We start from the raw sequence: 141,768 nt of genomic DNA, 5'->3' as shown, positions 1-141,768 counted from the left end.
CCAGATATCAACCTTCAGCCCATACCTGTCGGGACAACACACACATCTCTTAGATGACAATACACACACCTGTCAGAGGACAACACACACCTGTAACACATAGACGTACCCTGTCTCAGCGATGATCTCAGGTGCTACATAGGTGGGGGTGCCACAGACCAGGTAGAGGAGTCCATCCACCAGGCTAGCCAAGCCAAAGTCTCCCAACTTCAGAGACTTACTACCATCCTGATGCTCATACACCTGGGACATACAGTGAAGCATAGGCCGGGATTCAATGGAGGGCGCGTTACAGACTTTTAAAGGTCATTTATGGTTGAGTCAACATGCGCAGCATTTTCCATGAATGCGATCTCCCTGAACGTCAGGCGTTTAAAAGGTGCATTGTATGGTGTGCCGCACTTTAACACACCTTGCATTGAATCCCGGCTAGATATAAACAGAAATAAACAAACACACAAAAACATAATACACACACACACGCACGCACACACGCACACTCACCAGCAGGTTCTCAGGTTTGATGTCTCTGTGCACGATGTTGAGGCTGTGCAGGTACTTGATGGCACTGGTCAGGTTATAAAGCATCCCACTAGCATCTCTCTCTGTGTATTTACTAGAGGAAGTGATGGCATCAAACAGGTCACCCCCCTGTGGACCGATACACACATTATACCTCACAACACGCAGAGTTGTAATGAACAGTGTTGACCTACATGACTCTATCCCATAACAGGGTGTAATCTATGAAACGCATGACCAGGTACAGCGCATCTTGAGCAGCTTGCCAGGGTCTAAGCTCCGGACCACTCAGCCCACTGTCTGTGCCCTTTCCTCTCTGTATCCCTCAATAAACCTGTCTCCAAAATCTACTGTTCTTCTCGCTGTCCTGCCAACTCACCTTGACCAGCTCCATGACTAGGTAAAGCTCGCTGTAGGTGTCCATTTCCTCAATCAGTAGAACGATGTTGGGGTGTTTGACACGACGGAGGATGGACACCTCGTTCTGGATCATGTGCTCCTGGGGAATAACAACAAGTATTAATTGTATTCTTAATAGTACTGTAGTACAGGTAATAATAATATAATAATACTACTACTATCAAACTACTGGAGACCATGCATTCATTTTCAATGGGGGGAGGATACACAAGGAAATATTCAGCGACTTAACGGTCAGCTACTATGAGCTGAGCAAGTCCCATGTTTATGCAAATTGACAGTGGCGCGACCCCTCGATAACCAATCGGAAGAGGTAGGGTCTCACTAGCTCACTTTGACATCCTGCTTGATAGGCATTAGCGAATGTGATGTGTTCTGAAGATACACCCACAAAAAGAGAGCTCTGCGATTCCTTACTACTCTGTAGCTTTCGGTATAACTGGGCCGATACAGGAGTAGTTCTCACCTTTCCCCTACATTTGCCTTTGTTGATGATCTTCAGGGCGTATTCTCTGCCGGTACATCTCTCCACACACTCTCTGACCACAGCAAAGGTACCGTCACCTAAAGTCCTCCCCACCTTGTACCTCTCAGCGATGGACGGAGGGACGGAGGGACACTCATCACTCAGCAGGTTCAGCTCCGCTATCAAACCAGGCAAACAGGAGAGTTCGGTCAGTCTGCTACTGCACTCTCCACTCCACAGTCCCCAGATTAATAATGGCTAAATTAAATCTGTATCGAGGAAGATCAGTGCTATAGCGCAATTTACATTTAAAGGTCATTTCCAATTGAGCCGACAAATGCAGCGTTTACCATAAATGCAGTTTCCGTGAACGTGGGAACATTGCCTTTAAATGTCAGTCGCGATATAGTGCTGATCTTCTGCGTTATGGATTGAATCTAGGACTAAATCTCTGTCCCATAGGCACCCTATCGCCTATACAGTGCACTACTTTTACTTACCTTGTTTACTGACTTTTTTTCTGCACTGGTCAAAAGCAGTGCATTATAAAGGGAATAGGGTGCAGTTTGGGACGCTACCAATGCCTTCTAGAGCATGGTCAATGGGAAGGCTGCCAACGCCTTCTAGAGCATGCTCAATGGGAAGGCTGCCCTTAAACATGTATACAGTATGTCCTCTCTCCTACCTTCACTACCTGCTCCGTCTCCCTCATCCATGGAGCTACACACCTTGGTGGAGGCTAGAGACAGGGACGAGCCACTGTGTTGGGACCCCTGAGAGAGGGAGAGATCATATATGCTTTTTGAACACATGGATGTTGACAGTTTGGGCATCTATAGACTATCTCTGGGGGACTATCTATAAGGGACTATCAATAGGGGACTATCAATGGAGGATTATATATAGGGGACTATATATAGGGGACTCTCTATAGGGGACTCTCTATAGGGGACTATGTATAGGGGACTATGTATAGGGGACTATGTATAGGGGACTATGTATAGGGGACTATATATAGGGGACTATCTATAGGGGACTATCTATAGGGGACTATCTGTAGGATACTATGAAATCAGGTAAGACCTCAGAAAAACAATTGTAGAACTCCACAAGTCTGGTTCATCCTTGGGAGCAATTTCCAAATGCCTGAAGGTACCACGTTCATCTGTACAAACAATAGTACACAAGTATAAACACCATGGGACCACACAGCCGTCATACCGCTCAGGAAGGAGATGCATTCTGTCTCCTAGAGATGAGCGTACTTTGGTGGGAAAAGTGCAAATCAATCCCAGAACAACAGCAAAGGACCTTGTGAAGATGCTGGAGGAAACGGGTACAAAAGTATCTATAGCCACAGTAAAACGAGTCCTATATCAACATAACCTGAAAGGCCGCTCAGCAAGGAAGAAGCCACTGCGCCTAAACCGCCATAAAAAATCCAGACTATGGTTTGCAACTGCACATGGGGGCAAAGATCGTACTTTTTTGGAGAAATGTCCTTTGGTCTGATGAAAAAAAATGGAACTGTTTGGCCATAATGACCAGGAAAAAGGGGGAGGCTTGCAAGCCGAAGAACACCATCCCAACCATGAAGCACGGGGGGTGGCAGCATCATGTTGCGGGGGTGCTTTGCTGCAGGAGGGCCTGGTGCACTTCACAAAATAGATGGCATCATGAGGAAGAAAAATGTTGTGGATATATTGAAGCAACATCTCAAGACATCAGTCAAGAAGTTAAAGCTTGGTCGCAAATGGGTCTTCCAAATGGACAATCACCCCAAGCATACTTCCAAACTTGTGGCAAAATGGCTTAAGGACAACAAAGTCAAGGTATTGAAGTGGCCATCACAATGCCCTGACCTCAATCCTATAGAAAATGTGTGGGCAGAACAGAAAAAGTGTGTGCGAGCAAGGAGGCCTACAAACCTGACTCAGTTACACCAGCTCTGTCAGGAGGAATGGGCCAGAATTCACCCAACTTATGTGGGAAGCTTGTGAAAGGCTACCCAAAATGTTTGATCCAAGTTAAACAATTTAAAGGCAATGCTACCAAATACTAATTGAGTGTATGTGAACTTCTGACCCACTGGGAATGCGATGAAAGAAATAAAAGCTGAAATAAATAATTCTCTCTACTATTATTCTGACATTTCACATTCTTAAAATAAAGTGGTGATCCTAACTGACCTAAGACAGGGAACTTTTACTAGGATTAAATGTCAGGAATTGTGAAAAACTGAGTTTAAATGTATTTGGCTAAGGTGTATGTAAACTTCCGACTTCAACTGTATATGGGACAATATATATATGGACTATCTATAGGGGACTATCTATATGGGACTATATATAGGGGACTATCTACAGGGGGCTATCTATAGGGGACTATCTATAGGGGATTATATATCGGGGGCTCTCTATAGGGGACTATATGGGACTATATATAGGGGACTATATGGGACTATATATAGGGGACTCTATAGGGGACTATATATAGGGGACTATCTGTAGGATACTATGTTCAATCAGATCCGTTTTAGCCGACATCCGCATGGCGGTGTTGTTGGCGGTGTCGGAGGTGGAACTGCGTTAGAGCTGTCAAATCTACAAGCAACTCCTAGAATTATACCGAAAGGGGACATTGCTCTTGGCTGCATGGAGTCGCATTAAGAGAAATCCCATGCAGCCTTGTTTACAAGTTCAAACACTGGAATGTGAGATGTTTCCAACAATTGTTTACAGACACATTATTTCACTTATAATTCACTGTATCACAATTCCAGTGGGTCAAAAGTTTACATACACTAAGTTGACTGTGCCTTTAAACAGCTTGGAAAATTCCAGAAAATGATGTCATGGCTTTAGAAGCTTCTGATAGGCTAATTGACATCATTTGAGTCAATTGGAGGTGTACCTGTGGATGTATTTCAAGGCCTACCTTCAAATTCAGTTCCTCTTTGTGTAACAGTGTAGGTTCCGTCCCTCTCTTCGCCCCAACCCGGGCTCGAACCAGGGACCCTTGCACACATCAACAACTGACACCCACGAAGCATCGTTACCCATCGCGCCACAAAAGCCGTGGCTCTTGCAACGCAAGGGGAACAACCACTTCAGGTCTCAGAGCAAGTGACGTCACCGTTTGAAACGCTATTAGCGCGCACCACCGCTAACTAACTAGCCATTTCACATCAGTTACATTTGCTTGGCATCATGGGAAAATCAAAAGAAATCAGGTAAGACCTCAGAAAAACAATTGTAGAACTCCACAAGTCTGGTTCATCCTTGGGAGCAATTTCCAAATGCCTGAAGGTACCACGTTCATCTGTACAAACAATAGTACACAAGTATAAACACCATGGGACCACACAGCCGTCATACCGCTCAGGAAGGAGATGCATTCTGTCTCCTAGAGATGAGCGTACTTTGGTGGGAAAAGTGCAAATCAATCCCAGAACAACAGCAAAGGACCTTGTGAAGATGCTGGAGGAAACGGGTACAAAAGTATCTATAGCCACAGTAAAACGAGTCCTATATCAACATAACCTGAAAGGCCGCTCAGCAAGGAAGAAGCCACTGCGCCTAAACCGCCATAAAAAATCCAGACTATGGTTTGCAACTGCACATGGGGGCAAAGATCGTACTTTTTTGGAGAAATGTCCTTTGGTCTGATGAAAAAAAATGGAACTGTTTGGCCATAATGACCAGGAAAAAGGGGGAGGCTTGCAAGCCGAAGAACACCATCCCAACCATGAAGCACGGGGGGTGGCAGCATCATGTTGCGGGGGTGCTTTGCTGCAGGAGGGCCTGGTGCACTTCACAAAATAGATGGCATCATGAGGAAGAAAAATGTTGTGGATATATTGAAGCAACATCTCAAGACATCAGTCAAGAAGTTAAAGCTTGGTCGCAAATGGGTCTTCCAAATGGACAATCACCCCAAGCATACTTCCAAACTTGTGGCAAAATGGCTTAAGGACAACAAAGTCAAGGTATTGGAGTGGCCATCACAATGCCCTGACCTCAATCCTATAGAAAATGTGTGGGCAGAACAGAAAAAGTGTGTGCGAGCAAGGAGGCCTACAAACCTGACTCAGTTACACCAGCTCTGTCAGGAGGAATGGGCCAGAATTCACCCAACTTATGTGGGAAGCTTGTGAAAGGCTACCCAAAATGTTTGATCCAAGTTAAACAATTTAAAGGCAATGCTACCAAATACTAATTGAGTGTATGTAAACTTCTGACCCACTGGGAATGCGATGAAAGAAATAAAAGCTGAAATAAATAATTCTCTCTACTATTATTCTGACATTTCACATTCTTAAAATAAAGTGGTGATCCTAACTGACCTAAGACAGGGAACTTTTACTAGGATTAAATGTCAGGAATTGTGAAAAACTGAGTTTAAATGTATTTGGCTAAGGTGTATGTAAACTTCCGACTTCAACTGTATATGGGACAATATATATATGGACTATCTATAGGGGACTATCTATATGGGACTATATATAGGGGACTATCTACAGGGGGCTATCTATAGGGGGCTATCTACAGGGGACTATCTATAGGGGATTATATATCGGGGGCTCTCTATAGGGGACTATATGGGACTATATATAGGGGACTATATGGGACTATATATAGGGGACTCTATAGGGGACTATATATAGGGGACTATCTGTAGGATACTATGTTCAATCAGATCCGTTTTAGCCGACATCTGCATAGCGGTGTTGTTGGCGGTGTCGGAGGTGGAACTGCATTAGAGCTGTCAAATCTACAAGCAACTCCTAGAATTATACCGAAAGGGGACATTGCTCTTGGCTGCACGGAGTCGCATTAAGAGAAATCCCATGCAGCCTTGTTTACAAGTTCAAACACTGGAATGTGAGATGTAATCTACACCTTGATTAGGCTGATAGAAATCCCCATTATTATGTTTAATGATTTTCAATTTCAGCGTCATTATTTCTGTAGGCTATAGCCTACACTTTCTCGTTCTGAGCTTCTAATGGGAGTGGGACGTGTGTGACTTTGTGACAATAATCAAGAGCAGCTGCTCACCGATTTGACAGCTCCAATGCAGTTATACCTCCAATACCGCCCAAAACATCAGCTATGTGGGTGCCAGCTATAACCGGTTAACACTTGATCCGATTGAATATAGGCTTATGTTAATAAAGCGTTGTGATTATATTAGTAAAGCATTGTGTGGTCCTACCCTGCGTCGTTGGAGGCTGGCAGGACTGGTAGGAGACGGGCTGGGGGACTTCCCTGAGCGAGGAGTCGACAGCTGACTGCCTGCTGTCCCATTGGCTACAGTACAGACACAAGAGGTTAGAGGTCAGAGAAAGACACTGCTCATTCAGTTGGTTGCTGATAAGAAGGGCAAACACACATTGCAAAAAAATGACAGATGTTGATTCTGCAGGTGACTTATGCACCCACGCACGCATGCACAAAAACAGACACACACTCACAGGGCCATACCTGAACCTGAGCTTCGGCGTGAGCCTCCTCCTCTGGGTGAGTAGCGTCCCAGCAGAGAGGAGATCCGACCGTATGACGTCGACTTCACCACCCTACACTCTGGAGGGAGAGGACACACGGTCAGATATCACACACACACCTACAGTACACACACACCTATACACACACACACACACACACACTAATTACTCCCGTGACATTCTAATTTAAATGTTATTGTACTGTTATCATAACTATCTCACCACTCTCATCTAAGAGGAAGTCATCTTGGTAGCGAAACTTCTCTGGACCACAGGCCATAAAGATGTCATCATCACCAAAGAAGTCCTGAAGGCATGTCACCTGGAAAAGACCGATAGTTAGACAGTGTCAGTCACCTGGAACATGGATACCACAAATAACTAGTCTTCACATGACTTATTCATTATTGATATGACACAGACAGGTAGCCTGGGTACCAGACCTGTTTGTGCTATCATTCCAATCATTGCCACTCCTTGTCATATGCCACACTTCTGATGGTGTTTGACCTATGACAAGGAGTGGCAAGGATTAGAATGATAGCACAAACAGGTCTGGTACAGAGACTAACAGACTGGGTCTATCTCTCTCTGAACAGTACTTCCTCCCGTTCCCCGTTTAATCTGAGCCTAGAAGAAAGTTTTTGTCCTCCCTCTCCGTGTCCCTCCCACTCCTCTCTCCCCCCTTCCCTGTATCCCACTCCTCTCTCCCTTCCCTGTATCCCTCCCCCTTCCCTGTATCCCTCCCCCTCCTCTCTCCCCCTTCCCGCATTCCTCCCTATCCTCTCTTCTTTCCCTTCCCTTTATCTCTCCCCCTACTCACTCCCCGCTTCTCCCACCTCCTCACCCCCTCCTCCGTATCCCTCCACTCTCCCTGCTCGCCCTGCCCCCTAACTGTTAGAACTGTTAAGACTCCATGGATTGAGGAGGAATTGAAAAACTGTATGGTTGAAAGAGATGGGGAAAAAGGAGTGGCTAATAATTCTGGCTGCACATCTGACTAGCTGACTTACCGCAAATTGAGAAATGCTGTGACTAAACTCAACAAAAAGAAGATGAAACTTTAATATGAAGCCAAGATCTGTCACGACTTCTACTGAAGTTGATGCCCCTCCTTGTTCGGGTGGTGTTCGGCGGTCGACGTCACCGGCCTTCTAGCCACCATTGATCAGTTTTTCATTTTCCATTGGTTTTGTCTGGTCTCTTTACACACCTGTTTCATATCCCAGTAATTATATGTTGTGTATTTAACCCTCTGCTTCCCCTCATTTCTCTGTCGGTGATTGTTTGTTATGTACGTGTTATTTCTATATCGGTGTGCGACGGGTTATTGTTTCACCCGGATTCTTTTCTATGTTGGTTTTTGGAAATAAATATTCCATTTTTTGAACCACTCTGTTTTTTCCTGCACCTGACTTCCCTGCCACCTACATACACGGACTATGACAAGATCAATGATATAAAGAATGATGGAAAAACCCTTTGGAGCACTTTAAATGAAATTATGGGCAGAAAGACAAATTCAACTCTATGTTTTATCTAATCAGATGGCTTATTCATCACAAAACCATTTGATGTTGCCAAATATTTTTATTATTATTTCATTAGCAAAGTGGACAGACTTAGAATGAAAATGCCAACAATGAACAGTGAGCCATCATACTCATGCATAAAAAAATGAAAAATTTAAAAAGCATTGTAAGTTTGAATTTTGTAAAGTTAGTGTGGGAGAGGTGGGGAAATTATTATTATCGATCAATAATGACAAACCTCCTGGCATTGACAACTTAGATGGAGAGATGATGAGGATGGTAGCTGACTCTATAGCCACTCCTATCTGTCATATCTTTAATCTGAGCCTATTGTAAAGTCTTTGTCCTCAGGCCTGGAGGGAAGCCAAAGTCATTCCGCTACCCAAGAGTAGTAAAGTGGCCTTTACTATTTCTAACAGCAGACCTATCCGCTTGCTGCCAGCTCTTAGCAAACTGTTGGAAAAAATTGTGTTTGACCAAATACAATGCCATTTCTCTGTAAACAAATTAACAACAGACTTCAGCATGCTTATATAGAAGGGCATTCAACATGTACTGCACTGACACAGATGACTGATGATTGGTTGAAAGAAATTGATAATAAGGTTGTGGGAGCTGTACTGTTAGATTTCAGTGCAGCCTTTGACAGTATTGACCATAACTTGTTGTTGAGAAAACGTATGTGTTAGCGCTTTTCAACCTCTGCCATATTGTGGATTCAGAGCTATCTATCTAATAGAACTCAAAGTGTTTTCTTTAATGTAATCTTCTCTAATGTCAAATGTGTAAAGTGTGGTGTACCGCAGGGCAGCTTCTAGGCCCTCTACTATTTCATATTTTTACCAATGACCTGCCACTGGCATTAAACAAAGCATATGTGCCCATGCATGCTGATGATTCAACCATATATGCATCAACAACCACAGCTAATGAAGTCACTGAAACCCTTGACAAAGAGTTTCAGTCTGTTTTGGAATGGGTGGCCAGTAATAAACTGGTTTTGACCATCTCTAAAACGAAGAGCATTGTATTTGGTACAAATCATTCCATATGTTCTAGACCTCAGCTGAATTTGGTAATGAATGGTGTGGCTGTTGAACAAGTTGAGGAGACTGAATTACTTGGTGTTAACTTAGATTGTAAACTGTCATGGTCAAAACGTATAGATTGTAAAGATGGGGAGAGGTCTGTCCGTAATAAAGATATGCTCTGCTTTTTTGACACCACACTACAAAAAGCAAATCCTGCAGGCTCTAGTTTTGTCTTATCTTGATTATTATTCAGTTGTGTGGTCGAGTGCTGCAAGAAAAGACCTAGTTAGGCTGCAGCTGGCCCCGAACAGAGCGGTATGTCTTGCTCGTCATTGTAATCAGAGGTCTAATATTAATACTATGCATGCCCGTCTCTCTTCGCTAAGAGTTGAGAAGAGACTGACTGCATCACTTCTTCTTTTTATAAGAAACAATGTGCTGAAAATTCAAAAATGTTTGTATAGTCAACAGCTCTGACACACACACTTACCCCACCAGACATGCCACCAGGGGTCTTTTCACAGTCCCCAAATCCAGAACAAATTCAAGAAAGCGTACAGTATTATATAGAGCCATTATTGCATGGAACTCCGTTCCATCTCAAATTGCTCAAAATGAACATGGTTTCAAAAAACAGATAAAGCAACACAATGCCCCTATTTAACTAGGCAAGTCAGTTAACAACACATTCTTATTTTCAATGACAGCCTAGAGACAGTGGGTTAACTGCCTTGTTCAGGGGTAGAGCAACAGATTTGTACCTTGTCAGCTCAGGGATTCGATCTTGCAACCTTTCGGTTACTAGTCCAACGCTCTGACCAGGCTACTAGGCTACACTGCCGCCCTGTGCCTAGGTAGTTTGTGTGTATGTATTGATATGTAGGCTACGTGTGCCTTTTTAAAAATGTATGTAGTTCTATCCTTGAGCTGTTCTTGTCTATTAATGTTCTGTAATATGTCATGTTTCATGTTTTGTGTGGAACCCAGGAAGAGTAGCTGCTGCTTTCGTAACAGCTAATGGGGATCTTAATAAAAAACATATATATAAAAAATACCCCCTCCTCCCCACCTCCTCTCCGTCCTCAACTTCCCCACCTCGCCCTCTCCTCTCACCCCCCTCCCTACTTCTCCCACCTCCTCACCCCTCCCCCATATCCCTCCTCCTCGCTCCCTGACCCCCACCTCCTCTCCCCCTCCCCGTCTTCACCCTACCCACCCCATCTTCACCCTCTCTGCCTTCTCCTCCCTCCCTCCCCCAGACAGTCATATAGGCCTAAAGTAAAGCATGCTGTCCTAATGGATGTACACGAAAAATACTGACTCATACTTACAACATTCCCACTGGAATTAAATGCCTCCCACTCAGAGACAGGCTTTTCCAGAGACAGGCTGTTTCAGAGACAGACTTTTTCAAAGACAAGCAACTGACAGGCTGTACGGCAGGAGGTAGCCTAGCAGTTAAGGGTGTTGGGCTAGTAACCGAAAGGTTGCTGGTTTGAGTCCCGGAGCCGCCTAGGTAAAAAATCTGTTGTGCCCTTAAGCAAGGCACTTAACCCTAATTAAGAGTGTCTGCTAAATTATTTAAATGTAATGTTTCAAAGAAAGCCTATTGGCAGGCTGTTTCAGAGACGGGCTAGTATCTGTCTTAGATCTGTTCATTCATTATTGAGAGACATTAGACAGACTGCTACAGTATGTCAAGATGGGGAATGTATTCATATCAATAACAGATACAAGTAGTCAGGTTGAATATGATTACATGAGCAATCAGTAACAGAATATTAACTTACTGTAACACTAATCAAACAGACTAAGTAATCATACCACTATGCGTCTGGATATCTGAAATGAGCCAATAACCAGTATGTAAATCTCACTGGGTGTTTATGAAGAGCTGAGCAGAGTTCCAGCAGGCTGCTATATTACTACAGCTGCATCCCAAATGGCACCCTATTCCCAAATTAAAAGTAGTGCACTTTATAGGGAATAGGGTGTCATTTAGGACATAAGCCTGCAGCTGCAGTGGAGGAGATAAATTATGACTGGCTTCCGAGCTGCAAGTCAGCACAACTGTATATAGCTCCATTACTGTCCTGTAGAAGCTCCCTAACCCACAGTTACTGTGGAGTCAGACACTTAGCAACACTACATGAAGCAACGCTCAATTCATCACTCAGCTTACAGTACTCACATTAGTCCAGTATTCTCAGCCATAAGTGGCTGTATTTTCACCCCAGACAGATCACGTCAACAGTTCAACTTCACAGCTGATGTTCAGAAAACTTTTTAGTGCTAGGCCGGGATTCAATCTGTAAAACGCTGTCAACAATTAGGTTTTTAAAGGCAATGTCACCACGTTTGCAGATGTTGCATTTGTAGTAAACGCTGTAGACCGGCTCATTTAGAAATTGCTTTTAAATTGCACATTGTTGACAGTCGCGATCGGATTGAATCACGATCCTTGTCTGGCACTGTCTGAACAACGGCAGAGTCCCTTTCCCAGTAAAAGGAATTGCTTTACTGTGCAGTAATAGCACAGTAATAAGACAGCAATAACACAGCTATAACAGTAATAACACAACAGCATCATCTGATCTGCCCATCCATATTAGGAGACGAGAGGTGCTGAAGCCAAATATCGACAGGCAATAAACCTCAGGCAGCAGTGACATCTCTACCACATCTGTGAGGCGTGCCGCGCGAGCGTGTGTGTGTATGTGGATTGATTGCACAATCACCAATGAGAGGCCCAATCAAGGTCAACAGGCACACACACACACGCCTAACAGTGAAACACCAGTCAGACAGAGTTGCCAAGCACTGTATAGTATAGTAGACCAACCCTGATACCCACTGTATCAGAACTGTACTCTATAGCCCAACCCTGATACCCACTGTATAGAACTGTACTCTATAGCCCAACCCTGATACCCACTGTATAGAACTGTACTCTATAGCCCAACCCTGATACCCACTGTATAGAACTGTACTCTATAGCCCAACCCTGATACCCACTGTATAGAACTGTACTCTATAGCCCAACCCTGATACCCACTGTACAGAACTGTACTCTATAGCCCAACCCTGATACCCACTGTATAGAACTGTACTATATAGCCCAACCCTGATACCCACTGTATAGAACTGTACTCTATAGCCCAACCCTGATACCCACTGTATAGAACTGTACTCTATAGCCCAACCCTGATACCCACTGTACAGAACTGTACTCTATAGCCCAACCCTGATACCCACTGTATAGAACTGTACTATATAGCCCAACCCTGATACCCACTGTATAGAACTGTACTCTATAGCCCAACCCTGATACCCACTGTATAGAACTGTACTCTATAGCCCAACCCTGATACCCACTGTATAGAACTGTACTCTATAGCCCAACCCTGATACCCACTGTATAGAACTGTACTATATAGCCCAACCCTGATACCCACTGTATAGAACTGTACTCTATAGCCCAACCCTGATACCCACTGTATAGAACTGTACTCTATAGCCCAACCCTGATACCCACTGTATAGAACTGTACTATATAGCCCAACCCTGATACCCACTGTATAGAACTGTACTCTATAGCCCAACCCTGATACCCACTGTATAGAACTGTACTCTATAGCCCAACCCTGATACCCACTGTATAGAACTGTACTATATAGCCCAACCCTGATACCCACTGTATAGAACTGTACTCTATAGCCCAACCCTGATACCCACTGTATAGAACTGTACTCTATAGCCCAACCCTGATAACCACTGTATAGAACTGTACTCTATAGCCCAACCCTGTACTCTATAGCCCAACCCTGATACCCACTGTATAAAACTGTACTCTATAGCCCAACCTTGATACCCACTGTATAGAACTGTACTCTATAGTCCAACCCTAAAATCCATTAGTTTCACTTAGCAGCACAGAGAGCATATTGGCCTCATAAACCAACAACTGGAGAAACAATGATATTGACCCACAAGTGTGTGACTGGAAAACTCTTGTCAATACATTCTAATTCTACCATAATTATTTAATGAGACAGTGAAGTTAAACTGAACCGGATGAACAGGATGAACCGCAGACATTACAGATGAATCCCTGAATGCATTTCATCTGCATGATATTGATGATAGAATATACAGCTACTATCTCCGATCATGTCTGGGTCATACGAGTACCCTGCACCATTCTCTAGCCTTCTTCAATAGCACTGACATACTGTTCTGCAACACTGAGCCACACACACAACATTCCCACTGCACCACTCTGCCGCATAGGCTGTTCCATAGCAACCAGCCCAGGCAACCAGATCACCATAGAAACCGTCCAGGAGAGAAAAAAGGAAAACTACATCGGAGTTTCTTTGATAGAACCTATATAAGAGAGGAGAGACTGACTACTAATAGGCATATCACAACTACACAACATGTTTCCCAACTCTGCTTGCATCTTTCTCATTCACTTCTCCTATTTACTCTCTCTAGGGGCTGAGTCACTGGCCTACTGGTGCTCTTCCATGCCGTCCCTAGGAGGGGTGCGTCACTTGAGTGGGTTGAGTTACTGACGTGGTCTTCCTGTCTGGGTTGGCGCCCCCCCGGGGATGTGCCATGGCGGAGATCTTTGTGGGCTATACTCGGCCTTGTCTCAGGATGGTAAGTTGGTGGTTGAAGATATCCCTCTAGTGGTGTGGGGGCTGTGCTTTGGCAAAGTGGGTGGGGTTATACCTTATATCCTGCCTGTTTGGCCCTGTCCGGGGGTATCATCGGATGGGGCCACAGTGTCTCCTGACCCCTCCTGTCTCAGCATCCAGTATTTATGCTGCAGTAGTTTATGTGTCGGGGCTAGGGTTAGTCTTTTATATCTGGAGTATTTCTCCTGTCTTATCCGGTGTCATGTGTGAATTTAAGTATGCTCTCTTTAATTCTCTCTTTCTCTCTTTCTTTCTTTCTCTCTTTCGGAGGACCTGAGCCCCAGGACCATGCCTCAGGACTACCTGGCATGATGACTCCTTGCTGTCCCCAGTCCACCTGGCCGTGCTGACCTGTTGCACCCTCGACAACCACTGTGATTACTATTATTTGACCATGCTGGTCATTTATGAACATTTGAACATCTTGGCCATGTTCTGTTATAATCTCCACCTGGCACAGCCAGAAGAGGACTGGCCACCCCTCATAGCCTGGTTCCTCTCTAGGTTTCTTCCTAGGTTTGGCCTTTCTAGGGAGTTTTTCCTAGCCACCGTGCTTCTACACCTGCATTGCTTGCTGTTTGGGGTTATAGGCTGGGTTTCTGTACAGCACTTTGAGATATCGGCTGATGTAAGAAGGGCTATATAAATAAATTTGACTTGAAATTTGATTAGTAATCCTGAGTTCAGGACTCTGTGTGTTAAAGGGCTGTGTTCATGGGATTTATACCATATAGTCATCTGGTCATAAAGGCTATATTTCAAAAAGATGTAAAGATCATCCATTGGTCAATGTGTGAAAATGTCTCAGTGAAACTGTGCACCTGAAACTCCTACTGACTTGGTTAATAAAGGATGTCAAACACAACAGACTGAGCCCAGAAACCTACTTCCAACTCTGCTAATTACCTTATAGCCCATACCTCTGAGTCTGTGGGGAAAGCTAAGCCTAAGAACCAGGCATTAACTTCGCTAATAAAACAGTCATTCATAACCTACCAGCTTCCCGTCCACGGTGTACAGTCTCTTGACGACCCCAGAGTCCATCTTGATGGCATCTGTGATGTCAGAGAGGACCTGTTCGAAGGAGTGGGCCGTCTTTTTGTTGAGGAGGATGCGGACGGCCTTTCGAGGCTTCACCCCGCTCCGGATGATGGTGACCAGTTTGGGCCGGATGAAGTCCTTACTCTCCCTGGTCTCCGGGGCCCCAGCCTTGGCACTGCCCAGGGAGGGGGGGCCACGTGCAGAGGCAGCTGTCTTCACCCCAACTGACCAGTTGGGGTTGACATTCTTAGTGTAGTCCAGCTTCCTGTATGGCTCTATGGAGCCACACACATAGCTCTCTCCTGCAGGTAGGCAACATTCAGAGATAGGCCTACGTGGTCACAGCAACCATAGACTCACCTCACTGCATGCACCACGGAATGAAACAGCTATGAGATTTCAATTATAGAGTTTACAGACCTACTGGAAATATACTTGCCTATCAGCCTACTGGAGCAGGTTACTCACTGTACAGTGGGAAACCCAGACAAATTCACAATTTATTTTGATCTTAGACTTCTACTGTCCTATCCGTTAGGGTTAGCTTCTCAATACTGTCCCATCCAATCCCTTAGGGTTAGCTTCTCAATACTGTCCCATCCAATCCCTTAGGGTTAGCTCCTCAATACTGTCCCATCCAATCCCTTAGGGTTAGCTTCTCAATACTGTCCCATCCAATCCCTTAGGGTTAGCTCCTCAATACTGTCCCATCCAATCCCTTAGGGTTAGCTTCTCAATACTGTCCCATCCCATCCCTTAGGGTTAGCTTCTCAATACTGTCCCATCCCATCCCTTAGGGTTAGCTCCTCAATACTGTCCCATCCAATCCCTTAGGGTTAGCTCCTCAATACTGTCCCATCCAATCCCTTAGGGTTAGCTTCTCAATACTGTCTCATCCCATCCCTTAGGGTTAGCTTCTCAATACTGTCCCATCCCATCCCTTAGGGTTAGCGCCTCAATACTGTCTCATCCCATGCCTTAGGGTTAGCTTCTCAATACTGTCTAATCCCATCCATTAGGGTTAGCTCCTCAATACTGTCTCATCTCATCCCTTAGGGTTAGCTTCTCAATACTGTCCCATCCCATCCCTTAGGGTTAGCTTCTCAATACTGTCTCATCCCATCCCTTAGGGTTAGCTTCTCAATACTGTCTCATCCCATCCCTTAGGGTTAGCTTCTCAATACTGTCCCATCCAATCCCTTAGGGTTAGCTCCTCAATACTGTCCCATCCAATCCCTTAGGGTTAGCTTCTCAATACTGTCCCATCCAATCCCTTAGGGTTAGCTCCTCAATACTGTCCCATCCAATCCCTTAGGGTTAACTTCTCAATACTGTCCCATCCAATCCCTTAGGGTTAGCTTCTCAATACTGTCTCATCCCATCCCTTAGGGTTAACTTCTCAATACTGTCTCATCCCATCCCTTAGGGTTAGCTTCTCAATACTGTCTCATCCCATCCCTTAGGGTTAACTTCTCAATACTGTCTCATCCCATCCCTTAGGGTTAGCTCCTCAATACTGTCTCATCCCATCCCTTAGGGTTAGCTTCTCAATACTGTCCCATCCCATCCCTTAGGGTTAGCTCCTCAATACTGTCCCATCCCATCCCTTAGGGTTAGCTTCTCAATACTGTCCCATCCCATCCCTTAGGGTTAGCGCCTCAATACTGTCCCATCCCATCCTTTAGGGTTAGCTCCTCAATACTGTCTCATCCCATCCCTTAGGGTTAGCTCCTCAATACTGTCTCATCCCATCCCTTAGGGTTAGCTTCTCAATACTGTCCCATCTCATCCCTTAGGGTTAGCTCCTCAATACTGTCTCATCCCATCCCTTAGGGTTAGCTCCTCAATACTGTCCCATCCAATCCCTTAGGGTTAGCTTCTCAATACTGTCTCATCCCATCCCTTAGGGTTAGCTTCTCAATACTGTCCCATCCAATCCCTTAGGGTTAGCTTCTCAATACTGTCTCATCCAATCCCTTAGGGTTAGCTCCTCAATACTGTCTCATCCCATCCCTTAGGGTTAGCTTCTCAATACTGTCCCATCCCATCCTTTAGGGTTAGCTCCTCAATACTGTCTCATCCCATCCCTTAGGGTTAGCTCCTCAATACTGTCCCATCCAATCCCTTAGGGTTAGCTTCTCAATACTGTCTCATCCAATCCCTTAGGGTTAGCTCCTCAATACTGTCTCATCCCATCCCTTAGGGTTAGCTCCTCAATACTGTCTCATCCCATCCCTTAGGGTTAGCTTCTCAATACTGTCCCATCCAATCCCTCAGGGTAGGGTTATTAAGGGTTAGCTTACCTTCCTCCAGCTGCTCCATGCCCAATATCTTCTTGGTCCCGTCAATAGAGTAGATGGTCCTGACCCCCTGGGGCAAGTTCACATTATCTGACAGGGAGCGGGTCAGATCGGCTAACAGGGCGTCTATAGACCGAAACCTGTCCTGGGAAATAGCGTAGACAATCCCTTTGAAGTAGCGGTCTCCGTTGCGGTAAAAGCGGACCTTCTTGGCCTTCTTCTCCGAGGCCAGGGACTGCAGTGTCCGGGTCCTGTACAGGCTACAGTGGGCACTGTGAGTGGGGCTCGGCAGCCCGTTGTTCCTGGAGCCTCTGCGGGTGTTTCTCTGGGCTTTCTCCCGCTCGTCAAAGTGCTCCAGCTCCATTACTGTAGTGGTGTTACACAGAAAGAGCCAAATCAGGGAGGGGAACATTATGGACGAGAAAATTTTAACCTCAAGCATATTTTCCTTTGCAGAATAAACAAGCCATCCTTTAGTTTTAGTTGAATGCCATATAGGCCTACTGGAGAGAGTAGAATCAATTGGATTTTAGCATGAACTCTGAGGACGGGGCCGACATTCAGTGGTGCTGAATGGACAGCGCCGCAGGTGCGGTTCTACTAGCTAGCAGCTAGCTAGTCTGACAGTTAGGCTATAGCGGTGGCAGTAGTCAGAATGAACTCCCCGGTGACAGCGTGACAGCGCCGCTGGCTAGCCAGATAGAATTCTGCTGTTTGTGGGCAGTTTGTCACATACTAGCTCTTTCTGAGGGACATAAAATCTGATTGTAGGCTATAGCACGCTCGCACATGTCATGCTCTCCAGTTTCGTCCACCACCCAATTGGCACTGTGATTCTAATCAAATGTAATGTTTGTTTTGATCATATTCATTTCTGACAATATAACCCAAGCTATTGTTAAATGACACGGAAGAACACATTATGGCATCTTAAAATATGTTTTGGGCAAATAATTGCTTACCTTTAATTGAAGTCTGATGCAGTCAACCGCGTCAATTTTTAGCAATTGCATATAGCAGCTCTCCAATAGACTGTGTCAGTGCTGATATGTGTAGTATAATGGCCCGAGCGATAGAAAAAGCATCCGTCCCTTTGTTGCCCTGTGATTGAGCAAGTGTACGCTGCAAGAGCTGCAGCTGGTTTCTGTGTCCTAAGCAGTGATTTCCAGATGGCCGTCCCTCATTGACATGCAGGCCTTCCGAGGGAAGCACCAAGCATCTCACCTCGCGAATGCTCCCCCCTCTCTCATCTTCTCTCCTCCCCGCTGAAACAAGGGGCGTGGTGCAGGCGGTCATTACACTGCTAGCCCCTCAGTGCACTAACTGCACTGACAGACACGAGGATTTTCAGCAACATTCTTGTTGATAACGCAGATAGATACAGGTTTATGTGGCAAAATCCCTTTTCTCTTGACAATGCAGGGTAGCTTAGAGTTATAGACCCCCTCCACCCATAATCAGTGGAATATTCCAGATGAGTGTCCCAAATGTAATGGCAGCCTATTCCCTATATAGTGCACTACTTTTGACCAGTGCATAAGGGTCTGGACAAAAGTAGTGCAGTAGGGAATAAGGTGCCATTTGGTAAGCAGACATGAGCATCTATATGCTGGTGCTGAGGAGGATGTCTAGCAGTGTCTGCATTAGTGTACCATACTGCATGCACAAACACAGGGCAACCAAACCCAAACCTAAACCTGTCTGTAACAACCTAATAATGATAAAGCTGTACACACACAGAGAGGGTGAGAGAGAGAGAGAGAGAGAGAGAGAGAGAGAGAGAGAGAGAGAGAGAGAGAGAGAGAGAAGTGGAGAGAGAGAGAGAGAGAGAATGAACAGAGCTGATTGTCAGGTCATTAACAACACCCTCAGGTTATGTACAGTACCAGTATTGATGATTGGGCAGACAGATGGAAAATACAGTTGTGGCATGATTGGTTGTCTAACTCAGGAGGTAGTGGTATGGGGAGACAGAGAAATGTAATGTTGTCTAACTCAGGAGGTAGTGGTATGGGGAGACAGAGAGCTGTAATGTTGTCTAACTCAGGAGGTAGTGGTATGGGGAGACAGAGCTGTAATGTTGTCTAACTCAGAAGGTAGTGGTATGGGGAGACAGAGCTGTAATGTTGTCTAACTCAGAAGGTAGTGGTATGGGGAGACAGAGAGCTGTAATGTTGTCTAACTCAGGAGGTAGTGGTATGGGGAGACAGAGAGCTGTAATGTTGTCTAACTCAGGAGGTAGTGGTATGGGGAGACAGAGAGCTGTAATGTTGTCTAACTCAGGAGGTACGGTAGAGAGATTAATGTTAAATTCTCTGGCAACAGCTCTGGTGGACATTCCTGCAGTCAGCATGCCAATTGCACGCTCCCTCAAATATCTACCCCCCCGAATATCGTGATATCCAACTGGTAGTTACAGTCTTGTCCCATCACTGCAACTCATGTACGGACTCGGGAGAGGTGAAGGTCGAGAGCCGTGTGACTTCCGAAACACAACACTGCCAAGCCGCACTGCTCGCTTAACCTGGAAGCCAGCTGCACCAATGTCTCAGAGGAAACACCAAACACACCTGAGGAAAGAACAAATACAACTGGTGACATGAGTCAGTGACACTAGAGCACAAGGGACAAGGACATCCCGGCCGGCCAAACCCTTCCTTAACCCAGACGACGCTGGGCCAACTGTGCACCGTCTCATGGGTCTCCCGGTAACGGCCAGCTGTGACACAGCCTGGGATCGAACCTGGGTCTGTAGTGACACCTCTAGTGATGCAGTGCCTTAAACCACTCAGGAGGCCCGTTCCCTCAAAACTTGAGACATCTGTGGCATTGTGTTGTGTGACAAAACTGCACATTTTAGAGTGGCCTTTTATTGTCCCCAGCACAACGTGCACCTGTGTAATGATCATGCTGTTTAATCAGCTTCTTGATATGCCACACCTGTTAGGTGGATGGATTATCTTGGCAAAAGAGAAATGTTCACTAACAGGGATGTAAACAAATGTGTGTACAAAATGTGAGAGAAATCTGCTTTTTGTGAGTATAGAAAAATGCTGGGATCTTTTATTTCAGCTCATGAAACATGGGACCAACACTTTACATGTTGCATTTATATTTTTGACTGCACTGGGCCTTTAAATTCTGTGAATCAAAAAATATCAAACTCCGTCTCATTTGAAGAATGAATTCTGACATGTGTTTCGGTGAGAAGCTCAACAATGAGACTACAGCATCTATGGACCTTCTCAACCTTCTCAGTGATAAGTGATGAATCGATGGTGTGTGACATATGTATCCAATCATTTCATTTTGAGCAGAAGGAAATTCGCTCTGCTCTTTATCAAGAACCCATCAGAAGATACAGGGTAGCTTTCAGCGCTCCGACTCACAGTAGCTAGCCATGTCTGTCTTGATCACAAATTGACAAAAACACACAACTCAAATGTCAATCATGAACAAAATATACTAGGTCTTAAACTTCAAATAATAGTACAGTGATACGGTATTGTGATTGAGGAGTAATACAGCCTAATAATAATAGTGGCCTCCTGACCTCAGCTTTCTACTCATTATTCCTTGTTAATAAAACAAACATGTATGCTTTCATTTGAAATTGCATAAACAATTAAAAGAAAACATACTTGGATTGAATGTGATTCAGCTAAACTGAATGTGAACGAGCTACTTTGCATTCAGGATAAATCACTTGGATAACGTGCTGCAAAACACTTGAAAATGATCCTATTTCACTACCTTGATTTGATTGCCAGGTTCATTTGAGGGGCATCTGCATGAAAATGCTCCATTTTGTAGTAGACAGACATATGACATGCTCTACCCAAACCAAGGAAACCAATGATATATAACTCATTCTTCAATAGCTTTTTATTACATATCAGATATTTGGTTTATCATCAGACCATGTGACTATTTGTTCACATAGGGCCACAGGAGCACAGATACATTATTTAGAAAGAAAATGACAACCACTTTGTGAGAATACTGATGTGTATTCAATGCCTGCATGATATTTCAAATTCACACCAGAAAGACAGTCTGCCTTCACTTAACCCTGAAGGGGAAATATTACTGAAGACAATTCATATTGAATCAACATCAGCCCAAGGTAAATTATGAATGGTAGACAGCATTACAAGTTAAATACAGAATGTTGAGAACATTACATGTACAGCGACACTAATCTTAAACACACACTCCAAAACTTCCCACATACGTACAGATTGTGCCAAAACAGTTGATGTATGTAGAACTAATTTTTCCATAATCATTTCTTCCAGATGTCATAGTTTAAAAAAATATCACTTTCTTTACATCACATGAAAAAATGTGTCCTTTCATAGAAAATTAATATCACAGCTTTAACAAGCACAACCAAGATGAAAGTAGTGTGGGCTTGCTTGGTTACAGCAGCATAGAGCATCTAGTAATTGGTTATTAAGGCATACTAAGCAAACCATGGACCATTCTCAAACCAGTTCAAAACTCCACTGCTTCTATGTTTGGATTGATTCTTTCCTCTGCATTACAAAGTCATATGACAAGAGTACACCTTAAAGTATACCTTGTTCAATCTTATCCAGTACCCTCAACAGCTATACAAACTACATGTATTCATGTGCATGCTTGGATTCGTCTTGTTCACAAATGAACATTATTTCATTGATTAAATGAACCCAAACATGTATTCCTATAGCACATAGTTAGCATGCTGCTGGGTCCCCCCCTGACTTTCAGATAAGGGATGCATATTTCCAGTAACTTCTGCAAAATTCCCAGAAATCCTGTTGGGACAGTTACCGGAATTGTACAACCTCACCTCAGATACACCTTCACCTCCAGATATACTGAAATGTGGACAGTGTTACTGCAGTAATACTACTACTGTTACTACAATAGGTCAACAGCAGTAGTCTTGAAATGTTTAAAAATAATCCTATTTTCAGTTTATATTTGTATCACATACGTGACTTATTCTATTCCAGTGTCTTGCACACAAATAATTTAGCAATAATACATCAGCTTCCCTATATACAATGTTCATCTTAGTTATTATTATATTAATGACATTATAATGTCATACCATTCATTATGAAAATTGAAGTGCTTAACAGTTATCAAACCCTGGTAACATATCTATAGGCTATTAGTCAACTAGTATGTAAATATAAAATATTTATTGTAAATAATTTACATTGTATTCTTCTATAAAGAAATCTAAGTGTGTGTTAAGGCTCTAAAGGAAAGAGGACATGGGTGCATCCCGAATAGCACCTCATTCCCTTTGTGCACTATACATTGGGAATAGGGTGCCATTTGGGACGCAGACCTAGCCTCTACCCTCTAGGCACTAGGGTAGATCTGAAAGAAAATGGACACATTTAATCAATATGGTTGTACCTCAGCCTTTCCCTATGACAGACTATGCAAGTAGAAGTTTTGCCGTTATGCTCACACCTATCCAGTCCTCTCATATCTACACCAGTGCTCTGTGGGTAGGACTAGGGTAAGTGTCATGGGGCTAGGGGTTGATGTGTCCCAAAACACACCCTATTCTCTATATTTTGATCTGGTCCAAAGTAGTGACTATTTAGGGAATAGGGTGCCATTTGGGACGTAAAACGTATTCCTGGATGGGGCCTATTTGTCCCGTTTCTCCACTTGTTTCTGGTTAGTGTTAGGGTCCTGTAGCTGGTAGTCCTGCAGAATGGCCACAGCCGTCTGTTTGCCAGTCTTCTTCACCGCAGCTTTGATGCCCAGGTTGTCAATGTTGAAGGCGGTGACGCCCACGTTAATGGCTGAGTTCACAGCATGGTCTGTGGCCTGGCCGGCTGCCACCCCATACCTTATAACCAATCACACACAACCAACTGGTGAGAGGGGGAAGGCTGAGGGGGTGACAGGGAGGGTTGGGGTGACAGCAACAACATGCAACTAGGATTAAAGCCACCACCCATGCAGAGCATGAATTCAACAGAATTATTCAAGTTGTCTGACTATTCAGTCATCTGTAAACATATAGCTGATTATATCGTGGGGCTGGTGATTGCACATATAATACACATAAAAGTGCATCAATTCATACGATGATTATGCATTAGGAATAGTTATATTATTTTCAATGAAGTCAGGAAAAAGAATTGGTTAGTTAGACACCAGAGAAATCAGAGTAAGCTTCATGTTGAATTACAGGTGCATAGCCCAGTGTTTAGAGAGTAGAGGTGAATCTAACAGCTGTACATTCAGACCATCCAGACACAGAGGCTAAGTCTTGGCCATTCTGCTCGTTACTATTAAGGAGGGTTCATTCAAGAGAAAATACATGTCTTGTCATTAGGTGGGTCTAAGATGTTTTGTAGACCCCTGAATCTGAAAAATAAGTGGAAGAGGGAAATGTACAGTAAGTGCTTGCTTGTTTTTGCTTATAAAACGAGTGTTTAGCAAAACCTGGTCTAGAAAGCAAAATAACAGACATACACATCAGAGCTGGGTGGACAGGAGCAAATGTAAACAGTCAAGCAAGTAGTACTGCCAATCACACATGGTGAATGAGCCAAGCACAGAACACATTCAGCAGGTAGCCTAATGGTTAGAGCGTTGGGCCAGTAACCGAAAGGTTGCTGGTTCAAATGCCCAACCTGACGAGGTAAAAAAAAAATCTGTCGATATGTCCTTGAGCAAGGCACTTAACCCTAATTTACTCCAGCAGTGCCGTACTACTATGGCTGACCCTGTAAAAATAACACATTTCACTGCACCTATCTGGTGTGTGACAATACAACATATTTATTTATTTTGACATGACTGCATCTCAAATAGCACCCTAATCCCTACATAGTGCACTACTTTTGACCAGGGCCCATAGGCTCATCGGGTGCCATTTGAGATGCACCCATGTTGATTGAGAAGACCACAGACAACACATGTTGGTTGAGAAGACCACAGACAACACATGTTGGTTGAAGTGTACAGAGAAAGACCTACTTATGCTTGACAGTGTTGACGGTTTCTGAGGCAACGGAGACGGTGATGTTCTTTGCTGCTACTTCCAAGCCGGTCCACATGGTAGCAAAGCCTTCAGGTAGAAACACAGGAACCACAACAACGACTAGACACTTGGTAGAATAGGGGGCACATCATCCATGTGAACTGTCCTTAAGGACAAGACAGACCAATACGAACGTCGGCCATGCGTAGCGGGTGGCCGTCCCATCACCTATGACCACCAAACATCGGCAGTCATTATCTATTCATTTCTCATCGATTCTACATTCTATGTTGATTCTCCACCGTTTGTTGACAGCCAGCAGGTGATCTACTGCACACGGCCAACGTTTGTGTTGTTCTCTCTTGTCCTATACAATCACTAGCCTAGTGACTATAACAACCACAACAGTGACTATGTGTACCTTGAACTCCGCTGGCAGCCACCACCATGGCTCCATCGATGTTGGATCGTCCATCTTTATCTTTCTTCATGGACTCCGGGACCAACTTGCTTCCATGTTTCTTCACGTGGGGAGCCAGCTCCTTACCCACACACCCTGCCACCATACACACACTGTCCACTACAAACAACACACCCCGTCATAATACAATGTCCACTACTAACACAACAGCACACATAATACACCCATCCACATCCAATCAGACAGTCAACTCTTTCCAACACCTGAAGCAATCAGTCAGACACTCAGCTGCTTCTCACCCAGGAACTGGCTGACGCGGACAGCGCCCCCGGTGGCCTGTTTGGCTACATGCAATCCCTTGGAGACGGAGGGGCTGACATGGGCTGGCTTGTCCTCGGGGGTGATGTGCTCCCGCAGTTTCGACGCCCCCTTGTGGATGGCTACGCCAGTAAACTCAGCCCCCTTCACCAGGCCCCAGCTCAGCCATGATGCCCCTGGATGGAAGAAACACAGTATGTGTGAGTGAGTGATACACAGCATACAACTTTAAGCCTAACCCCTACAGCCTCAGGTTAGGGTTGTAGGGGTTAGGGCCCTGGGTCTGACCTGTGAGGATGCCGCTGGCCACCTTCTCACTCCACTCTGGCAGGTTCTTCTCCTCCTCCTCTCCTGCTGCTGGGACCTCCTCTTCCTCGAGGGGAGCAATGGACACCTTCTGGCTCAGGTTGATGCTGTCTGCTGCCTCATTTGGAGCCTGCAGCATCAGGACTTGTATTAATATGGTGTTTTGCAACAGTGGTTTTATGACACCTGCTGGTGCATATGTAGAGCATTAGCAGAAGAACATTAAAGTTTGATTAACTCTGCTTCGTTGTCACGGTTCTCTCGGTTTTCTGTAACTTATCACTGTTACCGGACTGGTTAGCCTAGTTGGAGCCTAGCAGACCCTGCCTCATAGTAACCTCAAGTGCCTTACCCTAACTCTCCTAGTAACCCCCTAGTAACCCCCTGCTACCATAGAGGGAGAAGAGGCACCCTATCTCCATCCTGATCACAACGTCTCATTCTCCTCTTATACAAAGACATGGTCACCAGACACGTTTCAGATCTCCTTGCTTGAGGAAAACAGACAGAGGGGTAATGTTCTAACACCATCATTGCTATTCTCAACAAGACAACCTCCTAAATGTACATATATCCCATATGTGATCATGAAAAGCCTACTTGCTTATTGGATTCCATCCCAGAAGCAGCTGTACATGTGACAGGTAGTTTATCAGCAACATGTCCTCAGTTAGAGCCTGGCTGAATACTGTTGCTCGGGGACAAAAACCACAGTCCGACTCCATTACTGTAGTGACTACTGAAGCTGTGTTGTGTTCTAGCCAGATAAGAGCATTAGCACACATTAATGCTCTTCATCTGCCTGTTGTTCTAAATTTCCTAACTGCTGAGGTGTATTCAGGGAGCAAGCAGTGCAGTAGAGCCTTTAGTGTTGTATGCCAAATGGCACCCTATGTCCTACATAGAGCACTACTTGGGACCAGGTTCCATAGAGCTCTGGCCCAAGACCCGCAGGTGAAGTGGAGCGCCTTACAGCAGCAAGCAGACATTTTCACACCAGAATAGAGCAGCATTTACATCATCAGTAGTTCTGGAATAACACCAGAAATATGGACCAATCAGAGTCATTATTGAGGCTAGAGAGAGCAGAATAGCTCATGTTAATCTACCACTGTACTAAATGGCACACTATTCCGTATGTTGTGCACTATTTTGACTAGGCTCTGGTCAACGGTAGGACACTATGAAGGAAATAGCGTTCCATTTTGGGCCAAATCCCTAATTTTAACCTTCCAGTCAATGATCCCAGTGGAATGTGATATAAGAAAACAAAGAACGCTTGGAAACTGTCACTCTTCCTGAATCTGAACTGCTGACTAAGAATGGATGTTGGCAACCCTGTCATTCTTTCATCCAGGGTCCATAACCTTCTGCAAAAGGACACTTGTCATGGTGTGGCATTGCTTTGGTACCTTTAACATCTTTCAATGACTCAAATACACCTGAAATTGACAAAAACATCTGCCAGAGAGATGCGTTTATTATTCTATTACCATTCCTCGGGCCATTCAGCCGACCCCTAGACACTTTCATATGGGCCAGTCAGAGAGCAGGACCCTATGGGCCCTGGTCAAATGTAGTGCACTATATAGGAAAGAGTGACATTTGAGACACAGCCTCAGCAGCTCACCTGCACCCTGAGGTCTGTCATCTGGGACAACAGGTCCTGGAACAGTTGTCTGTCTTCTACAGGCAGTTCAGAGGACAGCACAACGCCCACGTAGGACCCCGGGGCAGACGCCATCATGTCCGGGAACATGAACACCCCTGTGTTACACAGCAGAACGGGGGAGTCAGTGGCCATCAGCGGGTACAGCCAATCACACACCTGGAATACATGAACAGTATAACCCATCACATATTAACAGTACAGCCAATCACACAGGACAGTATAGGGAGTTTTTATAGAACGACTGTCTGTCCCTCTGAACCTGACCTGATGGCCACTGGGGTTTCCCCACCATGACATCATAGAGACCTCCTGCCTGGGATTAGGGCCACTGAGTCACTAATCACATGATGCAGGACACAGATCATTATCTGGCTGCAGTGCTTCTGATAGCCTATCCCACACACAGGAGCCCAACCCTATTCTAAACACCACACACACTTCTCTGTAAGACAAGAGGGAGTTTATGAGCAGAGGTAGAGCAAACCATTGATGATGAAATTGTGTTAGAGTGCACAACAGATAGAGAGGTCAAGGAAACAGATTCCAAGAACCCTGTGATTTCATCATACAATGCTGAATACAATAAGTGTTGACACTATATTAAGGGCACTGTAAATGGCAACACCTAGACAGTGACTAGAATTCATCACCCCCCATCCTTCTTACCTGCAGGAAGGCTGGGGGGCGGTTGGGCACTCTCTCTGACTGCTGGCTGGTGAACTTGACCATCCGCAGGTACCCTGGGTAGGAGGGAGCGCTGACCTGGCCGTCAGGTGTGACAAAGAATATCTGCACCCCGTGAGACAGGAAGAAGAGTTCCTCTCCATCCTCCCCAAGGCTCTGAGGAGAGGGGGACATGTGGCTGTAAAACTCCTCTCCTACCAGCGACATCTCTCCAGATTCTGTCCCGTAGGAGATAGTCAGGTGGCCATCAGCCGCCTGGGAGGAGTAGGCTGGGGGCAGCTCACCAGGCACCACAGGCTGTCTAGTGGGAGAAAGAGGCAGGGAGGGAGACACAATGTCTCCCACAGCTCCAGCCTGGCAATTAGTCATTAGTAGCTTGGGTGGAGATGGCCGCTCTGGTTTCTCCTTCTCCAGTTTGGGGTAAAGGTTAGAAGCTGTCCCAGGGACTCCATTAGAGGCATCTAGAGGTGGTGGGAGCTCAGGGTCTGGGCTGGTCTCTAGGACCGCCAATCGAGTGGTGATGTTGTTCAGAGTCTCCTGCATCTTGTGCTGCATCTGGCGGGCTGACTCCCAGGAGCAGCCCACACACTCGTGCCCCTTTGAGGGCACACTGATGGCCCTGAGGAGGTGCTGGCGTCCCTGTCTGTACTGGGCCAGGGCCTGGGTCTTGTGGCCAGCTTCATCCTCTGTCAGGCCCCTGTTAATGCACTCAAAGGCCTTTTCATAGCCGTCTTTGATCACCTGCAGCCTGGCTCTGTCAAAGGCATCTTGATTGGCTTCCTCCATGTCTGCCAAGAAGACAAGAAAATACATACATTTTGACCTAGCTGGCAAAGGTTCAATGATACTAATGAATTATCAATAGCTAAATTCAAGGAAGCAATAGTTGAGAATCTCAACAACAGTTAACTATTTAGCTAGCTAGCATAGCTCGTTACGATACTTTTGCATAAGGAGGCTGGCAGGCAAAGGCAAACATTACCATTACTGTAACTACCTAGCTAGGTTTGTAACGACAAAAGAGTACTGTATCTCATGAGATATCAGGCAATAACATCTAGCTCCTCTGCTTGGATAGCAAGCAAGCAAATTAGTTAGTAAGTTGTGTACTTTACTCTTGGTGTGTCGCTAGCTATCATGAAAACAAACATAAACTTGAGACATTTTGTCAATCAAAAGCCATCTAATCTGATACATTACCCACTAACGTTACACAACAAACTCCTGTCTAGCGAATGAGGCGATCAACGTCTGACGTCTGTCTTTCCAGCAGTTTGAGCTGGATTTCAAGAGAAGGCTGTCAGTGTCATGCGCCTTCTTCTTCTTCTGTGGGTTTTATGGCGGACAACAACCCAACAAGGTGTATTGTCGCCACCAATTGGACAATTTGAAACCAACATTTGATATATACTGCTAAAAAAATAAAGGGAACACTTAAACAACACATCCTAGATCTGAATGAAAGAAATAATCTTATTAAATACTTTTTTCTTTACATAGTTGAATGTGCTGACAACAAAATCACACAAAAATAATCATTGGAAATCCAATTTATCAACCCATGGAGGTTTGGATTTGGAGTCACACTCAAAATTAAAGTGGAAAACCATACTACAGGCTGATCCAACTTTGATGTAATGTCCTTAAAACAAGTCAAAATGAGGCTCAGTAGTGTGTGTGGCCTCCACGTGCCTGTATGACCTCCCATCAGGGCATGCTCCTGATGAGGTGGCGGATGGACTCCTGAGGGATCTCCTCCCAGACCTGGACTAAAGCATCCGCCAACTCCTGGACAGTCTGTGGTGCAACGTGGCGTTGGTGGATGGAGCGAGACATGATGTCCCAGATGTGCTCAATTGGATTCAGGTCTGGGGAACGGGCGGGCCAGTCCATAGCATCAATGCCTTCCTCTTGCAGGAACTGCTGCCACACTCCAGCCACATGAGGTCTAGCATTGTCTTGCATTAGGAGGAACCCAGGGCCAACCGCACCAGCATATGGTCTCACAAGGGGTCTGAGGATCTCATCTCGGTACCTAATGGCAGTCAGGCTACCTCTGGCGAGCACATGGAGGGCTGTGCGGCCCCCCAAAGAAATGCCACCCCACACCATGACTGACCCACCGCCAAACCGGTCATGCTGGAGGATGTTGCAGGCAGCAGAACGTTCTCCACGGCGTCTCCAGACTGTGTCACGTCTGTCACGTGCTCAGTGTGAACCTGCTTTCATCTGTGAAGAGCACAGGGCGCCAGTGGCGAATTTGCCAATCTTGGCGTTCTCTGGCAAATGCCAAACGTCCTGCACGGTGTTGGGCTGTAAGCACAACCCCCACCTGTGGACGTCGGGCCCTCATACCACCCTCATGGAATCTGTTACTGACCGTTTGAGCAGACACATGCACATTTGTGGCCTGCTAGAGGTCATTTTGCAGGGCTCTGGCAGTGCTTCTCCTGCTCCTCCTTGCACAAAGGCGGAGGTAGCGGTCCTTCTGCTGGGTTGTTGCCCTCCTACGGCCTCCTCCACGTCTCCTGATGTACTGGCCTGTCTCCTGGTAGCGCCTCCATGCTCTGGACACTACGCTGACAGACACAGCAAACCTTCTTGCCACAGCTCGCATTGATGTGCCATCCTGGATGAGCTGCACTACCTGAGCCACTTGTGTGGGTTGTAGACTCCGTCTCATGCTACCACTAGAGTGAAAGCACCGCCAGCATTCAAAAGTGACCAAAACATCAGCCTGGAAGCATAGGAACTGAGAAGTGGTCTGTGGTCCCCACCTGCAGAACCACTCCTTTATTGGGGGTGTCTTGCTAATTGCCTATAATTTCCACCTGTTGTCTATTCCACTTGCACAACAGCATGTGAAATGTATTGTCAATCAGTGTTGCTTCCTAAGTGGACAGTTTGATTTCACAGAAGTGTGATTGACTTGGAGTTACATTGTGTTGTTTAAGTGTTCCCTTTATTTTTTTGAGCAGTGTATATATATATATATATATATATGTAATAGTGAAACATAATTTAATCCATCCTATTAAAAAGAGTACATTGCCAAAACAAACAAAACTCCCAATTCTTCCTTCTTTTGGTTCTCCATATCTCCCTTATCAGGCTCTGGGACCTGAGAGGGTGGTACGGCTTGTGCCAATATTGCATAACTCCTTCGCTGAAAAATCTTTCAGCCCCAGGAACCGCTCCGCCACAATCACTATGATTTCTATCTTCATGGACCTTCTCTCCACCTTGGTAGTGCCATTAATTACCATAACTATAAAAGTCACAAAGTCCACCTTCTTAACCTTTAAAAAATGTTGGGCTCCCGTGTAATATGATCCTTTCCACAACTTGGACATCTCGGCTTCTCCCTTCGGCAAACACTTGCTACATGACCAAAAGCTTTACAATGATCCCACTGCATTGGTCTTGGGATAAATGCTCTGACTGTAGTTAATATACCCCAACTGCACTTGAGTAGGGAGAGACTCCATATCAACAAACAAAATAACAGATAAAATCACTTTTCTTCATTCACCTACGATTCATCAGACGTGCATCAATTACTCCAGGAATATGTTTTGTCTCTTCAACATATACTTCCCACGATACGCCAGATATAACCCCCTTGAGATGTGCCCTGTTCCTAAGAGACACACACAACACTTCAAACTTATCAAATCGGGTAAGACGCAACAGACGTTTCTTCTGTTCCTCATAAGCACAAAAAATCGAAACAAACCCGCCTCTAGTGATCATCACAGCCTTCACTCTTCCCAGCACTCTCTCCACCAGTTTGGATATCTCAAATGGATTCCTCAATATTGGTAATTTGTTCAGCTGCTCCTCATTTACAAACCGTACTCCTACAAGATACGAAGTGACATTCTCTTCTCTGTACTCTACTTTGCTCCTTTTTCCTTTCTTTTGGACAATATTCCAATTCTCCTTGATTCTACCACTATTAGATTCAGAATCCACTTCATCATCCGCTTCCGCCATTTTTTTCCACATCCAATTTCTCCAGCCACTTCCCCATGCTCACCGTTCTGTTCGTTATGCGCCTCCAACAACCATGTTTGGCTAATCAACAAAAGAAAATATAGCGACAACGAGATCCCCAACCCCAAAGAGTTGAACTGGTGGAACTCTGGCACAGTTTTGTAATCTTCTCTGTTAACATATTTTCTACGAGAGACAAACAGTTCAAAGTCATCAAGTAAGCCACGATAAGACTGATGAGAGCCAGATGTTTGCTTGCCTGACAAGGGCTACAGAGTTTTTCCCCTTTGCCCCAGCCTGAAAAAGTGAAAGCAAAACATAATCTGATTGGGGCATAGCTGCGGGAGGTAGGTGTGCCCCACCCACCCCCAAAAATATATATATATTTTTTTTGTTGGGGGGGGGGGGGTATTTTGCTCCCCTCTCTGCTAAGGAGTATTTTTCTCTGCTCATACAGGAGTAATAAAGGCATAGTGCACTAATTTAGTATTCTACATTTTACATTAAAACATTTATTATTATTTTAATTTGATTTATCAATCCTTCCAGCGGCTATGCATTAATTATTGAGTTGTTGTTAGTTTTATACTTAAGACATGACTGTTGTTAGCTTTACACATAAGACATGACGATGTAGTTGTGCTGTAACATGTTTGAATTTTGTCTCTTGTATAATCAATTCTATACATTAGTTTATACTGGATTATGCATACATTTTCGTTAACTCATTTCATTAGTTATGTTCCAACACTCCCTCCATCTTGTGCCAATATCAGTTATTTTTAAGTCTTGGTTCCAATAGTTGATATACTTTTTTAAGAGACTGTCAATTGGGTAGGCTCTCTGCAAGGGTTTGTATAGCTTACCTATCATATGGGTATCCTTTTCTGATTCAAATAGGATTCCCTTAACATTGCTCTAATTTCCAATAGATTTCAGGTCGAAGTTGCATGAATTTGAAAATGTCTACATTGGTCAGTCCAAAATTGCTTTTTAATTCTGTAATGGAAGTAATTTTATTTCTTATTACCAAGTCATTTACAGTTTCTATGCCTTTAGTTTTCCATGTGGGCCAATTTATCATAGATTTTTGACAGTTACTTTACTGAGCAGCCTTTCATAGCAGTAATCAACATAATGCATAAGCTATTACTTTTGACCAAATAATGGTTTTAGAACAATCTACAGGAACATTAGTCAAATCGCTTCGGTATAAGAGCAAAGCAATGTCGTTGTCGGTCATTTATGGTTTATCATTCCAGGTCTATTTGGGATACAACAAATGTAACCGTAAAGGTGAAATAAAATGTAAAAATAAAAAATAAAAATGCATTATTGAAAAATTATTAATTATGAGAGGGACCTGAGAGATGAGGGGGAGGGGCTCCTATTGCTCAGTTTGTAGGTTGAGCAGGTTGTCTGGCTACCCAGACTCCTTGCTCCGTCAAACGCTATACCACTCCCTTTGGATGTTAGTTTCTTCTTCGCAATAAGACTGGATCTGAGCATCTCCCCTACTCTTCACCAAATGCGAACACATTTGGCGCCGTCTGATTGGTCCAGAAACCTATTGGTTGGGCTAGAGCCAGAACACATGTGGGTAAAACCAGAGAGGAAAAGGCGAAGCGAGTGGGTTTATACTCTGCCCAAAATCTCTCCAGGTTAAGCAGATCAATAATTATTAAGCAAGTGAAGAGTTTTTGTATGGGGGGTAATGAGAGAGTGTCAAATTTAGTTTAAAGTTTCATTTTGTTTTGTACGGGTACGCATGGTATACATCGTCCAACCAAATGCTTCCTTGGAGGTTCTTTTCTCGACAATGCAACAACAATAAGAAATACTAAAAGATAACAATATGAACATAAAGCAAATGGATCAGTAGAATAGAATACATATCTTAGCATAAGTATAATACAGGAAGGAACAATTTATAGTCCAATATGTACATGTGTATTGGGGAAGGGGGGATGGGGCAATGTATAAACTGAGGCTAAGGGTCTGGTAGAAGCAGTTGTGATATGTGTGTAGCCTGAATGTATATGTGTGGATGTCTATGTGTATGAGTGAGTGCATGTGTGCTAAGGTGTGGAGAATCAGAGCAACTGGTCAGTCCAGTTTTTTTAAATTTAGTAGATAGAAACTGTCTCTGAGCCTGTTGGTATCAGACCTCATGCTCCGATACTGTCTGCCCGCCCGATGGTTAGGGAGCGAACAGGTACCATAGATGTACAAGTAGATGTCCTGGATGGGTGGGAGCATGGTCCCAGTGATGTACTGGGCCGTCGTCACCGCCTGCTGGAGGGCCTTGCGGTCATGAACGGAGCAATTCCCATACCAGGCCGTGATGCAACTGGTCAGGAGACTCTCGATGGTGCAGCCGTAGTATTTGGAGTGGACCCGGGATGGCATTCCGAATTTCCTCAGCCACCTTAGGAAGTAGAGACGCTGTTGTGCCCTCTTGACAAGAGTGGTGATGATGTTGGTCCTTGACAAGTCCTCTGTGATGTGGACGCTGAGGAACTCAAAACTCTTGACTCTCTCTACTGCAGTCCCATTGATGTGGATCGGGCATGTACCCTCCTCTGCTTCCTGAAGTCAACAATTAACTCCTTTGTTTTGCAGACTTTTAGTCAAGATAAAAATGAATAGCTATTTTGATACACAAGGCTTATTTGATCTCATATAAGTTTTGTAATGCTTAGGTTGTTACGAGTGTACTGATATAAGTGTGATGCAGGTGACATCCCGGCAACTTTGAGAAAAAATATTTTATATCAGAGTTGTCTCTGTTGATATTCGAGATGTCTATGCATATTCATGAGGCTAGCATAGCATCTCACTTTCCATTGAATACAGGCGGTTGACGTCAATACCCCTAATCGAATATTTAAAAAAGTATTCAAATAGCGAGATGTATCCACCAATCCAAAGAGAGGAATAGGCGGGAGCTTAACAGCCCGCCGGTCCGCTCTGTGGACAATGAATCCTATTGTTAGGGCGGAGACACAAGCGTCTTGTCACTATATCCAGTATCTCTGGTAACACGCAGGTTTGAAAATGTGTCCTTGGCTTTGATACTCTGATTGGTTAGAGACGATCCAATCGCTGATGACTTTGTTTTGTACAACACCCCTAGTCACCACGAACAACTTCAATGATGGCAGTCTCAGATTAAAGTATGTAGCGAACGACAGAGCAGCAGAAGAATTTAGTGTGAATCGTCAGGCTAAGAGCATGGTGCTTGCAACGCCAGGATAGTGGGTTCGATTCGTAGGACCACCCTTATGTAAAATGTATGCACACATGACCGTAAGTTGCTTTGGATAAAAGCGTATGCCAAGTGGCATATATAATATACACTAAGTATACAAAACATTTGGAGCACAAAATGGCTACCCAGACTATTTGCATTGCCCCCCCACCCCTTTTACACCGCTGCTACTCTCTGTTGTTATCATCTATGCATAGTCACTTTAATAACTCTACCTACATGTACATATTACCTCAACTAACCGGTGCCCCCGCACATTGACACTGTACTGGTACCCCCCTGTGTATAGTCTCGCTATTGTTATTTTACTGCTGCTCTTTAATTACTTGTTACTTTTATTTCTTATTCTTACTCTTTTTTTAACTGCATTGTTGGTTAGGAGCTTGTAAGTAAGCATTTCACTATAAGGTCTTATCACGAGAATTTTCAATCCCAATGATGATAACTAAACAATTATTTAAGCTTTGACCAATCCCCGAGATTTGTAAGACCCTGGGTTTAATAATAATTAGGCTGTCACGTCCTGGCCAGTATATAAGGTTAATTGTTTGTAGTTTGGTCAGGGCGTGACAGAGGGTATTTGTTTTATGTGGTTCGGGGTGGTGTGTTTGTGTAAAGGGTGTTTGATTTAGTATGTCCGGGTTATGGTTTATTCTAGGTAGTTCTATGTGGAGTCTAGTATGTCTGTTTCTATGTCTGGTGAATTGGTGTTGGGACTCTCAGTTGAAGGCAGGTGTTTTCTATCTGCCTTTGATTGAGAGTCTCATAAATGAGGGTGGGTGATTGTTCTGTGTTCAGCCCTAGGCTTTGCCAGACTGTTTAGTTGTTCGTTTGTTAGTTCTAGTAGTTTTGTTATTTTGTATTCAGTTGTTTTTTGTAAGTTAATAAATCTAAATATGAGCATACACGTACCTGCTGCATTTTGGTCCTCATTCACCAACGACAGCCGTGACAGAATCACCCACCACCAAAGGACCAAGCAGCAGGAGAACAGCATGGATGGATGGACATGGGTGGATTTAAGGAGGTTCGTGTCCAGGGCTATGGAAGAGTTAAGGGAACCCGAGAGGCAGCCCCAAGAAATTTTTGGGGGGGGGCACAAGGGCTGTGAAGAGGGGCAAGGATGGAGCCCCAGGCCAGCTCCCCGCACTAGCCCTGAGGTACGTGTCTCCAATCTGGTACGCCCAGTACCAGCACCCCGCACCAAGCCCAAGGTGCGTGTCCCCAGCCCCGCCAGTCAACAGTCGTCGGAGCTGCCCGCCAGTCAACAGTCGTCGGAGCTGCCCGCCAGTCAACAGTATTCGGAGCTGCCCGCCAGTCAACAGTCGTCGGAGCTGCCCGTCAGTCAACAGTCGTCGGAGCTGCCCGTCAGTCAACAGTCGTCGGAGCTGCCCGTCAGTCAACAGTCGTCGGAGCTGCCCGTCAGTCAACAGTCGTCGGAGCTGCCCGTCAGTCAACAGTCGTCGGAGCTGCCCGTCAGTCAACAGTCGTCGGAGCTGCCCGTCAGTCAACAGTCGTCGGAGCTGCCCGTCAGTCAACAGTCGTCGGAGCTGCCCGTCAGTCAACAGTCGTCGGAGCTGCCCGTCAGTCAACAGTCGTCGGAGCTGCCCGTCAGTCAACAGTCGTCGGAGCTGCCCGTCAGTCAACAGTCGTCGGAGCTGCCCGTCAGTCAACAGTCGTCGGAGCTGCCCGCCAGTCAACAGTCGTCGGAGCTGCCGCAGTCAACAGTGCCGGAGTGGCCAGACTGCGCTGAACCGCCGGAGTGGCCAGACTGCGCTGAACTGCCGGAGTGGCCAGACTGCGCTGAACTGCCGGAGTGGCCAGACTGCGCTGAACTGCCGGAGTGGCCAGACTGCGCTGAACTGCCGGAGTGGCCAGACTGCGCTGAACTGCCGGAGTGGCCAGACTGCGCTGAACTGCCGGAGTGGCCAGACTGCGCTGAACTGCCGGAGTGGCCAGACTGCGCTGAACTGCCGGAGTGGCCAGACTGCGCTGAACTGCCGGAGTGGCCAGACTGCGCTGAACTGCCGGAGTGGCCAGACTGCGCTGAACTGCCGGAGTGGCCAGACTGCGCTGAACTGCCGGAGTGGCCAGACTGCGCTGAACTGCCGGAGTGGCCAGACTGCGCTGAACTGCCGGAGTGGCCAGACTGCGCTGAACTGCCGGAGTGGCCAGACTGCGCTGAACTGCCGGAGTGGCCAGACTGCGCTGAACTGCCGGAGTGGCCAGACTGCGCTGAACTGCCGGAGTGGCCAGACTGCGCTGAACTGCCGGAGTGGCCAGACTGCGCTGAACTGCCGGAGTGGCCAGACTGCGCTGAACTGCCGGAGTGGCCAGACTGCGCTGAACTGCCGGAGTGGCCAGACTGCGCTGAACTGCCGGAGTGGCCAGACTGCGCTGAACTGCCGGAGTGGCCAGACTGCGCTGAACTGCCGGAGTGGCCAGACTGCGCTGAACTGCCGGAGTGGCCAGACTGCGCTGAACTGCCGGAGTGGCCAGACTGCGCTGAACTGCCGGAGTGGCCAGACTGCGCTGAACTGCCGGAGTGGCCAGACTGCGCTGAACTGCCGGAGTGGCCAGACTGCGCTGAACTGCCGGAGTGGCCAGACTGCGCGCTGAACTGCCGGAGTGGCCAGACCGCGCTGAACTGCCGGAGTGGCCAGACCGCGCTGAACTGCCGGAGTGGCCAGACCGCGCTGAACTGCCGGAGTGGCCAGACCGCGCTGAACTGCCGGAGTGGCCAGACCGCGCTGAACTGCCGGAGTGGCCAGACCGCGCTGAACTGCCGGAGTGGCCAGACCGCGCTGAACTGCCGGAGTGGCCAGACCGCGCTGACCTGCCGGAGTGGCCAGACCGCCCTGACCTGCCGGAGTGGCCAGACCGCCCTGACCTGCCGGAGTGGCCAGACCGCCCTGACCTGCCGGAGTGGCCAGACCGCCCTGACCTGCCGGCGTGGCCAGACCGCCCTGACCTGCCGGAGTGGCCAGACCGCCCTGACCTGCCGGAGTGGCCAGACCGCCCTGACCTGCCGGAGTGGCCAGACCGCCCTGACCTGCCGGAGTGGCCAGACCGCCCTGACCTGCCGGAGTGGCCAGACCGCCCTGACCTGCCGGAGTGGCCAGACCGCCCTGACCTGCCGGAGTGGCCAGACTGCCCTGACCTGCCGGAGTGGCCAGACTGCCCTGACCTGCCGGAGTGGCCAGACTGCCCTGACCTGCCGGAGTGGCCAGACTGCCCTGACCTGCCGGAGTGGCCAGACTGCCCTGACCTGACCGCCCCGAGCTGACAGACTGCCCTGACCTGACCGCCCCGAGCTGACAGACTGCCCAGACCGCCCCGAGCTGACAGACTGCCCAGACCGCCCCGAGCTGACAGACTGCCCAGACCGCCCCGAGCTGACAGACTGCCCAGACCGCCCCGAGCTGACAGACTGCCCAGACTGCCCCGAGCCGCCAGACTGCCCCGAGCCGCCAGACTGCCCCGAGCCGCCAGACTGCCCCGAACCGCCAGACTGCCCCGAACTGCCAGACTGCCTGGAACGGCCAGAACCTGAGCCGCCTCCAATATAGGTGGGTTGGGGAGGGGGGGTGTAGCACAGTGCCGTCGTTGACGGCAGCCACCCTCCCTTCCCTCCCTTTAGAAAGGGGGAAATCTTTCTTTTGGGTATTGTTTGGGGGTATTTATATTTTTTTTGTGTTAAGGTGCTTCTGGGGTAGCACCTTTAAGGGGGGGGTACTGTCACGTCCTGGCCAGTATATAAGGTTAATTGTTTGTAGTTTGGTCAGGGCGTGACAGAGGGTATTTGTTTTATGTGGTTCGGGGTGGTGTGTTTGTGTAAAGGGTGTTTGATTTAGTATGTCCGGGTTATGGTTTATTCTAGGTAGTTCTATGTGGAGTCTAGTATGTCTGTTTCTATGTCTGGTGAATTGGTGTTGGGACTCTCAGTTGAAGGCAGGTGTTTTCTATCTGCCTTTGATTGAGAGTCTCATAAATGAGGGTGGGTGATTGTTCTGTGTTCAGCCCTAGGCTTTGCCAGACTGTTTAGTTGTTCGTTTGTTAGTTCTAGTAGTTTTGTTATTTTGTATTCAGTTGTTTTTTGTAAGTTAATAAATCTAAATATGAGCATACACGTACCTGCTGCATTTTGGTCCTCATTCACCAACGACAGCCGTGACATAGGCAAAGACTCAGCTTCTGCAAAAGGTCCGTAAGGTTTATTCAGAGAACGTTCTTAAGTCAAAAATACAAAGACATGTCATTTTATAACTCCTACCCCCACCTACTTACACGCACACACAGACACACAAACAGTAGGTGGGCTGTAATTTTCCCCACAGTCCACATTCCTCGTTTATCAATACCAAGCTGGCAGTTCCTTGCCGTTCCCTCCCTCCCGAGATTAGAGGGACCTTGACATGGTCTTTTTCCTGTCGTAAGCTTTTCAGAGTTCCAACCAGGTCAGGTCATGTATCTAATAATTACGTTTCAGGGTGGAATTCTTTAGTCATTACTTTAAACATATAAATTCCCTTATCAGGTCTACATAGGCCTGTTGTATTCGGTGCATGTGACTAATACAATTTGATTTGACCTTCCTAATATTGAGTTGCACCACCCCCTTTTTCCCACAGAACAGCCTCAATTATTTCTGTCAAATGTTGTGCACAAAGTTGTTTATATCCCTGTCTACATCTCCTTTGCCAAGATAATCCATCCACCTGACAGGTGCGGCATATCAAGAAGCTGATTAAACAGCATGATCATTACACAGGTGCACCTTGTGCTGGGGTACAATAATAGGCCACATTAAAATGTTCCGCTTTGTCACACAACACAATGCCACAGATGTCTCAAGTTTTGAGTGAGCATGCAATTGGCATGCTGACTGCAGGAATGTCCCCAGAGCTGTTACCAGATAATTGAATGTTCATTTCTCTACCATAAGCCACCTCCAATGTCATTTTAGAGAATTTGGCCGGATTATCTGAGACCAGTCACCCAGACTGTAGTAGGATGCCCCTTGGGGGTATTCGTACCTATGTATGACATGCGAGGGTTGGGTTAGTAAAACATGCTGGAGCTAGAACCTCGTTGTCGCGCGTCCTTATTTTAAATAATACTACATGGTGTCAGAAGTGGTCTTAAAATTCACATAAACGTGAAGGACGTACCAAGTAAATCATACATTCAGGCTGTTTCAAAGCAGGGAGGGCACAGTGTTGGAGATAAAACAGCGCATATCATTATTTTGCTAGCTAAGAGCAAGGACTAAGTTACTGCTAAGCAATATGTTGCAAGAGGAAGAAGCTGGCGGGATTTCAGGGTTTGCGACTTCAAGTTCAACAGGCTCTGGCGCAAACACGGACAGGCCAGTGGCTAGTGCTGATGGATTTCGCATTAGTCCCCCGGAGAATTTTGATTGTATGGACATTCAAAACTGGCCGAAATGGATCAGGCGCTTTGAAAGGTACAGGGTAGCATCAGGCTTAAACGTGAGAAATTAGGCATTTCAAGTTAATACACTGATCTACTCTATGGGTGATGAAGCTGAGGATATATTAAATGCTTCAACGTTGACTGAGGAAGATAAACTTAACTACAGTGCCGTTAAAGACTGTTTTGAAACGCATTTTGTAGGGAGACACAACATTATATTTGAGAGAGCTAGGTTTAATATGTGCAAACAGGAGCAGGGTGAAACCACCGACAGTTTTATCACAGCTGTTCACAAACTAGCAGAACATTGTCAGTTTGGCGCTCAGGTAAGAGCTGATCCGAGATCGGATTGTAGTGGGAATAAGAAATATATCACTTTCTGAAAAGTTACAGTTGGATTCCCAGCTTACCTTGTCCAAAGCTGTAAACCAGGTTAGGCAGAATGAAACAGTAAAAAGACAGCAGATGATGCTGCGCGACAGCAGCTCCATGCAGAGCGAAGAGAGTGAGGAAATAAATGCATTTTCATACCGAGCTAAAAAAACAGAGGGGAACATAGAACAGAGACAGACGTGGAGAAAACAATCAGACAGCACCAGTAGCTAGTTATGTATTTGTCGCAAATGTGGGAAATCCCCTTTCCACAGATGGAAAGATTGCCCAGCAAAGGATGCGGAATGCAGGAAATGTCACAGGAGAGGACACTTTTCAGCTATCAGTCGATTAAAGCAAACTCATTAGGTCTCAGAGGAGGTACAGCAGGACAGCATCTCTCTGGGAGAAGTAAGGGAAAACAATGCTGGCTGGCATTCAGACATTAAACTCAATGGGGAGGTTGTGTCATTTAAACTAGACACTGGGACAGCAGTGACAGCTATCCCAACTAGGCTGTATAGCTATAGCAGAGATGGCCCTTTGCTCTCTACAAACAAAAAACTGTACGGGCCCAGTAATAAGATATTACCAGTGGTAGGGCAGTTGGTGATTAAACTGGAGAGTAAAGACAAAAGTGCCATCTAGCCTGTCTTCGTCATTGACTCTCTAGCCAGACCGTTGCTGGGGCTGCCAGCAATTGAAGCATTGCAACTCATTGAGAGAGTGAACGAACTGGAGGACCCAGGTGAGGTTTTCAAAAATAAATTCCCAAAAGTGTTTTCTGGTCTAGGAAGGATAGAAGGTGACTACAAAATCCGCCTGAAAGAGGATGCTGTCCCCTATGCCCTTACCACCCCCCCGCGTGTGCCTATTGGCCAGAGTAAAGGAAGAGTTGGGGAGGATGGAAGAAATTGGAGCTGTGTCTAAAATAGAGAGTCCCACAGACCGGTGTGCAGGGATGGTAGTGGTCCCAAAAGCCAATGGGGACATAAGGATCTGTGTGGACATGACTAACTTCAATGAGGCACTCTGCAGAGAGAGACACGTCTTACCATCAGTGGAGCAGTCACTGGCTCAGTTGGATGGCTCACAAGTTTTCACAAAGCTGGATGCCCGCTCAGGTTTCTGGCAGATACCGCTGTCATCAGAGAGTAGGGCACTCACAACGTTTATAACACCGTTTGGCCGTTACTGTTTTAATGTTTTGCCATTTGGAATCGCTTCCGGTCCTGAGCATTTCCAAAGACGCATGTCCCAGCTGTTGGATGGGCTGAGTGGCGTCAAAGTCCATGTGGACGATGTGCTCGTGTGCGGAAGGGACAGAGCAGAACATGATGTAAGGCTCAAAGCAGTTCTGACCCGACTCCAGGAGACTGGCCTGACACTCAATGAAAAATGCACTTTTGCACAGTCAGAGTTCTTGGGACACAAAATCAGTGCAGATGGAATAGAGCCGGACCCAGAGAAGATCAGCGCCATCACAGATATGCCCAGACCCCAGAACGTGGCTGAAGTCAGTACCTTCTTAGGCATGGCCACATACGTGGGTAAGTTCCGCCCACAGTTTTCAGATACAACCAAACTTACTAGCCAAAGAGAATGACTGATCATGGGGTCACATGCAACAGGGGGCGTTTGACAAAATCAAAGGAGACCTGGCCTCAGAGAGTGCTGGCCCAGTACCATCCCCACGCTAAGACAAAGGTATCAGCAGATGCATCATCCTTTGGGCTCGGGGCGGTCCTCACGCAGATGTAGGACGACATGGAGTGGCGTCCAATAGCATACATCTCCCAAAGCTTATCCAACACAGAGCAAAGGTATGCTCAAGTGGAGAAGGAGGCGTTGGCTATCACATGGGCATGTGAAAGGCTCAGCCAATACCTTATTGGCCTGCAGTTTACAGCAGAGACTGACCGCAAACCACTGTTGGCTCTGTTAGGGACAAAAGCACTGGACGACTTGCCTCCCAGAGTTCTGCGCTTCTGCCTAAGATTACAGAGGTTCACCTACAAGATGGTGTATGTGCCAGGGAGGGCACTGATCACAGCAGATGCACTCTCCAGGGCCCCAATTAAACGTCCATTATCAGAGGAGGAACAATGTCTAGAGGGTGAGGTACAGGTGTCCATAAATGCAATAAGGTACAGCCTACCTGCATCTCAGACAAAACTGCAGTAGATTGCAGAGGAGCAACAACGAGACCCCATCTGCCGACAGATAGTACAGCTGTGCAAAAAGGGATGGCCCAGGCAGGAGGAACTGCCTCAGCTGCTGAAGCCCTATTGGGTGCACCAAAGTGACTTCCACTGTAATGGAGACCTTCTCATGAAAGGACAACGGATAGTTATCCCAGAGACTCTACAACCAGAAATGCTAGACAGAGTGCATGAGGGACACATGGGGATAACCAAATGCAGACTGAGGGCTCAACAGTTGGTGTGGGGGCTTGGTCTGAGTACTCAGACTGCCAAGCTGGTGGCCCAGTGTGAGGTCTGTACAAAATGTCAACCTTGTTATCCGGAGCCAATGATGGCAACAGAGCAGCCAAAACGGCCATGGCAAAAGGTATGGGCAGATATGTTCTATTGGAAAAATGACACTTATCTGCTAGTGATAGATTACTATTCAAGATACATTGAAATAGCAAAGACATCCATAACCACATCAGCGGGTGTTATCAATGGATTAAAGTCAATTTTTTCCAGGCAAGGGGTCGCTGAGGTCCTGGTTACAGATAACGCTCCCCAGTTCTCTGCAAGCTCCTTGTCTGCTTTTGCCGCAGAATATGACTTCACATATGTGACCAGTAGCCCCTACCATGCACAGAGTAATGGTGAGGCAGAGAGAGCTGTGAAAACAGTCAAGCGACTGCTGAAAAAGAACAAGGATCCATACAGGGCTCTGTTAGCTTACAGAGTTACACCACAGCATCATGGGCTGTTGCCTGCCGAGCTCCTGATGGGCAGGAGGCTGCGTTCCCCATTGCCTGTCTCGCCGGCTCAGCTTAAACCCCGATGGCCTAACAGGAAGGCCTTCGCTGAGAGGGACAAACGGCTGAAACAAACGCAAACTGGAGACTTTAATCGGAGACACCGTGCTACGGAGAGGCCAGAGCTGACTGAAGATCAACGTGTGTGGATTACAAACTCGAAGACGCCAGCAATAGTGCTGAGGAAAGCGGATGCCTCACGCTCCTATGTGGTGGACACACGCTCAGAAGAGGTACGAAGGAACAAAACACACCTCAGAGCTCTTCCAGATCTACCAGCCACACAGACTGAGGCCACAGAAAATGCACAAAAAGAGGGTGAAGGAGAGAGAATTCTCACAGAGCCACAAGCGCGCCCAAAAAGGGATGTGAAGCCAGCAGGCTGAAAGACTATGTTACGTGAAGAGAAAACATACTGTTGGGGACCATACCCAGCAAAAAGAGACTGTACAAAGTTAATGTTCATACTGTGTGATTTAATGCTTTCATACGGTTTCAGGATGTGAAGTAGCATGTTAGAGAATAATTCTGGTTTCCAAATTGCATTTCAGCTATGCTTCAGTGGTTATGCATGTTGAGTTCTTGTTCATGGGAGAGGGGAAGATGTAGCAGGATGTCCCTTGGCAGTATCCGTACCTATGTATGACATGCGAGGGTTAGGTTAGTAAAACATGCTGGAGCTAGAACCTCATTGTCGTGCGTCCTTATTTTAGATAAAACTACACGGACAGTTGATGAGGAGTATTTCTGTCTGTAATAAAAACCTTTTGTGTGGAAAAACTCATTCTGATTGGCTGGGCCTGGCTCCCCAGTGGCCTATGCCCTCCTAGGCACAGCCATGGGTCCATAGATTAGGAGATTAGGGCCTAATGAATTTATTTAAATTGACTGATTTCCTTATATTAACTGTAACTCAGTAAAATCGTTGAAATTATTGCATGTTGCGTTTATATTTTTGTTCGTTATAGATGTTGGCAAAATACCTCCCTGCACGTTCTTACTGCGAAAAAAGCTGCAGATTAGGAGCAGTTTAGGAGGGGTGTGTCTGTGTCCTCAATTGTAGCAGGCACCCAAATCAGAATGTGTTTCATATTTTTCCCTACCCTTGCCCGCTTGTTAGATATAATACACATTGATAGCTTGAAAGCAAACGACCTAACCATGTGATTTATCAATGTAGCAGGCAGCAGCAATCTAAATGATCAGACTGAAAACATGAGGAAAAGTGATCGAGTGGACAGAACAATACAGTTTCATTGAATCCAATCATAGCAGCAGGATCAATGTACAGCCCGCCCTTCTCTTTACATACAGACAGGCAAGCTAGCCAGTTTAGTTATTTAGACCACGTAGAACCTCTACATGACTAACTCCGTGACTGACTGACATGAAATAGATGCTTGCTTGCACCCAAAAATAACGTTTTTTTCGACCACGGATAATTACAAAAAATACTCGGATCATAATCGTATCCAGAAAATTGCCCGTACCCGTTACAATAGTATTTTTGTCCAACTACTAGGCATACCCCTACCTACTACCATACATGTTCAATGGCACATACAATTGACGTCGGAAGTTTACATACACTTAGGTTGGAGTCATTAAAACTTGTTTTTCAACCACTCCACAAATTTCTTGTTAACAAACTACAGTTTTGGCAAGTCAGTTAGGACATCTACCTTGTGCATGACACGTAATTTTTCCAACAATTGTTTACAGACAGATTATTTCACTTAGAATTCACTGTATCACAATTCCAGTGGGTCAGAAGTTTACATACACTAAGTTGACTGTGCCTTCAAACAGCTTGGAAAATTCCAGAAAATGATGTCATGGCTTTAGAAGCTTCTGATAGGCTAATTGACAAAATTTGAGTCAATTGGAGGTGTACCCATGGATATATTTCAAGGCCTACCTTCAAACTCAGTGCCTCAGTGCCTCTCACGGGAAAATCAAAAGAAATCAGACAAGACCTCAGAAAAAAATAGTTGAACTCCACAAGTCTGGTTCATCCTTGGGAGCAATTTCCAAACGCTTGAAGGTACACGTTTACCTGTACAAACAATAGTACGCAAGTATAAACACCATGGGACCACGCAGCCATCATACCGCTCAGGAAGGAAATGCGCTCTGTCTCCTAGAGAGGAATGTACTTTGGTGTGAAAAGTGCAAATCAATCCCAGAACAACAGCAAAGGACCTTGTGAAGATGCTGGAGGAAACAGGTACAAAAGTATCTATATCCACAGTAAAATGAGTCCTATATCGACATAACCTGAAAGGCCGCTCAGCAAGGAAGAAACCACTGCTCCAAAACCACCATAAAAAAGCCAGACTACGGTTTGCAACTGCATACGGGGACAAAGATCATACTTTTTGGAGAAATGTCCTTTGGTCTGATGAAACAAAAATGGAACTGTTTTTCCATAATGACCATCATTATGTATGGAGGAAAAAGGGGGATGCTTGCAAGCCGAAGAACACCATCCCAACTGTGAAGCACGGGGGTGGCAGCATCATGTTGTGGGGGTGCTTTGCTGCAGGAGGGACTGGTGCACTTCACAAAATAGATGGCATCATGAGGGAGGAAAATTATGTGGATATATTGAAGCAACATCTCAAGACATCAGTCAGGAAGTTAAAGCTTGGTAGCAAATGGGTCTTCCAAATGGACAATGACCCCAAGCATACTTCCAAATTTGTGGCAAAATGGCTTAAGGACAACAAAGTCAAGGTATTGGAGTGGCCACCACAAAGCCCTGACCTCAAGCCTATAGACAATTTGTGGGCTGAACTGAGAAAGCGTGTGCGAGCAAAGAGCACTACAAACCTGACTCAGTTACACCAGCTCTGTCAGGTGGAACGGGCCAAAATTTACCCAACTTATTGTGGGAAGCTTGTGGAATGCTACTCAAAACAACATCTGACCCAAGTTAAACAATTTAAAGGCAATGCTACTAATTGAGTGTATGTAAACTTCTGACCCACTGGGAATGTGATGAAAGAAATAAAAGCTGAAATAAATCATTCTCTCTACTATTATTCTGACATTTTACATTCTTAAAATAAAGTGGTGATCCTAACTGACCTAAGACAGGGAATTTTTACTAGGATTAAATTTCAGGAATTGTGAAAAACTGAGTTTAAATGTATTTGTCTAAGGTGTATGTAAACTTCTGACTTCAACTGTACATTACTTGTCTTGCCCATTCACCCTCTAAATGACACTGTCTCCTTTCTATCATCTACTCTGAGATCTCCGTTGGCTCAGTTGGTAGCGCATGGTGTTTGCAGGGTTGTGGGTTCGATTCCCATGGGGGGCCAGTACAAAAAAAAATGCATGAAATGTATGTATTCACTACTGCAAGTCGCTCTGGATAAGAGTGTCTGCTAAATGACGTAAATGTAAGAAGTGACATCAATAAGGGATCATAGCGTTCACATGGTCAGACTATGTTATGGAAAGAGCATGTTTTGTATTCTCAGGACCCCTCACACTCTCTCCCTCAGGTAAGAGCAGACATCTAATAACAACATGTACAGTAGCTACAGTGCATGCAGAGAGGATGGAACAGTTTAAGTCAGTGCAACTGCAGTGTCCTGTTGCCTTTTGCGAGTGATTCAGGTGACACAGTGAAAGACATTTGGGAAAAAAGGAAATAATAAAGAAAGCAAGGGACTACACTATTTTAAAAAAAATGTTCAAAGTCAATGAAAAGTCATTATTACTTAAAATGTTTGTGGTATGGACTCAAAACTAAATGAGAAGTCACCAACTACATTTAAAATATATATGATATATAAAAAAATTCCCCAGCATGCTCTACTGCAGATTGATTTTTAAAAATTGTTTTTAATATCTGTGTTTTGCATGTACACTGAGTGATTGATTAAATGTTATGCTACACAAAAATAAATACGTTTTTTTCCAAACTACTCCAATCATTGAATTTTTGCACGACTGAAATAGTTGTTCCAGTTTAAATAGCTTAGGTAGCTTCCTCTCACTGTTCTTAACCGAGGTACAAACAAGCCTGATGTTACATGTAAACTAACTCACCTCGGAACTATTAAAACCACAGAACGGGAAATGAACGAATTCAAGAAGTATCTCTCAATCACTAACAAATACAGTAATGGGTGGTAAACTCTACAATTCAATCCAAAAGGCAAGGCACACTGGGAAATTATTGGGGCGGGGCTAAGGGTTAACATTTAGGTATACCTTATATCCGGAATCCTTGGGACGTCTTATATACACAACCTACGCGACGGCCCTACCCTCTCCCAGAAAGGACATACAACTCTAGCATTTACATTGGTTCACAGCAGTTGCTTTGTTGTGCACCGCCAAGGATTTTACAACATAGGTAGCTCATTTCAACCAGAAAGTTTATTTAGCTAGCTAAATTCACAGCATGGCTTAATTTATGTAGTTGGGTCAGCCACACTAGTTACATTAATTTTACCGGTGGCTTAGCTAGCTGTTGTCAACATTTCAATGGTGCGTCTTTTACACGTCTTTCAGTTTCAACTGCAGTGAGGGACGAGGGTAAACTAGTTTAGAAAAGTAACAGTGGGTCGATCTCTGCTAAGTAGACAACAGAGCCAGAGATGGCTATCGCCCACGTCGCTACAGAGTATGTGTTCAGCGATTTCCTCCTGAAGGAGCCGGGTCAGGCAAGGTACCGCGCCGTGCGCACTGAGCTAGCCATGGACAAGATGGTGACATGCGTGGCGGTGGGACTCCCTCTCCTCCTTATCTCTCTAGCCTTCGCCCAGGAGGTCTCTGTGGGTGAGTAGGTCACGGTTGTGGGGGAGGTTACTTGTGTGTATTAATTAATCACTCAATTATGATGGTATCATTTAGTGATTATTATTCAGTGTGTGTTTGTGTGTGTGTGTGTGTGTGTGTGTGTGTGTGTGTGTGTGTGTGTGTGTGTGTGTGTGTGTTTCTGTCTCTCTCCCAGGTGTTCAGATCAGCTGTTTCCCTCCAGCTAACTTTTCCTGGCGTCAGGCCATGTATGTAGACTCCTACTGCTGGGCAGCCCTACACACTCACACACTACCCTTATGGCTACACAAGGTAACACACACACAGATATACACTTATGGCTACACAAGGACACACACAGGGAACTAACACTTAACCTTTCTCCTCTCTCTCTCTGCCTCTTCTTCCTCTCGCCCTTTGTCCACCCTCCTTTCTCTCTCCCTTTCCCCGCTCTCTCAGTTCTTCCCCTATATCCTGCTGTTGGTAGCAGTAATTATGTATAGTCCAGCGGTGTTCTGGCGTTTCTCTGCCTCTCCTCTGCTTCAGTCAGACCTTAGCTTCATCATAGAAGAGCTCGACCGCTGCTACAATCGTGCTGTAACTCTGGCAAAACGCATGGCCACTGCTGGGGAACACACAGACAGGTAGGCTAACTAGGTTGTATTCATTAGGCACCAATCAGAAGAAACAGACTGAATGGCTGGAATGAAATTAATGGAACGTAGTCAAACACATGGAGAACATTTGAAGTGTTTGATACTGTTCCATTCATCCATTCCAGCAATTACTATAGTTCTGTCTTCCACCACTGCTAACTCTCTCTGTCTCTCCCTCCAGTGGTGCGTCCGACCCTACTGAGGGCTGTTTCATGTACCCGGTGGTGGAGCAGTATCTGCTGACCAAGAGGAGGAGTGTCGTGGTGTTGTGGCGCTACCTGCTGTGTCGAGGCCTCAACCTGCTCACCTTGCTTCTGGCCTGTGTCTACCTGGGCTACTACCTCCGCCTCGCCTCCCTCACTGACCAGGTAACTAACCCTGACCCACTGACCAAGTGGGTCTAGTCATAACTGATCCTAACTTATTGATCTTGTGCTGTGAGTTATCTGAGTTATCTTATTGGTCCTACATTGTGATCCTCCCCACAGTTCGGCTGTTCCCTGCGCACCGGACTCCTGGCCAATGACACCTCAATCCCCGACCAATTACAGTGCAAGCTGGTCGCCGTGGGAGTATTTACTTTGCTAAGGTTTTTACACCACCTTTTTATCTTTTAGCCAGTCATTTTTGTTGTTCTCTTTTGAAATAAAGTTTACTGAATTGTGATTTCAGCTTTGTTAACCTGCTGGTGTACGCCATGCTGGTTCCCGTGGTGATATACTCCGCTCTGCGCCCCTTCTTTCAATCACACACCCATTTCCTGAAGTCCTACCAATCACTGCCCACCATCAGTGTTCTGCCCCTCCCGCAGGGCCAATGGGATGACCTGACGCTCTACTTCCTCTTCCTGGAAGAAAACCTCAGCGAGCTCAAGTCCTACAAGTACATGAAGGTGTGTGTGTATAGCGCTGTGTTGTAGGTGGTGGAGTTTCAAGTTTTTATTGTTACATGCACAAGTACAGTGAAATGCCTATCTTGCTTGCTTTTTCCCAACAATGCAATAATGAGTATCAGTAATACTATAGGAAATAGTCAAGGAGAACAATATATATATATGTGTGTGTGTGTGCGTGTGCGTGTGTGTGTGTGCGTGTGTGTGTGTGCGTGTGTGTGTGTGTGTAAGGTGACTAGGCATCAGGATACACATGATAAACAGAGTTGCAGCAGTGAGTGCGTGTAGAGTCAGTAAGAATGTGTGTGAGAGAGCAAATTAATTGTGTGTGTAGTGTGCATAGAGTTAGTGCAAAAATAGAAGGGTCAATGTAGATAGTCTGTGTAGCTATTTTGTTAGCTACTTAGCAGTCTTATGGCCTGGGGATAAAAGCTGTTCAGGAGCCTGTTGGTGTCAGACTGGTTGCTCCAGTACTGCTGCGTGGAAGCAGAGAGAACAGTCTATGACTTGGGTGGCTGGAGACCTCAACAATTTTCCGGGCCTTCCTTTCACACCGCCTGATATAGAGGTCCTGGATGGCAGGGAGCTCGGCCCCAGTGCAGTTGCCATACCAAGTAGTGATGCAGCCAGTCAATATGCTCTCAATGGTGCAGCTGTATAACTTTTGGAGGATTTGAAGGCTCTGCCAAACCTGTTTCTGTGTGTGTAACTGTATAGCTCTGTGTTGTAGGTGTTGGAGTTGTTGAGGAGGAGGGGTGTGTGTGAGGGGGAGGACTTTGACGCCATGGGACTGCTTCAGATGCTATGTCTGGTGAAGACTGATGTCACGGACGGAAAGAGGAGCACCGCAGCTACCTTCAATGCTAGTGACAAAACCACCAATGCAAATGCTAGCCTTAATGCTAAAGCTAATGATAACCCTATTGCTAAAGTTAACCATATTGCTAATGCTAACCCTGCCGCTGGGGAGGCTAGTAGCAAGGCCCCAGCCCCCAGCCCAGCTTCCCCAGACTCATGCCAAAGCCAGACCAGTGCCACTGAAATGACAGGTGAGTCTGAAAAGATGAGGAGGGAGGAAGGGGAGAGGAAGCAGAATTGGAATGATGGGAAATGAAATTGCAAACTGAAATTCATAATGTTCTGTTTCCCCCCAGAATTCTCTGCTCTGTTGCCAGGCAACAGTGCAATGACAGGCGGAAGGCGGAGTGACGAGGGGGCGGTCCGACAGCGAATTATCTGATCGTTGCCATGAAGGAACAGCCCCAGTGGGTTGTGGGACACTAGAAACCAGAGGTTCTAAGACCCAGACCCAAGAAGCCTTTATCTAAACAACTCAGACTAAGGTGAACCAGAAATGTCTTGATGTCAATGGGACAGAGTTGTATTCAAATCGAACTTTATTTGCCACATGCGCCGAATACAACAAGTGTAGACTTTACCATGAAATGCTTACTTACAGTTGAAGTCGGAAGTTTACGTACACCATAGCCAAATACATTTAAACTCAGTTTCACAATTCCTGACACTTAATCCTAGTAAAAAAATTCCCTGTCTTAGGCCAGTTTGGATCACCACTTTATTTTAAGAATGTGAAATGTCAGAATAATAGTAGAGAATGATTTCAGCTTTTATTTCTTTCATCACATTCCCAGTGGGTCAGAAGTTGACATACACTCAATTAGTGTTTGGTAGCATTGCCTTTAAATTGTTTAACTTGGGTCAAATGTTTTGGGTAGCTTTCCACAAGCTTCGCACAATAAGTTGGGTGAATTTTGTCCCATTCCTCCTGACTGAGCTGGTGTATCTGAGTCAGGTTTGTAGGCCTCCTTGCTCGCACACGCTTTTTCAGATCTGCCCACAAATTTTCTATAGGATTGAGGTCAGGGCTTTGTGATGGCCACTCTAATACCTTGACTTTGTTGTCCTTAAGCCATTTTGCCACAACTTTGGGGTCATTGTCCATTTGGAAGACCCATTTGCGACCAAGCTTTAACTTCCTGACTGATGTCTTGAGATGTTGCTTCAATATATCCACGTAATTTTCCTCCCTCATGATGCCATCTATTTTGTGAAGTGCACCAGTCCCTCCTGCAGCAAAGCACCCCCACAACATGATGCTGCCACCCCCGTGCTTCACGGTTGGGATGGTGTTCTTCGGCTTGCAAGCCTCCCCTTTTTTCCTCCAAACATAACGATGGTCATTATTGCCAAACAGTTCTATTTTTGTTTCATCAGACGAGAGGACATTTTTCCAAAAAGTACAATCTTTGTCCCCATGTGCAGTTGCAAACCGTATTTTGGCATTTTTATGGTGGTTTTGGAGCAGTGGCTTCTTCCTTGCTGAGCGGCCTTTCAGGTTACATCGATATAGGAATCGATTTACTGTGGATATAGATACTTTTGTACCTGTTTCCTCCAGCATCTTCACAATGTCCTTTGCTGTTGATCTGGGATTGATTTGCACTTTTCGCACCAAAGTACATTCATCTCTAGGAGACAGAACACGTCTCCTTCCTGAGCGATATGATTGCTGCGTGGTCCCATGGGGTTTAAACTTGCTCCCACTGATGAACCAGACTTGTGGAGGTCTAAAAATAAATTCTGAGGTCTTGTCTGATTTCTTTAAATTTCGCCATGATGTCAAGCAAAGAGGCACTGAGTTTGAAGGTAGGCCTTAAAATACATCCACAGGTACACCTCCAATTGACTCAAATTATGTCAATTAGCCTTTCAGAAGCTTCTAAAGCCATGACATCATTTTCTGGAATTTTCCAAGCTGTTTAAAGGCACAGTCAATTTAGTGTATGTAAACTTCTGACCCACTGGAATTGTGATACAGTGAATTTTAAGTAAAATAATCTGTCTGTAAACAATTGTTAGAAAAATTATGCATGACACAAGGTAGATGTCCTAACCGACTTGCCAAAACTATAGTTTGTTAACAAGAAATTTGTGGAGTGGTTGAAAAACGAGTTTTAATGACTTCAACCTAAGTGTATGTAAACTTCCGACTTCAACTGTACAAGCCCTTAACCAACACTGCAGTTCAAGAAGAAGAAATATTTACCAAGTAGGCTAAAATAAAAAGTAACACAATAAGAATAACGAGGCTATATACAGGGGGCACTGGTACCGAGTCAGTGTGCATGGGTACAGGCTAGTTGAGGTATTCTGTACATGTAGGTGGGGGCGAAGTGACTATGCATAGGTAACAAACAAACAGCGAGTTGCAGCAGTGTACAGGTGGGGGGTGTGTCAATGTAAATTGTCCGGTGGCGATTTTTATAAATTGTCCAGCAGTCTTAATGGCTTGGGGGTAGAAGCTGTTGAGGAGCCTTTTGGTCCTAGACTTGGTGCTCCGGCACTGCTTGCCATGCGGTAGCAGAGAAAACAGTCTATAACTTGGGTGTAATGCCAATGGGACAGCGTTGTATTAACTAACGGCAGTGGTACTAGCCAAAAATCTTATAGTTTCTTTGACGAGATCAGGGATTTGAATCGGACAAGCCATTTCTGGGTATCTTCCTATATTGAAAGCCATACTGCCCAAGGCGTGTGTGTGGTGGCGGTATACTGTCTGCAGAAGGGTCTTTCTATAAACTAGAGTATCACTGAGGATTTCTTACACTGGACAACTTGTAACAGCTGTTGATAAGTCATTGATAATAATCTGCCAATTTTTGGAGATATAAGCAGGGTTCATAGCTATATTCAATAAAATTCATGAGTTGATTTAAAACCTATGTTTAACCCTTTATCATGGTTGGTGCCTTGATGGATTTGTCCAAAATCATGTGACATGAAATAATTTTTTTATGTCCTTGCAGTTATGGCAATGTAAGTTGTTGTTATATCATATTAAGCATTAATCTGTTAAATTAGACATTAAACTTGAACCCAGTAAGAATCCTGGATCTAGCCATTGGACTTTTTTTTTTTTTTTTTAGATCTCAGAAATGCAGTGTAACTAGTAACATTTCGTGTCAATGTTATGCGGTGAAAACAGTTTTCATGGGCACACAAATCCAAAATGTTGTATGCAATTACACAATCTAATGCTTCTGAGTCACCTTACCTTGATACTTAAAACCTAAATCGATACAGTCGTTAACGTGGTTCTAAAATAATTATGCATAATACTTGTTGGATGCACATTTGGTGTCCAGCTGATTTATTTACGCCGTGATGTCACATCTGATCCAGGAAGGAATTTCCCGAATGACAGTCAAGTGACGAACAGCTGTTGTTTCATCGCATGCCCTATCACAACTGCCCAAGTGCTGGAAAAAAGGTGTTCAGGAGGAATGTCAAGAATATTTTGGAGTCTCATTAGTTACGCTGGCGATATCCCTAGCGACTTGATGTTGATCGTCTGTTGTTTGCTTGATTTACAGCCAGGTCACCTTTACATTTATTAACAGTGAAAGCATTAAGGTAATGAGTACTTGTTTCTCTGCCTGGGGTTGTACACTGTGTCTACTGTGTGAAATTATGTTTTATGGATTATTGCGCAACACCCAAAGTTAGTGGCTATGTAATATGATCTGGTAATGAAACATGTCAAATATACATTTTGTTTACCATGTTACACCTGCAATTTTAAGCAATACAAGGAGCTTGAAATGGCCTACTTTCTCATTATAAAAACAGCGACGTGAGATTAATGCTACCCCTATTCTTGGATTTATGTGTCCCTGGGTCGGCCACATTGGCTGCATGCATGGTGATTTTACTGTAGCCTATCAATGTAGTCAAGAAATTTCTACATTATTTTTGAATGTAGTGATATTCAAAATATCAATGGATTGGCAAGGTCTAAATAATGCATTACTCTTAGTGGCAATGAGCTACGTTTTGCATGCTTTTTGGGGGGAGGGGTTATATTAGGCCCTATGTGTACAATTGTATAAATTATACAGTTGTATAACATGGAGGTCCTTATATTACAATGAAATGCTTGGAAAAAATACCTGAGTCATTGAATTTGACTTGCCAATGTCTTTATTTGCCCTGATTTAAAGGATCTAGGCCTATGTTGTTTAAGTGGCGTTTGGGGCCAATTTGCATACAGTTGAAGTCGGAAGTTTACATACACGTTAGCCAAATACATTAACTCAGTTTTTCACAATTCCTGACATTTAATCTTAGTAAAAATTCCCTGTCTTAGGTCAGTTAGGGTCACCACTTTATTTTAAGAATGTGAAATGTCAGAATAATAGAAGTGATTTATTTCAGCTTTTTATTTCATCACATTCCCAGTGGGTCAGAAGTTTACATACACTCAATTAGTATTTGGTAGCATTGCCTTTTAAATTGATTAACTTGGGTCAAATGTTTTGGCTAGCCTTCCACAAGCTTCGCACAATAAGTTGGGTGAATTTTGTCCCATTCCTCCTGACAGAGCTGGTGTAACTGAGTCAGGTTTGTAGGCCTCCTTGCTCGCACATGCTTTTTCAGTTCTGCCCACACATTTTTCTATAGGATTGATGTCAGGGCTTTGTGATGGCCACTCAAATACCTTGACTTTGTCCTTAAGCTAGGATGGTGTTCTTCGGCTTGCAAGCCTCCCCCTTTTTCCTCCAAACATAACGATGTTCATTATGGCCAAACAGTTCTATTTTTGTTTCATCAGACCAGAGGACATTTCTCCAAAAAGTAGTCTGGCTTTTTTATGGAGGTTTTGGAGCAGTGGCTTCTTCCTTGCTGAGCGGCCTTTCGGGTTATGTCTATAGGACTCGTTTTACTGTGAAAATAGATACTTTTGTTCCTGTTTCCTCCAGCATCTTCACACGGTCCTTTGCTGTTGTTCTGGGATTGATTTGCACTTTTCGCACCAAAGTACGTTCATCTCAAGGAGACGGAACACGTCTCCTTCCTGAAAGGTACGACAACTGCGTGGTCCCATGGTGTTTATACTTGCATACTATTGTTTGCACAGATGAACGTGGTACCTTCAGGCGCTTGTTAATTGCTCCCAAGGATGAGCCAGACTTCTGGAGGACTACAATTTTCTTTGAGGTCTTGGCTGATTTCTTTAGATTTTCCCATGATGTCAAGCAAAGAGGCACTGAGTTTGAAGGTAGGCCTTGAAATACACTGCTCAAAAAAATTAAGGGAACACTTAAACAACACAATGTAACTCCAACTCAATCACACTTTTGTGAAATCAAACTGTCGACTTAGGAAGCAACACTGATTGACAATAAATTTCACATGCTGTTATGCAAATGGTATAGACAACAGGTGGAAATTCTAGGCAATTAGCAAGACACCCCCAATAAAGGAGTGGTTTTGCAGGTGGGGACCACAGACCACTTCTCAGTTCCTATGCTTCCTGGCTGATGTTTTGGTCACTTTTGAATGCTGGCGGTGCTTTCACTCTAGTGGTAGCATGAGACGGAGTCTAAAACCCACACAAGTGGCTCAGGTAGTGCAGCTCATCTAGAATGGCACATCAATGCGAGCTGTGGCAAGAAGGTTTGCTGTGTCTGTCAGCGTAGTGTCCAGAGCATGGCGGCGCTACCAGGAGACAGGCCAGTACATCAGGAGGCGGTAGGAGGGCAACAACCCAGCAGCAGGACCGCTACCTCCGCCTTTGTGCAAGGAGGAGCAGGAGGAGCACTGCCAGAGCCCTGCAAAATGACCTCCAGCAGGCCACAAATGTGCATGTGTCTGCTCAAACGGTCAGAAACAGACTCAAACGGTCAGAAACAGGCTCAAACGGTCAGAAACGGGCCCTCATACCAGAGGGTGGTATGAGGGCCCGACGTCCACAGGTGGGGGTTGTGCTTACAGCCCAACACCGTGCAGGACATTTGGCATTTGCCAGAGAACACCAAGATTGGCAAATTTGCCACTGGCGCCCTGTGCTCTTCACAGATGAAGCAGGTTCACACTGAGCACATGTGACAGACGTGACAGAGTCTGGAGACGCCGTGGAGAACGTTCTGCTGACTGCAACATCCTCCAGCATGACCGGTTTGGCGGTGGGTCAGTCATGGTGTGGGGTGGCATTTCTTTGGGGGGCCGCACAGCCCTCCATGTGCTCGCCAGAGGTAGCCTGACTGCCATTAGGTACCGAGATGAGATCCTCAGACCCCTCGTGAGACCATATGCTGGTGCGGTTGGCCCTGGGTTCCTCCTAATGCAAGACAATGCTAGACCTCATGTGGCTGGAGTGTGTCAGCAGTTCCTGCAAGAGGAAGTCATTGATGCTATGGACTGGCCCGCCCGTTCCCCAGACCTGAATCCAATTGAGCACATCTGGGACATCATGTCTCGCTCCATCCACCAACGCCACGTTGCACCACAGACTGTCCAGGAGTTGGCGGATGCTTTAGTCCAGGTCTGGGAGGAGGTCCCTCAGGAGACCATCCGCCACCTCATCAGGAGCATGCCCAGGCGTTGTAGGGAGGTCATACAGGCACGTGGAGGCCACACACACTACTGAGCCTCATTTTGACTTGTTTTAAGGACATTACATCAAAGTTGGATCAGCCTGTAGTGTGGTTTTCCACTTTAATTTTGAGTGTGACTCCAAATCCAGACCTCCATGGGTTGATAAATTGGATTTCCATTGATTATTTTTGTGTGATTTTGTTGTCAGCACATTCAACTATGTAAAGAAAAAAGTATTTAATAAGATTATTTCTTTCATTTAGATCTAGGATGTGTTGTTTAAGTGTTCCCTTTATTTTTTTGAGCAGTATACATCCACAGGTACACCTCCAATTGACTCATGATGACAATTAGCCTTTCAGAAGCTTCTAAAGCCATGATATCATTTTCTGGAATTCTCCAAGCTGTTTAAAGGCACAGTCAATTTATTGTATGTAAACTTCTGACCCACTGGAATTGTGATGCAGTGAAATAATCTGTCTAATAACAATTGTTGGAAAAATTCCTGTGTCATGCACAAGGTATCTGTCCTAACCGACTTGCCCAAACGAAAGTTTGTTAACAAGAAATTTGTGGAGTGGTTGAAAAACGAGTTTTAATGACTCCAACCTAAGTGTATGTAAACTTCCGACTTCAACTGTATATTCACTTTTATTACTCTAAATACATCTGGAACTGCATGAAAATCATGTTTATTTTAGTTTCAAACCATTTTGAGATGTTGATCCCAATGTCACACACAGGCCCCATTATTTATTGAAAGACCCAGAACTGTTATTTTTACATGTGGAGCATGCAGAAGTCCTTTTTAGTCCAGAAATAAGCTTTCTGGTTCTGGAAGCCATCATATGGTGCATATGTTTTTGTGGATAAACAGATATATGTATTGACATTAGTGACGCAACAGGAGGAATGGGAACCTAAAGGCAGTATAATAGCACTTTGGGGGAACGGGCGTGACTCACACACACACACAACGTAAAAGTCCATGTAGAAATACATTTTATAAATAAAGTAAATGGTTATTGGATGAACTCGGTGGGACAAACAGCCATTGCTTCAAACGTTGTTACAATTAACTAGCCAGTCCACATTTTATCACGGCCACGTTCAGCATGAGATACGTTGTCCAACGTTCAGATAGAAATGTATGATGTAGAACGAATATACTTCTCTGGTATGTAGAATAACTTATCACATCAGCTCATTGAATATCTTTCTGCAACGTTCCACAACGCTGCAGTATCAGCTACTTAACCTAACGATCCGGAACACACCCCTTTACGAAAGTAGCACACGCTGCCTACGAAGGAACGAACTGGTAAGGAAAAGAAGCAATCACGACTGACGGACATACAATTAATACAGTTTTAAAACCAAGACAAGTTAGTAGTAAGTGATAGCGAAGTGACATTTCAGCGACACTCGTCAATTCAGTTTCGGTTCATGAATGATCGTTCGGTTTCAAAATGTGTTTGCGTGAACTTGCTACCATTACCCAGTGTTTGTTTACATGGTCACGTTGACAGAAATACGATCTAATAATAGTTGATAGGGATTCAACTTCAGGTATGTTTCTCACTAGATATGCTTATGTTTTACAATAATACTTTATATATCCATATTCCTTGGAGCATTGATCTCAAATTGACAACCCCACTGAGACACACCAACACAGATCGGAGAGGTTTGAGCTGGGCCGCCCGATTAGCCATTAAGGGGTTGCTCAAGGTCACAAAGGCAGGATAGTATCTAGGATACTGATGCCAGCAACCCTCCGGTTCCTGGCCCACCTTTACTTCGATCACACCGACTGCGTCATTGCATTTTGGTACACCAGAAGTACATACATTTACAATGAAACGCTGCGTTTGCCTTGTGTTTAGGTGAAAACGCTGCGTTTGTTTCCAAACGTGCCTGCAGCAGCCGAGACACAACACCTGACCTATGTCGTCGCCAGAGATCGCTTCTCTGTCCTGGGGACATATGAAGGTGAAGGGCTGCTCTTCTTCCTATAAGGACTGTAAGGTGTGGCCCGGGGGTAGCCGCGCATGGGACTGGAGAGAGACTGGGACGGATGTAAGTTAAGACATGGACTGCGTCTCAAATGGCACCTTGTATGATGATAATATTGTGACTCAATATGTGTGTAGCATCACCCTGGAGTGCAGCCTGCAGATCTGGAGGAGGTGCTTCAGAAGGGCGTGGCGACTCTGGTCATCGGGCGGGGCATGAGTGAGGCGCTGCAGGTATCTCCCTAGCCCCATACACACACTCTTCCCCTACTCGTTTACATGACACTTTCCCTAGACCTACACATTCCCTAGACATACACATTTACCCCAAAGATTGTTTATATTGACAAGGTATTAGTGCACTTTAACAATGGTAATACATGTCCTTAAAGATGGAAGGCAGGCGGTGAGATCAAGTGGGGACTATTCTAGCCAATGAGAGGGCAAATAAGCTCGTGAACAATAGGCCATCAAGATATAGAGGACTCATCTTTGTATCTCTGCCATTATAGCGGCTGTGACAGCAATAGGCTCCATTTTAAAGTAGTACATTTTATTTTCCTTCATTGGCTGATTTTTCCAACTCATCGGAATCCCCACCCAGTTGACTACTTTAAAATGTTGGAAGCCTTCAATGGCAATGTCCATGCTAAAATAGATTATATCCATTATGAGTCCTCTCTTTATGACAAGCACAACTCCGATATAGTCGTTTTTGGGTTGCCGAAATGCCAAGGGCGTCCACTTATATCACTGCATTTGCAACAACCTATTACGAAACTTATTTTCAATCAAATAAGAACAATTACATTTTTCGTTTATCAAATTTGACACTAACCTCCATACAAAAATTCCTCACTTCGTGGGCTTATTTTGGGCGGACTAAAACCTCTTGCTTCCTCTTCGTTTACCCTATCCTTCACTTTCCCTAGCCCTGACAAACATACTTTCACCAGCTCCTACACATGTACCTTGCCCTACACTTTCCCTAGCCACTACACAATTCCCCTGATTTCTCTCTCTGGCCTTGTCCGAGAGCATCAAAACTGATGTACCATGGGTAAATTGTGAATGACTGATCTACAAATAATATTGAGATGATGCAAGGTGATTTGTAGATCAGTCAGTCTCGACTCGCCTTTTAACGGAAAACTCCACCCAAAAACTATTTTTGTATTAGTTTCATTAGTCCATTGTTGAGTCCCAAAATGTTTTGCTTGTCAATAATCAGTTTTTAAAGATATGTAACTTTCAAAACACAAATCATCCCCGTATGATGCAAAACCCAGAATCATATGATGCAAATTGCATCATACGGGGATGATTTCTGTATTTTGGAAGTTACATATCTTGAAAAACTTGATTGCTGACATGCAAAACATTTTGGGACTATGCTAACAATGGACTAATGAAACAAATATTTTTCGGTAGAGTTTTCCTTTAAAGATGGCTGCAATGTTGAACTCTGCACTCTCTCTAAAAGGTCCCGTCCTCAACTGTGGACTTCGTGAGACAGAGAGGAGTGGAGCTGATAGTGCTGCAGACAGAGAAGGCCATCACAGAATACAACAACCTTGTTGGCCAGGGAGCCAAGGTGGGTGGCATCTTCCACTCTACCTGCTGATGACATACCACAGAGGTGGCCAGTAGGAAAAGTCTGAAAGCCTGGTGCGATTCAACAGGGTCATATTCATTACAGCACACCGTAGCAAAACGTTTTGCAATGGACAAGTCCATGTTGTCCCTCCCTGTTTTCTTCTGTTTGGTGCCTGAATAACACAACCCTGGGGTGCATTAGCGAAGTGATACATTCAGAACACTAATGAAGAGCTGAAATGACTTGCTGTGAATAAAGGCTTGTTTTTGTCATCTGGTTTCATTTATTGTCATTCAAATAAAAAAAAAATGGTCCTTAACTATAGCAACTAGGAATAGCAACACACAGATCAGACAGGTGACCTCAGTGATACTCTGGCTCAGTCTCAGGATGAATCCCAAATGGCACCCTTTTCCCTTTAGTGGTCAAAAGTAGTGCACTATATTGGGAATAGGGTGCTATTTGGGACGCACCCTCATTCTAGTTGAGCAGTCAGCCAGGAGTGGCACACAGTCACACACTAACAATATAAACATATTGTTTAGTAAATATGTACGCAGTAAGGAACAGCCAGCTTTGAGGGTCGGGTGGGAGAAGACAACAGAAAAGATAGGAGAGAAAGCGAGATGGATGCTTAGAGGTGTGTTTGGTGTCAGCGGCGGGCAGGTTTAGGCATGATGAAGACCTTGACAGGTTTGCCAAAGGGAATGGTTCCCTCAGTGGCACCTTCTGCTGGCTGGAGGCCTTCAGTGCTGCTGTCGCTCCACACCGCCTTACAGAGACGAGATGAGCTGTAGGCCAGCAGCAGCCTCACCTCGATCTGACACGCCTCTGAGAGAGAGAAAGGGGCCGGGGGTGAGTTTGTGTCCTCACCGGTCCATGCAGAGTAAGACATCTAGAATGTGGGTGTGCCCCCACTACTCCATGTGCTATGAGACAGGTAGTGTGTGTCCTCACCAGTCCATGCGGAGTGAGACAAGTAGACCTGTGTGATGAGGCGGTGGCGGTGTGGTCCAGGACTCCTGAAGTCTCCAGGTTTAGGCTGAATCACATGAGACTGGCCGTCTGGATACAGCACCTGGAGAGAGAGAGAAAGTGTGTGTGTAAAAGACAAAGCACACTATTACAACTTGGACCAACACTTCATCCATCAGCAGGAGAGAGAGGGCACAGCTTATATACATACCGCTAGGGTCCTAGACAAAGGCTTAATTCTGATTCTCTACCCTTCACCCAGAAATGTGCAGGTGTATCCACCACCTTATGCATTTACACTGGATTGGTGCAAGCATGGCTGGAGGGAATTTCCACTATATTACAGGTAAGGGTGAGTGTACGCTTTGGGAGAAGGTTGGAGAATCGTAATGCAACCAAGGGGTATGTGTACCAGAGACTATATAACAGGGTGTGTACCTGTACTTTGACAGTGTTGTGGGGGTCTTGTACGTGCTCCAGCGTAGCATCGATGTCTAGCGCCACCACCAGGCCAGAGGTGAAACGCAGCGGGTTGTCAGACTCTCCTGTCGGCTCGATGATGGTCGCCGACGCACGCTGGACCTGCCAGCCAATACAAACCACACCTGGGTCAAATATGTCTCTGTGTGTGTGTGTGTGTGTGTGTGTGTGTGTGTACCTGTTTAGGTAATTGAAGGTTTAAGAAGCCACTCTGTCTCAATGTGGTCTGAAGGATCTTGACTAGTTCTCCAGGCTTGCAGGCCGACAGCTTGGGACTCAAGTCCAACAGCTTCCCCACAAAACTTTCCTGGAGGTGGGGCAGCTCCACCACAAAAAGCCTGGAGGCATAGAGGTCAGGATTCATCAGAACACCAAAAGAAAAGGGTGTGCTTTCTGCAAGGTCAATGTTGCCACCTTGTGGCGATAAATTAAAACAATTCAGTTCACCAATTCATTACAGATGCATCAGTTTCTGTTTATTGTCTTTTATAGGACAAATAGTCTGTCTTGTGTTTTCAAAGATATCAAAAGTTGATTAAATAAAACAGATTAAACAGGTAGATTAAATGATAGTTTAAAAAATAGATGATATACCTCTGAAAAGATTCCACCTCCTGAAGGAATTTCTCACAGACACTGATGAGAGGTTCAACTCTGCAGAGAGATGAGAGGGGTTGAGCTGCTTGACAGTTATAGACATGGACGGTGGGGGTGTTTGTTTGTGTACTAACCCTCGTCTGGTACGGGCAGTCAGGACTAGCTGTAAGGCCTTAGCCTGTAGTCTGACATGGTGTATGGTGGCCACCTGTCTGTTCTCCAGACCACTATATAGGAACTCCAGTTTATATGTCTCCTCCAACATCTACAAAAACACACAACATTACATTATATACACACAGCTCTGCACATCACATTAATGTCTAGGGGTAACGCCACTGGCTGAAGACATATACACTGAGTGTACAAAACATTGCTCTTTCCATGACATAGACTGACCAGGTGACCCTTATTGATGTCATTTGTTATATCCACTTCAATCAGTGTAGATGAAGGGGAGAAGACAGGCTGAAGAAGGATTTTTTAAGCCTTGAGACAATTGAGACATGGATTGTGAGCCATTCAGAAGGTGAATGGGCAAGTCAAAAATATGTAAGTGCCTTTGAACAGGGTATGGTAGTATGTGCCAGGTTCACCGGTTTGTGTCAGCATCCCTGTGGAATGCTTTCAACACCTTGTAGAGTCCAGGCCCCAATGAATTGAGGCTGTTCTGAGGGTATGCAACTCATTATTAGGAAGGTGTTCCTAATGTTTTGTACACTCAGTGTATATGCTCCTCGTGTATATGCTCCTCTTCCCACCGAAGATCGGGGTTCAATCCCCCTTTCAACCTGTATCCCCCCATTTCAAGTGTCTAAATAAAGTGAAAAATACTATTTAAAAAAAGCACAATAGTTTGTGTGTACCTGTTTGGCAGCGGCAGTTGCCATGGCGTTGTGTTTAAGGCAGAGGGGGACGGCCATAGTCCACAACTTCTCCTGCAAGGCCTGTGGGAAGGACACAAGGAGAGTTGACAAGGAGATGAGGAAAGGCAATACGATGTGGGCATTCGGGTCAAATGTAATTCAGACAGACACCGGTCTATCCAGATGCAGAAACACACCTTGGTGAGCAGTAGTTGGCAGCGGAGGTAGGTGGCAGAGAAGTCAGCAGCCCCTGCCAGCTCTGTCTGTAGCTCCCCCAGTCTCTGTAGGTCTCTGAGAGGATACACACACAAAATATTCGCTTCAAAAATGGTTTTAAATGTTTTGATAGTATTAGTGTGTATGTATGTAGTACCTGATAGTAAAGTTGAGCAGGTCCTGAGCCCCGGGGTCCTGTAGGTTGTGTATGGTGCTAATTCTGCTCAGACTCTGTTGGAGGAACAGCTGAGCAGACTCCACACTGCTGGAACCTTCTATACCACTCACACCTGGGGCCTGCGTCCTCCCTGGTAACTACACACACACACACACACACACACACACACACACACACACACACACACACACACACACAAATAAACTGGGTGGTTCAAGCCCTGAATGCTGATTGGCTGACAGCCGTGTTCTATCAGACCGTATACCACTGGTAAGACAAAACATGTATTTTTACTGCTCTAATTACATTGGTAACCAGTTTATAATAGCAATAAGGCACCTCAGGGGTTTGTGGAATATGGCCAATATACCACAGCTAAGGGCTGTATCCAGGCACTCCACGTTGCGTCGTGCATAAAAACATCCCTTGATATATTGCCCATATAGCACACCCCCTCGGGCCTTATTGCTTAATTATGACAGTGGGTCTCAACATAGATCGGTGGAAGGGGTGTGTGTGTGTGTGTGTGTGTGTGTGTGTCTTACCCTGAGAGGAGGTACTAGGTGAGAGAGGCTGTCCCGTAGGTAGGTGTAGTGTCTAAAGGTGTGGTCTGAGAACAGAGCTGTCATGGTGGGACAAGACTGAGCTGCGTTGAACACCAACACCAAAACTGCAATATCTGTTACGCTAGGTCAGGAACACACAACACAGAGGTGGGTATAGGTGTGTGTGTGTGTGTGTGTGTGTGTGTGTGTGTGTAGGATACAGGCAGGGTCGTCCATGTCTGGTTCAGGGGTGTGGAAGTAGGGGTGAGTACTGAGCAGCTCTGGAACCAGCGGTAACACCAGGGTAGGATGACGACAACCTAGAAACTTTAGACACCTTGAGAGAGAATGAGAGGGATAGAGAGAGAGAGATGAAGAGAAAGTGTGTTGAGTTTAAATGCTTTTTTATTGAATCACTTGTAAAGTGATACACACAGACATAAGCTTACTTCCAGACAGAGTTGCGGTCGGTGGGGTACTTAGTGAGGTTTTTCAGCAGCTCCAGCAGGGCCAGTTGGATACACTCTTTAGTCGACACATTGGTGAAACACAGCAACTCATGTAGCGCCTCTCTGATGTCACGAGACGAGTCCTACACAAGTTACACATTTCAGTTATTATTTTTATTCTTAAAAAAAACAAAAAACAATTGATACAGCACCTGTCAAAAAGTTTGGACACACCTACTCATTCCAGGGTTTTTCTTTATTTTTACTATTTTCTACATTGTAGAGTAATAGTGAAGACATCAAAACTATGAAATAACACATATGGAATCATGTAGTAACCAAAAGTGTTAAATAAAAATATATTTTATATTTAAGATTCTTAAAAGTAGCCACCCTTTGCCTTGATGACAGCTTTGCACACTCTTGGCGTTCTCTCAACCACCTTCATGAGGTAGTCACCTGGAATGCATTTCAAATAACAGGTGTGCCTTGTTTAAAGTTAATTTGTTGAATTTCTTTCCTTCTTAATGGGTTTGAGCCAATCAGTTGTGTTGTGACATGGTAGGGGTGGTATACAGAAGATATACCTATTTGGTAAAAGACCAAGTCCATATTATGGCAACAACAGCTGAAATAAGCAAAGAGAAACAACAGTCCATTACTTTAAGACATGAAGGTCAGTCAATATGGAACATTTCAAGAACTTTAAAAGTTTCAAGTGCAGTCACAAAAACCATCAAGCACTATGATGAAACTGGCTCTCATGATGACTACCACAGAAATGGAAGACCCAGTTACCTCTGCTGCAGAGGATAAGTTCATTAGTTACCAGCCTCAGAAACTGAAGCCCAAATAAATGCTTCACAGAGTTCAAGTAACAGACACATCTCAACATCGACTGTTCAGAGGAGACTGTGTGAATCAGGCCTTCATGGTCGAGTTGCTTCAAAGAAACCACTACTAAAGGACACCAATAAGAAGAAGACACTTGCTTGGGCCAAGAAACACGAGCAATAGACATTAGACCAGTGGAAATCTGTCCTTTGGTCTGGTGAGCCCAAATTTGAGATTTTGGGTTCCAACCACCATGTCTTTGTCAGACGTAGAGTAGGTGAACAGATGTGTGGGTCCCACCGTGAAGCATGGAGGAGGTGTGTTGGGGTGCTTTGCTGGTGACACTGTCTGTGATTTATTTAGAATTCAAGGCACACTTAACCAGCATGGCTACCAGAGCATTCTGCAACGATACACCATCCCATCTGGTTTGTGCTTTGTGGGCCTATCATTTGTTTTTCAACAGAACAATGACCCAACACACATCCAGGTTGTGTAAAGGCTATTTGACCAAGAAGGAGAGTGATGGAGTGCTGCATCAGATGACCTGGCCTCCACAATCACCTGGCCTCAACCCAATTGAGATGGTTTGGTTTTTGCAGCTGCACTTCAAGAAACTTTCAAAGTCCTTGAAGTTTTCCAGATTGACCGACCTCCATGTCTTAACTTCTTTGGGATAGGGGGCAGTATTTTCAAGGCCGGATAAAAAACGTACCCAATTTAATCTGGTTACTACTCCTGCCCAGAAACTAGAATATGCATATAATTAGTAGATTTGGATAGAAAACTCTAAAGTTTCTAAAACTGTTTGAATGGTGTCTGTGAGTATAACAGAACTCATATGGCAGGACAAAACCTGAGAATATTCCATACAGGAAGTGCCCTGTCTGACAATTTGTTGTCCTTCTGTTGCATCTCTATCGACATTACAGCATCTGTGCTGTAACGTGACACTTTCTAAGGCTTCCATTGGCTCTCTAAAGCCACCAGAAAGTGGAATGGGGTGTCTGCTGTCTCTGGGCAAAGTACAACAGCAGAGTTTGTAAGTGGTCAGCCTGGGGACAGTAAGACTGAGATGCGCGTTCACGAGACTTCTCCATTTTTTTTCTTTCAGCCTTTGAATGAATAAAAATTGATTTTAAACAGCGTTTGACATGCTTCTAAGTAGGGTAATGGAATATTTAGATTTTTTTTTGTCACGAAATGCGCTCGCGCTTTACCCTTCGGATAGTGACCTGAACGCACAAACAAAACGGGGATATTTGGACATAACTATGGATTATTTGGAACCAAAACATCATTTGTTGTTGAAGTAGAAGTCCTGGGAGTGCATTCTGACGAAGAACAGCAAAGGTAATCCAATTTTTCTAATAGTAATTCTGAGTTTAGTGAGCCCCAAACTTGGTGGGTGTCAAATTAGCTAGCCTGTGATGGCCGAGCTATGTACTCAGAATATTGCAAAATGTGCTTTCGCCGAAAAGCTATTTTCAAATCGGACATAGCGATTGCATAAAGGAGTTCTGTATCTATAATTCTTAAAATAATTGTTATGCATTTTGTAAACGTTTATCATGAGTAATTTAGTAAATTCACCGGAAGTTTTCGGTGGGTATGCTAGTTCTGAACATCACATGCTAATGTAAAAAGCTGTTTTTTGATATAAATATGAACTTGATTGAACAAAATATGCATGTATTGTATAACATAATGTCCTAGGAGTGTCATCTGATGAAGATCAAAGGTTAGTGCTGCATTTAGCTTTGGTTTGGGTTTATGTGACATATATGCTTGCTTGGAAAATGGCTGTGTGATTATTTGTGTCTATGTACTCTCCTAACATAATCTAATGTTTTGCTTTCGCTGTAAAGCCTTTTTGAAATCGGACAATGTGGTTAGATTAACGAGAGTCTTATCTTTAAAATGGTGTAAAATAGTTGATTGTTTGAGAAAATTGAATTGTGGTATTTTAGTTGGTTTTGTATTTCGCGCCGTGCGATGCCATTGGCTGTTGGCTAGGGGTTCCGCAGAACGTCTGTCCTCAACAGGTTAAAGTAATGATGGACTGTCGTTTCTCTTTGCTTATTTGAGCTGTTCTTGCCATAATATGGACTTGGTCTTTTACCAAATAAGGCCATCTTCTGTATAGCACCCCTACCTTGTCACAACATAACTGATTGGCTCAAACGCATTAAGGAAAGAAATTCCACAAATGAACAAGGCACACCTGTTAATTGAAATGCATTCCAGGTGACTACCTCAGCTGGTTGAGAGAATGCCAAGAGTGTGCAAAGCTGTCATCAAAGCAAAGGGTGAATACTTTGAAGAATCTAAAATCTATTAAGATTTGTTTAACACTTTTTTGGTTACTACATGATTCCATATGTGTTATTTCATAGTTTTGATGTCTTCACTATTATTCTACAATGTAGAAAATAGTAAAAATAAAGAAAAACCCTGGATTGAGTAGGTGTGTCCAAACTTTTGACTGGCACTGTATATTCTAACATTTAGAAATGTTCTTCTTTCACCTTGTAAGTGTGGGTGTGTGTGTGTGCATGCATGCGTGTGTGTTGGCACGTGCATGTATGTGTCTCCATGTGTGTTGGTGTGTGTTACCTCTAGTACAGCCAGTACAGTATCCAGCTGGTCTTCTCTCAGGGTGATATTAGTAGAGATCTGTCTCAGGACATGGATGGACTGCAGTCTGACTTCCTCAATCTCATCATTAAACATGTCAACCAGGAAGTCCAGGCACTTCTCGGCAAAGCTGGCAGATGATTGGGCAAGAGCAGAGAGTGCATCCACAGCAGCAATACGCACCTCTACAGATAAAACACACACAGGCACATTATAATTTACACACACAAAACCCATGCACACACAAACACTCTCTCTGAGCCTCCACAGCCTTCACAGAAACAACAAAACATAACACACAAACAGAGACAACACCAAACACACACACCCTTACCGTACATCTCGTCCTCCAGTCCGTGTACGAAGGCTCCACATGCCCCGGAGGCGATCAGGTTGACAGCTGAGGTGTCCACCTTCTCCTTGGGAGCATCATCAGCCCATTTCCTCCCCGAGGAGAACTCACCTGACGCATAGAGCTCCTTGGCCCGCTCATGAGCAGTACGTTTCCTCTGAGGTATCGATAACATTATTATTAATATATTGTTGGGTTGTAATTTGAAATACTTGCTACACCAGAAGTGAATGGTTATATGTAGGAGGAATGTATATGGTGGGGTCAACGGATGTTGGATATGAGCTAGGGGCTTGGAATATTACTGAGTAAGGGAAAAGGCAATCACATGGTTGCGGTCACTAATGAGGGTGGATAGCTGTGGATTAGTGAGGAATGTGGGCCGAGGTCAAGTCACATGAAGGGAGAAGGAACAATTTATTACCTATATCACTTAACTTCCTGCCTAGCAACAAACATGTAGTGTTTAGAGAAAAGGAGGAGACTCTGCCTAAAGGGGGGTAAAAATGCTGGTGCAAACATGTCTGTCTTTTCAGCTGTTTGACCCAGTGGGTGAACAAACTTGGTTTGAGCTTCCCTAGTTGCCTGATGGTTTATTTAGAATCTGTGTAAAAACTAACAATATATCTGTGTAAAAACTAACAATATATAGACTACCATTTGAAAGTTTGGGGTCACTTAGAAATGACCATGTTTCTGAAAGAAAAGCAAATTTTTTGTCCATTAAAATAACATCAAATTGATCAGAAATACATTGTAGACATTGTTAATGTTATAAATGACTATTGTTGCTGGAAACAGCTGATTTTTAATGTAATATCTACATAGATGTACAGAGGCCTATTATCAGCAACTATCACTCCATGACACGTTGTGTTAGCTAATTCAGGTTTATCATTTTAAAAGTCTAATTGATCATTAGAAAACCTTTTTGCAATTATGTTAGCACAGCTGAAAACTTGTGCTGATTAAAGAAGCAATAAAACTGTCCTTCTTTAGACTAGTTGAGTATCTGGAGCATCAGCATTTGTGGGTTCGATTACAGGCTCAAAATGGCCAGAAACAAAGAACTTTCTTCTGAAACTCGTCAGTCTATTCTTGTTCTGAGAAATGAAGGCTATTCCATGCGAGAAATTGCCAAGAAACGGAAGATCTCATACAACGCTGTGTACTACACCCTTCACAGAACAGCGCATACTGGCACTAATCAGAATAGAAAGAGGAGTGGGAGGCCCCGGTGCACAACTGAACAAGAGGACAAGTACATTAGAGTGTCTAGTTTGAGAAACAGACGCCTCACAAGTCCTCAACTGGAAGCTTCATTATATAGTACCCACAAAACACCTGTCTCGACGTCAACAGTAAAGAGGCGACTCCGGGATGCTGGCCTTCAAGGCAGAGTTGCAAAGTAAAAGCCATATCTCAGACTGGCCAATTAAAAGAAAAGATTAAGATGGGCAAAAGAACAGACACTGGACAGAGGAACTCTGCCTATAAGGCCAGCATCCCGAAGTCGCCTCTTCACTGTTGACGTTGAGACTGGTGTTTTGCGGGTACTATTTAATGAAGCTGCCAGTTGAGGACTTGTGATTATAAACTTGGATTAGCTAACACAACGTGCCATTGGAACACAGAAGTGATGGTTGCTGATAATGGGCCTCTGTATGTCTATGTAGATATTCCATTAAGAATCAGCTGTTTTTAGATACAATAGTCATTTACAACATTAACAATGTCTACACTATTTCTGAATAATTTTATGTTATTTTAAGGGACAAAAAATGTGCTTTTCTTTCAAAAACACAGAACTTTCAAAGTGACCCCAAACTTTTGAACGGTAGTATATGTACTGTATTACATCTAGATTACATAGAGCTCATCGACCTGCTCATGAGCCGTATGTTTCCTCAGAAATATACATTATTATAAATAAATTACAAATAAAATGCTGTATGCTTCCCCTGAAGAGACATTTTACACACACACACACACACACACACACACAGTGTACATACCCTGAGATCTGACATCAGCTTCTTGTCCAGAGTCTGCTCTAGGAAGTGAGGACTGACCTGCAACATGTTACCCTGAGGAAGAGAGGAATGTGTGGAGGGGGAGGAAAGGAGAACCATGACTATCTGAAAAGTAAGTTGTCAAAGAATGGTTTGTGTGTGTACTCACCAGTGTTTTTGCAGCCTGCACCCTGACCACCCAGGATCCATCAGAGACCATGTGACTGATCTTCCCAAACGAGTCGTCGACCAGACGGACTTGCTCATTGGACGACGGAATCGGCACAATGCTGATTGGACAGATGCCACCTTTATTCATCAATCAGACAGCAGTTTTCATCCCCCCCAGTCAGTGAGTGTGTGTGTTCAGTGTTGGGCTTGTTTGACATTGCAGCCGACATTGTAGGTGACTGCTGACTGATGATCTACAAATCGACTTGCATCATAAATAACCACTCATTATTATTTGTAGATCAGTCTGGCAGTCAGAATTTACCCACAATAAATCATGGATTTGGTGATCTTGAACACAGCCAGTGTGTGTGTATGTACGTGTGTGTCTATGTCTTACCTCTCTGGATAGAGCTGACTCAGGACCCACACCATCTGAACGGCAGCCGAACGAACCTGCTCATAGTCATCACACAGCAGCTGACAGGCCTAGACACACACACAATTAAAGAGAAATGCGCACACAAAATAACCTAGCAGCTGGGAAAGAAACACACGCATACACACTTTACCTGATCATAAATGGTCTGTTGAATCTTCAGTCCCCTTTCATGCAGTTGCAGCTGAAAGGAAGAGCAGAACATTGAATAATCAATCAGTCAATCTATAATCTATCTAGCCTGTACACATGCCAATAGTATAGAGAGGCGTCATATATGTTTGGAGTAGGCATCCAGCTAACTTTCACCTGTCCTGTATTTTCAGAGCAGTGCAGACAATCGAGAAGCCTCTCAATATCCACTCAATAGACTGAAGCATTGTTTTGGGCATGCATTCTAAGTGAGCATGCTAGGATGTATATTGGGACATAACAGGAGGAAGTAAGGTCATACCATGGCTTTGATGGCCGCCGTGCGCACCCTTGGGTCCTGGTCTGCAAAGTAGTCACTGATGAGGCTCTGCGCGTCTCTCACACACACTCCGCCAGACACCCCTGGAAGGAGGAGGAAGGGAGAGTGGAAAGTAGTCACTGATAGCACACTGCTGCTGCACATCCCACATGCATCTCTCACAGACATGGTGACGTAATGAGGGGACTACTGGTTCAATTAAATTAAGTAAATAAACATGTCATGTAGTAAATGTTTTTATTGTTGTTGACTCAACTACCCTGGTTAACACAAATAAATATACACACCTGGAGCACTGCCCCCAATAACAGCTGGAACCAATCCCTGTCCATCTTTATTTAGGGACGTGTCCACATTTCCCAGGCAACCCAGGAGTTGTAGGCATTTATTCCTCACGCCGAAATATGTGTCTGACAGGTGCTGAGAGTGAGAGAAATGAGAGGGATAAGGTGAAAGAGGGGGATGAGAGAGAGCGCGGGATGAGAATGAGGAAGAGAGAGATTGATGAAAAAACGTGCAGACCACGACTGTATGCGTGTTACCTTGTAGGCCACCTCTATGAGTCTGTGTCTGACAATAAGGCTTTCTGGGAGCTGGGTGCCGATGACCAGCAGAGTGTCCAGCAGCTGAGCCAGGACCTGATGGGACTCTGGACACACACACACACACACACACACACACACACACACACACACACACACACACACACACAGAGAAGAAAACACAGAGACAGACATGGACTAGGTTAGAGAAGATATGGGATAGAGTGTGTACGATGTACTAAGTGTGTGTATCAGAGTGTAACTTACTCTCTGTGTTGAATGTATTGAGGGTGTCATCTAGGATACTCTCAGGGTTGAAGTTCTGGGTCTTACTAAGCAGGCCGATCAGAGAGGCAATCTTCAGCCGCACAGAGTTATCCTGCTCCTACAGAGATATAGATACACAAACAGTTATCACTCTTCTACAGCAAGACACAGGAGCAAGGTGAGGGAAAGAAGGGATGGAAGAAGAAGAGGCAGAAAGGATAGATGTAGGAGGGGAGAAAGGAGGGACCATGGAAGGAGGGGTGATGATAGCTGTTCTTAGCAACGCAGGTGTATTTACATACACTCCTTTCAGTTGTATTGGGTTGCACAAAAACAGTCCTCGGGAAGCCAGAAGTTAAATACAATTCCATTTCAACTTATTGTGCCGGTGGGCAGGAAGGTTGGTCATTTTGACGGGTGGAATTTGTGACAAAATATCTAAAGGATCGGATTATTAAACAGAATTTCCAAACTGGTCTGTTGTAGACACACTTCTTCTCTGCTTACATCATGTCAAAATAAAAGTCCCCCAAAAGTTATTCATTTTTTGCCCACATATGGAGCACGTGCAGGACTTATTTTGACATGAGGTAAGCAGAGAGTACATTGGCACAAATGTAATACTATTAAACTTCTGGCTTTCCGCTGACTGTTTGTGTGCAACCCAATACAATTGAAAGCAACGCTAGTGTATGTAAATACACCCGCATTGCTAAGAGCAGCAAGGGAGAGGAGGGCAGCTTTACCTTGGAATAGTGTTCCAGGAGGAGAGATGAGAGAATGATGAAGGATAGAAAGAGAAGAGAAAGGACAGAAGGAGAAGATGGAGGGATGGAAGAAGAGATGTGAGGATGGAATGATTAAAGCCAGGGCCATCATACCTTGTAGTAGTGTTCCAGCAGTATGCGCACAACCCCTTCCACACTCTCTGCCTCCACGGAGCTGCGGGCGAAGTGCAGCAGGTACTGCAGGGCATCAGTTGGGTTGGAGGCCTTACACAGGTCAATATGCAGCGCTGCAGACTTACTTGGCTTGGTCAGACGGAGCTTCTTGGCTGGAGCCTCCTCTTGGGGAAGCTGTTGATCAACAGAGACAATGGATTACCTTTTAATTATGTGATGTGATATGGATCTGGACAGCCAAACGGCATATCTAAACCTGTAGGGATCGAACTATAGCAAGGATTTAGACAAAGTTAGCCAGGTACCAGATCCCTTTGTACTCTTGCCTACTCTATTGCTGTCCTTTTCATGATTTGCATAATCATAACACAAACAGACTGGTACTCAGGCTAGAACACTATTGCAAATGTACACCAGCTAGCTAACTATAAGTAGCTACCACTGGCCATTTGTTCAGATCCATGTGACCCAACGTAGCTAGTTAGCAACGTTTCTACGAGCCCTATATAATATCTCTATTTACCTAAAGTTAATGAAATAGGACGCACGATGTTATCAAAAATGCGAATGTTATTGCGGGATGCAATACGTTAACAGTTGGTTAGCTAGCTATGAAACACTCACATAGTCTGAGTCTAACGTTAGCTAGCTGGCTTGCTAGTATTGTAAGAACAACGACAATTAAAATGTGAATATTTCGTTTTTTTTGTAACCATGCGTCTACCGACCTGAACAACTTTGGAGAATTCCTCATAAACTCGCTTTTTGAGATGTGCTGCCATTTCCAACGAAATTAACTAGCTTCCAATATTTTTTTGGTTGTTGAAAGCGCCCCGCACCATCGTCATCAAGCGTCGCAATTATGGGTATAAATGTACTTCCGGTTCCTTAATAATTTCTTTCCTGTCAGCGGCCTCTGGCAAAATGGCGGTGCAAATATCCAAGAAGAGGAAGGTTAGTTCACGTTTCTTACCAAAATGGTCTTCGTAACTGATGCATTTGTAGCAAATTGGGATGCCATGTGTTAGCAGCATGACTACGGAGTTGATTGTCGTATTGATCGGTGTCCTCGTCCTCTAGTCTAAAGAGGATTGACAAAGATGTTACCTACCGGTACAAAGAATCCTCACTTCGCTAGAGAACGTGCAAAGGGGTGCCTTTTATACCGTACTAGCGATTAAGTATAGCCATAATAGCACCATTCAAAACATTTAATTGCCAGTCTGATTGTCAGTGGTGTGTATGTAGATTGGTGATCGGTGTCCAGTTGGCTAATGTTAACGTTACACAGGTGGCCGGCTACTTAATTTTAACATTGGCACTACCCAGTTAGAGTAATAGTACTCTGTAATAGTAACTTGCTGGCCAGTGATGTCACCAACAGTTGCAGGTTCGCTAGCGGCTATGTGACTACAAGCATGTTCCCTGCAACCTAGCTAACAATATACTCAATTTGTGTGCCTGGTTAGTTCGTCGCGGACGGAATCTTCAAAGCCGAGCTGAACGAGTTTCTCACGCGTGAGCTTGCGGAGGATGGGTACTCCGGTGTGGAGGTGCGTGTAACCCCGACCAGGACCGAGATCATCATCCTGGCCACAAGGTAACGTTACCGGTATGTTGGTAGATAGGGGGTTATACTGTCTTTAAAAGGTTTATTGTTGGTACAATAATGAATTGGTGTAGGGTTGGGCGGTATCAAGATTTCCGTATAGAGCCTGTGCCATCCCGGGATATATGGTATTACCGGTAGTGCACAAACGTTCACGTAGGATCGCATTGTAAATGACAAGAATTTGTTCTTAACTGACCTGCCTAGATAAAGGTAAAACATTTTTTTTTTCTCCGGGCGCAAAGGGCCTCATCGTCACTTATGAAATGCTAACAAGTACTAAGGAATTCTCATAGCAGATGCTAGGTAAATGCTTTTGAGCACATACGAACATTTCCTACTAGGACAGACAACCAGGCTCATGCAAGTATCTCAACGCTGTTTGCAGGAAGCACAAAACAAATATTCGGTAGCATGGATGCTGTTAACAAGAAGCTTGGCCTTTGTTAGCCAACTTAGTCACTTCTCAGTAAAAGACACATGACAGCCTGCTTGGAGTTTGCTAAAAGGCACTTAAAGGACAGACCATGAGAAACAAGATTCTCTGGTCTGATGAAACCCAGAGTCAACTCTTCTGCCTCAATGCCAAGTGTCATATCTGAAGGAAACCTGGCACCATCCCTACGGTGAAGCGTGGTGGTGGTAGAATCATGCTGTGGGGATATTCAGAGGCAGGGACTGGGAGACTAGTCAGGATTATGGGTTTTAAATATGAGAACCTGTTCAATACAGCTGGAACTTTCAGGAAAACAAGATGACTAACTGATTGCATAGAGCACGTTTAGTAATAGAGTGCCATTGTTGTTTCAGGACCCAGAATGTTCTGGGAGAGAAGGGCCGTCGCATCCGGGAGCTGACCGCTGTTGTTCAGAAGAGGTTTGGCTTCCCTGAGGGCAACGTGGAGGTAAACAAACGGACACGCATACACTAGACACACTACAGTTGCGTACATGTACTCATTAGACATACTCCCAAACCACAATATCAGGGAGCTGAGAACTGTGGTTCAGAAGCGGTTTGGCTTCTAAGGGCAGTGTGGAGGATAGAAGAATATGATTGTGTGAAGTTTAAATGAAAAGAAGGGTGAATTCCACAGATTTTTTACATAGGGAAGATTTGAAATGTGTTAATGAATGTAAAACAACTAACCTCAATTGTGTCTGAAGGTAGAATCTGTGACTGGAAAAGCTCTAGCTTTCTTTGCGCTAGACTGTTAACCAGAAACGGCTTTCCTTCAGTGATGATACGATGACGAGTCGGAACGGGACACAGTCACTCTGCTGTCGCTGGGTCAGGGTCACGTTCTGTGACTCTGGGTTCAGTTCCCCAGAGCAGTGTGTCTCTTCAATTGAAGACATCGAGGCATTTGTCTGAGAAGGACTGAATCCAGTACAGGAAATGTGTGGATTCATATGGTTTCTTGTTAGGTAGTCGGCTAAGATAAAGGTAGTCAGGGATGCATGAAGTTGTCACCGTTCTAGAGACGGTTTCTACCACAATTAATGTGAATTGCGAGGCTACACTTCTCTGTTGTGGTGGTTCCGCGGCTCACATTGCAGCACCAAGCTGTAGGCTGTGTAACCTCTCTCTGTATTTGTAGAAGGTTAACCTCCACTCTCTCCCTCTAGCTGTACGCTGAGAAGGTTGCAACCCGTGGTCTTTGTGCCATTGCTCAGGCTGAGTCTCTGCGCTACAAGTTGCTGGGAGGTCTGGCTGTACGTAGGTAAGCCTAACCCTGGCCGCTGACCTCCAACCTGTTGCACCTAGACACTGATCTAAGGTCCGTTATGCGTTAACCTGCAATGGTGCAGGTTTCACTCTTAATGGTACAGGTTAGGATTTGGGAAGGTAAGTGGGTTCTAGATCTGTTCAGGAGAAAGTTGCCAGAAAACTACTGTTTTTTTCCCCCCCACTAATTTGTGCTGTCGTCGATCACCCCAGACCGTTTATGTTAATTTGCAGTATTTAGGTATCTTGAGCAGCCCCTGGTTAGCTTAGCATGCTACGATCAGTGTCTCTAGGAATCTATTGAGCAGAACATGCCTCTGCTGTTGCAGTCCACTTTCTTTAACTTCCTTTCTCATGACATACAGTAGAATGTCTCCCTTCAGTGATGATATGATGACGAGTCGGAATGGGACAGTCTGTCTCTGGGGACACTGGGTTGGTGTCACGTTCTGTGTCTGGTTTTAGTTCCCCAGAGAAGCAGGTCTCTTCAGTTGAAGACATCGAGGCATTTGTCTGAGAAGGGCCAGGAAAATGGCTCATGATGTCAGATGTGATCTCAGTCCTGTATAAGTTGACGTGTATTAAACCCATTTTCTTTCTCCTATTCCAACCCCGCTATTTTCGCTCCACCTTTCGTCTTCGCCCCCTCGCCTTTCTTCCTCTCGCTTTCCCCACACACTCTTTTCTGCGCGCTCTTCACCATCTCTCTTCTCCTACCTCTCCCTCTATCCCCCCTGCCAGAGCTTGCTATGGTGTGCTGAGGTTCATCATGGAGAGTGGCTCTAAGGGTTGTGAAGTGGTGGTTTCTGGAAAGCTGAGGGGTCAGAGGGCCAAGTCCATGAAGTTTGTTGATGGCCTGATGATCCACAGTGGAGACCCAGTCAACTACTACGTAGACACCGCTGTACGCCACGTCCTGCTCCGACAGGGTAAGTACCAAATCAACCCCTAGACACTACACTACTGCTCTACCCCTAGACACTACTAATGGTTAGACAAAGTGAATACCAAATCAACCCCTATACCCTACCCCTAGATTATTCTGATCTGTCAAGGTGAGTCATCAACAGTAGAATTTTTGGTCTGTTGCGTTTTAAAGGTGAAATGCTTTCCTTCGGTGATGATATGATGACGAGTCGGAATGGGCCACGGTCGGTCTCTGGGTCAGGGTCACGTTCTGTGTCTCTGGGTTCAGTTCCCCAGAGCAGTGTGTCTCTTCAGTTGAAGACATCGAGGCATTTGTCTGAGAAGGGCAGTCGTATTAGTCTAGTCATTATGAGCAACCTCTTACTTGCTATATCACATGTGCTAACCCTCATACTCTATTCCACAGTGCCTTCAGAAAGTGTTCAGACCCCTTGACTTTTTCCACATTTTGTTAGGTTACAGCCTTATTTAAAAATTAATTTGTGTTCCCCCCCCCCCCCAATCTACACACAATACCCCATAATGACAAAGCGAACAGTAAAAAAAAAAAAAAAAAATCAAATTTATTACAAGTTAAAAATATATATATATATATATATATATATATATATACGTAAGTATTCAGACCCTTTACTCAGTGCTTTGTTGAAGCACCTTTGGCAGTGATTACAGCCTCGAGTCTTATTGGGTATGACGCTACATGCTTGGCACACCTGTATTTGGTGAGTTTCTCCCATTCTTCTGTGTTCTTGGGGACTTTAAATGCTTCAGAAATGTTTTGGTACCCTTCCCCAGATCTGTGCCTCGACACAATCCTGTCTCGGGGCTCTACAGACAATTCCTTTGACCCCATGGCTTGACCTCACTGTCAACTGTGCGACCTCATATAAACGGGTGTGGGCCTTCCCAAATCATGTCCAATCAATTGAATTTACCACGGGTGGATTCCAATCAAGTTGTAGAAACATCTCAAGGATGATCAATGGAAACAGGATGCACCTGAGCTCAATTTTGAGTCTCATAGCAAAAGGTCTGAATACTTATGGAAATGTAATTTGTTTTCGTATTGTCATTATGGGGTATTGTGTGTAGATTGAGGATTAAAAAAGTGTTTTTAAATAAGGCTGTAATGTAACAATGTGGAAAAAGTCAAGGGGGCTGAATACTTTCAGAAGGCCCTGTATACGTTTCACTGTTCTACGTCTATGTATGCAGAATAACCGTTGGGTAGAGGGTCCGTGTAAGCACTGATGTGTTTTTGTCTGTCTCAGGTGTGCTGGGCATCAAGGTGAAGATCATGTTACCATGGGACCCCAGTGGTAAGATAGGCCCCAAGAAGCCTCTGCCAGACCATGTGAGCATTGTGGAGCCCAAAGACGAGACTATCCCCTCCACCCCCGTGTCGGAGCAGAAGGGTGCCAAGCCAGAAGCCCCAGCAGCCATGCCACAGACTCCTGTACCCACCGCATAGTAGACAGGTACTATAACCTAACACTAACCCAGCCACTGCATAGTAGAAATGTACTGTGCTTTAAATCAGTGGTTCTCAGCAGGTTTTGCCTCGGGACTCAAATTTAACCAGGTTGCCTCAGTTGTGACTCAATTTGCGTTGTGTTGGTGTCAGTTGTGACTCAATTTGCGTTGTGGGGGAAAACTAGATTGATAATGTAGTAATTGTTGAGGCTTGTGGTTGTGAAAGGACTCCCCATAATAGTGTCATTTAAAATGCTGCACGAAAGTGTTTATCTCAGGGTGTGATACACTTTGTTTACTTTCAGGGCGACTATTAGTTTAGTGTTAGTTTACTCTTCCCTTCAGTGATAATACGATGACGAGTCGGAACGGGACACTGCCTGTCTGGGGTCACTGGGTCAGGGTTCCGTTCTGTGTCTCTAGGTTCAGTTCCCCAGAGCAGCGTGTCTCTTCAGTTGAAGACATCGAGGCATTTGTCTGAGAAGGGCTTCCTGACTTTATGAAATAACTGCGTCCCAAATGGTACCCTATTCCCTTTTATCTTGCACTACTTTTGACCAGGACCCATGGGGATCTGTTCAAAAGCAATACACTGTATTGGGAATGGGGTGCCATTTGAGTCTGACAATATACCGGTGCCTGAATAAATATTTCTAGACTACGTTGAGCATGTAGCTAAACTACTGTGTAATTCATAAGCTGTAATTCAGGCAGGTTTAGGTCTGGTATCCTAATGTCTGTTATTCTGTCTTTTTCTTCCAGGTGTCAACCATTGTTCATAGATGGAAACAGGACCCTGAATTTTCTGTACAAAAATAAAACCTGGAAAATGCGCCTTTTGTTGTCTGTCTCAACATATGAAATATTCCTGTTCCTGACCATGGCAATTAATTAATGAGTTAATAATTGGTTGGTTTATGGTACTTTTGGAATTGGAGAATGGTAAGGATCAAGGAGTCTGGGTAGATGGGTAAGGAAACGCTATCTCAATACAACAACAAAAAACATAACTGTTCATGACTGTCAGTACCAACAAAGGACCTAAAACGCTATTGTTTATAAACGGGGCTTGTTTTAACCCATGGTCATGTTCTAAAACTTGCTGTCGTGCAATGTAATTCCTTGATGCGCTATAGGACATTCAACACGTAACCGTCCCCTATCTGAAAAACAACAGAACACTTCTGGTAATTAACCCGATATCAAATAATATACTGGCCTTTCCACGCTCGTGTTGCGGTTATTTACTTGTAGCTTATTTTATACTGAACAAAAATATAAATGCAAGATGCAACAGTTTCAAAGATTTGACTGAGTTACAGTTCATACGAGGAAATCGGTCAATTGAAATAAATTCAGCATGCCCTAATCTATGGATTTCACAACTGGGAAAACGGTTGGTCAGATACCTCATCACGGAATCTGCATTCAAATTGCCATTGATAAAATGCAATTGTTTTCGTTGTCTAGCTTATGCCTACTGTTACTATAAACAAGTAACAATAAGTGAGTGGATGCGTGCATATATGGTGTTGAGAGGTGCCGAAACGAAAGAGCAAGCCACAACCAATATCCAACAGTGTTTGCATGGAGAGTCTCCTCGATGTATGGGGGACAGGTGTATTTATCCCTGTGACACACCTGAGCCCAGGTGAGTAAGGAGTGTGTCCCATTTCGCTGATGACCCACCCAGCTCTGCCCACCGATGCCATATACATGGTCTGCTGTTGTGAGGCCAGTTGGATGTACTGCCAAATTCTCTAAAGCCGCCTCCAATGTTTATGGGAAAGAAACTTAACATTCAATTCTCTGGCAACAGTTCTGGTAGACGTTCCTGCAGTCAGCATGCCAATTGCATGCGCCTTCAATTTGAGACATCTGTGGCATTGTGTTGTGAAAACTGCACATTTTTGTGGCCTTTTATTGTTCCCAGCACAAGTTTCATGCTGTTTAATTTAGATTGATATGCTACACCTGTCAGATGGATGGATTACCTTGTCAAAGGGGAAATACTCACTAATGGCTGTAAACATTTGAGAGGTAATCTTTTTGTGCGTGTGGAAAATCTATGGGATCATGATTTTGATTCGCAATGGCGTACACCACTGACAATTTGAAATAGTCCACCCACACAGACAGTGTGGTGAAGGCGCAATTGTGCCTTTTCAACCTCAGGAGGCTGAAGAAATGTGGCTTAGCCCCAAAGACCCTCAAACTTTTGCAGATGCACCATTGAGAGCATCCTGTCGGGCTGTATCACCACTTGGTACTGGCAACTGCACAGTCCACAACTGCAGTGCTTTCCAGAGCGTGGTGCTGCCCAATTCAACGGGGGCACATTGCCTGCACTACAGGACACCTGATGTTACAGGAAGGCAAAAAGGACATCAACCAGTCGGCCTGTACGTGTGCATCAAAGCTGGGACTGAGAAGCTGTTTTTCAAACTCAAGGCGACCAGACTTTTAAGTAGCCAGCCTCCACCCAGTACCCTGCCCTGAACTTAGTCACTGTCATTAGCTGGCTACCACCTGGTTACTCAAACTTATGTACATAGTCATGGGATCACTGGTCACTTTCATGTTTACATACTGTTTGACTCATTTCATGTTTATACTGTACCCTAGTCAATGCCACTCCAACATTGATCGTCTTGATATTTGTATATTTTGTAATTCTTTATTTTACTTGTGTGTATTGTTGTGAATTGTAGATACGACTGCACTGTTGGAGCTAGGAACACAAACATTAAGAAACACCCGCAATAACATTTTAAAAATGTATGTGACCAATAAAATTTGCTTTGAAACATGGGATCAACGCTTAACATGTTGCGTTTATTTGTGTTCAATGTACTTTCCCTGAAGAACTGCGCACCGTTGCGGGAAAACATGTAATTCAGTACAAACCGTCACGCACGCACACCCGCCCGGAGCCTTGCCTGGAGATACCGAGTCCATAGAAATAGTGACGCCTGAAACTCCGTATTTGACCACGCCCACAGAAACATCTCGGCGCAACTGAGGTTGTTCGATTACCGGGCTATGGCCCGAGACATGACCAGGCAGAGGAATGAGCGCTCTTCTCAAATTGAACAGTAGTCATACCTCCCGATCCTACATCATTAACACACGTGCTTTACATACCTCTCTGCTTTAAACAGACTTCGCAATCGGCTTTGACCGGTGTTATAATATTGATGGTTTGTATGATTGTGGCTAGATGGAGTACAGCTTCGTCTAGTTGTCGGGGATTGGGGATAAATTAATTGTACCACTAGCTAACCCTAATCCCTTTCTTAACCTAATTCTAACATGCTACTGTTAATTATTCTAACCTGCTGTGTTAGTTCTCCTAAACTGATAAGTAACGTATGTCCGTAGCTGGGTTAAGTTTAGATCAAATGCTTGTTGTCAACAAACCATTAGTGTCATGGACACTTACTGATAGTTGTGGCTGCTTTGCGTGATTTGTCTCTACCTTCATGCCCTTTGTGCTGTTGTCTGTGCCCAGTAATGATTGTACCATGTTTTGTGTTGCTACCATGTCATGTGTTGCTGCCATGCTATGTTTTAGGTCTATGTTTATGTTGTCTCTCTTGTCACGATGTGTGTTTTGTCCAAAATGTATATTTAATCCCAGCCCCCGTCCCCGCAGGAGGATTTTTGCCTTTTGGTAAGCCATCATTGTAAATAAGAATTTCTTCTAACTGACTTGCCTAGTTAAACAAATATCATTACGCCGGGGAACCCGGCTCATGCCCCGTTACAAAATGCAATCAATTTTCACCTGCTATTAACTCCTCCTAAATGCTGAACCGGGCCATCTTAATCGAATCCCCTCACTTGCTGTTCCTTGAGTTTGTTCTAGCGAGACGTGTTGACACCATCCAAAACGTTTCCCACAACAGTCGGGAAAGAAAATGAGTCTTCCAGACTCCAGAACGCCGGGCAAACAGTCTTCTCCGGGGCTACAGGTAAGGAAAAAGTGCTAATTTTGAACTAGTCATTCAGTACAAGCATCTGGAATGTTTGGAGGAAGTTTCTTACTTGTTAACTTCTTCAGCTTCTCGATTACCTTCAGCCTGAGACGGTATAAAGTTGTCAACGTTCTCTCTCTCTAGGTCATGAATACAGTCTGCTTTGTAACCGATTTACGAGTTTGTTCTAAAATAGTAGCCTCATGATGACAAATGTGTATTCTACACTGTTACGATCTCACGCAAATCTGGGCTAGTATTCACCAAGCGTTTCAAAGTAGGAGTGCCGCTCCAGGAACAGTTTTGCCTTTTATATCATAATTAATATGATTATACGGGGGACCTGTTCCTAGAGTAGCACTTCTACTCTAAGAACTAAAAGTTATTGACTCTCATACTGACAAGTGTGGAGGGTGTTGCTGCTCTGCTGACCAGGCAGGTAGGCACATCCTTGAGACTACAGTATTTATCTACCGTGTAGCAGGTGGACGATTCCTTATCTCACACTGAGTCAGTCCACCTCTTGAGATGGACCTGCTGACTGATTGCCACATTGTTATGTAGGCGGTGTCCCTACTTCTTTCATTACATAATTAAATAAATATAATGGTTTATTTGAAAGGATGAATTGAATGTTTATTTGTGCTTCATTGATGTGTAGTGATAGTACATAGAATATGTGAAGTGGGCCTTGACCATACTCCGTTCCTAGCCCATTCCCTAATAGTTTCTAACCCCAACGGTCCCTATCCCTCCCTGTACCTAACCTTAGCAGTCTCCCTGTCCCCAGAGTTGTTCTGTAGTGCAGCTGAATGTGGGTGGTCATGTGTTCACCACATCTCTGTCTACGCTGCGTAAACACCCTGACTCCCAGCTGGCCTTCATGTTCAGTAGTGGTCAGCAACCCAAACTGCCCACCGACGCCAAGGGACGCTACTTCATCGACCGCGACGGGACGCACTTCGGAGCCATTCTTCAGTTCCTACGCACCCAGCGCCTGCCCACAGAGAGTGTTCTGGAGGTTTGTGACAAACACACACACTAGCCCATATGTTGGAACCCTGAACCAATGAGGTAGCCCATCATGCATTGTCATCATCCCTGAGATCTTTTGCTCCCAGTAGTTACGACACTTCATAATATGAGAGTCCTACGTGTGGTTGTATGTAACAGGTTTACCAGGAGGCGCTCCACTATGACGTCAGAACCCTGGTGAAGCAGCTGCAGGACTCAGCCCAGCTGTTTGGAGAAACAGTGGGGAGGCAGCAGTTCATCTCCAGGGTCCCCAACTATCTGGAGAACCTGGAGGTACAATGGCTCTGATATAATAACAATACCTAACGCCTGGGGTAATCCAGCAGCCTAAGCCGCTGTCTCTGGATTACATGTATTGAACTACTGCGGCAAGCATGAGTTCGAATCCGACCCAGCGCTCCAGCACTCTCTATGCGCCCATCTACTCTTATCTATCCTGTCCAGTAAACACCACAAATGTGAATGGAGTGGGACTGACCCACTCCTTAATTTTTTATTTTTTTAAATATAAAAACTGCCTCTACATCGTCCCTGTCAAATAACTGATATCAATAAATACGAGAGATTATTTATGGTCACTGCTATATGACTACCAGGTGTTGGTGAGAGTGGCCCGAGCAGAAGCCATCGCTGCCCGTCACTCTGCTGTCATCGTTTGTGTTCTGAGGACCGAGGAGGACCTGGGTCGCTATGACAATGCCGCCAACAACCTGGAGGAACAGGAAGTGGTGCGGTTCGGACCATGGAAGGTGTGTGTGTACCTGTACTTAATAGTTTATGTATATGACTACTACTGATGCCACAAAGGCACTTTCAACTGGAAAAGTTGTTTTTTTCGTGACAGTCCCTCTAAATGGTGCTGGGGTTTCTCTTTCAAATACTCGTTTCGATGTCTCACGATGGGATTTGCTGGATAGGAGGATTATTACGGAAGAACCAGTCACACAGCGTGTTACACTGCTAGCTATCGAGACCTGGTTAGCCCATGCTGCAAAACATAAGCTAACTTGGTTAGCTCGCTGGAAAGCAAGCTAACCACACTAGCATTCATACGTGCACAGCAGCAGTGTTACTAGATCCCTTCTCATTTATTTTAACCTACGTTCACTCGTTTTGTGTTAATTAACTTATACAGACGCTTTAGCCTTGTGGCTCAACGGTCGTGGGAGAATATCAGCCTGAAGTCAAAAACCGCACCCACGTGGTTCCCTTTGGCTAGCACTGTGCTAGCTAAAGCGCACCGTAGCCACGCAAGGTAGCTGCTAGCTAGCTAATGCCTTACTAGCCTCGTGGCTAGTACAGTGAAAAACGCTGGAATGAGTAGGTGTTCTAAAAGTTTTGACCGGTAGTGTGTTTCCTTTGCAGCAGCACACTTTCGTGGTCTTGCTCCGATGGGGAAAATGGAGGATCTGCACTTTACCCCCAAGCGCCCTCCTCCCCTTTGCACCTTTTCAGGTTCCAGCCAGGATGTCCGTCCTCCCTCTGGTCTCATCAGACAAATGGAGCATGATGACAGATTGCCAGTTGCCATTTATCATGGTTGTCTTCCCATGCCTCGCAGCATTTTGCCTCAAACTGTCTCTTGTGCGCAAGCGAACACAGTAGAACAGATTCACGAGTGCAGCTCCAGTTCACGCAGTTGGGCCATTGCCCGCTCTACCTCCTTTTACTGGAGCGAATGTCTGAGGATACTTTTGCTGTTATTAACCTTCCTCCTCGGAGTAGGGCCAAGACAGACCAGATACTGCAAGGGGGATATCTTATGTTTTTTTCTCTGGTAAGCAGAGTGAGGGAACACGGCTTAGCCCTCGTCTTAGAGCCTCTCGACAGCCAGGGAAGTTCTGGTTGGCAGAGATCACGTAGCTACCTTTACGCAGGGATCTTTTGGCCCAAGCGAACAAAATGTTCCACCCTGCCCCAGGAACCATTGCCCTCTGGGCCTGGCCCATGAGAGGATGAATCTGAATGCGACAAGCTTTCCACTCTGAGTCATTGAGACTATCCAGAGTGCCAGTGTCTTTTCTACACTGTATGGAACTAGTGGTGTGTTTTTGAGAAGTGGCTATCCCATTGGATAGTGGAGGCTGTTATACTGGCCACCCCACATACATTTGAGGTTTTATCGACTGGATGTCACTGCACCTTTCTTTGGCACATACTACCCTCAGTGTCGGAGCCTGAGGGTTGATCATGTCGGACTGTGATATAGGAGTTGGGCATATCCCATAGTGAGACAGCTTTCAAATACTTGATTCGGTAACTCAAGGTTAATTGCGTAACCCTGGTTCTCTGAGAATATGGGTGAGATGTCTCACTGCATTTCTCTGCTCGCACGACTGCAATGAAGAAGACGCATGCTTGAGATTGACCAGAGTGTGGGGAGAGTGGCGCCTTATAAAGAGGGAGGGACACCTCATTCAATTACAACCTATCTGCCTCTGACAGACGTTGTGTGATTGGCTCTCCCGTAGCTATCCGCCTATCCAGTGAATCCCATAGTGAGACATCATTCTCACTCATATTCTCAGAGAACCATGGTTATGCAGAGAACATGGGTTACGCAAGTAACCTTGAGTTATGTGTGATTTATGGGTGTTTTTTCTCATTGTTTGTGTGTGCTACAGGCCCCTCCGACTGCCATTGACCTGTTGGACTGCATCAAGATGGATGTAGAGGCCAGGGGATACAAAGTGCGATATGAGCCTCACAGCTCAGACAGAGGCTTTCTGTTCAAGACCAATGATGGATTCCTGTACAAACTAATCTTCACTTGGTGGTAACAGAATGACAGAAGTGTGTGTGTGGTGTAGAACATCTATGGCGGCCTTCTGATTCTCTACCCTTCTCCAGAAGTGTGCACTCCCCCTCATGCATTTAAAACCATTTGATTTGTGTAAACGAGTCTGGAGGGTGTTTCCACCATATTTATTACACCAGTCCATTCCTTTTAAATCCACGAGGGGGACTGTATGAGTGCTCACTTCACCCTTCACGTTCCCAGACATAGACTTGCGCAGAGATCCTATTATATTAGAATATATTTAGAAATTAATTGGATCATATTGAAGTTCTAATGTGTCATTCTATGGAGGTGTGTGTGTGTGTGTGTGTGTGTGTATAGATGTATACCCCCCTACGTATTTATTTGGACAGTGAAGCTAAAACGTTTAATTGGGATCTATACTCCAGCATTTGGATTTGAGATCAAATGTTTCATATGAGGCGACAGTACAGACTGTCACCTTTTATTTGAGGGTATTTTCATACATATTTACTGTTATTTTATGCATCTAACCCCCCCCCCCCCCCCCCATTTGAAGGTGTGTAACACTGGTAACCCTGTGTAACACTAACCCTATCAATCCCGAGACCCCAGCAAAAATCAGCATGTCAAACCAAAAACAGTTTTTTCAAAGTGTTTGCTAATTTATAATACAAAAGACATATTACATTTACATAAGTATTCTGACCCTTTACTCAGTGCTTTGTTGAAGCACATTTGGCAGAAATTACAGCCGTGACTCTTCTTGCGTATGACTCTACAAGCTTGGCACACCTGTATTTGGGGAGTTTCTCCCATTCTCTGCAGATGCTTTCATGCTCTGTCAGGTTGGATGGGGAGTGTTGCTGCACAGCTATTTTTAGGTTTCTCCAGAGATGTTCAAGTCCAGGCTCTGGCTGGGCCAGTCAAGGACATTCAGAGACTTGTCCCGAAGTGTTGTCTTGACTGTGTGCCTAGGGTCATTGTCCTGTTGGAAGGTGAATATTCGCCCCAGTCTGATGTCTTGAGCACTCTGGAGCAGGTTTTCGTCAAGGATCTCTCTGTACATTGCTTCGTTCATCTTTGCCTCGATCCTGACTAGTCTCCCAGTCCCTGATGCTGTAAAAACCCTCCACAGCCTGATGCTGCCACCACCATGCTTCACCCTAGGGATGGTGCCAGGTTTCCTCCAGATGTGATGCTTGGCATTTAGGCCATAGAGTTCAATCTTGGTTTCATCAGAGCAGAGAATCATTCTCATGGTCTGAGTCTTTAGGTGCCTTTTGGCAGACTCCAAGCGGGCTGCCGTGTGCCTTTTACTGAGGAGTGGCTTCCGTCGGGCCACTATCATAAAGGCCTGATTGGTGGGGTGCTGCAGAGATGGTTGTCCTTCTGGAAGGTTCTCCCGTCTCCACAGAGGAACTCTAGAGCTCTGTCGGAGTCAACCATCGGGTTCTTGGTCACCTCTCTGACCAAGGTCCTTGTCCCCCGATTGCTCAATTTGGCCGGGCGGCGAGCACTAGGAATAGTTTTGGTGGTTCCAAACTTCTTCCATTTAAGAATGATGGAGGCCGGGCCTCCCGGGTGGCGCAGTGGTCTAAGGCACTGCATCGCAGTGCTAGCTGTGCCACCAGAGATTCTGGGTTTGAGCCCAGGCTCTGTCGCAGCCGGCCGCGACTGGGAGGTCTATGGGGCGACGTACAATTTGGCCCAGCGTCATCCGGGTTAGGGAGGGTTTGGCCGGCAGGGATATCCTTGTCTCATCGCGCACTAGCGACTCCTGTGGCGGGCCGGAAGCAGTGCACGCTGACCAGGTCGCCAGGTGTACGGTGTTTCCTCCGACATGTTGGTGCGGCTGGCTTCCGGGTTGGATGTGCGTTGTCAAGAAGCAGTGCGGCTAGGTTGGGTTGTGTTTCGGAGGACGCATGGCTCTCGACCTTCGCCTCTCCCGAGTCCATACGGGAGTTGCAGCGATGAGACAAGACTGTAACTACTACCACTTGGATACCATGAAATTAGGGAGAAAAAGGGGTAAAAAAGAATGAAGGATGCCATTGTGTTCTTGAGGACCTTCAATGCTGCAGACACTTTTTGGTACCCTTTCCCAGATCTGTGCCTTGACACAATCCTGTCTCGGGGCTCTACGGACAATTCCTTCGACCGCATGGCATGGTTTTTGCTCTGACATGCACTGTCAACTGTGTGACCTTATATAGATGGGTATGTGTCTTTTCTAAATCATGTCCACTCAATTGAATTTACCACAGGTGGACTCCAATCAAGTTGTAAAAACATCTCAAGGATGACCAATGGAAACAGGATGGACCAATTTCGAGTCTCATAGCAAAGGGTCTGAAAACTTATGTAAATACGTTTTAAGTATTTTATAAATTTGCAAAACATTTCTCAACCTATTTTTGTATTGTCATTATTGGGTATTGTGTGTTGCGGAGGATCATTTTTCTTAAATCCATTTTAGTCTGTAACGTAGCAAAATTTAGAAAAAGTAAAGGGATCTGAATACTTACCGAAGGCACTCTATATTTAGCCTCACAATGAAGTGTTTTACAATTCTTTTTTGGGGGACCACCAGGGTTACAAGTAGGACACAACAAAATTTGACATCAACAGTTGCTTTCATGAGTTTATTGACAAATGTAAATTAAAGCAACAACCTGATACATTTAATTGATACGAATGCTGTAAGTACAGAGATTGTTTGATTAGTGACGGTGACAACTCTGTGGGGTTTGGAGTTTGCAACATCAACTATCTGAGCTTATTACAGTATTATAGACACTGTCCTGGGGGTTTCCTATGATCTTCCATGTAGAATGATCCCTTACCTTCTAACCAGTGGTGTATAGTACTTAAGTAAAAATACTTTAAAGTACTACTTAAATAGTTTTTAGGGGTATCTGTACTTTTTATATTTTGGACAACTTTTGCTTTACTACATTCCTAAAGAAAATGATGTAACTTTTACTTCATACATTTCCCTGACACCCAAAAGTACTCATTACATTTTGAATGCTTAGCAGGACAGGAAAATTGCCTAATTCACACACTTATCAAAAGAACATCCCTACTGACCCTGATCTGTCATTCTCACTGAACGCATGCTTCGTTTGTAAATTATGTCTGAGTGTTGGAGCATGCCCCTCGCTATCCGTAAAATAAAAAAAAAACTAGAAAATGATGCCATCTGGTTTGCTTTATGTAAGTAATTTGAAATGATTTATACTTTTGATACTTAAGTATATTTAAAACCAAATACTTTTACTCAAGTAGTGTTTTACTGGGCGACTTTTACTTGAGTAATTTTCTATTAAGGTATCTTTACTTTTACTCAATTATAACTATTGGGTTCTTTTTCCACCACTGCTTCTAACGACTCTTGTGTAGGTTGTGAGAGTCATAGAGCGAGATGTTGGTTGTTGCTTGAACTATCCGGACTCTTGTCTCACAAACACAGCTGTAGGTCAGCCATTCATGACATCAGTGGAATGGAACTTTGCCGAAATACTTAGGCTTGGATTCAATCCGATCACCCCTTTTCATGTTAGTCCTTTTAACGTGGAACCGTCGTCCTCACGTCCTCGGAACAGCTTATTATCTGAATCCTTCTGACATCGGACCGTTGCCCTAATGTACCTGGAACAGCAAGTTATTCGCCCTTTTAACGCAGAGGCTGCAGGCCTCGTGTACTCGGAACCGCTTTATATTTTCGTAAAGGGCTTATGTAGTGGAGAGAGAGAAGGGTGTGTTTCATAGTTTATAACCAATGTCTCGTCACATGGGCAGGCCACTGATTGAGCAGAGCTCTAAACCCAATTCTCTCATTTGGAAGCTAAAATTACATTTAATCTTTTCACAAATAGTTTCATATTTAAACATTTAAATTCCACAACAATTCCATGTGAATCTGATAACTAGAATGTGTAGACTTTCCCAAATACAGTTTGTTATCAGTCATAATGTCTCAGATGACAACCGAACTGACATCATATCATTAAGTACCAACGCATATTTTCAAATGGTTGGATTACCGAAATATGGTTCCTTTCCCCCCACCTTTTGATGTTCCAAGACTCTATGTTTAACAAAGGCTCTTCAATAGTCCTTCTGTAGAGTCAAGAGAGGGAAGGGAGAAAGGTATTTATGGGGGGGTCATAAACCTACCCCCAGGCCAACGTCATGACACCAGCAACCCTCCGGTTGTTAGCCCGCCCCTCTAACCTCTAGGCTACATGCAGCACCAGAGTAAAGAAACGTAACAAGTGACACAGTTTTTGCTGTTCTCATCTAGCTGGCTCATACCTACCAGATTTCTCCTGTTAGCCCTGGGATTCAAACCGGCAACCTCCAGTTACAGGCTTGCCACTTTAACCTCTTTGTGTCAAAGGTTTCTAAACAGAAAAGCATGGTTTACAGAACCACCTTCATTACACTCCACCACCCATTTCACCTCATAGATACCTATCCATGTCACAGCACCAATGGGATAGCATCAGTGTCTAACCTAGGTCTCCTGCAGGCCACAAGACTGTTACCCTGCTACACTTAAGTGTAGGCATTAGCTCGGGAAGCTTACACAAATATTTAGGTCTCAGACAAGTTTAATTACACCTACATCACTTTTCCGGTTCTGTCCACTACTGCCTTGGTGGCCATGAGTATAGGCACTTTGCCCTTAAACTGCTACAAGGACAAGGCTGACCCTGTTCTGCGTGTCATAGGGTTGGGTACAGTGACAACACAAACATGTTACCATTATACAATATACTTTTATTTTTAAAATAAAATGTTGCTTGAGTGTGTGAAATTGTCACGTGCCGGTCTCCTGTGTGTGTGCATGCGTGTGTTTGTAATACATGTTGAGTTTGTATGTGTGGGTGCATACCAGTATGTGTTTTTTGGCAACACCAAAGGGGTATACATAATGCATTCTTAACACCTTGATCACACCTACAGTGTCCACACTACATTCAGACGAGTCTGTGACACTTGTGAGCAAAACGGAGAACTAGTGAGAGTCTCATCTTTCCATAGTGAGGTCATATGGGGCTTTGGTGAATAAACGGATGGCACTGTGATAGACTACATCCAGTTTGCTGAGTAGAGTGTTGGAGGCTATTTTGTAAATGACATGGCCAAAGTCAAGGATCGGTAGGATAGTCAGTTTTACGTGGGTATGTTTGGCAGCATGAGTGAAGGAGGCTTTGTTGTGAAATAGGAAGCCGATTCTAGATTTAATTTTGGATTGGAGATGCTTAATGTGAGTCTGGAAGGAGACTTTACAGTCTTACCAGACACCTAGGTATTTGTAGTTGTCCAAGGCAATTTGATAAGCATTAAAAACTTTGTGGGTGGAGCCTCCCGAGTGGCGCAGTGGTCTAAGAAACTGCATCGCAGTGCAAACGTCCGAGTCCGACACCTGATTCCGGCCCGATTCGATCAGTTCAGGCCCCCCAGAAGAGGGCCTCATCTGGGCCGATTCATCATTGCTAGCTGGGTAACATTGATTTTGGTAAGTTGTCACATGATTTGGTTTTTGATTAATTACATTATTCATCAAAGTCGTTCCTCACTGGTTAATGTTATAATTTATTACATTTAGCGGAAAAAGTTAACCATTCAACATATTACACTAACTAGTTTTGTTACATAAATCTAAAGTTATTACAAATAGAAAAATTGTTTATTACATCAACCGTTGGGAAAATGTATTTCATTAACTGGTTACAGACCATTTTACTTGCCCTAGCAGAGCTGGTTAGACTCATTTTCAAATGATCTGGACAGGTGAGGGACTATACCGTTACTGTTTTCCATGTACAAGACACATTCAAGAAACACCCGCTTCCAAGACACAAATCTCATATTTCTTAATGAAGGGAAGGAAAACCGAAGCAAAATCAGCCAGTCCAGCCCGTCTAACTTTAATGGGTGTACACTCCAGTTAAAACCAATGGGACCATACTCAAACTTTTGCTTAGACCCAAGGTTTATACCTGGGTCTAAAATGGCTCGCTGCTAGCTTTCCTCTTAGCCATTATGCTGAGGATGAGCAGCTGAGCACATAATCATATTTTATTTGTCACATGCGCCGAATACAACAGTGAAATGTTTACTTACAAGCCCTTAACCAACAATGCAGTTTTAAGAAAATACCTATTAAAAAAGAGAAGGATAACAAATAATTAAAGAGCAACCGGTAACAGAATAGATTGATTCAATATCATAGACCTTACATGGTAGAGCCACCATCCAATCATATTTGTTAAACAGGTCAACTTGGCCACCAGAGGTTTATTTTGTTGCCTGTATCTCGGTCTAAAGTGCAGTGTGACAATATATAGTTCATAAGGTACACCACCCCATTCAGGAAAATGGTTTGCACCTACAGACAGTCACATGGCTGTGGCTTGCTATATAAGCAGGCACATAAGCATCGAGGCATTCAGATACTGTTCAATTGAACAAGTGACCTAAGCTTCTAGGGTTTAAAGAGACTGGTGCGACAAACAAAAAACATCCAGTCAGCGGCAGTCCTGTGCTGTGCGGAAGGGCATCTCGGAATGCGCAACTCGTCGGTCCTTGTCATGTATGGGCTATTGCAGCAGACTGATCACACCAGTTTACACTCCTATAAGCAAAAAAATGATTAAAAAGCGTCTCCAGCCAGTGAACACGCAATCACCAACACTGGTCAATTAAGGAGTGGAAAAACATTGCCTTGTTCGACAAATCTCGGTTCCTGTTGTGTCATGCTAATGACAGTCAGGATTTGGTGTAAGCAGCATGAGTCCATAACCCCATCCTGCCTCGTGTCAATGGTACAGGCTGGTGGCGGTAGTGTAATGGTGTGGGGAATGTTTTCCTGGCACATGTTAGGTTCCTTTTCCATTCCCTGAAGAATTCAGGCTGTTCTGGGGGCAAAGGGGGGGGCCTGACCCGGCACTAGATGGATGTACCTAATAAACTGTCGGCTGAGTGTATATTGCATGATGCTTCCTTGACTAGGCTACTGTGACGTTACATAACATTCAAAAGGCACGTTTTTGCTTAACCATTTCACACAAATCCAGAATCTTTTTTTACAGAAAAAAGTAGGAGGATTATATAACGTAAGTTTGGATTCATATATTGTAAAACTCAAAGGCGAATGGCTCTCGTGGTGTTATCAAATAGTGATAATTTACCACCACTGCTATCCCGGACTGGTGGCGTAAGTGGTTAACTCGAAAGTGATGGGATACGAATGTGACAAAGTAGCTGATTATAAAAATGTATTTAAAACGTTCACGTCCATGTAGCCTCATAATATGCAATATATGGTTATTAGGCCCTAGCAGTGTGTTTGTAAACAAGGCTGGAGAAAGAAATAGGTCCTTATTAAATTTATTATTATTCTTTATTTTCAAGGTGTTGGCTGCACTTCCCTTCTCAACACACTAACACAATGTCAGGAACAAGTCACTCTAAACTGTGAGCCATTTGTCCAGACCCATTTCCACACGTGATCTAGTTACTTTGATTATCAGAACGTGCCAGTGGAATTCTGGTAAGGATGCTTTTGTGAAAATGTGTTGGATCACGTCCAACTACATCACTGTTTTTTAATTGGCCGATACAGCATCTGTTACCAGATATAATTATGTGCTTGGCCGATCAGCGTCGTGGCTCCTTTTTCCTTAAATTTTTTATCCTTTTTCTTCTCCTTTCTAGGCCTACAGTACACTTTCAGAGCCTACCCTCCCAGAGAGGATGACGGAAGGGTTATGTCCCAAATGGCACCCTACAACTTTTTTTTCATACCTTTTACAGGATGGATGGAATACATTGAACAATGTGTATTATAAATACATCATGACCCTTACTGGATTATTTGGGTCAAACATATCTCACAGTGACCCTGGAGAAACTAGATGCCTTATCTCAAGAAAGGTATCTGGCCAGATCTGACAATAAAGCTTTTTAACGACACACAGTTCAAGCCACAGTTCAACACATTGATTGAAACTGTCTCTATGTTCTATTCTCTTAGCAGATAGCTTCTCAGGGCTTGATCTAACAGAAGTTTACATATTCTTGACCATATCATTTTTACTCTCAGGTCACAGTTCAAAAATGTGTTTATAGTTTCTTTCATTGTTGCATCATTCACATCAGACCAGTCTGAAGGGAGGCCATTAAGCATAATGACACTCTGCACCTCCCTGGGACTAACCCTTCAATTGGTATAACGAGAGACAAGAGACGGCGACCAAGGGCTACCTCTGTGGTTGTTTTAGCCTCTGGTCTCACAGGTAGGTGTTTCTAAATTGTTTTCAAGGGAATTGAGAGATACTGTAGACTAATGATCTGTTCTCTGAAGACTGACGGACAAATTCAGTAAACATGTTTTCTTGCTCAATTGACCAGCTTCTACATACTATACCCTAAGACATGAGGATAATGGACAGGCATTCAAGTCGTCTTTACTTAGCATCCCAATGTCTTTGTGTTTTTATGTGGTATACACTTTGTTATATCTCAAACATACAATATTACATACCATTGTTTACCTTCCCTTGAAGATATTTCCATATAAATAGGGTGGCAGAATGTTACCCATTTTGAACCACTGAAACCCCAACGGAGTTGTCTTTGTAATGACAGAAATGTTCAGCAACACTAAAACAAGTGGCCTGTCAAGTTGTAGGTATAAGGGTATTGTGTTTCAGTCATCCCTAACCCAATATAAGTCAGGCCTGTGCACTACAGATGTAGGCTCTTAAAGCTATAAAAGTATGGGCCTCCCGAGTGGCACAGTGGTCTAAGGCACTGCATCGCAGTGCTAGCTGTGTCACTAGAGATCCTGGTTTGAGTCCAACCGGCTGCGACCGGGAGACCCATGGTGCGGTGCACAATTGGCCTAGCGTTGTCCAGGTTAAGGGACGGTTTGGCCGGCAGGGATGTTCTTGTCCCATCGTGCACTAGTGACTCCTGTGGCGGGCCGGGCGCAATGCATGCTGACATGGTCGCCAGGTGTACGGGATCTCCTCCGACACATTGTGTCAAGAAGCAGTGTGGCTTGGCTTGGCTTGGTTGTGTTTTGGAGGATGCACGGCTCTCGACCTTCGCCTCTTCCAAGTCCGTACGGGAGTTGCAGCGTTGGGACAAGTCTGTAACTACCAATTGGATACTATGAAATTGTGGAGAAAATGTTTTTATAAAAGTCTAAGCTGTTTGGGTGGGTTGTAAGCGAAGATATAAAAATGTTTTAAGATGGTCATACCATATTTGATTTTGAATTTTAGGACCCCTTTAGGTATATTAATAAAACAATATTGACAAATTATTTCATAAAATATTGAATTTGGCCTTTATTACTTTAGCCCAAAGAAACGCAATGAATAACATTCATGAATGGCAAAAATACAGTCAAAAAATAAATCACAAGGAATAAGGTTTTGAAGTGTCTGTCCTATATCTAGGAGATATAAGAAAGCTCAGGAAATATGTTTTTTTGGCACAAAACTACCTCCATACTTTCCTTAATTTGTATGGGTTACATTCAGACGAGTCTGTGACACTTGTGAGCAAAACGGAGAACTAGTGAGAGTTAGTGAGAGTCTCATCTTTCCATAGTGGGGTCATATTAGTTTGTAGCTCAAACGGTACAGACAGAAGTTGGCACAGCAGCCTTATCGTCCCGTGTCACTTGTGGGTACGTTCAAAGATATACATTTTGCTAATCGGTACCACCTCAACATTTTGGGGAGCATGATGCCCCTGGCTCAATGGGTTGTGTCAATCAAGAGGTAAGCTGACATGAGGCCTGTAAACAGTCCGCTGGGGTAGATAGATGATACGGACCACTTCAATATGAACTTTATGAAGGTTATAGTACTTTGTACAAAGACCAATTTTTATACGCTCCGACAATATTTTACAGTGAATTTTGCAATTGAAATGTTTTTCATTACATATATTTGTATCATTAATTCATGCAAAAACTGGCTACTACTAAAGTCTAGCCCTTCTCTGATTCACTTCCTGGAGCTGAACAGTGGTAAAAAAAATGTGCACAGATGTGAGCTAAACTTTGCTGAAATCTGTGCATTTTGTGGAAAGCCTTTAGACACAAAGAAAAATGAACCCTTGTGGTCCAATTCCTAAATAGGAATTGGCCATGCTCTAAACAAGGTCTGTTCAAAATGTAGCCCAAAATAACTTGAACTTGAACAATGTTAACTTGAAAATACACTGCTCAAAAAAATAAAGGGAACACTTAAACAACACAATGTAACTCCAAGTCAATCACACTTCTGTGAAATCAAACTGTCCACTTAGGAAGCAACACTGATTGACAATAAATGTCACATGCTGTTGTGCAAATGGAATAGACAACAGGTGGAAATTATAGGCAATTAGCAAGACACCCCCAATAAAGGAGTGGTTCTGCAGGTGGTGACCACAGACCACTTCTCAGTTCCTATGCTTCCTGGCTGATGTTTTGGTCCCTTTTGAATACTGGCGGTGCTTTCACTCTAGTGTCAGAAACAGACTCCATGAGGGTGGTATGAGGGCCCGACGTCCACAGGTGGGGGTTGTGCTTACAGCCCAACACCGTGCAGGACGTTTGGCATTTGCCAGAGAACACCAAGATTGGCAAATTCGCCACTGGCGCCCTGTGCTCTTCACAGATGAAAGCAGGTTCACACTGAGCACATGTGACAGACGTGACAGTCTGGAGACGCCGTGGAGAACGTTCTGCTGCCTGCAACATCCTTCAGCATGACCGGTTTGGCAGTGGGTCAGTCATGGCGTGGGGTGGCATTTCTTTGGGGGGGCCGCACAGCCCTCCATGTGCTCGCCAGAGGTAGCCTGACTGCCATTAGGTACCGAGATGAGATCCTCAGACCCCTTGTGAGACCATATGCTGGTGCAGTTTGCCCTGGGTTCCTCCTAATGCAAGACAATGCTAGACCTCATGTGGCTGGAGTGTGTCAGCAGTTCCTGCAAGAGGAAGGCATTGATGCTATGGACTGGCCCGCCCGTTCCCCAGACCTGAATCCAATTGAGCACATCTGGGACATCATGTCTCGCTCCATCCACCAACGCCACGTTGCACCACAGACTGTCCAGGAGTTGGCGGATGCTTTAGTCCAGGTCTGGGAGGAGATCCCTCAGGAGGCCATCCGCCACCTCATCAGGAGCATGCCCAGGCATAGTAGGGAGGTCATACAGGCACGTGGAGGCCACACACACTACTGAGCCTCATTTTGACTTGTTTTAAGGACATTACATCAAAGTTGGATCAGCCTGTAGTGTGGTTTTCCACTTTAATTTTGAGTGTGACTCCAAATCCAGACCTCCATGGGTTGATAAATTGGATTTCCATTGATTATTTTTGTGTGATTTTGTTGTCAGCACATTCAACTATGTAAAGAAAAAAATATTTAATAAGATTATTTCATTCATTCAGATCTAGGATGTGTTATTTTAGTGTTCCCTTTATTTTTTTGAGCAGTGTATAAAAATTGCACAGAAGTGAGCTAAACGTTGCTGTGATCTTTACATTTTGTGGAAAGCGTGAATATGAACTTCAACAATATTACCTTGCTACATAAACAAAATCCTATTCTACCTCATCTCATAGTCAGTCCTATAGACATGGTCTCATTAGGAAGGTAACCTCCAGAGTGAGTAGTGTGTGTCTGAGGGGTTCACCTGTCTGTCACTCCATACATCTCATGAGTTGCTATGGCAGTTGAGATACTCAGATACTGCCCCATAAAGGAGTGGTGCGGAGAGTGGAGAAGTGTCATACCTAGGTATGATCTGGTCTGCTCAGGTGGAGGTGTTCTGCTCTGGCCCTCAGAAGAGAGATACAGAGACCATACAAATACACAGATCGTACGAATGACCATCTTCAAGGAGAACCTACTTTGAAGACTTTGAAAATACTTACTTTGTTTCGGTTAATCATCTAACTAATTCAGTTTAATATTGTTTAGGATTACTCTCTAACTTTGAGTTAAATTAAGTGAAGATCTGTGAAGATCATAAAACGGGTTGAATACTGGTCTGTGTGCTCACTGCATTGTAATGTAGGTGGCTGCTGAAGCTGGGTGGTTTTGGGTTGACTTGTTTGACATCTGAATACCAACAACATTGTTTGAAGGAGAGCTATCATCGTTGAGAGGTTGACAGACTGCTGAATGGGTGGCAGTTACTGTTAAAATGTCATCAAATTGTTTTTAAATAGACCAACCAACAAAACTTGGATAAACTGAACATTCTCAGGTCCTGTGTAAACTAGCCATGTGTACCTGCTGTCAATGACAATGGAGTTCAACTCCTCCCAGCAGATAGTGTTTGTGCTGCACGGACTGAACGTGACACAGACAAACAAACACATCTACTTCTCATTAACTCTCATCCTATACCTCTTCACCATTTTTGTAAATCTGATAGTGATCGTTACCATTTTTCTGGAGAAAATGTTGCATGACCCTATGTATTTATTTCTCTGTAATCTGTGTATTAATGGTATCTATGGCGCTTCAGCTTTCTACCCAAAGATACTTTATGACCTTTTATTTGACTCTCATGTGATAACATACCCTGGGTGCATGACCCAGATATTGGTAATCTACTCCTTTGCTTTCTGTGAATTCACCAGCTTGACAGTGATGGCATATGACAGGTATGTTGCCATCTGTAAACCGTTACAATACCACTCTATCATGACTACTCGAAAAGTGTGGACACTGCTTCTTCTTACGTGGCTTTTCTCATGGCTAGAAAGTAGCATTGGGATGGGACTAACAGCTAGGTTACCCCTCTGTGGCGTCAACATCGATAAACTCTACTGCTCAAACTGGGCCGTCGTAAAGCTCTCATGCGTTGACACCACTCTGAACAACCTCTACGGCTTCATTCTCACGTTTTCTCATGTTTCTCAAACAATACTCATCCTGATATCCTACATGAACATCATCAAAGCGTCTTTGCATTCCCGTGTGCAGAGAAAGAAATTCATGCAGACCTGTCTGCCTCATCTGATCACCCTGACTAACTTCACCATATCCCTCACCTTCGATGTGATGTACGCTCGCTACGGCAGCAACACCAGCCTGCTGGCCCTGAGGAATATCATGGCGGTGGAGTTCCTAGTTGTGCCTCCTCTGGTGAACCCTATTATATACGGGATGAAACTCACTCAGATTCGGAATAGAGTTATGCAGATGTTCAACCGGAAAGTTGCTGCCCTAATCTAAATGCATTGTGGTGATGCGCTTGTGTGTATCAACATATCTCTCTTGTTGATCTATAAAGCTATATTGACCATTTTCATTTGTAATTTTTCATGGACATTAGGAAGGAAAAGGTGCAACTCTCGCTCACAATTAAAATCTTGGTGCTTTATTTGATCTAAATATTAAAATAATTATGTTCTAGCAGTCAATGGCCTTCGTCAGAATTATTTTTCATGGATGTCATATGGAATAACTTTGCCCCTCTTATTTGTTGTCAATGACTGAGATTGAGGTGTTTGGCTTCATGGAGTCATCTTGTTACCTTGACCAACAAACTCAAAATAGCTGTATATAGCCAACTTTATATACAGTGCATTTGGAAAGTATTCAGACTCCTTGTTAGGTTACAGCCTTATTCTAAAATGGATTAAATATTTTTTCCCTCATCAATCTACACACAATACCCCATTATGGAAAAAAACTTTTTTAGATTTTTTTGCAAATGTATAAAAAAAAAAGTATTCAGACCCTTTGCTATGAGACTCAAAATTGAGCACAGGTGCATCCTGTTTCCATTGATCATCTTTGAGATGTTTGTACAACTTCATTGGAGATGACTTGGAAATGATTTGGAAAGGCACACACCTGTCCAGTGGTGGAAAAAGTACCCAATTGTCATACTTGAGTAAAGGTAAAGATACCGTTACAGAAAATGACTCAAGTTAAAGTGAAAGTCACCCAGTAAAATACTACTTGAGTAAAATACTGAAAGTATTTCATTTTAAATATACTTATGTATCAAAAGTAAAAGTATAAATCATTTCAAATTCTTTATATTAGGCAAACTTTTTTTTTTTTTAATTTACGGATAGTCAAGGGCACACCACAACACTCAGACATAATTTACACATGAAGCATTTGTGTTTTGTAGAGTCTGCCAAATCAGAAGCAATTCGGATGAGCAGGGATGTTCTCTTGATAAGTGCGTGTATTGGACCCTTTTCCTGTCCTGTTAAGCATTCAAAATGTAATGAGTACTTTTGGGTGTCAGGGAAAATATATGGAGTAAAAAGTACATTATATTCTTTAGGAATGTAGTGGAGTAAATGCAGAAGTTGTCATAAATATAAAATGTAAAGTATAGATTCCCCAAAAAACGACTTAAGTAAAAATACTTAAAAATACTACTTAAGTACTTTACACAACTGCTCCGGTCTATTTAAGGTCCCACAGTTGACAGTGCATGTCAAAGCAAAAACCAAGCCATGAGGTTGAAGGAATTGTCCATAAAGCTCTGAGACAGGATTGTGTTAAGGCACAGATCTGGGGAAGGGTACTCAAAACATTTCTGAAGCATTGAAGGTCCCCAACATCACAGTGGCCTCCATTATTCCTAAATGCAAGACGTTTGGAACCACCAAGACTCTTCCTAGAGCTGGCCACCCGGCCAAAGTGAGCAATCGGGGGAGAAAGGCCTTGGTCAGGGAGGTGACCAAGAACCCGATAGTCACTCCGCAGAGCTCCAGAGTTCCTCTGTGGAGATGGGACAACCTTCCAGAAGGACAACCATCTCTGCAGAGCGGCCAGACAAAGGCTACTCAGTAAAAGGCACATGACAGCCCGCTTGGAGTTTGCCAAAAGGCACCTAAAGGACTCTCAACAGATATGAAAATGCCTGTTTATCAGTGAGAGGATTAGACACAAGATCAATGTTAAAGTCAGTGCTTCAACAATTGGGTGAAATTAAAGGCCTAGATTCAATCAGATCAAGCGTTAACCGGCGATAGCCGACACCCACATAAAGAAGTCGGAAGTTTACATACAACTTAGGTTGGAGTCATTAAAACTTGTTTTTCAACCACTCCACAAATTTCTTGTGAACAAACTATAGTTTTGGCAAGTTGGTCAGGACATCTACTTTGTGCATGACACAAGTCATTTTTCCAACAATTGTTTACAGACAGATTATTTAACTTATAATTCACTGTATCACAATTCTAGTGGGTCAGAAGTTTACATACACTAAGTTGACTGTGCCTTTAAACAGCTTGGACAATTCCAGAAAATGATATCATGGCTTTAGAAGCTTCTGACAGGCTAATTGACATCATTTGAGTCAATTGGAGGTGTACCTGTGGATGTATTTCAAGGCCTACCTTCAAACTCAGTGCCTCTTTGCTTGGCATCATGGGAAAATCAATCAGCCAAGACATCAGAACAAAATGGTAGACCTCCACAAGTCTGGTTCATCCTTGGGAGCAATTTCCAAACGCCTGAAGGTACCACGTTCATCTGTACAAACAATAGTACGCAAGTATAAACACCATGGGCACATGCAGCCGTCATACCCCTCAGGAAGGAGACGCGTTCTGTCTTCTAGAGATTAACGTACTTTGGTGCGAAAAGTGCAAATCAATCCCAGAACAACAGCAAAGGACCTTGTGAAGATGCTGGAGGAAACAGGTACAAAAGTATATCCACAGTAAAATGAGTCCTATATCAACATAACCTGAAAGGCCGCTCAGCAAGGAAGAAGCCACTTCCAGAACCGCCATAAAAAAGACAGACTACAGTTTGCAACTGTACATGGGGACAAAGACCGTACTATTTGGAGAAATGTCCTTTAGTCTGATGAAACAAAAATACAACTGATTGGCAATAATGACCATTGTTATGTTTGGAGGAAAAAAGGGGGTGCTTGCAAACCGAAGAACACCATCCCAACCGTGAAGCACGGAGGTGGCAGCAATGTTGTGGGGGTGTTTTGCTGCAGGAGGGACTGGTGCACTTCACATAATAGATGTCATCATGAGGGAGAACATTTTTGCGGATATATTGAAGCAACATCTCAAGACATCAGTCCGGAAGTTAAAACTTGTGGGTCTTCCAAATGGACATTGACCCCAATCATACTTCCAAAGTTGTGGCAAAATGGCTTAAGGACAACAAAGTCAAGGTATTGGAGTGGCCATCACAAAGCTCTGACCTAAATCCTATAGAAAATGTGTGGGCAGAACTGAAAAAGTGCGTGCAAGGAAGCAGGCCTACAATCCTGACTCAGTTACACCAGCTCTGTCAGGAGGAATGGGCCAAAATTCACCCAACTTATTGTGGGAAGCTTGTGGAAGGCTATCCGAAATGTTTGATGCAAGTTAAACAATTTAAAGGCAATGCTACCAAATACTAATTGAGTGTATGTAAACTTCTGACCCACTGGGAATGTGATGAAAGAAATAAAAGCTGAAATAAATCATTCTCTCTACTATTATTCTGCCATTTCACATTTTAAAATAAAGTGGTTATCATAACTGACCTAAGGCAGGGCATTTTTACTAGGATTAAATTTCAGGAATAGTGAAAAACTGAGTTTAAATGTATTTGGCTAAGGTGTATGTAAACTACCGACTTCACCTGTACATTTGTGGCCAAAAGTTTTTAGAATGACACAAATATTAATTTCCACAAAGTTTGCTGCTTCAGTGTCTTTAGATATTTTTGTCAGATGTTACCATGGAATAGTGAAGTGTAATTACAAGCATTTCATAAGTGTCAAAGGCTTTTATTGACAATTACATGAAGTTGATGCAAAGAGTCAATATTTGCAGTGTTGGGCCTTCTTTTTCAAGACCTCTGCAATCCACCCTGGCATTCTGCCAATTAACGTCTGGGCCACATCCTGACTGATGGCAGCCCATTCTTGCATATTCAATGCTTGGAGTTTGTCAGAATTTGTGGGTTTTTGTTTGTCCACCCGCCTCTTGGGGATTGACCACAAGTTCTCAATGGGATTAAGGTCTGGGGAGTTTCCTGGCCATGGACCCAAAATATCGATGTTTTGTTCCCGAGCCACTTAGTTATCAATTTTGCCTTATGGCAAGGTGCTCCATCATGCTCGAAAAGGCATTGTTAGTCACCAAACTGTTCCTGGATAGTTGGGATAAGTTTCTCTCGGAGGATGTGTTGTTACCCTTCTTTATTCATGGTGTAACGGATGTGAAATGGCTAGTTAGTTAGCGGTGGTGCGCGCTAATAGCGTTTCAATCAGTGACGTCACTCGCTCTGAGGGCCGCGGCTTTTGTGGCGCGATGGGTAACGATGCTTCATGGGGTGTCAGTTGTTGATGTGTGCAAGGGTCCCTGGTTCAAGCCCGGGTTGGGGCGAAGAGAGGGACGGAACCTACACTGTTGCAATGGCTGTGTTCTTAGGCAAAATTGTGAGTGAGCCCACTCCCTTGGCTGAGAAGCAACCCCACACATGAATGGTCTCAGGATGCTTTACTGTTGGCATGACACAGGACTGATGGTAGCGCTCACCTTGTCTTTTCCGGACAAGCTTTTTTCTGGATGCCCCAAACAATCGGAAAGGGGATTCATCAGAGAAAATGACTTTACCCCAGTCCTCAGCATCCAATCCATGTACCTTTTGCAGAATATCAGTCTGTCCCTGATGTTTTTCATGGAGAGAAGTGGCTTCTTTGCTGCCCTTCTTGACACCAGGTCATCTTCCAAAAGTCTTCGCCTCACTGTGCATGCAGATGCACTCACACCTGCCTGCTGCCATTCCTGAGCAAGCTCTGTACTGGTGGTGCCCCGATCCCGCAGCTGTATCAACTTAGGGAGACGGTCCTGGCGCTTGCTGGACTTTCTTGGGCGCCCTGAAGCCTTCTTCACAACAATTGAACCGCTCTCCTTGAAGTTCTTGATGATCCGATAAATGGTTGATTTCGGTGCAATCTTACTGGCAGCAATATCCTTGCCTGTGAAGCCCTTTTTGTGCAAAGCAATGATGACGGCACGTGTTTCCTTGCAGGTAACCATGGTTGACAGAGGAAGAACAATGATTCCAAGCACCACCCTCCTTTTGAAGCTTCCAGTCTTTTATTCGAACTCAATCAACATGACAGAGTGATCTCCAGCCTTGTCCTCGTCAACACTCACACCTGTGTTAACGAGAGAATCACTGACATGATGTCAGCTGGTCCTTTTGTGGCAGGGCTGAAATGCAGTGGAAATGTTTTTTTGGGGATTCAGTTCATTTGCATGGCAAAGAGGGTCTTTGCAATTAATTGCAATTCATCTGATCACTCTTCATAACATTCTGGAGTACATGCAAATTGCCATCATACAAACTGAGGCAGCAGACTTTGTGAAAATTAATATTTGTCATTCTCAAAACTTTTGGCAACGACTGTATATACTCCCTCTACCGTTTATCTTTGTCGGTCATTGTAAATGTTAATTGTCTTCCTGAGCGGAATCTCTCCTACTATTTCCTGAGTACTTTTTATTTTGCACTTTGGGTTCGCCTTGCGCCTTTTTGTTAATGAAGATATATTTTGAGCACAACAACTTTTGGGTTTCGTCCCGCTTTGATCTATGGTGCTTAAATAAATTCAGTAGTTCTAAACCTGCGACTGCCTACTCCCCTCTACACGAGTGACACATAATTTCTCTGTATCACAGAGATTATTTAAAACATTGCATCAAGTTTATCATGTATTGACACTGAGAATGTTTTATTTCATTTTAGCTACCCGGTCTTTATAATTCACCAAATAAAAATGGTTCTGTTCTTGGACTGTTCTGGTTTTCTACAGTTTCCAGTATTTGGGTGAAATATCATATTCTGCTGGCAGACGTTTGGATTGAATAAATATAGCTAAATTAATTACTTGTTGTAAACTAATTACAGATCCATCTCTATGGAGTGGTTACATGTTGACAGAAACTACAATCCCATGTGAGCATACACTAAGATCTATTTAGAGGCTAACAGGACAAGGTATTGGAGCAGTATCCCTCTGTCAAGCAAGAAGACATTTCATGGACCAAAGCTAATTTCTTTCTTTCACGCAGATGTCTAATTTCCAGATTTAATCGGGATCTTTAATTTTTAAGAGTAAGAGTTTGAGGGAGGATGTGAATGTGTTTTAAAACTATTCTTTAGTCTGAGCTTACACAGAATCCAAAAATGCACTCTTGCATTCATTCACATCAATACACACTCAAACCTTGTAAGGACTAAGAATTGCTGTATTGACCAAAGAAAGAAAATTAACAAAAGCTATGGAGAACTCAACGCAAGTTGAATTCTTTTATCTATGTGGCTTACAAGAGACATTTAACAACAAATCAGTCTATTTTATCTTGTGTCTTATCACATACCTTCTCATCATCACTGGGAATCTGACTCTGATCATAACAATCATTCAGGAGAAAGGCCTCCATGAGCCCATGTATATCTTTCTGTGTAGTCTATGTGTCAATGGATTGTATGGAACCACTGGTTTCTACCCCAAGTTCTTATTGGACCTTCAGTCAGATGTTCAGGTGATATCTTATGGTGGATGTTTGACTCAGGCCTATGTAATATACACATCTATCATGTGTGAAGTTTCGATTCTAACAGTGATGTCTTACGACAGGTATGTGGCAATATCCAGACCATTACTATACCATACCATTGTGACATCTTTAACTGTTAGAAAGTTACTCTTATTGTCTTGGTGTTATCCTTTATTTATAGCACTCATAACAGTTATTTTAACTGTCAGAATTCCTTTGTGTGGATCTCGCATTGATAAAATCTTCTGTGACAATCCGTCTATATTGAAGCATTCGTGTTTACCCATAACCATCAATCATATTTTGAGCTATTGTATAATAGTGCTTCATGTTTTACAGATATTTTTCATTGCCTTTTCTTACTGTCAGATTGTAAGGACTTGTGTAAAGTCAGCTGAGGGAAGGATTAAGTTCACACAGACATGTGTGCCACATTTATTGACAATGGTTATTTTCATCACAGTGACCCTGTTTGATATTTTGCAAGGGTGGAATAGTGATGTTAATATTACACTAAATATGCGTAACGCAATGGGTGTACAATTCCTTGTTTTACCACCTGTCTTAAACCCTGTTATATATGGACTTAATCTCCAGCAGATTCGAAGTGCAGTTTTTAAAATGTGTACTAAACATAAAATCTTTGATATGAGACATTAGTTACATGATCTTACACAACAGGGAGACTTCCTGATATCAGAAGGTAAAATCTGCCAAAACTGTTGCAAGGTTAAATGGGCCCTCATTTCTTGGTATCTACCGCCCTCTTCTGGAAAAGTGATTTACAAATATTCCAAGAATATAGTAATTGTAGCACACGTCCTGAGCAGGAAAATGCCTGAACACGTCCCAAATGACACCATATTTCCTTTAGAGTGCACTACTTTTGACCAGAACCAAAGTAGTGCACTATTAAGGGAATAGGGTGCAATTGGTAGCAAAAATATATTATTCCTTATGCAGTTACTCTTAAATATATATTTTCCCCACCGGGTGGTTTATTGTCAGCACAGTAAAAAAAAAAAAAAATGTATGTCAATAATTATTGTGGTTAAAGTTCTGTAAAAATAGTTTTTTAAAATGTTATTGAGTTGTGATAACGCATCTATGTGCTTATAGCCAGGCCTCTTCCTCACTGCATCTCTCAAAATAAATGTATATTCACGACCGCTTTGGAAGGCAATTCATTGTTTTATTGGTGCAATAACAATAATATGCATTTAACTAGAAAGTATGGTTGAATGTAGGCTACACATCCGGAGTGATATAAATCCCATAAACAAGAAATACTGAACAGAAATATCAAAATCTGAATTTCCATTTAATTTAAACACTACATTTGTATTTTTATCCAAGTTGAACATACTGTATATTCAATACTCATATTCTGAAAAAAAGGATGATGTATTTTTACTGTCTTATGATGGTATGAATTGTTGTTTTAGCAATGACAACAAGTAGGCTATGTATAGCTTTGGATGACATATTGACTAGCCAACCATTGATTGTAGCTTTAGCTTACCTTCCCTCTCTTATTATGTAGTGTTATGATTTTTTCTATTGGGATAACAGGATGAAAAATAGCCTACTATACAGAAGTCACTATTGGATCTAAAGTTTGTGCTAAATGCAAACACAGCAAAATGCAATGTTTTTTTCTCGGTCCCATAAGCCAGATTTAAATGAATTTGTAATAACTAGTTATTACTAATGGTAGAGAAATTTAGTTCCTTCCTTCCTACACATATCTTGGTATCTGGCTTGATGACAAACTGTCATTTAAAAAACATGTCACTGAGCTGGTGAAGAAGTTGAAGTTATTTTACAGAAACAAAGCATGTCTGACTTTTGTTAATAGGAAGGAAATTGGCCAGGCCATGTTTATGTCTATTTTAGATTATGGGGATATTATCTATATTCAAGTGTAACAGTGCTCTTCTTGCATTGTAAACAATCATTCATCGACAAGGACTCCAGCATGTAGCACCAGTCACAGATTTATTATCTGATAGAAAAACAGCATGGATAGTACGTCATACAATGCAGCCTCCATAGATCATTCTACTTTCTCCACCCGCGCTGTACAAAATACATAAAACCGTGAATAACCAGCTAGCATTTACTGAAATTATATTCAACAAATGTACCACAAATATTCACAAACAAAACATCACATCTCATGTACAATATTCCAGAAATGTTTATAAACAAATTGATATAACTTGTACTTTCCGATCTGCGTTTTTGATGTACAGTGCTTTGCAGCAGTTAACTTATCGCTGGTTTGGCCCTTGTTGACTGGGACGATTCTAACTCACACACCGCCCCTCATGCTACCCCAGGAGGTTTCCATTGGTTGAAAGCAAGCTAAAAATGAAAACCAATAAACCCATTGGCTTACAATAGAGTGGCTAGGGGAATCACCAATAATAACCCTGTTGTCACACCCTGATCTGTTTCACCTGTCTTTGTGATTGTCTCCACCCCCCCTCCAGGTGTCGCCCATCTTCCCCATTATCCCCTGTGTATTTCTAAGTGTGTTTTCTGTCTGTCTGTGCCAGTTTGTCTTGTTTGTTCAAGCCTACCAGCATTTTGTCTCAGCGCCTGCTCTTCCCCAGACTGTGTTTATCTTGTCCTCCTGGTTTTGACCTTTGCCTGTCCTGTCTCTGAGCCCACCTGCCTGACCACTCTGCCTGCCCCTGACCCTGCCTGCCATCCTGTACCTTTGCCCAACCTTTGAATTACCGACCTCTGCCTGAGCCTGCCTGCCGTCCTGTACCTTTCCCTCACTTCTCTGGACTATTTACCCCTGCCTACCTTGACCTGTCTATTTGCCTGCCCCTTTGGGATTATTAAACTATTGGTTATCCGACGTGGTCTGCATCTGGGTCTTACCTTCATATCTGATACCTGTAGATAATCAGCTCTGTAGATTTAGTTATGAAGAGACAGAATCACTACAGCTGTGTTCGAATTTCATACTAACATACTGTATACTACATACTTAATGAACATATATCACATACTATATACTATCAGTTAATTTTGTATACTGTAAATAAACAGTATCCTTTACGTTGAGCGTACTAACTCTTCACCTGTCTACCGGAAGTTGATGTTGCTATGCAACCAATTTGCTAGCTAGTTAGCATAACAAATTACTAGTTGTTCTTAAATTCAATCTGGAGTGCCAGAGTGTGCTCGTAAATTCAGAGCGTTTTGCTCTCAGACGCTTGGGCCGAAGAGTAGGGTTGATTTGAGAGTTCTGACCTTTCAACGGCAGTCAAGCACCCAAGCTAACGTTGGCTAGCTTGCTAGCTACTAGACACAAATGAGACCACTCTGACCATTTTACTCGCCCTAGCAGAGCTGGTTAGGCAGTCGTGTTATCCAGATAGTTGTTGACTGTAACTGTGCTGCTGGCAACAATTTAATTACACTTTTTGGCCGACGTTTACTGACACCGGCCATATTCAATGGGGTAAATTCATTATTCTGCGCTCTGGTACACTCAAACGAGAGTGCTCTGACATCGGAGAAGATAGCCAGGCTCATGTCACCTGTTCCTTCAGAGGGCAGCTCCAACACCTACACATTTGCTCTTTACTCAGCATCATTATTATCATCCACTGCAGGAAATCGGCAAAGCCTGTGGTCTCATAGATTGTACAATTGTATGCAAATTAGGGACAATATATCGGTGAGCATATCGGAATCGGCCGATATTAGCTAAAAATGCCAACATCGGCATCGGCCTGATGTCTAGTTTAATACCAATGTGTACTAATGGGCATACCTATGTAACGTAGGTAGATGATGTAATGACGCCACAAAAAATACAGCGCTACACAGAACAAAAGCAGAAACATACTAAGTGCACACTTCCAACAACTAAACAAGTTCAAGTTGAGCAGTCATTTGAAAGAGTAAGTTCATTTCAGCGAGACAATTCAAAGGAGAAATCCATTGACGCCAAGATAGTGGAATTCATTGCCCTTGACAATCAACCGTTCTCTGTCGTGGATGATGTTGGCTTTCGCCGACTGGTCGAGCCCCGATACAAACTATTTTTCAGATGTTGCCGTACCGGAGCTACACAGTATTGTTGAAACTCGCATCCATGAGCTACTTGCTATGGGCGTCACTGCTATTAGCTTCATGACTGTCATTTGGACCAGCGATGTCAGCCCCATGAGCATTATGAGTCTGACAGTACAGTGGGTCAACAAGGATTTCGTACTGAGGAAAGCCATATTGCATGCTCAAGAATGTTCTGGTTTTCATTCCGCTGCTGCCATTTCAAAACATGTTTGAAACTTGGAAACATGAACACACTCCTAGCGCCGTTCGAACAACTGACTTGAGAAATAAGCTCATCAACTGCATCTGCAGCAGACGTGATATCATTTGTCATGGCAATGAAACACCTGCTCAACAAAACTGCCGACACAGAACGTGGGGTTAAAACTTACAAAAGTACTCGAGGCTGTGAACAAGCGATTCGGTGGCATTCTCTCTGAGCCTCTTTACTGTGTCGCCACCATGCTCGATGCTAGGTACAAGGACCGCTAGTTCGATGCAGACAAGAAACAGGGTTTATGTGACATTTTACATACACAGCTGGACAAGATGGAAACGGACACAGTGACAGTGCGCACAGAGGAAGAGAGGCCATGGACAGACAGAGCTGAAACTTCTCTGCTTGACATGTATGATGAGATCCTGGTTGAGAATGAAATGACTGAACAAATGAACAATGAAACAGCACAGCAAGAAAGTGGAAGAAACAGGTTTGATTATGTTTTACTGGTAATGGGAACATACGTAAATGCCAACAAAATAACTTCTTGGTCAGTGTGGTGTGTGTGTGCAACCTTTATTTAACTAGGCAAGTCAGTTAAGAACAAATTCTTATTTACAATGACAGCCTACCACGGCCAAACCTAGACAACGCTGGGTCAATTGTGCGCTGCCCTATGGGACCCAATCACGGCCGGATGAGATACAGCCTGGATTCCAACCAGGGACTGTAGTGACGCCTCTTGCATTGAGATGCAGTGCCTTAGGCCGCTGCGTCCATGTGTTTGAGTGTGTGTGTGTAACTATTTAACTGTACTAGAATGCATAAAAGGCCGCAAAAATCTTAAATATCGGTTATCTGTATCTTTTTTTTCTTGGCAAGGAAAATATCGGATATCGGTATAAGCCAAAAATGTCATGTCGGTGCCTCCCTAATGAAAATGTGACAGACTTCAGAGCCTGAGGCCATCTGTGCCTTTCTCTCGCCGGCAGAGCCCAGGTTGTTTCCCAACGTCCTATTCATCATTTCACAGGACCCATTGGCCATCAGATGGTATGGCGTGGTGTGGGACTTCTGAACGCCTGCAACACTCAATAGCTCGGCGATTAGAGTATTCTCCAAGTTGTCTCCCTGATCTGAGTGTATACGACGAGGTAACCTGTAGACACAGAAGTAGTTGTTACACAACTGATGAGCCACAGACTTAGCAGACTGGTTTGGACACAAGAAGGCATGAGCCAATTTGGTGAAGTGGTCAGTAACAACGAGCACATCCAGGGACTTGTTTGTGGAATCTTCTGCAGACCAAAAGTCTGCACAATAGTTTGAGAGGCTCAGTTGTGATTATACTCTCCAGTGGAGCTTTGGCCACCGGATCAGGAGTCTTCCTCATGACGCATCTCCTGCAGCACCACACATACTCCTTGACATCCCTCTCCAGACCATGTCTTGTCAGGTACATCGTCCACTGTTGTCCCTGGTGGCCAGCTTCATCATGAACACGCTTTAACTCTATGTCTCTCATGGCGGCTGGGATCACATAGAGGTTTGTAACCGTGTTCTTTGAAACTCGATACAATTCACCCATATTTTTGGTCAGCTTGTCCCAACTTCTGAGAAGACGCAGAATCTCGACAAACACGTGAGGACGCTCTCTCCGTGACGGTCTTCGTCCCCGCTCCACAAAGAAGATCACTCTGCTCATCACGTCATCATCACGCTGCTTACTCATCAGTTAGTCTTGTGGCAGGACATCGACATCGGATTGCTCTGATAGCATCACAGCTTGTGGAAGCTGTGGCAACAGCAGTGCACGGGAACACACATCCCCACCCAGCGCCTGTTTGAGTGAAGAACAGCAGCAACTTCCTCTCTTTATAAAGCACCAGATGGGGTGGCAACAGCAGACTGGCAGCTAATGACTAACTCATTGGTGTTAGAGGCTTTGTCAAAGGGATGAGTGGACCAGCGAAACACATCTTGCACTCGGTCTGTGCGCACAGCATTAGCTTCGCCTAGTAATGTCTCGTACGGAAACCTCGTCAGGCGGTGGAGTGCACTGGGTCGTATGAAGTGCTCTCTGCTCAGGGCATCTGCAACGACATTTTTGGGACCAGCGATGTACTTGATGTCAAACTCGTACGGTGCCAGCCTGGCAACCCATCTCTGCTTATAAGCAATGAGCTTTGCTTTTGCCAGGATGTGCAGTGCATTCGGAAAGTATTCAGACCCCTTCACTCTTTTGAAATGTTTGTTTTTTTCTCCCTCAATCTACACATAATAACCCATATTGACAAAGCAAAAAAAGTTGGGGAAATTTTTGCACATTTATAAAATATTTCAGATTTTATTTATCACATTTTCATAAATTGAAGCACCTTTGGCAGCAATTAGAGCATGAAGTCTTCTTGGGTATGACACTACAAGCTTGGCACACCTGTATTTGGGGAGTTTCTCCCTCCAACTCTCCCTCACTCACTATGCTTCTTTGCCTCCCACATACCGGGCTTACCTGTAGCTGGATCACCCAAATTAAGGAAACGGCGGTGAAGAGGAAGGAAAAGGGATATCCAAGCTGGACTGAAAAGTGCTTTCTGATAAACATTCGATACTGCAGCGATGCGAAAGTAATCACAAGCTCCTGCTCACCCGATCTTGAGTTGATGATGCTGAATTGCCGGCCCTACTATCTGCCGAGAGAATTCACATCTGTTTTCATGACTGCTGTGTACATACCGCCGACACCACGTCAGCACTCAGTGAACTGTACGAGACCATTAGCCAACAAGAATCCTTACACCCCAAAGCTGCCTTTAACCAGAAAAACAAAAACATCCTTAAATATCACCAACATGTCTCCTGTCCTACGAGAGCAGGGCCTACAATTAAATGTTTGGTTCACCGGCCACTGTGGCAGGTAGATGGAAAAATCTACCTCTTTTAAACAAAATATCAGATGAGACAAAATGTTCAGCTGCCACTTTAAGGACGAGAGGTTACCGTGGTCATGGTGACACTCATGTGTCTGTGTGTGTGATTTGGATCTGACAAGTAGAATACTTATTTGTATCAGTTGAAGCAGCAGACTCAAAAATTGAAAAACAATTGACCTTCTGAACAAAACAATGTAAATAGCCAATAAACACAAAGACAAAGTCTCTCTTTGTAGACTTTCGAGTAAATTAGATGAACTTTTATGCCTGTGAGCAGTGCAGTGCACAAAGCTTCCCAGCCAGGCTGTGTTGCTGCACGAGATATAGATTGGTATTTCTTTTTGTGATTAGCAGCTATAAAACAAAACGGCAAAAATACTTTGAAAACAGCTACTGCAACATTTTCCTGCTATAAATCACAACTCGAACATTTTTCTTCTTGCAAATGTAATGCTAGCACTGTAGAGGCCTGCAAATTGACCACCCACCTACGTGGTTGGTGAAATAAACAGTCTTACCCGCCAATACCTAAATTGACCCGCATTTGGCAGTTGGCGGGTGTTAATTTTATGCCCTGTATGAGACAACGGAACATGCTGGACCATGCTTACACAAACATCCGGGACGTTTAGAGAGCCATCCCCCGCCCCCATTTCGGGCCAGTCAGATCACGTCTCCCTGTTTCTACTCCCCGAAGAAAGAATAGTGAGACCCTGTGAGCGGATTCAATACTCCAGGACTGTTTTGAGAATACGTTCAAGGACTAATCTACACATGAATCATCCGCTAACATTGTGGAATACATTTGACATTTTACAAACACTCTTATAATAACACTCTTATTATATTATTGGAATCAAAATATGACAGCTCAGACACACAACGCATGTGGCAAGGACAACAGGCCATCCCGGACTACAAAGGCAAATCCAGCTGTGAGATGCCCACTGAGTCCTCCCTCCCAGACAAGCTCAACATATTCTATGGTCGCTTTGAGGCCATCAACACCAAGCAATCCAAGAGGTCTCTCTCTGCTCCGGACAACCAGGTGCTTCTGCACTCCGAGGCTAACCTGAGGAAAACGCTTTGTGAGTGAATACTCACAAAGCCTCCGACCCAGATGACATCCCTGGCCACGTCCTCAGAAGCTGGTCATGGCCCACATCAAGGCCAGTAGCCAGACAGTAGCCAGAATTGGACCCATTCCAATTTACCTACCATGACAACAGATCCACGGAAGATGCCATCTCCGTTGCTATTCACCCGGCCTTATCATACCTGGGCAAGTGGAACACCTATTTAAGAATGCTGTTCATTGACTATAATTACATTAGATTACATTTAATCATTTATCAGACGCTCGTTCAGCTTTCAACACCATTGTTCCCTCCAAGCTTGTCACAAAGCTTAGGGCCCTGGGTCTCAAAACCACCCTCTGCAACTGGATCCTGGACTTCCCACAGTTTGTGAGGATTGGCAACAACACCTTGTTCACTCTGACTCTCAATATGGGACCTCCAGGGATGTGTCTTCAGCCCACTGCTGTACTCCTTGTTCGCCCATGAATGCATGGCGAAGCACAACACCAGCTCCATCATCAAGTTTGCTGACGACAACCCTGTACAACCAGATCTCATAGTTTCACTTCGGAATATGCAGTAATTGGATGAATGTGTAATTAATGAGTAAAAAAATAGACGTGGTTACAGGGTTAATTCCGTGTGGTTACATGATTAAAACAGAAACAACGCAAAGGGTTAAGTTTAGGTATTCATTCACAGTGGTTAAGGTTAAAGCTATGGTTTGGGGAAAGCATTAAATAAAAATGGCCATTTCCATTTAGTCATCAAGTAATCTCCCTGCTTGCTAGGGAATTTTGAACTGCTGTGGCATAGTGGTCTTACCAGAATGCTCTGGTTCTGGGCTTTGTGAGTTCAAGCCCAGTGTTGTACCATTGTTTTGTTGGTGTGCCCCGAGGAAGGCATATATCGACGTCCTCAGGACCTTTTCAAATGTCCAAAATCAAGGTCTGTTTCTAGTGACCAGCCTGAGTAGAAGGCCCGATCAATGACAATGATGAGTCAGCCTAAAGGGAGGATGTCAGAGTTCTGGCAGTGTAGTACCAAAACAACAACCTCTCCTTCAACGTCAGGAAAACTAATTGATTTGATTGTCGACTTTAGGGAGGACACACCCTGATCCACATCGACAGGACTGCAGTGGAAAAAGTCAGCAGCTTCAGGTTCCTCAGCGTCCACATCACTGAGAACCTCACATGGACCGACAACACCACCGCCCTGGTCAAGAAGATGCAACAGCACCTCTACTTTCTCAGGTGGCTGAAGAATTTAGGCATTCCCCCTCGAGTCCTCTCCAAATTCTATTGCAGCACCATCGAGAGCGTCCTGACCCGCTGCATCCCGGCCTGTTATGGAAATTGCTCCGTTTACGACCTCAAAGCCCTTCAGCGGGTACCGGAGCATCGGGTCCCGGACCTCCAGGCTCATAGACAGTTTTTACCTACAAGCCATCAGACTACTGAACTCTTGAACCGGGACTGATCCCTGGCACAACAACAGTTTTTCCACTGACTCCCTGTACCTTAACACACACACACACACTCACTCACTCATACAAAGGCTCGAACACACACACACACACACACACACACACACACACACACACACACACACACACATACACCCACTCCATGACTGCAGCTACTGTATTTATAATACTGCACATTGTCTATTTGCACAATTCCTTTACACATGTGTAAATATCCTACTTTATTTCAATTGAGTGACTTTTTGTAGATATTTTAGCAAAGTGAAAAACCAACTTTTTAAATTGAGCATTTATTTTTTTGGACTCTTTTATTCAGTTAATGACTACTTTCCTATTGTTGTTGCATTGTCGAGAGGTAAACCTGCAAGTAAGCATTTCGTTGCACTGTGTACTCCACGTACATCATGTGTATATAATAAACAAACTTGAACATGAACAGATCTAATGAAAATGGGGATCGACCATGAGTGCATTGTGCGTGCCACCGATTCAGGGGGGGCTCTAGCCTTTTCGGGGGGATTTGGTGGTGGAGAGAAATGCTCAGCTTTAAATGTAATATTCTACAATTCTACACATTTTGTCATGGGGCCTAGAGAAAATATTGCAGTTAAAAAGCACATTTTCTGCAATTCTTTACATTTTTTGTCATGACGGCAGAGAGAACGTTTAGCAGCCACTTTTGCACTTATTGCCTGAGGACTAACCTAATCTCCCACAGGAGGCTGAGCCACACCATGACACTTTTATTCTGGGTGTCATTAGAGTTTGAGTAAACAAATTGCTGTATACTGTTATTTATTTATTTAAAAGGTATAAAAGAACAGTGATGTGACAGTGACAGTAGTTTATGTAGAATAGCCCACTGAAACAGAACATACCGTATGCCTATGTCTACACCACGGCAGTCTGGAGAAAGATACCAGGTGATCTGGACTTACATCATTTTTTAGACTTAAATCCTGTTTTTGTTGTTTTAGGTGTTTTTTGAAAAACTTTTTAGATTCAGACAGTAAGGACATCAGAGGGGGAGACAGGCAAGTGGGAGAAAGAGGGAGATAAGTGGACACAGGGATTGATCCATGGTCTCTGGTGGGGAGTTGTATATATATGACTTATCCCAGGGAGTTTTACCACTGTATGGGTCTGCACGACAAGCCTTCTGTTTGATTCACACACTATGATTGGAGTGTTTGTAACAGTAAAGTAAAGACTGGTAGCTGAGACATTGCGTCAGTTGTATTTGTTATTCAATATATTCATATTATTGAACTACACTAGGGATTAATGAAGTTTGCTGTATAGACTACTCAAGGTCCATTGCAGCCACAGGTAACAATGTTTTTCCATGGGGATGCCTATGGGATTAAACACTTAAAAGAGTAAAATTGTGGCAATAATGCAAAGAGTCTTGGTAATCGATGCAAATCTAAGAATGAAGGATTTATGAGACATCAATAAGAGATTGATAGTTTCACCTGATAGACACTGTTATCCTTGTCTTGTGAACCAAAAATATCTACAAATATTTCTATAGGTACTATTAGCAAAATGGAGAACTCAACGCAATTCACGTCATTTATGCAAACTGGATATAGTGACAGTGGACACTTAAAGTACTTCTATTTCATTATATTAACTGTGTTATACATCTCCATAGTTTTTGCGAACACTGTGCTTATTGTGGTTATATGTATGGAGAGAAGCCTTCATGAACCCATGTATCTGTTTCTGTGCAGTTTGTTTTTGAATGAGTTGTATGGTAGCACTGCTTTGTTTCCTGCTCTTATGATTCATTTGGTTTCAGATGCCCATTCAGTTTCCACTGTGTACTGTTACCTCCAGATGTTTTGTTTATACACATATGGATCTATTGAATTCACCAATTTAGCGGTCATGTCCTATGACAGGTACCTTGCTATATGTTATCCACTACAGTATAATGTTGTCATGACACCCAACAGGGTGTGTATTTTAGTTTGTGTAAAATGGTTGTACTCTTTTGTAAAATTCATCATAACACTGTCTTTAACTATTCGTTTGAAATTGTGTGGGAACCTTATAGACAAAGTGTACTGTGACAACTTCCTGGTAGTGAAACTTGCTTGTTCAACTTCAGACACAACAGTTAATAACATCTATGGACTTTACGGTGTTGTTTTGTCTGTCGCCGTCCCTTTAATTACTATTTTGTTTTCTTATATTAAGATTCTGACTGTTTGTTTGAAATCTTCCATTGAGACCAGACAGAAAGCTTTCGGCACCTGTAGTCCTCACCTGGCCTCGCTGCTCAACTTCTCTTTCGGCTGTTTCTTAAATCTGCTCCAGAGTAGATTTGATAGGCCTATGAGAAATGTTCCAACTGTACTTCACACTATGTTGTCAGTGTACTTTGCGATGTGCCAGCCACTTTTGAACCCTATTGTGTATGGAGTTAGGATGGCTAAAATCAGACAGGCTTGTAAAAACATACTACCTGTAGGTCTGTACCCTAAAACATAAGCTAAACATTAGTGTGACCTTTTCTGTCCTGATTGTTAGATTTTTGTGATGTTGACTTGTGTGTTTTGTTACTTATAGTTACAATAATTAATGGGGGTGAGGATGGTGAAACTCAGACATGTAAAACAATTTGTGAAATATTGTAATTTACCTTTTATTCACTTTCTAAATAAATGGAATCGGACTCGTCTGCCTGTCAGGCCTACTGTCCCCCTATGAACCTCCATTAAGTTAAAGCCACGCCAAACAGCTCCATGCCACCAGGACCTGGATACACACAACGGAGGGCCGTTTCTTTTGATCCCAAGCATCATGCCTTTGGGACTCCCTTCCTGACAATCTCAGGGCTGCTCAGAATGTTGGGGCCTTCAAAGTTGGCCTTAAGACTCATCTCTATGAGCCTTCCCTTCCTTCTAGATTTTGATTGTTGCTTTCATGGTTTGCTTATATATATATTTTGTACACTTTTTTTGTTTATCTTTTATTTTATGCACTTTGAGATTATTCTTGTATAATGAAAAGCACTTAAAAAATGTAATACATTATTATTATTACATAAACAAAAAAAACAGAAGTTCATTACTTTCAATTCCTTACTTAAATTAACAGCTGTATCTAAATATGTAACAGTGGATAAACTTAGGAACAGTAAATGTGGAAAAGGTAAACCCACCTTATAGCCCACCTGGCAACATTACATCCATCCTAATAGAAAATAGGCCCTGTACAGTACATACAAGCTTGGGGATTGTTTGACATTTTGAGAAAGAAATTAAGGGAAATATTGTAACATGAAAACCAACTGTATTCTGTCTGAGATCTGGATGCATGTCATGTTTTCTGAGGGCCAACTGTTCAATGTAACATGATATATGTGTGCCAGCTATCTGACAGATGACTAGCTTTGGTATTCCTCAGAAATGTTGAGTCATACCAGAAAGGCAACTACCTGGGACACAAGAGTAACATGTTGCCTAATTTGAATAGCTTATTCTGTCCTAACAAAATCCAGATAATTCATTCATATTAACAAATATACTGAATATACTGTATTTCGTTTTATTTATAAATCGGAGGACCAGATTTACATTTATGTCATTTAGCAGACGTTTGTGTCCACAGCGACTTACAGTTAGTGCATTCACCTTAACACAGCTAGGTGGGACAACCACATACCCATCTTGTTTTTCCAGGTTCACTGTGAGATATGTTTGACCCACAGAATAAAAGAATACAGCAAGGGTAATGATGATGGATTGCATGTATAAAACACATTTGTCATGTACTCTATCCATCCTGTATAAAGCTGTAAAAAGTTTTGGAGTTCTGTCAATGAAAATGATGTGTGAAACACCAGTAATTTGTTTTACTCCATGCATACTTCACTATGGGGAAAGCAGAAGCCAATTGCAAGAGCATAATAAACATGTTTATCGAGTCATTAGGTACCAGGTCATTAGTCCACTCTATCACCTCGTTCCCTAGGAACCAATTAATGCAGCTATTAACCTGTAGAGACCTGAGGTGCTCCATTAGAGGCACGGCTGATTTTGATTGCATCCCAAATTGTACCCTATTCCCTATATATATTCCCTATTCCCTATATTGATCAGAGGCCTCTGGTCAAAGGTAGTGCACTATATAGGGAATAGAGTGCCATTTGGGACACACAACTTCTGTCATCGCCTCTGGGTTGATAGGCTCTGAAAGTGTACTGTAGGCCTAGGGAAGCCCAGAGTGTCAATAACGGTCTCATTTTAACCTGAGCAGGAAAGGCTCTGGGCCTAGTTCTTAGACCATAGCTAGGACTCAGGGTCCTGAGTTATTCCCTGTTTTCCCTGCTTAGATCATATGGTCAACGTGTCAATAACAGTCCTCATTTTTACCTGAGCAGGAAAGGCTCTGGGTCTAGTTCTTAGACCATAGCTAGGACTCAGAGTCCTGAGTTATTCCATTTTCCCTGGTTAGATCATATGGTCAGGAAAAACTATAGTGCCCTAATACGTATATAGCCTGGGTACCGGTCTGTTTGTGCTAACATTCCACCCCTTGTCATTCCATACATGACAAGGAGTTGGAATGATAGCACAAATAGATCTGGGGCCAGGCTACCAACGATGACATCTCCTCAGACTGTTGTGTTGCCTCCCTCATTCAGACTGAAGCTAACAAGGTAGTCCCTCAACAATACCAAGATACCTGCCAGTGGTTGGGAACAAGAATAAGCAACGGATTTTCCATGAAAGTGTATTTTAGTCCAGGACTAAACTTATTCTGGGTCCAGGAAACCGTCCATTTGTCAGAGGCTTTGGATTGGTTTCAATTAACTTTTTCTTTACTTTACATGGTGCGCAATACATTGCACCCAAACGTCTGCTTAACAGATAATGAGAGAGCTGATAGCATTGCTTGTCCAGCCAAATGGTGATGTTACATACTTCTTCTACATTGTAGAGTACCAGACTAGAGGGTCCCCACACATACATTGTTTAACAGGATCTTAGACCACTAACACAGCTTGTTCATAACATTAAGGATGTGTATTCTTCTGATGTGCTGTACTACCCTACCAAACTACTATTTTTCTTTAGGAATGTCACTCTGGCTATGTGTAATAGTGTTGCTTCCGTGCTTCAACCTGGGACTATCTGAACACATCGTCAACCGAAATGGACTGTCCTGGGTGTATTCTTTATTCATCAACTCCATCATTATCTCCCTGAGTTTACGACTGCAATTTTATGGTAACGTTCCAGACAGATTGTATTGTGACAACTACTTGCCTGTTCAAATATTACACAAAAATATAATATGGGGTCTTGTAACTGTGCTTTCTTTGGCTATTTCCTCGAAATATGTTAAGTATTTTACAGAAAGCATTTACCACCTGTACACCACATATAGCCTCTATGCTGAACTTCTTCTTTGGCTGGTTATTTGTGATTCTACAAGGCAGATATGAAATTGCAGATCTTCCACCTTTACTTCACACTATTTTATTTGTTTATTTTCTGATATGTCCACCACATTTCAATCCTATTATGTACGGCATTAGGATGGTTAAAATCAGGCAGGCTTGTAAAAAGGAACGAGGCCTTAACCCTAAAACATAACAAGATTGTATGATGTGTTTTTTAAGTTGTTATAATTGACTATACAAATATGTGGCCCAAAGATAATTCTAAAAAAACATGAAGTTTGTAATGTATTGTCACTGAGAATGTTTTATGTCATATTAGGTATCTGATCTTTATAATTCGCCAATTAAGTATGATGTTCCTCAAGGCTCTCTTCTAGGAAAGTTATGGTTTTTTACAGTTTTTAGAATTGGGCTGAAAAATGATATTCTGCTGGCAAAAATGTGTCATTAGGACGTTTCCTGAACATGATCAAATGGTCGCGTGAAGTGGTCAGGATGTTGTGTCATTGTCACCTGGAGGTTTTAGTTCCCGCTTTATCCCGGGGGCTTCCCTGATTTCTAAGATTTTGTTTAAATTTCTTTTTCATTTTTTCGATAATTTTAATGATCTTTTTGATTGCATCTCTTCAGTTTGTTTAGTTCAGTTTGGAAAGAACAGGGTTAATAGTGAAGTGAAAATATCCAATCAGGATTTCTCTAGGTAAAAAAAACGAGCTAGTTCAGCCAGCCATTGCCTAGGCCTTCAGAAGGTGGGTGGCAGGTGGTCTAGAGGTTAAGAGCGTTGGGCCCGGTAACCAAAAGGTCGCTGATTCGAGCCGGTAAGGTGGAAAGTTGTGCAACTGACTTGGTATCCCCTTTCCCTGCCATTCAACTGTATTAGAGCAGGATTGTGGAATGAACCAACATCATTTTGATCTGCAGTGGGTGGAACTGTATATAAAAAAACAAGTGACGTGTTTAGGCACATCAGTACTGAGAGAGCAAGAGCAAATAATCAGTGGCAAGAGCAAGCTGTAATCTTACCACGCTAGTTGCTAGTGTGTGTTGTAGTAGTGTGACATTGGCAACGACGGCTGCTGCAGCAGGTCTTTCCATTTTCGCTATTTTTATTAACTTTTAAAATATACAATCCACCTGCAGAGAAGCTGCTCAACATTTGCATTACATTTTAGTCATCTAGCAGATGCTCCCATCCAGAGCGACCACGGTCAAGCGCCCAGCTCAGGGGCACATCGACAGATCCCCCTGCCAGCTAACTCAGGGAACTGAACCAGCAACCTCATGGCCACTGGTTCAGTGCCCTTCGATCCCAACCACCAACCTTCCTTTTTAGTGTCTTTCTTTATTTTTATATTTTTACCGTCACTTTACTCTCACTCATCTCCAGTTCCAGATTCCAACTCTTGGTTTCCTTCATCCCATCCCAGCTATCTCTGCTGGCCATCCCCTTCAGATTTCAACGCATTAAGTGATGCTATGTTGTCTGTTCATTTCTAGATTTTTTAAGTTTGATTCAACGTAGGCTATTGAAAGATTTTTGTTCCCTCTGAAGGCCTTGGTTCGGTCATCACAGTTCAAACTAAGATTTTATGACATTGTGTCATGGGTCCTCTGAATGTTTTGTCTTGTTCCCGTTTTTTCCCGGGGACGTCACTTGATGGTAGCAAAGAAATGTTATCCATGTATACCCAGGGCATGTATATCCTAGTTTCATTACACATCACTTGTTACTGTTGCCAAGCCCATCAAGTCCCTGATTTGTAAACCTCTGGTCCAGTCACAGCCCTTTGTCTTTGGACAATGTTAGGGACATCCCCCCCATACACAGTGCATACACAGTGCTTTTACCATACACTGTTTTCAACTCACATATTTGACATAGATGATTACATTGATTACATTGTGCATGTTCGTTTATACAGTAATTATTATTCAAGCATGTCCTCACCTGGGATTTGAACTCACAACATTCCGATTCTCATGCTATGCCACCTTGTCTATGTCAATGATTGATTTCACTTGTATTCCTACACTTTGCACTTCAAAGTAAATGTTAGGTCTGTTAAAAGTACACTCAAGAAAGACTATTATACTTATCGTAGTGATTCAGGAGTACGATTAAAACAGACAACTATACTGAAAAGCCAAACTCAAATAGTTGAAATAAGTAAATGAACTCAATGATGAGAGAATAGTCAAAAGACTCATGTTTGTTTGCAGGGACGTTCCCTTGAGACCATCCTGCAACGTCCTTATGACTAGTAAAATGAAAGTCTTGAGAACGTCCTAAAAAAAAAAATACGGAGAATGAAAAGCCATCTATATTGGTGAGTACAGCTATGGCAAATGTATCACTGTAACATGAACAGGTCAAGGTTATCAATTTAGGTTGTCTGATCTGGTCTGTGATTTCATTGTTTTAAGTTATATTGAAGTTACAGTACTATAGAGGTTTTGCTCCTCTCCTTCAAACATTGACAGCACATCTTTACCAACTCACAGGACCATGGAAAACTCTACTCACTACGAGGTCTTCAGGCTTGCTGCATACGGTGATATCGGACGATTGAAGTATTTCTACTTTGCTCTAGTAACTGTAATATATTTTGTCATCATTCTTGCCAATGCTTTACTTATTGGAGTTATCTGCATTGAAAGAAGCCTTCATGAACCCATGTATCTGTTTCTATGTGCTTTGTTTGTTAATCAGTTGTATGGGAGCACTGGTTTGTTTCCTGCTCTCATGTTTTACTTACTCTCTGACACACATGATATTTCCCTTCTTTATTGTTATCTCCAGATTTATATGTTGTACACATATGCTTTAACAGAATTTTGTAATTTAGCAGTTATGTCCTATAACAGGTACATGTCTATTTGTTATCCTCTACAGTATAACAATATTATGACACCTAAAACCATTTGTGGCTTAATTATACTGCCCCAAGTGTATTATTTTTTCATCAACTCCATCATTATCCCCCTGAGTTTGCGACTGCAATTTTGTGGTAACGTTCTAGACAGAGTGTATTGTGATAACTACTCAGTAGTCAAGCTTGCCTGTTCAAATACTATGCTGAATAATATACGGGGTCTTGTTGTCACTGCGCTCTCTTTTTCTTGTACTTTATTTCCTACCATATACTCATATGTCAGAATTCTACTAATATGTTTGAAGTCTTCTAAAGAGACGAAACAGAAAGCATTTAACACCAGTATGTCACATATAGCCTCTTTGCTGAACTTCTTCTTTGGTTGTTTATTTTCAATTATACAAGGCAGATATGATACTGCACATCTTCCACCTATACTTCGCACTATTTTATTAGTTTATTTTCCTATATGTCCACCACTTTTCAATCCTATTATGTATGGCATTAGGATGGTTAATATCAGGCAGGCTTGTAAAAAGTTACTAGGCCGTTACTCTAAAACATAACCTGGTTGTAATTTTTTTGTAACATTTAATTATGTGTTTTATTACTTATAGTTGCTATTATTGACGGTACAGATACGTGTCATTTTTGAATAATTTCTCTGTAGGCCAAATATTATTGTAAAGTTTATAATGTATTGTAACAGAATGTTTTGTTTCATATTAGCTAGTTAACTGCATAACTACAGAGCATCAAGGTGAGCGGCCTTCCCTACCTTCAAGCTGTGCTCAAATAGATGCTAAGTGGATCCTTGGGATGACCCTACACCCCAACCCATTCTGCCTCTTCTGGTCTCTTGGCCCTGGTCTCTTGGCTCAGGTCTCTTGGCTCAGGTCTCTTGGCTCTGGTCTCTCTGGTCAGATGAAGCAGATGCTAAGCTACAGGACTATTTTGCTAGCAGAGACTATATGTTCCGGGATACTTCCGATGGCATTGAGGAGTACACCACATCAGTCACTGGCTTCATCAATAAGTGCATCGATGACGTTGTCCCCACAGTGACTGTATGTACATACCCCAACCAGAAGCCATGGATTACAGGCAACATCCGCACTGAGCTAAAGGGTAGAGCTGCAGCTTTCAAGGAGCGGGACTCTAACCGGAAGCTTATAAGAAATCCCTCTATGCCCTCCGACGAACCATCAAACAGGCAAAGCGTCAATACAGGATTAAGATCGAATCGTACTATGCTGGCTCTGACGTTCGTTGGATGTGGCAGGGCTTGCTAACTATTACAGACTACAAAGGGAAGCACAGCCGAGAGCTACCCAGTGACACGAGCCTACCAGACCAGCTACATTACTTCTATGCTCGCTTTGAGGCAAGTAACACTGAAACATGCATGAGAGCATCAGCTGTTCCGGACGACTGTGTGATCATGCTCTCCGCAGCCAATGTGATTAAGACCTTTAAACAGGTCCACATTCACAGGGCCGTAGGGCCAGACGGATTACCAGGATGTGTATTCTGAGCATGCGCTGACCAACTGGCAAGTGTCTTCACTGACATTTTCAACCTCTCCCTGTCTGAGTCTGTAATACCAACATGTTTCAAGCAGACCACCATAGTCCCTGTGCCCATGAACACTAAGCTAACCTGCTTAAATGACTACCGACCCATAGCACTCACGTCTGTAGCCATGAAATGCTTTGAAAGGCTGGTCATGGCTCACATCAACACCATTATCCCAGAAACCCTAGACCCACTCCAATTTTATACCACCCTAACAGATACACAGATGATGTAATATCTATTGCACTCCACACTGCCCTTTCCCATCTGGACAAAAGGAACACCTATGTGAGAATGCTGTTCATTGACTACAGCTCAGCGTTCAACACCATAGTGCCCTCAAAGCTCATCACTAAGCTAAGGACCCTGGGACTAAACACCTCCCTCTGCAACTGGATCTTCCTGATGGGCTGCCCCCAGGTGGTAAGGGTAGGTAACAACACATCCGCCACTCTGATCCTCAACACGGGGGCCCCTCAGGGGTGCGTGCTCAGTCCCTTCCTGTACTCCCTGTTCACTCATGACTGCATGGCCGGGCATGACTCCAACACCGTCATCAAGTCTGCCGATGACGGTAGTAGGCCTGATCACCGACAACGATGAGGCAGCCTATAGGGACTTGGTCAGAGACCTGGCCGTGTGGTGCCAGGACAACAACCTCTCACTCAACGTGATCAAGACAAAGGAGAGGATTGTGGACTACAAGAATAGGAGGACTGAGCATGCCCCCATTCTCATCGACAGGGCTTATCAGTTATGTCCTATGACAGGTACATTTGTATTTGTTATCCTCTACAGTATAACAATATTATGACACCTAAAAGAGTTTGTGGCTTAATTCAGCTGTCCTGGTTGTATTCTTTTTTCCTCAATGCCATCGTTATCTCTCTGAGTTTGCGACTGCAATTTTGTGGTAACGTTCTAGACAGACTGTATTGTGACAACTACTCGATAGTCAAGCTCGCCTGTTCAAATACTACGCTGAATAACATATGGGGTCTTGGTTCCACTGTGCTTTCTTTTTCTATATGTCCTACCATATACTCATATGTAAAAATTCTACAAATTCGTTTAGTCTTCAAAAGAGACAAAACAGAAAGCATTTAACACCTGTATGTCACATATAGCCTCTTTGCTGAACTTCTCCTCTGGCTGCTTATTTGTGATTCTGCAAGGCAGATATGATACTGCACATCTTCCACCTATACTTCGCACTATTTTATTAGGTTATTTTCTAATATGTCCACCACTTTTCAATACTATTATGTATGCATTAGGATGGCTAAAATCAGGCAGGCTTGTAAAAAGGTATTGAGGCTTTAACCTAAAACATAACCTGATTGTTATTTTTTGGTAATAATTAATTGTGTGTTGCTGCTTCTTTTTGCTTATTTTGACTGTACAAATACGTTGTATTTTTGGCATAATTATTTAAGAAATCGTATCTTTTATCATTTATTTTTACTGAGAATATTGTCATTTTAGGTATCTGATCTTTAATAATTAACCAATAAGGCGACCCCCAAGCCTCTGTTCTAAAACCTTTCTGGTTTTCTACAGATGTTTGGGTTTGTTAATAAATAGACTGATTGAATAGAATAAAATGAGTTGCTACTTGCTCGTTTATCAAATCAACTCAAATTTGATTTGTCACATACACGTGTTTAGCATATGTTATTTTGTGTGTAGTGAAATGCTTGTGCTTCTAGTTCCGACAGTGCAGTAATATCTAACAAGTAACATCTAACAATTTCACAACAAATACCTAATACACACAAATGTAAGTAAAGTATTGGAATTAAGAATATATAAATATATGGACGAGCAATGTCAGAGCGGCATAGACTGAGATACAGTAGATAGTACAGAATACAGAATATACATATGAGATGAGTAATGCAAGATATGTAAACATTATTAAAGTGACATTATTAAAGTGACTAGTGTTCCATTTATTAAAGTGGCCAATGATTTCAAGTCTGTGTATGTAGGCTGCAGCCTCTCTGTGCTAGTGACGGCTATTTAACTGTCTGATGTCCTTGAGATTGAAAAACAGATTCTGTCTCTCGGTCCCAGCATTGAAGCACCTGTACTGACTTCGCCTTCTTGATGATAGCTGGGTGAACAGGCAGTGGCTTGGGTGGTTGTTCTCCTTGATGATCTTTTTGGCATTCCTGTGACATTGGGTGCTGTAGGTGTCCTGGAGGGCAGGTAGTTTGCCCCCGGTTGTACGTTGTGCAGACCGCACCACCCTCTGGAGAGCCCTGCGGTTGTGGGCGGTGCAGTTGCCGATCCAGGCGGTGATGCAGCCCAACAAGATGCTCTTAATTGTGCATCTATAAAAGTTTGTGAGGGTTTTAGGTGACAGTCCAAATTTCTTCAGCCTCCTGAGTTTGCGCCTTCTTCGCCAAACTGTGTGTGGGTGGACCATTTGAGTTTGTCGGTGATGTGTACACAGAGGAACTTAAAACGTTTCACCTTCTCCACTGGTGTCCCGTCGATGTGGATCGGGGGGTGCTCCCTCTGCTGTTTTCTGAAGTCCACGACCATCTCCTTTGTTTTGTTGATGTTAAGTGAGAGGTTATTTTCCTGACACCACACTCCCAGAGGCCTCACCTCCTCGCTGTAGGCTGTCTCATCGTTGTTGGTAATCAAGCCTACTACTGTTGTGTCGTCTGCAAACTTGATGATTGAGTTGGAGGCATGCACCCTTGTGGGGCCCCAGTGTTGAGGATTAGCGAAGTGGAGGTGTTGTTTCCTTTCTTCACCACCTGGGGTGGCCCGTCAGGAAGTCGAGGACCCAATTGCACAGGGCAGGGTTCAGACCCAGGGCTGATTAGCTTGGAGTGTACTATGGTGTTGAATGCTGAGCTATAGTCAATGAACAGCATTCTTACATATGTAGGTATTCCTCTTGTCCAGATGGGATAGGGCAGTATGCAGGGGTGGTAAGCAAATTGGAGTGGGTCTAGGCTGACAGGTAAGGTAGAGGTGATATGATCCTTGACTAGTCTCTCAAAGCACTTCATGATGACAGAAGTGAGTGATACGGGGCGATAATCATTTAGTTCAGTTACCTTTACATTTTTAGGAACAGGGACAATGGTGGCCATCTTGAAGCATGTGGGGAGAGTAGACTGGGATAGGGAGAGAGCACCCTTAAACAGTTTTCACATTTTGCTGCCCTTAAATTTCAATCGGAAAAAAAGGTTTCAATTGAGATTTTTGCACACTTATCTACACAACCTAATCCACATTTTCAAAGTGAAAAAAAATGATACTTTTTCTGATATTAATAAAAAACAGAAAACAAAGAAGTCTTGATTGCAAAGGTCTTCACACCTCTTGTAAGTTCAGGAGCAAATACTAAGTTTGAGTCGGCCTTATTTCCATTATGGTCACTTTAGTGCATGGAGGAAAAACATTATATAGATACAGATATATTACATAGATACACATTACATACACTACCAGTCAAAGGTTTGGACACACCTACTCATTCAAGGGGTTTTCTTTATTTTCACTATTTTCTACATTGTAGAATAATAGTGAAGACAACAACACTTTGAAATAACACATATGGAATAATGTAGTAACCAAAAAAGTGTTAACTTCTTTGGGATAGGGGGCAGTATTTTCATGGCCGGATAAAAAAACGTACCCAATTTAATCTGGTTACTACTCCTGCCCAGAAACTACAATATGCATATAATTAGTAGATTTGGATAGAAAACACTCTAACGTTTCTAAAACTGTTTGAATGGTGTCTGTAAGTATAACAGAACTCATATGGCAGGCCAAAACCTGAGACGATTCCATATAGGAGGTGCCCTGTCTGACAACTTGTTCTCCTTCGGTTGCATCTCTATCAAAAATACAGCATCTGTGCTGTAACGTGACATTTTCTAAGGCTTCCATTGACTCTCTAAAGCCACCAGAAAGTGGAATGGGGTGTCTCCTGTCTCTGGGCAAAGAACAGCAGCAGAATTTGTAAGTGGTCAGCCTGGGGACAGTGAGACATAGATGCGCGTTCACGAGACTACTCCATTTTTTTCTTTCAGCCTTTGAATGAATACAACGTTGCCCGGTTGGAATATTATCGCTATGTTACAAGAAAAATAGCATAAACATTTATTTTAAACAGCGTTTGACATGCTTCGAAGTACGGTAATGGAATATTTAGAATTGTTTTTGTCACGAAATGCGCTCGCGCGTCACCCTTCGGATAGTGACCTGAAGGCACGAACAAAACGGAGCTATTTGAATATAACTATGGATTATTTGGAACCAAAACAACATTTGTTGTTGAAGTAGAAGTCCTGGGAGTGCATTCTGACGAAGAACAGCAAAGGTAATCCAATTTTTCTAATAGTAATTCTGAGTTTAGTGAGCCCCAAACTTGGTGGGTGTCAAAATAGCTAGCCGTGATGGCCGAGCTATGTACTCAGAATATTGCAAAATGTGCTTTCGCCGAAAAGCTATTTTAAAATCTGACACCGCGATTGCATAAAGGAGTTCTGTATCTATAATTCTTAAAATAATTGTTATGTATTTTGTGAACGTTTATCATGAGTAATTTAGTAAATTCACCGGAAGTTTTCGGTGGGTATGCTAGTTCTGAACATCACATGCTAATGTAAAAAGCTGGTTTTTGATATAAATATGAACTTGATTGAACAAAACATGCATGTATTGTATAACATAATGTCCTAGGAGTGTCATCTGATGAAGATCAAAGGTTAGTGCTGCATTTAGCTGTGGTTTTGGTTTTTGTGACATATATGCTTGCTTTGAAAATGGCTGTGTGATTATTTTTGGCAGGGTACTCTCCTAACATAATCTAATGTTTTGTTTTGCTTTCGCTGTAAAGCCTTTTTGAAATCGGACAATGTGGTTAGATTAACGAGAGTCTTATCTTTAAAATGGTGTAAAATAGTTGATTGTTTGAGAAAATTGAATTGTGGTATTTTAGTTGGTTTTGTATTTCGCGCCGTGCGATGCCATTGTCTGTTGGCTCGGGAACGTCTGTCCTCAAGGTTAAACCAATGAAAATGTATTTTATATTTGAGATTCTTCAAAGTAGCCACCCTTTGCCTTGATGACAGCTTTGCACACACTTCGCATTCTCTCAACCAGCTTCATGAGGTAGTCACCTTTTCCATGATGCAGGGAAAGTTGGTTATCTGAAAGCCATTTGGATAACTCTGCACTAAGGATCTCTTCCACTGAGGCTTTGTTCTTATGGGACACCAGTAGAGCAGAATCATCAGCATACAAAAACTATTTACATTTGTTGAATGAGGTCCTTATGCTTGCAAAAATAGTGGATATCATGATTTAAAAATAACTCCCCGTGTCTGTCAGATCCCTCAGTTGGATAGTACATTTCAAAAAATGATTAAACCTCAGAACCAGCAATGAACCAGCTTTATGAGCATGTCTGGGACACAATTTTAGATTGACTTAAACTGAACAAAAATATAAACGCAACATGCAATAATTTTAAAGATTTTACTGAGTTACAGGTCATGTAAGGTTACAGTTCAGTCAATTGAAGTTCAGTCAATTGAAATAAATTCATTTGACCCTCATCTATGGATTTCACATGACTGGGAATACAGATATGCATCTGTTAGTCAAAGATACCTTAAGAAAGGGTAGGGGCATGAATCAGAAAGCCAGTCAGTATCTGGTGTGACCACCATTTGCATCATGCAGTGTGACACATCTCCTTCGTATAGAGTTGATCAGGCTGTGGAATGCTGTCCCACTCATCTTCAATGGCTGTGTGAATTTGCTGGATATTGGCATGAACTGGAACATGCTGTCATACACGTCGATCAAGAGCACCCCAAGCATGCTCAATGGCTGACATGTCTGGTGAGTATGCATGCCATGGAAGAACTGGGACATTTTCAGCACCCAGGACTTGTACAGTGCATTTAGAAAGTACTCAGACCTCTTGACCTTTTCCACATTTTGTTACATTACAGCCTTATGCATGGGGCCATGCATTATCATGCTGAAACAGGAGGTGATGTCGGCGGATGAATGGCACAACAATGGGCTTCAGGATTTTGTCACGGTATCTCTATGCATTCAAATTGCCATTGATAGAATGCAGTTGTGTACATTGTCCATAGCTTATGCCTGCCCATACGCACTGCACAACACGTCACTTCCTGTTGAACATGGAATGAGGGAGAGCTCAGTTTATTGTTTTGGAAAGTTTTGAAAGTCTATTGAAAAAGTTTAGTTACTAGATAGCTACCATTTGAGTTTGGATCCTGCGACGCGGATGGCATCAGTTGCTGGGACCGCTACTATCTGTCTTGGTGTAGCAGCTAGCCTATCTGCTATCTAGCTGCCTATCAAGCTAGCGTGGTTTTGTTGAGGGCTTGAACGCAGCCCGCGACGCAGTTAGATATTGTGACAGGGACCGCAGATTGTCCCTGGCTTGTGGCTGTCTAGATCCCTGTGTTTGTTATTGTTGTTTCCAATCTTTCCTACATAAGGGACGCCGTTGGCATTACCCATATGGTTGATGAGGATCTCCATATTGCAAATGTATGGCCCCTTACTAGACGTCCGCGAGTGTTATTAAAATAGGCCGACGGCCTCAGGTCATGCCCCAGGGCCAGATCTTCCGGGAAGTCATCAAATAAAGTCTTTCTGACATTTGGTTTCTATTTTATAAAATGTGACATTTCTGGAAAATTATTACAAATGGACAAAACATCACCAAACAGACATGGCCATCTCTCCTAAACGGAAAAGACTTTGAAGGCGAAACTCGGTGAGCACAGGTTTGGCCAAATGGGCTTTTAGCTCACAAACAAGACGGCGTCGAGGTCACAAGGCGTTTTGAGTTAAGGCCCATTTTCTGGGATTAAAGGTCAAAAACGTTAATATAGCGCTAATTTGTCCACTTCACGTCAAAGTACATAAACCTACGGTGTAAGGAAAAAAAGAACCAGCCATTTATCTATCGTACTTTAAGAGAAATATTTCAATGTCTTATTGGTGATGAAAAAAACCCCACATTTCTTTAAACAAAAATGTTATAGATCCAGTTGTGCCGTGTTCAGACGAATCCGTTAAGGCGGGTTTTGGAGCTCTATGTGATTTATGTGATTTTCTGAACTCACACACACACAGTCAATGAGGAGTGACACAGTGTGAGGCGTACAGACACACAGAGCCTGCAATTATACATTTTTTTCACCTTTATTTAACCAGGTAGGCCAACTGTGACCTGGTCAAGATAAAGCAAAGCAGTGCGACACAAACAACAACACAGAGTTACACATGGAATAAACAAACGTACATTCAATAACACAATAGAAATGTGTATATACAGTTTGTGCAAATGAGGTAAGATTAGGGAGGTAAGGTAATAAATAGGCCATAGTGGCAAAATAATTTCAATTTAGCAATTAAACACTGGAGTGATAGATGTGCAGAAGATTAATGTGCAAGTAGAGATACTGGGGTGCAAAGGAGCAAAAAAATAATAATATGTGGATGAGGTAGTTGGGTGGGCTATTTACAGACGGGCTATGTACAGGTGCATTGATCTGTAAGCTGCTCTGACAGCTGATGCTTAAAGTTAGTGAGGGAGATATGAGTCTCCAGCTTCAGTGATTTTTGCAATTCGTTCCAGTCATTGGCAGCAGAGAACTGGAAGGAAAGGCGACCAAAGTAGGAATTGGCTTTGGGGATGATCAGTGAAATATACCTGCTGGAGCGCATGCTATGGGTGGGTGCTGCTATGGTGACCAGTGAGCTGAGATAAGGCGGGGCTTTACCTAGCAAAGATGTATAGATGACCTGGAGTCAATGGGTTTGGCGACAAATTTGAAGCGAGGGCCAGCCAACGAGAGCATACAGGTCGCAGTGGTGGGTAGTATATGGGGCTTTGGTGACAAAACGGATGGCACTGTGATAGACTGCATCCAATTTGCTGAGTCAAGTGTTGGAGGCTATTTTGTAAATGACATCCCCGAAGTCAAGGATTGGTAGGATAGTCAGTTTTACGAGGGTATGTTTGGCAGCATGAGTGAAGGATGCTTTGTTGTGAAATAGGAAGCCGATTCTAGATTTAATTTTGGATTGGAGATGCTTAATGTAAGTCTTGAAGGATAGAGTTTACGGTCTAACCAGACACCTAGGTATTTGTAGTTGTCCACATATTCTAAATCAGAACTGCGCAGAGGAGTGATGATAGACGGGCGGGCAGGTGCGGGCAGCGATCGGTTGAAGAGCATGCATTTAGTTTTACTTGCAATTAAGAGCAGTTGGAGGCCACAGAAGAAGGAGAGTTGTATATCATTGAAGCTCGTCTGGAGGTTAGTTAATTCTTAGGGCTAGGCGTCCTGCCAGCGGGACTCCTATTGACAACCTCCGGTGAAATTAGAGGGCGCGCAATTCAAATAAATAATCATAAAAATTATGGCTATTAAACATTTAGGTACATACAAGTGTCTTATATCGGTTAAAAGCTTAAATTCTTGTTCATCTAACTGCATTGTCGGCTTTACAATAGGCTTTACAGCTAAAGCATGCCTTGCGATTGTTTGAGGACGGTGCCCCACAACATATTTTTCAACCGGCACAGGCTTCATAAAATCATAAATAGCGATGAAATATTAATTTACTTTTTGAAAATCTTTGTCTGATTTGCAATCCAAAGGGTCCCAGCTACAACATGTATGGTCGTTTTGTTAGATAAATACTTCTTTATATCCCAAAAAGTCTGTTTATTTGGCGCCATCAATTTGAGTAATCCATTCATTCAACATGCAGAGAAAGGAACCCAAAATGCTTCTGCTAAACTTTGATGAAACAAGTCAAAATACATTTTTATATAATCCTCAGGTACCCTAAAATATAATTAAACTATAATATTTAATATGGAAAGTAGTATGTTCAATAGGAAAGCAATATTAGCAGGTGTGCATCCACTTCGTCGCACGCGCACAGACTGATTTCCAGCTCTGACTCCCAGTACAAAACTCAAAATTCTTCCTTGTTTGGGAAGAAACACGCCTGTGGTCCCGTGTGGCTCAGTTGGTAGAGCATGGTGTTTGCAACGCCAGGGTTGTGGGTTCGATTCCCATGGGGGACCAGTACGGATTTTTTTTAAAATAAAATGTATGCATTCACTACTGTAAGTCACTCTGGATAAGAGCGTCTGCTAAAAGACTAAAATGTAAAAAAACTCGAACAAAGACTGTTGACATCTAGTGGAAGCCATAGGAATTGCATTCTGGGAGCTAGATATGACCTTCCATTGTTAGAGCATGGGCTATCAAAAAAACCAATTTCTGGTTGGTTTTTCTTTGGATTTTCCCCTATCATATCTATTGTGTTATAGTCCCAGACATTATTTTAACATTTTTAGAAACTTCAAAGTGTTTTCTATCCAATGGTACCAATGATATGCATATCCTGGCTTCTGGGCCTGTGTAACAGGTAGTTTACTTGTTACACTGGCATGTCAGTCAGGTGGAAATTAAGAAAAAAGGACCCTAGCCTGAAGAAATTTTAACACAGTGTCCAAAGAAGGGCCAGTTGTATACAGAATGCTGTCGTCTGCGTAGAGGTGGATCAGAGAATCGCCACCAGCAAGAGAGACATCATTGATGTATACACAGAAAATAGTTGGCCCGAGAATTGAACCCTGTGGCACCCCCATAGAGACTGCCAGAGGTCCGGACAACAGGCCCTCCGATTTAACACACTGAACTCTGTCTGAGAAGTAGTTAGTGAACCAGGCGAGGCAATCATTTGAGAAACCAAGGCTGTTGAGTCTGCTGATAAGAATGTGGTGATTGACAGAGTCGAAAGCCTTGACCAATGAATACGGCTCCACAGTATTGTCTTTTATCGGTGGCGGTTAGGATATCGTTTAGGACCTTGAGCGTGGCTGAGGTGCACCCATGACCAGCTCGGAAACCAGAATGCATAGTGGAGAAGGTACGGTGGAATTCGAAATGGTCGGTGATCTGTTTGTTAACTTGGCTTTCGAAGACCTTAGAAAGGCAGGGTAGGATAGATATAGGTCTGTAGCAGTTTGGGTCTAGAGTGTCTCCCCCTTTGAAGACGGGGATGAACGCGGCAGCTTTCCAATCTTTGGGGATCTCAGATGATATGAAAGAGAGGTTGAACAGGCTAGTAATAGGGGTTGCAACAATCGCGCCGGATAATTTTAGAAAGAGAGGGTCCAGATTGTCTAGCCCAGCTGATTTGTAGGGGTCCAGATTTTGCAGCTCTTTCAGAACATCAGCTATCTGGATTTGGGTGAAGGAGAAATGGGGGAGGCTTGGGCAAGTTGCTTTGGGGGGTGCAGAGCTGTTGACCGGGGTAGGGGTAGCCAGGTGGAAACCATGGCCAGCCGTAGAAAAATGCTTATTGAAATTCTCAATTATAGTGGATTTATCGGTGGTGAAAGTGTTTCCTAGCCTCAGTGCAGTGGGCAGCTGGGAGGTGGTGCTCTTATTCTCCATGGACTTTACAGTGTCCTGGAACTTTTTGTTTGTGAGTTTGTGCTACAGGATGCACATTTCTGTTTAAAAAAGCTAGCCTTGCTTTCCTAACTGCCTCTATAAAATATATTGGTTCCTAACTTCCCTGAAAAGTTGCATATCGCAGGGGCTATTCGATGCTAATGCAGTAAGCCACAGGATGTTTTTGTGCTGGTCAAGGGCAGTCAGGTCTGGGGTGAACCAAGGGCTATAGCTGTTCCTGGTTCTACATTTTCGAATGGGGCATTCTTATTGAAGATGGTTACCTGCATTCGAACTATCAAAGAACCGTCAGACCTAGAGCTCTGAAACATTATATACATGTTCTAGAGCCTCTTTGGGAAAGGCGTGCCGCTAGCGGGACACCTCAACAACATCCGGTGAAAATGCAGAGCGCGAAATTCAAACTACAGTATTATAAATATTTAACTTTCATAAAATCACAAGTGTAATACATCAAAATAAAGCTTAACTTCTTGTTAATCCAGCCGCTGTGTCAGATTTCAAAAGGCTTTATGGCGAAAGCATACCATGCGATTATCTGAGGACAGCGCCCCGCATACAAACACATGAAAAACATATTTCAACCAGGCAGGTGCGACACGAAAGTCAGAAATAGCGATATAAAAAATGCCTTACCTTTGATGATTTTCAATTGGCACTCCAAAAGGTCCCAGTTACATCACAAATGGTCTTTTTGTTTGATAATGTCCTTCTTTATATCCATAAAAACTCAGTTCAGCTGGCGCGCTTCAGTCAGTAATCCACCCAGTTTCCCTCCATCAAAATGCATACAAAATGAATCCCAAACGTTACTAATAAACTTTTCCAAACAAGTCAAACAACGTTTATAATCAAACCTTAGGTGCCCTAATACGTAAATAAACGATACAATTTAAGACGGAGAATCGTTATTGTCTTTACCGGAGAAAAATACCAAAGAACGCAGTCTCATTCACGCGCTTGGAAACACTACAGCCAAAATTGGAGCCACCTAGAAAAACTACAATTTCTGGCTAATTTTTCCAAAAAACAGCCTGAAACTCTTTCTAAAGAGTGTTGACATCTAGTGGAAGCCCTAGGAACTGCAATCTGGGAGGACCTGGCCTTATAATAAAAGTGATAGCCATTGAAAATAGTGGTAGGCTGAAATCAACACCAACAAGCGATGGAGAGGAACCACTTTCACTGCCCAGGCCATCCCGAGTTAAACGAGCCAGTCAATTGGGCATTTCTGCAGTATATTAGACCATGTCTAATTCACAATTGTAAATGCCCATTGTAAGACATTGCAAATGGACAGTGCATTTCCAATGTTTTTAATGAGGGATTTACCATCACCAAATGGACATGCTGCAATCAACACCAACAAGCGATGGAGAGGAACCACAATCACTGCTCGTCCGTCCCAAGTTCAACAAGCCAGTCAATTGGGAATTTCTGCAGTATATTAGACCATCTTCAATTCGAGATGGTAAATGCCCATTGTAAGACATTGCAAATGGACAGCCGTGCACCTGGTAATCTGAACGGCTTACCAGGAGCACATTTTTGAAAACTGTTTTTAATACCTTTAGGGGGTGCAAGGGGTCCATGGCTGGGTATGGAGCACCCCCCACCCGTGCCCATCCAATAGATTTTCAAAAAAACGACAGAGTCCCACTTCTCTCTCATTGCGCCAACGAGCGATGGAGATGAACCACTGTCACTGCTCGTCCATCCCGAGTTCAATGAGCCAGTCAATTGGGCATTTCTGCAGTATATTAGACCATGTCCAATTCGTGATGGTAAATGCCCATTGACTGGGCACCCCTGGTCATTTTGGACAAGTTTGAGGTCACTTAGAAATGCCCTTGTTTTTGAAAGAAAAACACTTTTTGTCCATTAAAATAATATCAAATTGATCAGAACTACAGTGTAGACAGTGTTGTAAATGACTTCTCTCTCATTGCACCAAATTCTTACTTCCTATAACTCCCTATGATCAAACATGACAAATAGACCTTCTAGGTTGATTCAGGGCTTAGCATAGTGATATATATATATAATTTGGTCAGTATAACTGCCATTTGGATATTTCTTATGCCATTTGGACATGGTTCACTGACTTTTGGGTTCAGAAGCCACACACACACACACACACACACACACAGCAAGGATGGAGTAACACAGTGTGGGGCTTACAAACACACAGAGCCTGCAATAGATACCGGCGTTCACACCATCAAAGAACCATCAGACCTAGAGCTCTGAAACTTTAGAAACCTGTTCTAGAGCTTAAGTCGATAGTGCCTCTATGGGCTGAGCCGACTTCCTATGATCATATATGGAAAATGGACATAACATCCTGATTGTCACGTCCTGACCAGTAAAGAGGTTATTTGTTATTGTAGTTTGGTCAGGACGTGGCAGGGGGTGTTTGTTTAATGTGTTTCGGGGTTTGTTGGGCAATGTTCTATGTTAGTCTATTTCTATGTCTGTGTCGAGTTTATCTATTTCTATGCTTAGTTTATTGGTTTGGCCTTCAATTGGAGGCAGCTGTTTCTCGTTGCCTCTAATTGAAGGTCCTATTTAGTAGGGGTGTTTTTTCATGGGTTTTTGTGGGTAGTTGTTCCTTGTGGAGCTGTGTGTCTCACAGGACTGTTTTCTCGTCGTTGTTTTCTTTAAGTGTTTGTTTTGGTTTTTCATCTTAATAAAGAAAATGAGTATTTACATTCCCGCTGCGCCTTGGTCCCATCTTTACGACGAACGTGACAGAACTACCCACCAACGGACCAAGCAGCGGGCCCAGGAGGAGAAAGGATCCTGGGCCAGGGAAAGAAGGGAGTGGAGGACATCATGGACATGGGAGGAGGTAATGGCAGGGGACAAGACCCTGCCATGGAAACAGGTGGAGACAGTGAGGGAGGAAAGGCGACAGTATGAAGAGCATGCCCAACGACAGAAGCACGAGAGGCACCCCCAATAAATATTTTGGGGGCACACGGTAAGTTTGGCTGAGCCAAGGGTGATCCCAAAGTCAACTCTCCGTGCTTATTATGGGGAGCAGCGGATCAGAAGAGCGCCGGTCTATGCGGAAGTGCGCACGATCTCGCCCGTGCGCACGCACAGTCAGGTGCGAGCGATTCCAGCCCCTTGCAAGTGCAGTGCTAGACTGGGCATCCAGCCAGGTAGGAGTATGCCTTTGCAGTACATCTGGCCACCAGTATGTCTCCTAGGCCCAGGCTACCCTACGCCTGCTCTACGCACGGCAGCCCTCAGGCCTCTGCACAGCCCAGTTCGCCCTGTGCCAGCACTCCGCTCGTGCAGGGCTACTGTTACCACCCAGCCAGGACGGCTGTGCGCTCCAGACCTCCAGTGCTTGTTCATGGCCCGGTGTATCCAGTTCCTGCTCCTCACACTAGCCTTGAGGTATGTGTCTCCAGTCTGGCGCCTCCAAAGCCAGCACCACGCACTAGGCCTCCAGTGCGTCAGCCCAGTCCAGTACGTCCTGTTCCCGCTCCTCGCAATAGCCTTGAGGTGCGTGTCTCCAGTCTGGCACCTCCAAAGCCAGCACCATGCACCAGGCCTCCAGTGTGTCAGCCCAGTCCAGTACGTCCTGATCCTGCTCCTCGCACTAGCCTTGAGGTGCGTGTCTCCAGTCTGGTACCTCACGTACCAGCACCACACACCAGGCCTCCAGTGCGTCAGCCCAGTCCAGTACATCCTGTTCCTGCTCCTCGCACTAGCCTTGACGTGCGTGTCTCCAGTCTGGTACCTCCAGTACCAGCCCCACGCACCAGGCCTCCAGTGCGTCAGCCCAGTTCAGTACGTCCTGCTCCTGCTCCTCGCACGAGCCCTGTGGTGCGTGTAAATAGTCTGGCGCCTCCAAAGCCAGCCCCACGCATCAGGCCTCCAGTGCGCAGTCCCCGTCCAGAGCTTCCGACGACAGTTCCCCATCTAGAGCTTCCGGCGACAGTTCCCCGTCTATAGCTTCCGGCAACAGTGCCCCGTCTAGTGCTTCCGGTGATGTCCTACAGTCCGGAGCCTGCACAGACGGCCCACAGTCCAGAGCCTGCAGAGACGGCCCTCCAGTCCGGAAACGGCGCAGCCAGAGTCGCCCTCCAGTCCGGAACCGGCGCAGCCAGAGTCGCCCTCCAGTCCGGAACCGGCGCAGCCAGAGTCGCCCTCCATTCCGGAACCGGCGCAGCCAGTGTCGCCC

At 43.9% G+C, this 141,768-nt stretch overlaps 11 protein-coding genes, 4 non-coding genes and 1 pseudogene across 22 annotated transcripts in view; 13 read left to right on the top strand and 3 right to left on the bottom strand.

Annotated features, from left to right (window-relative positions):
- The window catches only part of LOC115206228 (serine/threonine-protein kinase DCLK1-like), a 23,377-nt gene extending 4,606 nt beyond the window's left edge, over positions 1–18,771 (bottom strand). For all 3 annotated transcript variants that reach the window (XM_029772940.1, XM_029772943.1, XM_029772941.1), the window contains exons 1-12: positions 18,484–18,771; positions 17,525–17,887; positions 15,177–15,523; positions 7,137–7,236; positions 6,895–6,993; positions 6,626–6,720; positions 2,094–2,181; positions 1,409–1,587; positions 902–1,021; positions 505–651; positions 110–243; positions 1–25 (exon numbers count right to left, since the gene is read on the bottom strand). The exon at positions 1–25 is cut by the window's left edge and continues 53 nt beyond it. In XM_029772940.1, coding sequence (XP_029628800.1) covers positions 1–25; positions 110–243; positions 505–651; positions 902–1,021; positions 1,409–1,587; positions 2,094–2,181; positions 6,626–6,720; positions 6,895–6,993; positions 7,137–7,236; positions 15,177–15,523; positions 17,525–17,885 — 1,695 coding nt within the window. In that variant the 5' untranslated portion in view covers positions 17,886–17,887; positions 18,484–18,771. The remainder of the gene's footprint in view (positions 26–109; positions 244–504; positions 652–901; positions 1,022–1,408; positions 1,588–2,093; positions 2,182–6,625; positions 6,721–6,894; positions 6,994–7,136; positions 7,237–15,176; positions 15,524–17,524; positions 17,888–18,483) is intronic.
- Positions 18,772–21,388: 2,617 nt separating this feature from the next.
- On the bottom strand, positions 21,389–32,190 carry LOC115206227 (spartin). 4 transcript variants are annotated; one of them, XM_029772937.1, is made up of 8 exons: positions 31,968–32,190; positions 27,911–28,716; positions 27,203–27,400; positions 25,555–25,702; positions 25,248–25,442; positions 24,949–25,107; positions 24,524–24,614; positions 21,389–23,384 (listed from the first exon to the last, which is right to left on the bottom strand). In XM_029772937.1, exons 2-8 carry the CDS (start codon positions 28,712–28,714, stop codon positions 23,180–23,182), a joined length of 1,800 nt encoding a protein of 599 aa, XP_029628797.1. In that variant the 5' UTR covers positions 28,715–28,716; positions 31,968–32,190; the 3' UTR covers positions 21,389–23,179. The 4 variants fall into 4 exon arrangements, with proteins under 4 accessions (XP_029628797.1, XP_029628799.1, XP_029628796.1 ...); XM_029772939.1 differs by lacking the exon at positions 31,968–32,190 and adding an exon at positions 29,129–29,237 and having other exon boundaries at positions 21,389–23,908; XM_029772936.1 differs by lacking the exon at positions 31,968–32,190 and adding an exon at positions 29,129–29,237.
- Positions 32,191–48,207: 16,017 nt separating this feature from the next.
- On the top strand, positions 48,208–51,758 carry LOC115206226 (pannexin-1). Its single transcript, XM_029772935.1, has 8 exons — positions 48,208–48,795; positions 48,971–49,086; positions 49,234–49,418; positions 49,612–49,798; positions 49,919–50,019; positions 50,103–50,322; positions 51,053–51,371; positions 51,477–51,758. Exons 1-8 carry the CDS (start codon positions 48,615–48,617, stop codon positions 51,560–51,562), a joined length of 1,395 nt encoding a protein of 464 aa, XP_029628795.1. The 5' UTR covers positions 48,208–48,614; the 3' UTR covers positions 51,563–51,758.
- A 7,131-nt stretch (positions 51,759–58,889) lies between these two features.
- On the top strand, positions 58,890–61,604 carry aamdc (adipogenesis associated, Mth938 domain containing). 2 transcript variants are annotated; one of them, XM_029772933.1, is made up of 4 exons: positions 58,890–59,041; positions 59,607–59,799; positions 59,874–59,969; positions 61,219–61,604. In XM_029772933.1, exons 2-4 carry the CDS (start codon positions 59,668–59,670, stop codon positions 61,357–61,359), a joined length of 369 nt encoding a protein of 122 aa, XP_029628793.1. In that variant the 5' UTR covers positions 58,890–59,041; positions 59,607–59,667; the 3' UTR covers positions 61,360–61,604. The 2 variants fall into 2 exon arrangements, with proteins under 2 accessions (XP_029628793.1, XP_029628794.1); XM_029772934.1 differs by lacking the exon at positions 58,890–59,041 and adding an exon at positions 59,092–59,289.
- Positions 61,596–75,153, bottom strand: ints4 (integrator complex subunit 4). Its single transcript, XM_029772930.1, has 24 exons — positions 74,995–75,153; positions 74,246–74,440; positions 73,365–73,482; positions 73,098–73,204; positions 72,843–72,975; positions 72,538–72,638; positions 72,217–72,267; positions 72,045–72,133; positions 71,643–71,763; positions 71,477–71,548; positions 69,444–69,618; positions 69,089–69,294; positions 65,639–65,781; positions 65,411–65,526; positions 65,190–65,323; positions 64,624–64,781; positions 64,448–64,541; positions 64,251–64,331; positions 63,519–63,649; positions 63,382–63,441; positions 62,966–63,125; positions 62,746–62,889; positions 62,290–62,410; positions 61,596–62,163 (listed from the first exon to the last, which is right to left on the bottom strand). Exons 1-24 carry the CDS (start codon positions 75,046–75,048, stop codon positions 61,985–61,987), a joined length of 2,943 nt encoding a protein of 980 aa, XP_029628790.1. The 5' UTR covers positions 75,049–75,153; the 3' UTR covers positions 61,596–61,984.
- Positions 75,124–80,838, top strand: rps3 (ribosomal protein S3). Its single transcript, XM_029772931.1, has 7 exons — positions 75,124–75,220; positions 75,736–75,866; positions 76,686–76,779; positions 77,504–77,598; positions 78,345–78,532; positions 79,802–80,008; positions 80,766–80,838. The coding sequence occupies exons 1-6, from the start codon at positions 75,191–75,193 to the stop codon at positions 79,999–80,001; spliced, it is 738 nt and encodes a 245-aa protein (XP_029628791.1). The 5' UTR covers positions 75,124–75,190; the 3' UTR covers positions 80,002–80,008; positions 80,766–80,838.
- LOC115206889 (small nucleolar RNA SNORD15) lies at positions 77,108–77,254 on the top strand. Its single transcript, XR_003880869.1, has one exon. It is a non-coding gene; the product is annotated as a small nucleolar RNA SNORD15 (small nucleolar RNA).
- On the top strand, positions 77,981–78,125 carry LOC115206891 (small nucleolar RNA SNORD15). Its single transcript, XR_003880871.1, has one exon. It is a non-coding gene; the product is annotated as a small nucleolar RNA SNORD15 (small nucleolar RNA).
- On the top strand, positions 78,716–78,855 carry LOC115206890 (small nucleolar RNA SNORD15). Its single transcript, XR_003880870.1, has one exon. It is a non-coding gene; the product is annotated as a small nucleolar RNA SNORD15 (small nucleolar RNA).
- LOC115206892 (small nucleolar RNA SNORD15) lies at positions 80,343–80,489 on the top strand. The gene has a single exon (XR_003880872.1). It is a non-coding gene; the product is annotated as a small nucleolar RNA SNORD15 (small nucleolar RNA).
- A 2,998-nt stretch (positions 80,839–83,836) lies between the features above and the next one.
- On the top strand, positions 83,837–88,176 carry kctd14 (potassium channel tetramerization domain containing 14). Of its 2 annotated transcripts, none has more exons than XM_029772928.1 (5): positions 83,837–83,977; positions 84,756–85,001; positions 85,154–85,288; positions 85,612–85,764; positions 87,640–88,176. In XM_029772928.1, the coding sequence occupies exons 1-5, from the start codon at positions 83,924–83,926 to the stop codon at positions 87,793–87,795; spliced, it is 744 nt and encodes a 247-aa protein (XP_029628788.1). In that variant the 5' UTR covers positions 83,837–83,923; the 3' UTR covers positions 87,796–88,176. The 2 variants fall into 2 exon arrangements, with proteins under 2 accessions (XP_029628788.1, XP_029628789.1); XM_029772929.1 differs by having other exon boundaries at positions 83,839–83,977; positions 84,771–85,001.
- An 11,812-nt stretch (positions 88,177–99,988) lies between these two features.
- LOC115204928 (olfactory receptor 4S1-like) lies at positions 99,989–101,433 on the top strand. Its single transcript, XM_029770511.1, has one exon. The coding sequence runs from the start codon at positions 100,109–100,111 to the stop codon at positions 101,048–101,050; it is 942 nt and encodes a 313-aa protein (XP_029626371.1). The 5' UTR covers positions 99,989–100,108; the 3' UTR covers positions 101,051–101,433.
- Positions 101,434–107,086: 5,653 nt separating this feature from the next.
- LOC115206807 (olfactory receptor 1D2-like) lies at positions 107,087–108,281 on the top strand. Its single transcript, XM_029774000.1, has one exon. The coding sequence runs from the start codon at positions 107,095–107,097 to the stop codon at positions 108,031–108,033; it is 939 nt and encodes a 312-aa protein (XP_029629860.1). The 5' UTR covers positions 107,087–107,094; the 3' UTR covers positions 108,034–108,281.
- Positions 108,282–118,722: 10,441 nt separating this feature from the next.
- On the top strand, positions 118,723–119,867 carry LOC115204927 (olfactory receptor 11A1-like). Its single transcript, XM_029770510.1, has one exon. It carries the CDS (start codon positions 118,723–118,725, stop codon positions 119,671–119,673), a length of 951 nt encoding a protein of 316 aa, XP_029626370.1. The 3' UTR covers positions 119,674–119,867.
- A 5,232-nt stretch (positions 119,868–125,099) lies between these two features.
- Positions 125,100–126,064, top strand: LOC115204926 (olfactory receptor 11A1-like). The gene has a single exon (XM_029770508.1). The coding sequence runs from the start codon at positions 125,100–125,102 to the stop codon at positions 126,030–126,032; it is 933 nt and encodes a 310-aa protein (XP_029626368.1). The 3' UTR covers positions 126,033–126,064.
- A 1,545-nt stretch (positions 126,065–127,609) lies between these two features.
- On the top strand, positions 127,610–128,356 carry LOC115206806 (olfactory receptor 52E8-like; annotated as a pseudogene).
- Positions 128,357–141,768: the final 13,412 nt, after the last annotated feature.

Source organism: Salmo trutta, chromosome 13 (assembly GCF_901001165.1).
Source record: "Salmo trutta chromosome 13, fSalTru1.1, whole genome shotgun sequence".
Lineage (NCBI taxonomy): Eukaryota > Metazoa > Chordata > Actinopteri > Salmoniformes > Salmonidae > Salmo > Salmo trutta.
This window is presented reverse-complemented; position numbering and strand designations above follow the sequence as displayed.

Bases quoted from the DNA above. Each gene is read 5' to 3' on its own strand.
- LOC115206227 (XM_029772937.1), bottom strand. From the start codon at position 28,714: ATGGAGGAAGCCAATCAAGATGCCTTTGACAGAGCCAGGCTGCAGGTG. The intron at 25,108-25,247 runs GTGAGAAGCAGC...TGTTGTTTGTAG, and splicing joins CCGCGTCAGCCAGTTCCTGG to TGGACAGTGTGTGTATGGTG. The intron at 23,385-24,523 runs GTAGGTCTTTCT...ATTGGTTATAAG, and splicing joins GTCAACACTGTCAAGCATAA to GTATGGGGTGGCAGCCGGCC.
- LOC115206226 (XM_029772935.1), top strand. From the start codon at position 48,615: ATGGCTATCGCCCACGTCGCTACAGAGTATGTGTTCAGCGATTTCCTC. The intron at 48,796-48,970 runs GTGAGTAGGTCA...TCTCTCTCCCAG, and splicing joins CGCCCAGGAGGTCTCTGTGG to GTGTTCAGATCAGCTGTTTC. The intron at 49,087-49,233 runs GTAACACACACA...CCGCTCTCTCAG, and splicing joins TACCCTTATGGCTACACAAG to TTCTTCCCCTATATCCTGCT.
- aamdc (XM_029772933.1), top strand. From the start codon at position 59,668: ATGTCGTCGCCAGAGATCGCTTCTCTGTCCTGGGGACATATGAAGGTG. The intron at 59,800-59,873 runs GTAAGTTAAGAC...ATATGTGTGTAG, and splicing joins GGAGAGAGACTGGGACGGAT to CATCACCCTGGAGTGCAGCC. The intron at 59,970-61,218 runs GTATCTCCCTAG...TCTCTCTAAAAG, and splicing joins GCATGAGTGAGGCGCTGCAG to GTCCCGTCCTCAACTGTGGA.
- ints4 (XM_029772930.1), bottom strand. From the start codon at position 75,048: ATGGCAGCACATCTCAAAAAGCGAGTTTATGAGGAATTCTCCAAAGTT. The intron at 72,268-72,537 runs GTATGACCTTAC...TCTTCCTTTCAG, and splicing joins CGGCGGCCATCAAAGCCATG to CTGCAACTGCATGAAAGGGG. The intron at 69,619-71,476 runs GTATGTACACTG...TCGATACCTCAG, and splicing joins AGCTGATGTCAGATCTCAGG to AGGAAACGTACTGCTCATGA.
- rps3 (XM_029772931.1), top strand. From the start codon at position 75,191: ATGGCGGTGCAAATATCCAAGAAGAGGAAG. The intron at 76,780-77,503 runs GTAAACAAACGG...CTCTCCCTCTAG, and splicing joins TCCCTGAGGGCAACGTGGAG to CTGTACGCTGAGAAGGTTGC. The intron at 78,533-79,801 runs GTAAGTACCAAA...TGTCTGTCTCAG, and splicing joins CCACGTCCTGCTCCGACAGG to GTGTGCTGGGCATCAAGGTG.
- kctd14 (XM_029772928.1), top strand. From the start codon at position 83,924: ATGAGTCTTCCAGACTCCAGAACGCCGGGCAAACAGTCTTCTCCGGGG. The intron at 83,978-84,755 runs GTAAGGAAAAAG...TAACCTTAGCAG, and splicing joins AGTCTTCTCCGGGGCTACAG to TCTCCCTGTCCCCAGAGTTG. The intron at 85,289-85,611 runs GTACAATGGCTC...TATGACTACCAG, and splicing joins ACTATCTGGAGAACCTGGAG to GTGTTGGTGAGAGTGGCCCG.
- LOC115204928 (XM_029770511.1), top strand. From the start codon at position 100,109: ATGACAATGGAGTTCAACTCCTCCCAGCAGATAGTGTTTGTGCTGCAC.
- LOC115206807 (XM_029774000.1), top strand. From the start codon at position 107,095: ATGGAGAACTCAACGCAAGTTGAATTCTTTTATCTATGTGGCTTACAA.
- LOC115204927 (XM_029770510.1), top strand. From the start codon at position 118,723: ATGGAGAACTCAACGCAATTCACGTCATTTATGCAAACTGGATATAGT.
- LOC115204926 (XM_029770508.1), top strand. From the start codon at position 125,100: ATGGAAAACTCTACTCACTACGAGGTCTTCAGGCTTGCTGCATACGGT.